The sequence below is a fragment of the Meles meles genome, chromosome 13 (genome assembly GCF_922984935.1).
Source record: "Meles meles chromosome 13, mMelMel3.1 paternal haplotype, whole genome shotgun sequence".
NCBI lineage: Eukaryota > Metazoa > Chordata > Mammalia > Carnivora > Mustelidae > Meles > Meles meles.
Genome location: NC_060078.1, coordinates 2,266,844 through 2,408,031, shown reverse-complemented (window position 1 = coordinate 2,408,031; position 141,188 = coordinate 2,266,844). Strand labels below are relative to the sequence as shown.

Genomic DNA, 141,188 nt, shown 5'->3' with positions numbered 1-141,188 from the left:
ATCGCCTCACTGGTTCTAGGTTCCAGCACGGATGCGGAGAACTCTAATGCCATTCCTACGTGCCTGACTCTTCAGAAGGAGGCCGCTTTTCCTCTGTGGAAGCTCGTGGAATCACTCTTTGTCCCTAGAGCCCTATGGTTAGTATAGAAGAACCAGTTCCACTTAAGAGATACAGTATCTGTGGGTCACCTGGGTGGCTCAGTGGGTTAAAGCCTCTGCTTTCGACTCAGGTCATGATCCCAGCGTCCTGGGATCGAGCCCTGCATCGGGTTCTCTGCTCGGCGGGGACCCTGCTTCCCTTCTTCTCTCTCTGTCTGCCTCTCTGTCTACTTGTGATCTCTCTCTGTCAAATAAATAAAATCTTAAAAAAAAAAAAAAAAGATACAGTATCTAACCTTGCTTTGCGTCCATTTTAATGTTTCTGTTTCACAGAGTTTTTGCTCACAGGTCTGGTCATTCTTGCTGGGTGTTCGTGTCTAAGGGGAGGTACTTGAGCTTCTGGTTTCCCAAGAAATATTGGCAGCCGCCTAAATCGGAATCTCTTTCATAGTCTTCCCGACACATACGGACAAGGAGAACCAAGCAGGTCACCCAGAGCGCATGCCTGCAGCACAACCGGGAGTGACACACAGAAGCTCAGCCTGCAGGAGAGCAGAGAGGTCTGCCTCCAAGGCCAGCGTCAGGCCCCACGTGAAGGCAGAGTCAGGTGGAAACTGTACGATGAAGGGACGAGGGCAGTAGGGGCCTAGAGGCGGCAGTACATAGCGGCCGACGGGGGAGAGGCAGGGGCCCCACCTCGAGTGATGCAAATACGGACAGTCCCCGACTGATGGTGGCTGACTCAAGGATTTTTCAGCTTTACAGTGGTGCGGAAGCAGCGGGCATCCAGTAGAAACTATACCTGGGGTTTTGAGTTCGGGTCTTTCCCCGGGCCGGCGGTTGGTGGTACACAGTCCCTCGCGATGCTGGGTGACAGCAGTGGCCTCCGACTCCGAGGCAGCCACACCATCACGAGGGTCAACAGCCCACACCCTTCCCGCCTCCTGGAGCCCTACGGCCATTCTGCTTGTCACTTGGGCGCAGTGTTCAGTCGCTTTCATTACTAAACAGGCCGTGCGGTGGGTGACTTTGCCCCGCTGTAGGCTGACCTCAGTGCTCTTAGCACGTTCGGAGTCGGCGGGGCTGAGCTGTAATGCCCGGTAGGTTAGTGTACTAAGTGCGTCTTCGGCTTACAACGGGTTCATTCCGTTGTAAGCGGAGGAAGATCTGCGTTGATAAATCTGACCCCTGCTCCCCAGAGCACTGGCCGCTGGGTCATCAAGAGGAAGATGTTTGGACAAGTACTGTTCCTGGGAGGAGGTGTCGCTGTCTCCTGGAGACTTGAAGGTCAAGTGCAAGAAGGAAGCAAGGGTCTCACAGTGGGGGGGGGAGGGGGTCCCTCACAGAATCAGAAGAGAACCACCCTTCCCAGCTCAAAAATACAAGTGCTCTCTCTGGGGAACACTGCACTTCCTGAGACAGCAGAGAGAGCGCTTGTGACTCAACCCGGTCGGCCACACAGACCCCTCCTCCCTGCCTGGGTAGAACCGGCCAGCTCTGCCAGTCAGGAAGAGAACGCCTTCCCAAACGAGCAGAACAACGAAGACGGCATCTCTCAACACTGCCGTTAGAAGAAAACAAAATGAGAGTCATTGACAGCTGATGAGAAAAGTCTCTCCTCAGCAAGAAGACGAGAAAACCGCAGGAAGAGCGACCCCGAATCAGACATCCTTAAGCTGGACTGTTCAGAAATTAAACTTAACACTGGAACTTAAAAATTCAAAATGTCAGGGGCGCCTGGGTGGCTCAGTCGGTTGAGTGTCTGCCTTCGGCTCACGTCATGATCCCAGGGTCCTGGGATCGAGCCCCCGTGTCGAAGCTCCCTGCTCTGCGGGGAGTCTCCTCCCTCTGCCGCTACCCCTCCCCCTGCTGCATGTGCACGCCCTCACGCTCTAATAAAATCTTTTAAAAAATTTTCAAAATGTCAGAACAAAAAACAAGAGAACCTGCAACAACCGATAAAAAATTGAAAAAGGCAAAATTATCTCAAGATTAAATTACAGGGTGGCCAAGAAGAATACATTTCAGCTGCAAATACAGTGACGGGCCCTGGAAAAAATTAGAAAAGCAGCCAAGAGTACCTAACAAAAGTTCCAAGAGAGTAGAGTGGGCGCACACGAGTGCGTGTGCAGTGAGGGCTGCCTGCAGCGACGTGCTCGACAGCCGCGAGCGGGGACAGTCGGCCACACACAGCACGGAGGGCTCCCGGACGTGCTAAGATCGCCTTGTGGAGCCTGTAGGTGCAGCTACTGACTATGTGGCGGTAAGAGTGGAACTGAGCAGGTGTGAGAGGGTCCCTCTTCATAAATGCGGTGCTGGGGCGCCTGGGTGGCTCAGTCGGTGAAGGTCTGCCTTGGGCTCAGGTCCTGGGATGGAGCCTTGTGCCAGGCTCCCTGCGCAGTGGGGGTCAGCTTCTCTCTCTTTCTCTCCCCCTCTGACCCTCCCCCTGACTCGTGGTCTCTCTCTAAGTAAAGTCTTTTAAGAGATAAAAATAAACGCATTGCTGGAAACCATTTTGTACCTGTATGTATGTGTAGGTACACACGTTCATCTATTGAACTGTTTTTTTTTTTTTAAGATCTTATTCTCATGTAAGGTCTCCAGCCAGCGTGAGGCTTGAACTCATAACCCTGAGATCGAGGGTCGCATGTTCTACTGACTCAGCCAGCTGGGTGCCCCTCTACTGAGCTACTTTAAATGTACACAAATAGGGGCGCCTGGGTGGCTCAGTGGGTTAAAGCCACTGCCTTCGGCTCAGGTCATGATCCCAGGGTCCTGGGATGGAGCCCCGCATCAGACTCTCTGCTCCGCAGGGAGCCTGCTTCCTCCTCTCTCACTGCCTGCTTCTCTGCCTACTTGTAATCTCCATCTCTCAAATAAATAAAATCTTTAAAAAAAATAAAAAATAAGTGCACACAAATACATGAAGGAATCATGTGAGGAATCTTCTGTGAAAACAAAAAACCAAATGCCTTCCCTGTTTCTTTCATACGGGCGCAGATTTTCCTATATTTAGTTTGCAAGGAACACTTATCCCCTGGAATGATCTGGGCCTTAAGAGTGTTGTAGCTGGCAATACACAGCCTTGGACTCTTCAGAGAGGTACGGAGAAGAGTCGGTGTTGATGGGAGTAACATCGAGAAAGCACACAGAAACGGAACTTGACAATGCCCAGCCGTTTCAGCCACTTCACCCCCAACAATCTGAGGCTCCTCTGTGTTCTGTTCAATTCTGCTGTCGGGGCAGAGGACAGTATTGGTGTCCTGGGAAGCCCTTAGACTGCTGCAGGCGACACGGAGGAAAGTGCTCTGTCTCAGAGTGTAATTTCAGAAATAGTAGGAAAGTATAGGTCTTGCCTTGTCTAGAAGGCTTCCTGTTAGGAACCGCCCTGTCCTGCCGTATGTGGGTGACTGCCTGCTTGCAGAGCGCGTCTAGTGACAGGTGGAATGAAAACAAGGCTAGGAGGTTAGGGTGCCCTGTACGTCGCTCCTTGTTTGTTTGAACAAGCACACATTCTTGGCCTGCCGTGTCTCTCCTCACAGGACGTAAGATCATAACCTATCCTTTCCCTGCTACGAATCAGAACTGGCAGTTATTGTTCCAGTTGTTGCTAAGTTTCTCGTCCATTTGGTTTGGCCTCGGCTTGGGGGTTTTTTTGAGAAATTGAACTTCCCAAGAGCGCCCCCTGGTGCTCAGTGAACAGGGGTAAATCTTTTGGCAGGTTTGGCTCCGGTCTGCGAGGCAGCCAACAGCGGCTTGTTTCTGGATTACAGCACACAACACTGTGAACTAATAATCATCTGGCTGCAGATTCTCCCAAGAAGAACGGTCTTGTCATTTCAAAAGACATATGATGATGAAGTATGTATCCTGTAACCTTCTGGTGGAATACTAGAAAAAAGCCAGCACTAACCTCCATGTGGCGTCCTTTTAACTCTCTAGGCAATTTCATCTGTAATAGTAGTTGTCGTGTTCGAGTTTCACTTCAGTGGTGGATCTGCTGCTAGTCAACAACTATAACAAACTGCTAAAAAAGCAAGACAACGGAGAACAAGAAGCCAGTGGCCCTCAGTGAGAACAAACAAACCATAAGGAGCTCCGCCTTGTTCCAAGCAGCCTGGGTCTCGAGAGGAGGCCGTGTGTGTGCCCGGGTGCGGGATCCCAGGGAGGCATCAAGTTTGCAGGAAGATACAGTCGCTGGTTCACCTTGACAGTGAAATTGACTTAAAAATCCTGTAAGCTTTGCGGGGTGCCTGGATGGTGTAGTCAGTTGAACCTCTGATTCTTTTCTTTTTTTAAAGATTTTATCTATTTGAGAGAGACACAGAGCACAAGCGGAAGAGAGGGTTAGTGGGAGAAGCAGGCTCCCTGCCGAGCAGGGAGCCCAATGTGGGACTTGAACCCAGGACCCTAGGATCATGACCTGAGCCGAAGGCAGATCCTTAACCAACTGAGCTACCCAGGCGCACTGAACCTCTTGATTCTTGGTTTCAGCTCAGCTCATAATCTCAGGGTCATGCTCTGTGTCGGACTCCGTGCTTAGCACAGTCAGCTTGAGAGTCTCTCTCCCTCTGCCCATGCCACTCATGCTCTCTCTCTCTCAAATCGATCAGTCTTAAAAAATATACATCCTGTAGCCCTGGGTTACACAACTAAAGCCCTGGGTAGTACACAACTAATGAATCATCGGACACTACATCAAAGACTAATGATGTTCTACATGTTAGCTAACTGAGCATAGTAAGTAATAAACAGAAATCCTGTAAGGGGCGCCTGGGGGGCTCAGTCATTAACCGTCTGTCTTTGGCTCGGGTCATGATCCTGGGGTCCTGGGATCGAGCCCTGTATCTGGCTCTCTGCTCAGCAGGGAGTCTGCTTCTCCCTCCCTCTGCCCCCCCCCCCCCCCCCCCGCCCCCGCTCTGCCTGCTTGTGCTCGCTCGCTCTCTGTCAAGTAAATACAATCGTTTTTTAAAAAATCCTGTAAGGGGCACCTGGGTGGCTCAGTTGTTAAACGTCTGCCTTCAGCTCAGGTCATGATCCCAGGGTCCTGGTCCTGGTCCTGGGATTGAGGCCCACATCAGGCTCCCTGCTCGGGGGGAAACTTGCTTCTCCCCCTGCCTGTGTTCCCTCTCTCTGTGTCTCTCTGTCAAATAAGTAAAATCTTAAAAAAAAAAACAAGATCCTGTAAACTTTGAAGAAAACAAGCTCAGCGCTTTAGGACAATGGGACAGTATGAGTTTTTTGTTGTACTTTCCACTTTAGATACACATTTATAATCTACAAAGCAAGACAGAGAACTTTCCAAATTTAAAATTAGGTAGATGGGGCACCTGGGTGGCCCAGTGGGTTAAAGCCTCTGCCTTCGGCTCAGGTCATGATCTCAGGGTCCTGGGATTGAGACCCGCATCAGGCTCTCTGCTCAGCGGGGAGCCTGCTTCCTCCTCTCTCTGCCTGCCTCTCTGCCTACTTGTGATCTCTGTCTCTCTAGTAAATAAATACAATCTTTAAAAAAATAAAATAAAATTAGGTAGATAATGGATAGCCCTGACGAGTTCTTACACAACTACCACCCTTCTCCCCAAGCCCATCTCTCCAGAATGCACGCTTGACAGCATTTGAAGGTCGACCCAGGATTACCAGCTGTTACTAGTGCAGGACGTGCACTTTAAAGGGTTAAAAAAACTAAACCAACAGAACACTATTTCTTTCACAATGATGACTCATGAGGTTAACAATTCTTTTGGTGCACGTTTTCTCAAAAGCTTTAACACAAATTGAAGTGAAGCCTATTTAATTCCAGATTTAAATTAACTGCCCTCCCCTGCCACCTAACATGTCGTCATCCCTTAGAACTGACCAAGTCGCGGGGCGCCTGGGTGGTTCAGCTGGTTAATCGACTGACTTGATTTCTGGCTCAAGTCATGATCCTGGGGTCCTGGGATCGAGCCCCGCATCGGGCTCTGCTCAGCGGGGAGCCTGCTTCTCCTTCTGCCTCTTCCTGCTTATGCTCTGTCAAATAAATAAAAATCTTAAAAAAAAAAAAAAGATTCTCCCCCTCTCCTTGCCCCTCCTCCCCCAAACACTGACCAACTCTTGATTTCACCACCTAGCTTTCTCCACCCATCCTCTCTCCGGCCCTGCCACTGCCCTTCTCCCTCCCATGTATGTTGCCCCCAGAGAATCCATAAAAACACTTTTCAAATGTTCCTGAACAGCTTACAAACCTTTCCAACCCCTCTCCCTGCCCCCCCTCCCCAAGCACTGCACCCACCGAATCAACAGGTGTGTGTTGTCAGGGACCACACAAACCAAACGAAGTGGACATGACCCCACCCTCTAAATTCCACCTGGCTGGATCTGTGTGCAGTCCTGCCGTCTTACCCTCACATCGTACTGTCTGTTCAGTTGGAGTGCCTGTTCCCCCAGCAGAACGTGCTGGTCTAGCTCTAATGCCTTTCTCGCACTCCTTCACTCTGCAAGGCCCCCTCCATCCTTCCTTACCAGGCTACCCTGACTCAGCCTAGAAGATCCAGCTCGGAAGCGGTCTCCTTCAGGAAGCGTCCCCTGACGACCCTGCAGTCCCCGCAGCTCCCAGCAGAAACCAGTCAAGAGCCCTTTCTGTGTTCACATTAATCTGCTCTCATCGCACTGCCCAACTAGGCTGTTGCAGAAAGCTTGAGGACATGGACTATCTTGTTTACTTCTTTGCCCCAGAACCTAATAGAGGCTCAAAAACTGTTTACCTGCAAGTAATTTCCTAAACTGAATTAAGAAAAAATGATCCTGGGGCGCCTGGGTGGCTCAGTGGATTAAGCCGCTGCCTTCGGCTCAGGTCATGATCTCAGGGTCCTGGGATCGAGCCCCGCATCGGGCTCTCTGCTCAGCAGGGAGCCTGCTTCCCCCTCTCTCTCTGCCTGCCTCTCTGCCTACTTGTGATCTCTCTCTCTGTCAAATAAATAAATAAAATCTTTAAAAGAAAAAGAAAAAATGATCCTTATGAAAGTACATAATTGTATATATCCAACATAATACACACTTTAAGTCATTTATCTATAAATATTTATTAAATACTATTTTTCAACTTCATACTTAAAAAATACCAAACTTGTAAACACTCAACTAGAGGAGCTAAAACAAAAAGGCCCGATGATAGTGTGAAGACCGCGGGACAGCCAGACAGCGGGAGAGCCAGACAGCGGGAGAGCCGGACAGCTGGACAGCCGGAGCGCTCCTGCATCGCCGGCAGTACTGACTCAAGCCAAACCCACGTCCACCCTGTGCCCCGGCTCGTCCAACCCTGGGTGTACACCCCGCAGACAGGACTAAGAATGTTCTTAGCAGCATTATGGATCGTAGGCAGCCCCAGACGGGGAGGAGTTCATAGAATGGTGGGATAAACGCCGGCATATTCCGACACTACAGAGCAATGAAACAGAAGAACTTCTGCACGTGGCAACGAGGGTGATGCTTCGTGAAGTTCAAACACAAGCGCCAGCACTGCGTGGTGACAGGAGCTGTAAACCGTGGTTCCGCCCGGAGGTTGTGGCTGGGAACCGGGAAGAGGCGCCCACGTGGCCGCCGTCTGCGGGAGCCGCAGTGTGCCCTCCCCGACCTGGGCAGCAGTCGCCCAGGAGAGCACGATGTCCAAGTTCACAGTTAGGAGCTGGCCCCTCAGGTATGTAAGGGTCAGGCTGCAGCAAAGGTCAGAAAAAAGAAAACCTGTGAACTAAACTCTTGGGAAAATGCCAACATGCCAGAGGCAAAGCCTCCAGAAAGAAAACTGATAAAAGCATCTCTGTCTCTTTGCTGCAAAACATGGAAAAGAATGTTTTTAAAAAGAACTATATACTTTTTAAAATGCACAAACGGTATTCCTTTTTATTTTAATGGTTACAACTTTGGTTTAAGGTTCATAATACTGTTTCCAGATAATGTTCCTCTGCTAACACCAAGGAGGCTACTCTGTGATGTTACTTATGCGGTTACTTAAGCCCCCGACCCACTCATCTGGCCACATTTTGAGAAAACCGCTCAACTCTGGCCTACAGGACTGCAGGAGTCATCGTCTAAAATTTTTATTTCACTATATTCCTTCTGTACTTTAACCTAAAACCTGCTGCCACCTTTTAGTGACGACAGGAATAAAATTCTTTAAAATACAGAAAATGTATTTCCTGCTAAGGTTAAAAAAAGAAACCAAAAACCCCCAAAACTCTTGAGTACCCTAAAAACAACGGATATACTTTGTCCTCTAGATTGTATTTTTGGTCAATGTGTCCCATGTTCTGAATATTAACTACAGTTCTTGGACTCAGTTTTAATATTAATAAAAAAATACTCAGTTTAACAGAATACCTGATAGGATTCTTCAGTGAGTATTTTGAGGAAGTATATAAATAAAAAGATTAACAGATCCAAATACCTTTAAGAGCAAGAAAGAACAAAAGTATCTAAAAAGTATGCATGTGTACGAGCAGAATAAACTGGCCACGGGATATGCGAGGCAGAGCACCTCCCAAGAGAGTATTTTCCACTACAGTAACGCACATGTGCACGTGAAACAGAGCTAGATCATGACCCACGGATCTCAGCGCTCCCCAGAGCTTCCTGAGCGGCGGACGCTATATTCGCAGGTAATGCAGGTGGGCGTGTGGCACCCGCCTGTTCTTCAAAGCTGTTTCAACTCTTGACTTTTGACGCTATCACCTTCAAGGCACCGGTCCAAGTGCTCGTTAATCTGAGACTCCAAAACTGCATTCTGACAAACGGGACAATCAACCATCCTGTGGCAACTGGCAGGGCTGCTGGGATCCGGAGTCGCAGCTGTAGGATGGGAACGCCACTCTGGTTCATTTCCACCGCTTTCTACTTGCTCTTTCTTGATAAAAAATTTGTCAAAAACAGTCTTGTCTTCTAGCCTGGGTCGTTTACTTGGGAATTTCTCTTCGGGAATTGCGTCCTGGGGTGCCGTCACAGATGTTGATTCCGGGGCTTTTAAAGAATTCCTCAGGGGTATCTTCGAAGAGGTGACCCTTCTCTGAGAACCAGAAGAGACTGAGATTTTAGGGATGTCCCCAACTGTCAAGCTTCTCGTGGGAGAGCTGCTCACACTTCGGAAGGCCTTCTGGCTGGCAACTGAGACTCTAGGAAAGTAGTTGCTTAAGACATTTTGGTGACTGGGAGTAAGAACAGGGCATACGAGGGGAGTTTTTTTACTTGAACCATTATGTTCAAATTTCACCTCAATTGTAGAGTTAGGTCTGAGGGTTTTTGCTGAATGGTCTTGACCTAAAAGATCTTGGGTTTTATTAATTGTATATGGAGTGACAAACTTCCCAGATGAAGGCGAGTTGCTTGTTTCTCCCAGAACATATCCTTTCCCACTGAAAGGGATTAACAGCTGGGTCTCACCTCTGCTGGGCTTATCTGCAAAAGAAGCAAAGGTTTTTCTTGACTTGAAATCAATCCGGTAACAAATGTTAAGCTAATGACCTATTAATGGAAGAAGGACGTTCTGCAGAGGTCAGGGAGCTTCTGGGATGGAGAGGACACAAAGGATAAAAAACATCTTCTCCTATTCAGATAAGAAATTCCAGCATCCAAACACTACCAGCAAAGGAACTTTTACCTTGAAAATCCCCTAGCATTCTGGAAGTTTAGTTCCAGAGGGAAAAGTACGCTCCCACGTTCTCGCCTTTCCTCCTTCTCCCACAGAATGAGGATATAGAATCTCTCCACGTAAATTCTTCTCTAGCTCCTCTCAACAGTTTGGATTCAGGAAGAGTAGTTTATTATGTTTCTGGATCCAACCAACAACTTCCCAAGGGAAGAAGCCTTAACTTTAGTGACCTGGTTCCTGTCAAAACGCCATTACTCTGAACTTCATAGGAAAGAGATCAATCTGGAAGATGAAGTACCGGCACATACATGTCATATCCTTTCCCCATTTTTCTCCCAATGAAAATACACACATCACTAGCAGAAGTCTTGCGGCTAGAGTCCAGCTGATAGGAAGGGGTGGAGTTAGGACTAATTCCGGGCATTGTTATTTGAATTGTTGTTTTTTATTTTGACAATCATTTTGCCTTCTGTTTCCCAATGACTCATCGAGTCAAGACAGGGAAAGGGACTTCACCCTCCAGTATTATCCGTGGAAACTATTTCTTTTTTTTTCTTTTTAAAGATTTTATTTATTTGACAGAGAGAGAGATCACAAGTAGGCAGAGAGGCAGGCAGAGAGAGAAGAGAGGAGGAAGCAGGGCTCGATCCCAGAACCCTGGGATCATGACCTGAGCTGAAGGCAGAGGCCTTAACCCACTGAGCCACCCAGGTGCCCCCGTGGCAACTATTTCTACTTTAACTCACATCTACAGAGAGCAAGGCACATTTTTCTACCGTCACTTCATAAACGGGAATTGTTTTTCCGAAGTCCACACTTAAAAATATCTACACGAGAAAGAATCCTTAAGCTCATCCTAACCCCCATCCTGCAGAGGCCACCACTGGCTTTACCCGGATAGCCGTGGTCCCAGCAAAGGGGGAAGACCGGACAGCAAGGTACCTTTATTTTCTGCGGGTGCTGGCAGCTTCCCTAGTTTTGTCTTTCCTTTGCCCTTCCTGGAGTAATTCTCTGGTTCCTTGATTTTGATGTAAGTGCCGCCGCACGTCTTCTGGTGCTCGGCCCACCAGTAGTCGTGAGCAGAGGGCGCCCGGTTGGTGGCACGTTTGACGTAGCCATAGTAGGGCTTCCTGTGCTGGCACGGGCCGTTGCAACGCCACCAGTGCCGCCGGTACTCGTCCACCTCGTCGTGGAAAGTATGGTACACCTGGGCGAGAGGGCGTGTTCGGTGTTAAGGAAACACATTCACAAGTTTAAGAAAATAGGTAAGCAGCCTTTATTGTCGAAACTTTCCAGTTTCTGTGAGCTTTCTGCAGTGACACTTTGGGGGAGACAGCGGCTACACTGAGCTTCTGCACAAAAGTTCATTTTAATGGACTAGCAGCAGCTAATACCCTCATGAACTGTCTAAAGACAGAAAAATCTGAGATTAGGAAAAAAATTGTTTTAACACACAAAAACCCCTATCAATGCTAAAAGCTTTAGAAACCAAGTTTCAAAATTATCAGAATTTAGAGTAAAGACAACTTTCTATAAGCCATAGCACATAAGAATTGTTCCTACTGCTGAACCGAATTTTCTCCTACAAGTCACACCACCCAAGGGTTCATTTATACGGACTATAAATGCTCCCCATACCTGTACAAGCACCTTGCTGGACGCGGCCTCCGCTACGCCCATGCCACATTCGCGCAGCTCTTTGCTCCTGTCTTTGCAATGAGCCCTTATGGTGCATCATTTTTATTTGCTTAAGGCAAAGAGCGCCCCAGATTTCAACTGGTTCATCTCTGTGTCCCTCGTGGCTAACACAGGGTCTGGCACAGTCAAGGGGCTCAGTCGCATCTGCTGCCTAAAGAAGCTTCACTACTGATCCAAAGAATATTCTCTGCGAACGTGCTTTTCAGTCTGCACAGAGGATCCTCGAGTTTCACCCTCTAGAAGGAACCTCACTTACGGGGAAAGTGGTCTGAAAGGAAAGTGAGCCCTTGGTGGCCCTGCGGACAGCAGGGCACCACTAAAAAACTGCTAATCCTAAATAACCCTAAATAAATCCTAAATAGCCATTACTACTGTACAGGATAAGCAGCATCCATGGATGAGGTTTTTTTAACCAAAGACATTGAACTTTCTCATGAATTCCCCGAGGGAAAGAACATGAAGCCTTCGCTCACTCTCCAGCGAGGTTTCATCCTGGCTCTCTGTCTTAAGCAAAACCCTTGCGTGACTTGGCAAGCACGCACAACGGTGTGTATTACTTCGGTGCACGAGACACCGGAGGGCGGGGGTTTGGGGACACAGATGTACGGAACACCTGCCTCCTTCCATTGAGAATTCTGCACTTAATTCACTGGCCAAACAGCCAGGGCACTGAATCCTGTCTTTTGCGTCCAAGTCTTGTAACTCCTATAGCCTAGGGATGTGACTTCTTTAACGATGTCGTCACTAAAATAAAATTGTGCAACTGGACGCCCTGTGGAGTTTGTTTTAACAGGATGTAACCTGTAAAGCAAGGGGTGTCCCCTCGATAAAACCGCTCCTCAATGAAAACACACAGACGCGCAAGATAAAAGAATGTATCCTCTTCCACTGAACAGCAGGAAGGACAACAGGACTTTGCTTACGGTGACAGCGCTGACAAGGAAACTAAACGCCTTTTGCACTGGCACCTCCACAATTCTCTTGCTAGTTGGGATGTTACGGGACTGTTTGTTAATGCACGCCACTTTCTGATGTTGAAGTAACTCTATCCGATAACTAAATGAGCTCTCTAGACTATTAAAGCCAACAGCTAGAAAAAATATATGCAGAAGGTGAGCACTTTCCATTTTCCACCACACTGGCCTTTATGCCTTTCAAAGGCAGGAAATCTCTGCAGGAATGAGCATCCTATTTGGTTCAACTCAATGCCGTACTCATTAGGCCCTCGTGGGGGCGCCACACCACACAGCTTCTGCGGAGCTGCACAAAGACCGGAAGAGCCGCTCGGTATTCAGAGGTCGGGCAGCAGAACAAAATACTGTAGAAGGCCCAGGAGCTGCTGAGGACACTCAGAGGACGGAGTGGTCTATGGAGCCGGCCTCGGAACCCCAGCCTCAGACTCCTGGGTTTTCTGACCCCAGGCTCTGCTTCCTACAGGGTCCCGCAGAAATACGAATCAAGACTTCAGTGATGGGAACAACACACGATACACGAGCGATCGAAGGACGCTGTCACATGGAAATGAAGCTGAGGGACAGTTGTGATGACCCAGAGGAAGGGCAGGCCTGCAGCCACTGTGTGTACAGTGTTGCCCTAGCCGTGCTCAGAGGCCTTGTGGGGGCTTACGGGGACACCCAGTCCGAGACGAGCCGGTCAGCTTCTCTTCGCTCGTCTTACCATTTACTGTGGAAATTCCTCAAAGATAGTATTTGTTCCGACCCAGGTGTCTATTTTTAGTTAAATCCCAAGAATTACTGAATAAATAACTATTAAAAATCACAAACATTACACTTATTCAATAAGCTGATTAAATTAATAAATGTTATATTTATTATTTAAATCATATACCGTTATATTGGCTCCTGTCATGCGATTGATGCGATGCATATGTTTACAAAACTCTGGCCCGTGCCCCTCCCGGTCTTTATCATTATTAGTGACGAACAAATAGGCGTGTATCATTTCATGCAAGAGGGTCTGAAACAGAAAACAAATTAATTTGTTAGGATGCTTTTGAAAATAAAAATGCATTTTCTTACTCTACGTGGGGTCTTAACTTTGCTTAGATCACAGGCTCCTTTCAAAAACTGGTAAAAGTCATAAACTGTCTTTCTAGAAAAATCACATACACATACATTCACAAAACTTTGCATATATTCTCCGAAGCTCTGCAGATCCCAGGTTAAGAACTCTGTGTTCCAAGAAAGGCTTTTTAACTCTTCATTAAAACCCAAAAGGAAAGATCAATGAACTTGACTACATAAAAACCTTAAAATTCTGTGTGGGGGAGAAAACACAGTGACTGAAAAGCCAAATTCACAACGATGTATGTGCAATGTATCTCTCGGGCTATTAATTCTGAAACTATAAAGAGGTATTAAAGTCAACAGAAAATGACCAATAACCCAATTTTTTTAAAAGATTTTATTTATTTACCTGACAGACAGAGATCACAAGTAGGCAGAGAGGCAGGCAGAGAGAGAGGAGGAAGCAGGCTCCCTGCTGAGCAGACAGCCTGATGCGGGGCTCCACCCTGGGATCATGACCTGAGCCGAGAGCAGAGGCTTTAACCCATTGAGCCACCCAGGCGCCCCCAATAACCCAATTTTTAAGTGGGCAAAGGTCATAGATGGGTTCTCAGAGAAAGAAATATAAAGCCTCTGTCAACGCTGAAAGTTTTAGAAACCAAATTTTAAAATGATCAAAAATTAGGATAAACCATAAACAGGAAAAAAAAATGGGCAACTTCATTTATAAAACAAATACAAACTAATGCTACACCAGTAGGTCATTTCTGCTTATCTAGATTAGTAGAACTCCTGGAGTTTGACACCATTAAGAAAGCTAAGGGGAAACAAACATTTCCGTCTATCTCCATGGAACAGCAAAATGAGCCAAAGCCCACAGAGGAGAATGTGGTAACATCTCACAAAACTACAAATGCACTTATCCTCTGACCCAGCAATCCTGAGACTAACAGGAAAGGTCCCGTGTACCAGGCATTTTCACTGTGGCATTGTTTATTATGTTAAGACCGGAAATAAGTGTTCAGCAACAGGGGCCCAACTGAAGGAACTACGGAAAATCCACAACATGGGATTCTATACAGACTTAAAAAAGAATGCAAAGATCTCTATGAGGTCATCTGGAGAAACCTACAGGATATGCTGTTTGAATGAAAAAGGCAAAGTACAAAGAAGAATGTACACAGTCTTTTGTATGAGAAGTATGTCAAGTGATCGGGACAGGGAGTAAGAATGGACTTAAGTATTTGCAAACAGTGGCACTGGTTAAGCGTCTGACCCCTGGTTTCAGCTCAGGTCACGATCTCAGGGTTGTGAGATCGAGCCCTGTATCCGGCTCCACACTCAGCACAGTCTGCCTGAGGTTGTCTCCCTCCTTTCCCCTCCCTCCCAAAGGCTCATGCTCACTCTCTCAAATAAATAAATCTTTAAAAAAAATTTGCAAAACAGAACAATGAAACAATAAAGAAACTAATAACAAGAGTATCTTATAGTAGTTGGGAGTTCAGCATAGAGAGGGAAGGGGTAGGACAACGTTTCTAGGTGTACAGCTTTCTATAGCTTTGGGACTTTGAATCATGTGAAAATTTCAGAACAAACAAACAATAAAATCTACTGCTCTAGTGAACAGCATCTGACGGAAAATCCTGTGATTGGCTCAAATTTCATGTGAATTTACATAAATCTTGTTTGAATTAAAACAACAGCCTACTGTTCATTTCCACACCAAGGATGCCAAAGTGTAGGTGCAAAATTCGGAGAAGTATTTAAGGCTGCCGTTGCATAATGTATCCTAAAGAAATATAAATACATTTTTTACAAAGTGAGAGTCAGTGGAGCACCTGGATGGCTCAGTTGGTTAATCGTCTGCCTTCGGCTCAGGTCATGATCTTGGGGTCCTGGGCTCAAGCCCTGCATCAGGGTCTCTGCTCAGCAGGGAGTTAGCTTCTCCCTCTCCCTCACCCTTTGTGCCCTCCTTCTCTCTCTCTCAAATAAATGAATAAAATCTTTAAAATATACATATGCTTTTTTAAAAAGTGAAAGTCATGAAGGTCTTCAAGAGCAAACCTTGTTCGTAATGTTTTTACAAAGAATTTCTATCAGAAAAACTAGATTTGCCCTTAATGAATTGTAGTTTATCAAATTCTGCTGAACAGAAAAATGGGTGAATCAAACATTTTAACTTGGTCACTATGAAAACATCCCTTTTAAAATTATCAACTCCATCTCTGAAAATGAACTTAATCTTTTTAAGCAAATGCCTCTCTTTTGGGACTCGAACTCAAAGAGCATTCTATATCTCAAATGTTTTCCTACATTCTAAAGTAATGATCAGTAACTATTCTTATAAAGGGAAAGAAACTTAGTTCCTAATTTGGGGTACAATTTAAATTCCTTGAAATTGGAATGGTGCATGGGACCATACTGAATCATTTCTATCTTTATCTATCCACCATTTTCCACATTTAGGCTAGATTCAAGGCTCTAATCAGCACGGTCCCAAAACACCTCTACTTCCCACCACTGTTCTCTATCTGGCCAAAACCAACTACTTCTGGTCCTCAATATGCCCTCATTTCAGGCCTCACTTTCAGTCACTGCATGCCCATTTCTTCTGCCAAGGGTAGTTTTCCTCCGCCATATCTGCTTGTCAGAATCCAGTCTGTCCTGTAAGGCTCACCTCCAAGTTCTATTAGCAGAAGTAACAATAATAATAATAAATAATAAAGTGGTAGTAATGAGGCCAGGTGGTACAGGGGATAGGACAAGAGCTCTGGAGTCAGGGACCTAAGCCAAGGATTTGTTACTTATCACGCTCAAGACCCTGGACCAGTTACAACGTGCTCCTCATGTCTAAAATGGGGATGTCCTGATCTTGGAGGGCCATACACACTAGACTAACTATTGTTATTAACTAGTGTTAATCTAGCCCAAAATCTGGCCACAGTATGTGCTCAGTAGGGAGTGGGAGGAGTAGTGATGTCAGTAGCACAAAATACACAGGCATGAAGCTTTTCTTCTTTGTCCTCGACCACACAAAATCTTTTCCTTTTCTGAACCCTTTTCATGATAATTTAGGTCATATTCTATGTCTAGACCAGAGTCACACGGTTTCTCCTTGGTCCTTCTTACCCCGATTTGATATTGTAACTTTCTGCCAACAGCAAATGCTGCCTTGATAGCATTACCACACATTTCCCATTCTCTTCTCGCCCATTACCTTTAAAAAAAAAATTGTGTGTTTAATCATTTACATAATAAATATTCACTAAGCAACTACTGTTCTAATTAGAGCTCCTCATAAGGTTGATTTGGTTAATCATGTTCAATTTTTTTTTTGCCTACTTTTTCTGCTTATTCACTGTGTTACCAAGAGAGTGGTGTTAACACACAACTATGATTGTGGATTATTTCTCTTTTTGCTTCTACTAATTTATGTTTCATGTAGCTTAAAGTTATATTATTACTTTAAGGATCAAATTATGTGTTTTTATTTAAATTATTTTATCATTCTACAATGTTAACCTCTTTTTCTAGTAAAACTTCTTCCCTTAAAATCTTTAGTCTGATACAACAGCTTTCTGTTATTGTTTGATGTACTTTTTTCCAACTTTCTACATGTAATGTATGTGTGTCTTTATCTTAAGCCTATCTCTTTTCATCTAGTATGTCATTCCAAGTCTTTAGTGCTTAGCCCATTTATGTGTAATATAATTACTGATATTGTCTTTATGCCTACCTCTTTTTTTTTTGCAGGACTTTATTCCTTTATCCCTCCTTCCTTTTTTTAATTATTTCTGTTGCACAATTCTATACTTAGTAGCCATTTACTTTTCTTTCTAATTGTGGTAAAAAGCACATAACATAAAATTCACCAGCTGAACTATTTTTAAGTGTACAGTCTGGAATGTGAAGTATATTCACATTGTTCTGAAACCCATCACCTTTTATTATCTTTCAAAACACCATCTTTTCTATTTCCGAGCATGTTTTAACATATTTCCCATCCAATCTCTACCACCATAACCTCTTCCATGCATAAGCTTCAAGTGACGTAACTGGGGCACGACCAGTAACGCGGGATGCATCTTAGGGAATTTCAGGCATGTTCTAGACTCAGCTAACCTTAATCTGGGAGCTTCTACTCTTCCATTTTGCTAGTGACTCGTGCTCATGCTGGCTGGTTATACCAGCTCAGCTAGATACTCTGGGAGGGCGGCACTATGGTGTCTGAACAGAGAATCAAAATCTGTGTGCCTCGGTAGGAAGATATGGGTCCTTTTTCTCTGCTGCTAAGTATGCAACTTAAACCAGTTATTTACCCTCTCTGAACTTTAACGTCCTCATTTACAAAAAAGAGGACAACACACATTGTACATAAACAGGGTTGTTGCAAAGATCAAAGCAGGTAATACACCTGAAAGTCTTTAGCTGTGAAAAACTATAAAAATATAAGGTAATCGTTACCATTTACCCCGCAGTTAAAGTCTGCAATGACAAAAAAGAGGTTCTGGTTTTGGTTTTACATTACAGGTTAAGTCACAGCAGTCTAAATCAGTAATAAGCATTTTTTAATTACTCAGCTAAGAATCAAGTTTATGGAAAGAATACCTCTACGAGATCCTTTCTTGGTCTCAACTTTAAAAGAGGCTCACTGAGACGGATAGAACACATGCCACCGCTCCCTTCATAGCTGCATATCCCAGCACACCTGGAAAACATTAACAAAAACATTAACAAAACAAAAACATTATTTACCTAATATACAACAAAAGAAATAGAGATGAAAGAGTAAATCCTTATACATTTTTGGGCAGGTGACACCATGTACCTTCTTCGTTAGGAGACACATGGATTTGGCCCCAGTGAGATGTGTCAACAACAGTAATGCGTCCCTTGCCCTCGCAGGGCTGCAGGAGCCCCAGAGAGGACAATGCGGTTCTGCGGCTCCCAGTCTCCTCCCTACAAACTGTAATCAGTTAACAACCAGACCTCCATCAGCACGTCTTGGAAACTGTAACAGAAGCCTCTGTGAAGGAGATTGGTTCTTTACACACAGTCTTATCTTAATCTGTCTTACTTTAGGCTGTTCTGTATCACTTGGAACACAAGCACGTGGTAAAAACCCTATCCTAAACTTGCTAACCCCCTTCAGGTGCAGGAACAGATTATTTCACATCGGGATTTCTCAACCTCAGTGTACATCGTTTTGGAGGCATCCCCAAAGATCCTCTGGGTGCAGAAATATGGAAACATCAAGCCCGTCCCCCTTCTAACATCGGAGGTCACTACTGAGTGGTGTTATCTCAAAGAGCATGGAACAGGAAAACACACGTCCTTGGGAGGCGTCCCCCCTCCTCGGCATTCTTTCTTAAGGACTGACTCTGGATGCTTCTGCCTCCTGGTCAGAAATGTGTTAATTTACTTTCAACCCGGGGGAGATCCAAAGACCCTTCCTTTTCCCTCACTGTGGCCTTTACACATCAAACTGTTACCGGGATGGGCCACACAGTTTCCGAAAGTTGCTGGAGCGGGAGAGAGACAGGGCAGGAAGAGAGATACCCCGAGAGCGGCTGCTGGTCCAAAACAAGGCCCCCGCGTTTCACGCTCCCCACCCGGGCCCATCGGGGCGGAGCGAGAAGGGGAGCCCGGGGCCGGGGGCTGCGGAGGGGCTGCCAGCCGTTCTCGCTCCCCAGCGGGGCTCGGGACTCACAGGGTCATTCGCATGCTCCACTTCACCTCGACGGCCTCCAGCTGGCCCCAGAAGAACCGATCGTTGAACTGCACGAACAGGGCCTGCAAATCCGGGGTGGGGTCCACCAACTCCCAGGACGCGTCCACCAGCGACAGGGGCGCCTGGGCCCGGTCGCGCTCCAACCCCTGCAGGTCCCACTCCTCCTGAAGCCGCAGGGCCAGCACAAGATCCTCATCCATCTCTGCCGGGAGCCCAGGCGGCGTGCGCCGGCGTTAGGCTGCCTCCGCGTCTCCGAAGCTCCGAGGGCCGCGCCGAGCTCCTAGGAGATACCGGCTCTCGGGCGGCTCTCGGGTCGGCCCGCCGGTCTCGCGAGAACTCAGGAATAACTGGCTCTAGAACGAGAACTGAGGTTGCCCCAAACCAAGATTCTGGGGCTTAAAAAAGAGAACCAGGCATGACGCCTGCTAGTGGGCTCAAAACATGGGTTTCCAGGGCTTGGACTCCAGGGGGTTCAGGAAACTGGTTACCACTTTTACTCTTCGCCGCTAACTTCAAACCTTTCGTCACGCTCAGCCCATGCGCAGTACTCACGTCCCTCTGCCTCGCCCTCCACTCTCTTCCGCAATAGCGCCTCCGGCGCATGAGCCGTAGGCGGCGGGCGACCCTGCGCAGGCGCACTCTCTGTGCCCGGCCCCTGCGCAGGCGCAGTGTCCTAAACTCAGACCCGGGCGCAGGCGTACTCGTCTCCCTTCCATCCTGCTTCCTCAGCCCTGGAGCTCGGCGGGGCTTGGGTGGGTCTCAACAGCGGCAGCACCGGCGGCGGCGATAGTGACAGTGACTGCGTGAGGCTCGGACGGAAATGGCGATGGCGATGTCGGACAGTGGGGCGACTCGCCTGCGGCGGCAGCTGGAGTCGGGGGGCTTCGAGGCGCGGCTGTACGTGAAGCAGCTCTCGCAGCAGTCGGACGGGGACCGGGACCTGCAGGAGCACCGGCAGCGCATCCAGGCGCTGGCGGAGGAGACGGCGCAGAACCTGAAGCGCAACGTCTACCAGAACTACCGGCAGTTCATCGAGACAGCCCGCGAAATCTCCTACCTGGAGAGCGAGATGTATCAGCTCAGCCATCTGCTGACCGAGCAGAAGAGCAGCCTGGAGAGCATCCCGCTCACCCTGTTGCCGGCGGCCGCCGCCGCTGGGGCTGCCGCGGCCTCCGGAGGGGAGGAAGGGGGAGGCGGCGCGGGGGGCCGAGACCACCTGCGGGGCCAGGCAGGCTTTTTCCCTACTCCCGGGGGCGCCTCCCGCGACAGTTCGGGTCCGGGCGAGGAAGGGAAGCAGCGCACTCTTACCACCCTGCTCGAGAAGGTGGAAGGCTGCAGGCACCTGCTGGAGACGCCGGGGCAGTACCTGGTGTACAACGGGGACCTGGTGGAATACGAGGCCGACCACATGGCCCAGCTGCAGCGGGTGCACGGCTTTCTCATGAACGACTGTTTGCTGGTGGCCACCTGGCTGCCCCAGCGGCGGGGGATGTATCGCTACAACGCCCTCTATCCCCTGGATGGTTTGGCCGTGGTCAACGTCAAGGACAACCCGCCCATGAAGGACATGTTCAAGCTGCTAATGTTTCCCGAGAGCCGTATTTTTCAGGCGGAAAATGCTAAAATCAAACGAGAGTGGCTGGAAGTGCTGGAGGAAACCAAGCGGGCCCTCAGTGAGAAAAGGCGAAGGGAGCAGGAGGAGGCAGCGGCCCCTCGAGCCCCACCCCAGGTGACTTCCAAGGCCAGTAACCCATTTGAAGATGAAGAAGAAGACGAACCAGCTGTTCCTGAGGTAGAAGAGGAGAAGGTGGACCTCTCAATGGAATGGATCCAGGAGTTGCCTGAAGACCTGGATGTCTGTATTGCCCAGAGGGACTTTGAAGGAGCCGTTGACCTGCTGGATAAATTAAACCATTACCTGGAAGATAAGCCCAGTCCACCTCCTGTTAAAGAGCTAAGCGCCAAGGTGGATGAGCGTGTCCGGCAGCTCACCGAAGTGCTGGTGTTCGAACTCTCCCCAGATCGTTCCCTGAGAGGTGGTCCCAAGGCTACACGTAGGGCAGTTTCTCAACTGATCCGGCTGGGCCAGTGCACAAAGGCCTGTGAGCTGTTTTTGAGAAACAGGGCAGCAGCTGTGCACACTGCCATCCGTCAGCTTCGCATCGAGGGTGCCACCTTACTCTACATTCATAAGCTGTGCCACGTCTTCTTTACCAGCCTTCTTGAAACCGCACGGGAATTTGAGACAGATTTTGCAGGCACAGACAGTGGCTGCTACTCTGCCTTTGTGGTTTGGGCCAGATCAGCCATGGGCATGTTTGTGGATGCTTTTAGCAAGCAGGTGTTTGATAGTAAGGAGAGCCTCTCTACCGCGGCCGAGTGTGTGAAAGTGGCAAAGGAGCACTGTCAGCAACTGGGGGACATCGGACTCGACCTTACCTTCATCGTCCATGCCCTTCTAGTGAAGGACATCCAAGGGGCCTTGCACAGTTACAAAGAAATCATCATCGAAGCCACTAAACATCGCAACTCTGAGGAGATGTGGAGGAGGATGAACTTGATGACCCCAGAGGCCCTGGGCAAGCTCAAAGAGGAGATGAAGAGTTGTGGGGTCCGAAACTTTGAGCAGTACACCGGGGATGACTGCTGGGTGAACCTGAGTTACACCGTGGTTGCCTTCACCAAACAGACCATGGGCTTCTTGGAAGAAGCGCTGAAGCTCTATTTCCCAGAGCTGCACATGGTACTTTTGGAGAGCCTGGTGGAAATTATTTTGGTGGCCGTGCAGCATGTGGATTACAGCCTTCGGTGCGAGCAGGATCCGGAGAAGAAGGCTTTTATCAGACAGAATGCATCCTTTCTCTATGAGACCGTCCTCCCCGTGGTGGAGAAAAGGTTTGAAGAAGGCGTGGGGAAACCGTCCAAGCAACTCCAGGACCTGAGGAATGCATCCAGACTTATTCGTGTGAACCCCGAAAGTACGACGTCAGTGGTCTGATGCCTGGGACTCTGTGTCTGTGTATGCCTATATATTGCTTATACATTATTTATATTTATATTAAGTTGCATTAGCATATTCTTTGTAGTCTTAAACACAGATCAAAAATAAAAGACGCCCTCTCAAATAGAAATGCAGAATCAGAAGGAAAAAGAAAAAAAAGTTAAAATTAAGCAAAAATAACAAAACATTGGAATTATTAAAATATACGCTTTCCTTTTAAATTACGCTAACTCTCTAATGGATATGTTGTCACACTACAGCATTTCAGTGTATCCTTTTGGGTCAAAACACACTTCCTTCCAGTCTATATTATGCAGCTCAGAGAAATCGTATCTATAAATACATAGAGTTTAAATATGTTGTGAGGTTTCCCAGTTCACTAAAATGTTAGGTCTCTTAAAAGAGTACAGTGCCATACAAACACCCTGCTTCACACACTTCCCGCCTTAAAATGTGACTGAACAATTTTGGGGGAAAAAAGGAGTTGAGAGTATTGGTTTTAGCATAAATTTTGGTCAAAAAAATTCCTTCTTGAAAGTGGCCAGTTTGTGGACTCAAAATACTTGGATAGCTTTCGTAAGCTTTCATAAAACAGCTCAGCAAACATTTTGCCAGTGTGATTTGAGTGACTAATTATTTTCACCTACTAATTAGCAGCTTTCTAATACTTGATTCGGGAGCATTTACTTGAATCTTAAGGACTATGGTAACTTTTCTTTCAACATATTCCTGAACTGTGTGAATTTCCAGCCACAGCTTTTGTCCCTATCATACTAAAAAAAATTAAAAGGATTAAAAGAAAACCACGCAAGCAGGACAGACCTGGTAACCACCAGTGATTTTTAGCTGCCTTCCCCCACTTTCCCTGTAACATATATAATGACTCAGACTACATGGGAACGGGAGGAAAGTTTTCAGTGAAATATTTATTTAGATTTCAGGACCTGGGTGGATGGGAAATTAGAAAAAAAGCATATGCAAACCCTACAGTGTTCTCAAGTATGACTGTTTTGAGCAGAGATTTGGTTTTTGATTTTTTGTAGCAAAGTAGAGAACAAAAAGGTGAGACAATGTGCCCAAAGCCAAGGGAAGCAAAGGACTTTTGGTGACTCCTACTAGAATGCTACATACTGCCTTTCTCTTGTTTTGTGTTTTCCTTTGTTATGAAAAGTAAATATAATGCTTACTTCAGGTTGTTCCGTAAGACAAAAATAGCTAAAGAAATTGGAGCTTCCCAGGATTTCTGAACTATTGCTCCCGCTGTGCGTTGATTATATAAGACTCCCCACACGTGGAGAGAAATTGTGCTAAGATCCACCATTTTTTCCTCTTTCCAGTTGTGATTCTTGTCCCAAAGTGCCATTTCTGATGCCGAGGACTTCGGAAGGTCATGTCTTTTATCTGAATTAAAATAGTGGTATTAAGACTGGAAATTATGTAAAACCTAAAATAGCTTCCAAGAGTGACTTAGGGTTTGTGAAGCTCCTTGACTCAGTTACTTGATGTCAGAGGAGCCCTTTTATTTATTTCTAGCTATGCATTTTAAAGGTTGAAAATTATCAAAGTTACAGATTTTCTTTAATTTTTTCACATAAATTTAGAATTTTCTAGACAATAACCATAACTGGATATCTCAGCTGAGCAAAAAGTTATAATTTGCCTTTTTTAAGATCACTGGAAACTTGAATTTGATAACCATGTTATTATTTTGTGCAACTTACAGTTTCTAAAATCTAAAATATATTGTATAAAACGTCTGTAAATATCTGATGCCGGGTCCATGAAACAGTACTTCTGAAATCAACACTTAAGGCATGAAGTTGTAAAAACGTAAATGTGTATACTCAGATATTTAAATGGTTGCTTCTCCATAGAACTGTCTGCTTTTTAAAACTGGAAGTACAGAATTTTCTTTGGGTAAACTTTGTGTGTTCCTTCATCAGAGTTGAAGCTGAAGGCAGTCGGCCGGTGGTGATTCAGTTAGTGTGGGAAGTGGATGGGAGACCATCAGTGTCGTAATGTATCTGTGCCAAGACAGAGCCATGGTGTACCATTCCTCAGAGTGGAGTCAGAGCTCTTCCCTCTCGTTCTTGTTTCATTAGACTCCAAAACGAGTCCCAAAAATGAATGCTGTTAGAGATTGTCCAGAAACACAGCACATACTGTAATACACCACTGTAGACTTGATCGCCTCTTCTTGTCTGCTTCCCACATCACACTGTCACTCGAGCTTGGAATCACAGACTTGATCGAATTGATTACTGTTGAAAAAAGACACCCTGTGGAATTAAGTCTCTTTTTGATTAAAGCCTCATTTCACTGAAAGTGCTGAACACTTACTTTTGTTTAAAAAACTACCTGTCGTTAAATTACCGGCACTTATATTTTGCAACTCGCTTACCTAGGATTGGGAATTTGGGACTTGACATAGGTGTAAAATCAGTATACGTACATTTTGCTTATTGATATCCTGTGATATGAGGGACTCTGAAATGTTTATCAAAATAAAGCTTAAAATTTTTCTTACACTGGATAAAATTGGCATCACAATGTTGCATCTCCTTTAATTAGGATTCAGTATTCTTATGTTCTTGTTACAGAAGTACCGGGCTTTTTAAAGATTTTATTTATTTATTTGACAGAGAGCACAAGCAGGGGGAGTGGCTGGCAGAGGGAGAGGGAGAAGCAGGCTCCCCACTGAGAGCCCGTTGTGGAACTCGTGACCTGAGCTGAAGGCAGTCGCTTCATCACCTGAGTGCCCCGAAATACTGTTTGTTTGTTTAAAGATTTTGACACAGAGAGAGAGAGAGAGATCACAAGTAGGCAGAGAAGCAGGCAGAGAGAGAGGGGGAAGCAGGCTCCCCGCCCAGCAGGAAGCCCAATTCGGCGCTTGATCCCAGGACCCCAGGATCATGACCCAAGCCGAAGGCAGAGGCTTTAACCCACTGGGCCACCCAGGTGCCCCTGAAATAACTGTTTTAAGAGCCGAGGTGGTTTTTGTTTTGCTTTGTCTTTGTCTAGGGGGATGACAGGTAGGAAACTGTTAGCTAATTTAAATATATGTTCTGCTTACTGTCAGAATTGTGATTAAATCAGATCTCAGTTTGTTTGTTTTTTTAAGGACTCCTTTGGGAAATTTCAGATACATAAAATGAATTTGCTCTAAAAAGTGGATTTTATGCCATCTGCACATCCCTAAATGAAGAAGATATAATGGAGGCCATATGACCTAAGAACTAGGAGCATCAATGACAAGGATCTGTTTTTTAATACATATAGACCCTGAGGGAACTTTTACATATAATTGATTTAAAGCTATTTATCAAAAAAATAAAAATATTCAGTGCTATGCCCTACATTGACTATAATGTGGGGCGGGGAAGACAAAATAAATTTGAGTGTGCTTACTCTGAAATTCTTCAGAATTGGAAAAAAATTGGAGAATAAAAAATTGGAAAAACTGGGTTAGGGAGTCAATTAAATATACAATAGTGTGTTGCAAATTACATTAAATAATCGAATGCAGACAGCACGTTGCCAAAAAAACAACAACCCTGTGTGTTGTTATGAGAAGCAATGTGGGAACCTTCCTTTAGGGAATCATTTACCAATGATTACTGTGTTCCAAGCTGTGATAAGCACCTTTATCGGGTTATTTTATCTAATCTTCACATTAGTCTATGAAGGAGTTGAGGTTTTGTGAAGTAATTTGCAGGTAATTCAACTGACAAAGAGTTCCCTAAGTGGCCCAGATGGGATTTGAACTCAGACTTTGGGGGGGCTTCTGGGTCATTGAGCTATATTATTGGATTGTGTCTGCCGGCTGACATCTCACTAGTGCAGGTGCTCTTTATTTCAAAGACTTACCCATTCACAAGAGTATTCTGTTAAAATTAAAGGTGTTATGTCACAAGATATATATATATATATAAATATATATATTTATATATAAAAATATTGCTTCTCATAACAACACACAGGGTTGTTGTTATTTATTATATATATTTATATATATTTTATATATATTTATATATATTAAATATATATATTTATTATTATATATATATAAATATATATATATTTTTTAAGGTTTTATTTTATTTTATTTATTTGAGAGAGAAAGAGGTTTTATTTTATTTTATTTATTTGAGAGAGAAAGAGCACAAGCAGGGGGAGAGGCGGACGGAGAGGGAGAAGCAGGCTCCCTGCCGAGCAGAGAGCCTGACATGCAGCTGGATTCCAGCACCCTAAGATCATGACCTGAGGCGTAGGTAGACACCTAACCAACTGAGCCACTGAGGCACCCCAGGATATTTTTTTAAATATTTTTCATTCATTTGAGAGAGAGAGCATGTGAACAGGGGGAAGGAAGAGAGGGAGAGGGAGACGACAAGCAGGGAGCCTGAGCGGGGAGCCTGACGTGGGGTTCAATTCCAGAACCCCAAGATCATAACCTAAGAGGAAGGCAGATGCTTAACCAAGTGAGCCACCCAGGTGCCCTGTCACAGGATATTATTATTTATAACTGCCTTAAAAAAATAAAGTAACAGACTTGAGGTAATGAGATCGTTAAAACCAGATTGTTTCCATTGACACCAATTTGGTTTTGTTTAAAACATTTCATTGAGGGGCAGGTGTCCGGCTGGCTCAGTCAGTAGAGCATGCAATTATTGGTCTCAGGGTTGTGAGTTCGAACCCCACATTAGGTGTAGAGGTTACTTAAAAATAAAATCTTGAGGGGTGCCTGGGTGGCTCAGTTGGTTAAGCCATTGCCTTCGGCTCAGGTCATGATCTCAGGGTCCTGGGATTAAGCCCCGAATCGGGCTCTCTGCTCAGCGGGGAGCCTGCTTCCCCCTCTCTCTCTGCCTGCCTCTCTGCCTACTTATGCTCTCTCCCTCTCTGTCAAATAAATAAATAAATAATAAAAATAAATTAAAAAAATAAAATCTTGAAAAAATTTTTAAAAATTTAAATAAAACATTTTCTTTCTTAAGTAATCTCTATGCCCAACATGGGTCTCGAACTCATGACCCCAAGTTTGAGTCACATGCTCTGCGGACTGAGCCAGTCATCTGCCCCATTATCATCAATTTGTACATTATTGAATTCTTTGTAATTGGTAAAATTAAGTAGCCTTGAACTTGAATAAATTTCTTTGGGCATTAAGATACATGCAACTTAGGGGTACCTGGGTGGCTCAGTGGGTTAAAGCTTCTGGCTTCGGCTCAGGTCATGGTCTCGGGGTCCTGGGATCGAGCCCCACATCAGGCTCTCTGCTCAGCAGGGAGTCTGCTTCCCCCTTTCTCTCTGCCTGCCTCTCTGCCTAATTGTGATTTCTGTCTGTCAAATAAATAAATAATTTAAAAAATAAAAAATAAAAAGTATATTAAAAAAAAGATACATATAACTTAGATTAAGGGTCTCTGTCTCTGGTTTCATCTTCTTTCATTTTTCCCTCCCTTCCCCTATGATTCTCTGTCTTGTTTTGTTAGGAAACAAACTGAGGGATGCTGGAGGGGGAAGCGGTGGGAGGGATAGGGTGGTTGGGTTATGGACATTGGGGAGGGTATGTGCTATGGTGAGTGCTGTGAAGTGTGTAAGACTGATGAATCAGACCTGTACCCCGAAGCAAATAATACATTATATGTTAATTTTTTAAAAAAAAATCACTGAAAGTGCTCTATAAAAATGCAGATTCCTGGGTCCCCTTAATCAGAGTTTTTGAGGACCAAACCCACACAGCTGAGTATATAACAAGCTCTATAGGTAATTCTTTCTTACGCAAAGTTCTGACACAGATGTTCATGGCACAGATGTTCTGGCACAGATGTTCATAATTGGGACACGTAGAGAAACGAAGCAACGGGAATTGCCTGCCCTAACCTCTGCACTGGCCATTTTGCCTTGGGAGATATGGAAAGGGTCCCGAAGAGCCTTCCCTTGCTTTCTCAAGGGATTTTGGTAAAGTAGTCTCAGTTGAACATAATTACACTGACCTTCGATAGATGAAAAAGTTCTCAGGGCAAATAAGTTTAAGAAATGCTCAACCCTATTTTCTCTTTGATTATCATGACACACATTACCAGCATGGGACACATTCTGGGGAAACCTGCTTCCATAAAATTCTTAAATTTTGATGGGGGAAAAAAAGGTACATGAAACTTAGCTCCTGTGATAAGCAGCCAAGCTTGGGAACAGCTGGGTGTGTGTCTCTGATAGAGGACAGTTGCCGGACAAGGGCTTGTTTTTTTAAATGTCACGCTTGATTAGTTTCACCTAATATGCTGACTTTCTCTCAGATTTACACCTCTCACTAAACACATTAAACAAAGTTACGTAAGCCAAGCCAGTGTTGACGAATCTCTAAAATATTTGTGTGTGTCGTCTTAGACATCACTGGTGGGAATTACTGTAAACTGGGCACTGGCAATTTGGCAAGCCTTAAAACCACAGAATTATACAAACCCTTTGACCCCACAACCCACTTCTGGAGATTTATTCTACAAAAAAAAAAAAAAAAAAAAAAAAAGCATGCTTCCCAAATTAAATTTACCCATTAAACTCATGTGATTTATGAGTAAGTTTTGAAGAACACTTCTAGCTTCCGCTTTTGCATGTAAGCTCAGGAGAGGCACTCGGTCCTGACAAGGAGAAAGCTGAACAGAGCTTAAAAATCAACAAGTCTTCTTGGATCCAAAAGAGCAAGGCGGGATAGAAGGCAAACCACCAGCCGAAGACTGGAGAGCCCAGGGGGCAGATGCAGGAAGTCCTATCCTAGGGGAGCAGGGGCTGGGGAGGAAACCACTGTGGAACCCAGTACGGGGGTGGGGGAGCCGTACAGAAACCTCAGTCGTGGCGACAAAAGCTGGAGACTCTGTGCCCACAGCTCAGAGTTAAAAACTCCAGGGGGATCCAGTCCTGAAGGGAAACCCCACAATATTGTGAACTAATAACCCTTTCCAGGTTCGCACAGTGAAGTTTCAGAGAGAAACCCCTCAGGCTTCCAGCAGGGGGCGGGACAGGGCCCCTTCTGGAACGGACTCAGACAGAGCACTGCTTTTCGGAACCAGACCCGCCCTTAGGAGAGACTAGTTAAACTGAGCCTAACCTACTGGGGAGTACCAGAGCCTGGCTGACCAGCGGAGGGGAACTAGCCCACCCCCAGCCCACTCTAGCCATCCTGTCCCCCCGAAGGGGGAGAAAACAGCTGCGAAACTCTCGTGAAATTCAGACAGACCTAATCACTAGGTGATAGAACTCTGCTCCCCAACACTCACGGGCGCCTCACGAAAGGCCTATCTACAGCAGTCCCTTTTCCGGGTAACTCCACGCCCAGCTACCGAGAAAAATTGCAGGGCACACCGAAAGGCAAAAACACAATTTGAAGAGACAGAGCAAGCATCAGAGCCAGACAGGGCAGGGGTAGTGGAATTACCAGACTGGGAATTGGAAAACAACCACGATTCATATCCCTGGGGCTCTGACGGGTCAAATAGACAGGCTGCAAGAACAAATGGGCAATATTAGCAGAGAGATGGAAATCTGAAGAAAGCACTAAGAAGAAAGGCTAGCCCGGGGCCCGGGTGGCTCGGCTCAGGTCATGATCCCAGGATCCTGGGACAAGCCCCGCATCAGGCTCCCTGCGCTTCGGGAAGCCTGCTTCTCCCTCTCCTCTGACTCTCCCTGCTGCCCGTGTGCGCGCTCTCTCTCTCTCTCTCTCTCTTAAATAAATAAATAAAATCTTTACAGAAAAAAAAAAAGAAATGCTAGAGATAAAACAAAACAACAATAAAGACGCACTCTGTAATAGAAATGAAGAGCGCCTTCGATGAGCTGCCTAGTAGACTGGACCACGCTAAGGAAAGAATCTGAGCTGGAGGATGTGTCAGTAGAATCCTTGAAAACTGGGGCGCCTGGGTGGCTCAGTGGGTTAAGCCTCTGCCTTCGGCTCAGGTCATGATCTCGGGGTCCTGGGATCGAGTCCTGCATTGGGCTCCCTGCTCGGGGAGCCTGCTTTCCCCTCCCCCTCTGCCTGCCTCTCTGCCCACTTATGATCGCTCTCTCTGTGTCAAATAAATCTTAAAAAAAAAAAGAAAGAATCCTTGAAAACTGCAAAGCGAAGAGAACAAAGACAAAACAAAACAGAACAAAAACAAACAAACCCCCAGAATATCCAAAGACCGAGGAACATCAGTAAGAAGTGTGACACGGCGGGGGTGCCGGGGTGGCTCTGTCAGTTGAGCAACTGACCTGGGATTTCGGTTCAGGCCACCATCTCAGGGCTGTGAGATGAGCCCCATACCGGCTCCACGCTCTGAGGGAGTCTGCTTGAGATTCTCTCTCTCTCCTTCTCTCTGCCCTTCCCCCTTCCACTCCCCCTGCTCTCTCTCTCAAAAAAAAAAAAAAAAAAAGAGGGGTGCCTGGGTGGCTCAGTGGGTTAAGCCTCTGCCTTCGGCTCAGGTCATGATCTCAGGGTCCTGGGATCGAGCCCCGCATCGGGCTCTCTGCTCAGTGGGGAGCCTGCTTCTCCCTCTCTCTCTTCCTGCCTCTCTGCCTACTTGTGACCTCTCTCTCTGTCAAATGAATGAATAAAATATAAAAAAAAAAAAATAGTGTCACACACTATAATGAGAACACCAGAAGGAGAAGAAAGAGAAGGGAACAAAAATATTGGAACAGGTCTTACTAAACAGGTTACAGATTTTGTAACAGCACGAGAGGAGACCGCCCAGAGGCGTACGGAACTTCAGGGTGCGCATACAATGTAATACCGCGCAGCTTAACAGTGACAGCCTGGTGGAAAGATGTCCAACACAGGTTGCCAACAGGTGCCTGGTTCTCTCAGTGGGCAGAGCACGTGACTGCTGATCTCAGGGTTGTGAGTTCAACAGTCAGATGCTTAACTGACTGAGCCACCCAGGGGCTCCTAAGGATACTTATTTTTAAAGTCTTTCATTTTGAATTTTTTCAATGTATAGAGAGTAACAGAGCACATAAAGAATAAAGAATCCCGGGGTGCCTGGGTGGCTCAGTGGATTAAGCCTCTGCCTTCGGCTCAGGTCATGATCCCAGGGTTCTGGGATCGAGCCCCACATCGGGCTCTCTGCTCAGCAGGGAGCCTGCTTCCTCCTCTCTCTCTGCCTGCCTCTCTGCCTACTTGTGATCTCTGTCAAATAAATAAATAAAATCTTAAAAAAAAAAAGAATAAAGAATCCCGTGTCCTCATTACCCAGCTTCAACAACTGTCAACATTCTGTCACTATTTCAACTATACCCAACAATGGTCCGTGCCCTCCACACCCTGCCCAACCCCACTGGGTTGTTGTTGATTATTATTACTACTTAGAGTTTTGCTAGAGATACACTTGTTACACACATCGTGATGTATGAATCTTAGCTCTAAAATTTTGGAAAGTGGATCTACTTATGTAACAACTCCCCAGTGAAGATGCCCACCGTTGCCATTTTTCCATGTGATGAGGATGTCTCCTCTCTTCTGTGTAGCCCTTCTTCGTATTCTTTCCTGTACCTTAGGTTCTTTTTCCGGGAAAAAAAATCATGTTTTCCTACATAATTGAGAGTTGTAACTCTTAGACCGTGTTGCCTGGAGGTTAAAGGTCTTGGTGAGTTATTTTGAGCGAGCCTTATCGACGGAGATATGAGGCACATTCCCATAGCCCTAGACTTGCAACCCTTGCTATGCTGGGAGGCTGGGAAGGATGCGAGGGGAATGTGGGGCGGGTGGTTCTTGTCTTTCTCTGAGAGATGAAACATCCAGTCTAAGGTCAGACTGTCCGCTATGTAGTCCCTTTGCCACATGTGGCTGTTCAAATACAAATGAACTAATAATAATCATAATAAAACTCAGTTCCTCGGATATCCTAGCCCCATTACAAGGGCTAAATAGCCACAGGTGGTCAGTGGGTATCCCATTGGACTATGCAGATAGACAGCATCTCCATCATTACAGAATATTCTACTGGACAGTGCTCATCCAGGAGGCGGAAAGGGGGTGTGAGACACCAAAGAATTGCAAAGTGAAGTTTGCAAAATGCAGAACTAAAAACAAATGCTGCAAGTTTTATCTTTGCCCCAAATGTGCCCTTCTACCATCAGTTCCTCCTTGTAAACGATCATTCCTGTCTTTGTGTTTCATTTCTTACCTGCATTCTGGGTGCCCCTGCCCCATTTGACTTGTTGCTGTGAAAGGGTCCCCAGTCCCCCACCACCTGCCCCTTCCTGGGTCTCCAGGGCAACACAGGCATCTGGCTGACAGGCAGGCTTCCCAGACAAAATACCAGGTACAGCTCAATTTGAATCTCAGATAAACAACTTTCAGCATAAGTATGTCTCAAATATTGCCATACTTGGGACAAATACGAGCATCCCAAATATACTTAGGCTAAAAAAATAAAGAAGAACCCCATTCCAGGCTAGCTGCCGGCAGGATGGGGGGGCTTGGCTGAGCCCCTGCTGACCGGCTAGGATTTGGGATGAGGGGAAGAGAAACAAACCAGCTTCTGCCTACGCATGGCCTGGAACCCAGTTTTATCAGGAATAAAACGATTTGGCTCTCCATCCGCCTGACACTCGGGTCTCTTTCTCAAGGAGCTCCAGACCTAAGGAAGGAGCAGCGCCTGGTTCAGTATCATCGTAAACTCTAACCTTAAACCTCTTGGTTAAGCAGCTGTTAGGGCTGCTGTCCCCAGGACACCCGGCACAGTGCTTTGTGTGGCAAGGTCACCGGTCCCAGGTCCCGAGGGTTACTGCAGGGTGTCCCCCTGCCGCCCCTCCCAGGGGCTCCTTCAGAGGCTGCTGCAGCCCCGTGAGCACCTGGGGGACCCTTTCCTGGGAGATGGCTCCTCTCCAGCGTCCTGCTGTGTTCTGATGTGGCCTGGGAGACAGTTGGCCCGAAGGCAGCCACCCACCAGCCCCGAGGAGCTGCTTTGCTTCCTTGGCGGGGTGTGGAGGTCAGCGGGGGCGGCGTCTCTCCCTGGGCGCTCTGTTCAAGGCTCTTCGCTTCTTCATGCAAATTTCATTTCCTGCCTTGGATTTAAATCACGGGAGCAAAAGTGCTGGCGACTTGCCGCGCCCCCCTCAGCTGCTAACTTCCCTCAAGACAAGGGAAACGAAGTCTAACTGTGTGCTCCGACGGTGAACGAGAAAGGAAAAATATAAGGAGAAAAAACCGAGAAATCAAGAAATATTATTCATCCACATATGTGATAGGTATATACACCAGTTCTCACCAGGATGAGGGGTTTAAGTACAGAGAGAGTAGGGGGGAGAGAGGATGGGGGTAAGAAAGAGAGGGACCCAAGCCCCCCTCCCCCCACCAACTACTGGCCCCCAAATAAAGTGCTTCAGGCCTGCGACTGTTGCCCAAAGTAGTGCACTGGGCTAAAGCTGCAGGATTTTTTTGTTTGTTTGTTTTAAGATTTTATTTATTTATTTGACAGACAGAGATCACAAGTAGGCAGAGAGGCAGGCAGAGAGAGAGGAGGAAGCAGACTTCCTGCTGAGCAGAGAGATGCGATGATGCGGGGCTCGATCCCAGGACCCTGGGATCATGACCTGAGCTGAAGGCAGAGGCTTTAACCCACTGAGCCATTCAGGAGCCCCAAGCTGCCGGTGTTTGAGCCTAACGTGACCCTCCAGTTTAATCAAGCCCGCAGCGGGGGCTTCACATGCGTGGGTTGCTGTGATGGCTGTTGTTCTCTGAGCGCCAGAGCGCCCACGACACCCCCTCCCGAGGCTCAGAGGAGCCCGGGCATGGCTTGGCCCCATGTCCTGTCCCCACAAAGTAGGCAGAGAGAGCAAAGCGGCTGCTGGCGAGCGCGGAGCAGTGTTGTTTCCTATGAACACTGGTGCGGTGCGCCGAGAACCCGCAGCTGGAAAATAGGTACGTTGGCACTTCCAACACGAAAGGGGACTGAGATTTCCTAATTTTAAACCTTTTAAGGCACTTTTATTTTTTTTAATTTTAAAAAAGATTTTATTTATTAATTTGAGGGAGCGAGCGAGCATAAGCTGGGGAGGGGCAGAGGAGAAGGGGGAAGCAGGCTCGCCAGCGAGCGGGGAGCCCAGCGTGGGAGGCGATGCCAGGATTCTGGGATCGTGACCTGAGCCGAAGGCAGAGGCTTTAGGGACTGAGCCACCCAGGCGCCCCTTTAATGCATTCTGAAGTCTAGTCTCCATCCCCAAAAGAAACATAGGAGGAAAAATCAGATCAGAATTTTTTTTTTTTAAACCACGCCTTTGAGAACATGTAGCTATTGATTCTGCTTTGGCAGGTGAACCAACAAGTGTCCTGCTCGGGCTCCAGATATCCTGTTTATTAGCCGCAAATGCACCTGCGAGGCTGCCACTGAGCGCATGCGCGCAGGGGCGCCACGTCCCTCCATCGGCCTCCCTGGCCCCCGCCCCGGGTCTCAGATTCCACCCCTCCTTGCGCGTGGATGCGGTGCTCAGCGCACGGCCAGACCCTTTGGTCTGGCTCCCCTCTCCTCGCTCCCACGCATGTCCCTGGGATGGAGACGGATGCCCCCGAGAGCCGTCAGACTGGGGCGCCAAACCTACACCCCAACCTCCCCCGCCGCCTGCGGGGGGCCAGCGGGCCGTGTGCGCTCGTGGATGGGACCCCCAGCTCTCCGGGCGCGCCGCCTGCGCACTAGCAAGAGCGTGAAACGCGGCGACTCACAACCAAGTCTACAGACGTGGTCTGTATGCGAGGTCCGTGGGGATATGCTCCCCAAGCCCGGCTTAAGGAACTGATGAGGGGCGTGATGAGCCCCGGGTGTTACAGCGACGGATAAATTACTGAACACTACACCGGAGAGGATGATGTACTGTAGGATGGCTAGTTGAATTTAAATTAAAAAAAAAAAAAAAAGAAAAAGAGGGGTGCCTGGGTGGCTCAGTGGGTTAAAGCCTCTGCCTTCAGCTCAGGTCATGATCCCAGCGTCCTGGGATCGAGCCCCGCATCCGGCTTTCTGCTTGGCCGGGAGCCTGCTTCCTCCTCTCTGTCTGCCTGACTCTCTGCCTACTTGTGATCTCTCTCTCTCTCTCTCTCTCTGTCAAAAGAATAAATAAAATCTTAAAAAATAAAACAAAACTGTTTAAAAAAAAAAAGAAAAAGAAAAAAAGAAACTGAGGAGTCATTCTACCTCTGGGACCAAAAAGCTGGACAAATCACTTTGCCTCTTTGTCAAACGGAAACAGAAAACTCATTTTTTGTTCCCAGCTCACACAGCAGAGGCAGGCTCAGACTCTCTAAGAAATTTCATTTTCATGTGTTAGCGATTTGTGGGGTTTTCTTTTCTGTTCTTCATATTCCATGGCCCAGTTTCCAAAGAAAGCGTGTTTCAGACACGGAAGCAGCACTTTACGGACCCCACAATCCGTTTTCCCCCGTGAGTGGATTGTGACCCTTCCTCTCCGCTTCCTCTCATTTCATGGTCAATAACTTCTAACAGGTTTCTCATTTTCTGGCTCCCGGGGACTGTTCTCCATCTGGTTTTGTTCCAGATGAGGCAGAAGATGCTAATTCAAGCCTCCGGAACCGACCTGCCAAGTAAGCACAGTTCGGCCTCAGAGATGTGCACGTTCAACAGCTGTTTGCAGATCAGTATAAGCTGGGCCTTGGGGGCCCCCAGTGGCCTTCTAGACTGTTGCAACCATGCTGGTGCAGACTCCGATAGTACATTCAGCCAAAACCTTTCCCTTCACGGGCAAACTGGTTTTACAGGCGGTCAGCTATTAGAAGTCACAGTAAGAGTGAAAAAAAAAAAAGTTCAGAAGGGCCATTCTTTCACAAGGAGATAACATGCCTGCTCTCAATGACCAAGCCTTTGCTTTCTCCACGTAGGTGATGGAGAGAGGTCTGGCAGAAGGCAGGCAGGCTGGACCCTTGCGAGCTGAAAGGCAACAAATGAGCGGTTGGCTTCACTGACTTAGGAGATCCCAGCCTTAACCTGCCGGAGACGAAGCCGACCGCCATGGGCCAGAGGACCCGAGCAGGGCTCAGGTACTGGGCGTGCGGGAGAGGCAGGGCCATGAGGAGGTCTGCTCTGGGGAGTCTGCGAGAGAAGCAGTTGGCGCCCCAAAGAGCCTGCCCACCTCGCCCCTTCGGGAAGGGGTTCCTCTGCCTCTAGATGAGAGACGTTTTTTCTATAGAGGTTGAACTAAAGTGACAGTGGTCTTAGAGTCACTGAGCGCACCTGGGTCTAGGTGTTGTGAAAGCGTATTTGCTGGATGAGACCCTCAGCACGCCCACTCCCCACCTGCCTCCCCCAGTGCAGGCAGCGACTTGCAGGAGACGGAGTGATTTCTCTCTGGGGAAACTGACTGGCCAAACAGAAAAAGGCCACAATCTACCGAAGTTCTGGATCTCTCAACAAAACTGCCAGGCTTCTGTCCTAGGCCCTCCCTGGGCATCCCACTCTGGGGAGTCTGGCCCCGCGGAGAGAGCTGCTGACGGCTCCGTGGTGTCTCAGGGCTGAGTGTGAATGGTTAGGCAGAGGCCACCGGATCATCTGGGGGATCTCAAACTGGAAACGGAAAGACATAGCGAAACCTGGCGGAGATGCGACTCAAGAGACAAAGTAAACATCCACAAACCATCAGTGTAATCAGCGAGATGAAGAAGATAGCCTGTCCAGGGGACGAAGACAGGGGGTTAGAAAGTTAGAAGCCAGGAGGCCCTAAAATAAAATAATACAAATTTTAGCAATAAAGAGGCGAGAAAACAGAAGGGAGCCGATTATAAAGGAAGTCACACAAGAACATTCTTGAAGAACTGAAGAACACGCATCTGCTAAGAATCCGCTGAAGGCCCAGAATAAAGGATTTAAAGATGTTATTTATTTATTAGAGAGAGAGAGAGGAAGCAGGGGGAGGGACAGAGGGAGAGGGAGTGAGTATCTCAAGCAGACTCCTCACTGGGCACAGAGCCCCATGTGGGGCTCGATCTCATAGCTCCGAGATCATGATCTGAGCCAAAATCAAGAGTCAGATGCTGAACTCACGGAGCCATCCAGATGCCCCCAGAATAAAGGATTTAAAAACACAGACAACAAACCAACAGAATGAAAAGGCAACCTATTGACTAGGAGAGAATGCTTGCAGATCACGTATCTGATAAAAGGGTTACTACCCAAAATACACGAAGAACTCCCACAATTCAATAGCAAAAAAAAAAAAAAAAATCCAATTAAAAAATTGAGCAGACATGTTCAGACACCTGAACAGACGTTTTTTCCAAAAAGGCCAACCAGGGCATGAAAAGAGGCTCAATGTCACTCATCATCAGGGAAATGCAAGTTAAAACCACAGGGACAGACCCCTCACATCTAGTAGAATGGCCGCCCTCGAAATCCGAGAAAGAACAAGTGCTAGTGGAGATGTGGAGAGAAGGGGCCCTTGTGCGCTGCCGGTGGGAGTGTCACTGGTGCGGCCGCCGTGGGAAACCGTGTGGAGCTTCCTCAAAATATTAAAAAGAAAACTACCCTATCACCCAATAATTCCACGTATGGGGATTTATCTGAAGGAAATGGACACAGTAGCCTGACAAGACGTCTGCAGCTCCATGTTCACCGCAACGTGATTTAAAACGGCCCCGACATGGAAGCACCCTAGATGTCCACGCAGGAATGGATAAAAATGTTCTGACACACAATACATTATTCAGCCGTTAAAAAGAAGGAAACCTTGCCATTTGCAACCATATGGCTAGAACTTGAGGGTGTTATGCTAAGTGAAATCAGGCAGAGAGAAAAAGATAAATTCTCCATGATTTCACTAACAGGTGGAATAGAAGGAAACAACCCCCCCCACCCCAAAGAAAACCAACAAAAAACCAAGTTCATGGACCTAGAGGAGAGATTGGGGGTTGCCTGAAGAGGACTTGGCAATGGGCAAAATGGTTGAAAGCATTAAAAGGTATTCATTTCCAGTTACAAAATGAATGAAGTCATGGAGGGGTAATGCACAGCACGGTAACTATATTTACTACTGCATCACGTATTTTAAAGTAGACAAGTTATGGGGTTGCCTGGGTGGCTCTGGGGGTTAAGCCTCTGCCTTCGGCTCAGGTCATGATCTCAGGGTCCTGGAATCGAGCCCCGCATTGGGCTCTCTGCTCAGCGGGGAGCCTGCTTTCCCTCACTCTCTGTGCCTGCCTCTCTGCCTACTTGTGATCTCTGTGTGTGTGTGTCAAATAAATAAATAAAATCTTTAAAAAAAATTAAAAAATTTTTTTAAAAAGTAGACAACTTATATCTTGAAAGTTCTCATCACAAGAAAAACAATTTTTGTACCTGTATGGTGACAGATTACTGGATTATTGTGCCCATTCTGCAATATATACAGATATCAAATCATTACGTTGTACACCTGAAACTAAAAAATGTATCGGTTATATCTCACTTAAAAAAAAAAAAAAAGTGGGAGAGGAAGACGGAGGAGAAAACCAGGAAGATCCAGAATGAGGACTCCACCCTTGTTGCTGCATTTGAAGGAGCGGGGAGCCAAGGAGGGCGGTGTCGAGTTACTGGGAAAGGCAAGGAAAGATTCTCCCACAGGAGCCTCCTGGTCAAGCTGACACCTTGATTTTAGCCCAGGGAAATTCCTTTCAGACTTTGAGCCCCTCAACGGTAAGATCATCAATTTATTGACGCCACAGAAAACAAAACCTGCAACACCGACAACAAACATGTCGTCCGAAATTCCAGAAAGCATAGAAAAGAGATCCTAAGGACTTTTTGAAAAGGAAAAAATAGTTTATGTTCAGGAATCAGAATGCTCTTTGGACTTGAGAAGAATAACTTTAGAAACTAGAAGACAATGGAGAAAGGATTTTCAAAATTCTCAGGGAAAATGACCTAGAATTCACCCAGCTGAGTTGTCAGACAACTATGAGAGTAGGAAAAAGACATGTTTAAACAGGTGAGGTCTAAGACATGAATCCCTCATACAGCTGAAAGACAGGACTCCACTAGAATTGATAAACAATCAAAAAGGAAGAAGTAGGACCCAAAAGAGGGGAATCCAACACAGAAAGGTGAAGGGACTTGCCAAGAGGGCAGTGATGGGAAACCCCAGGTTGAGAGCTGTGCAGCAGGCCCAGAGTGGGTTCTAGAAAAAAACGACATTGGAATCTTTCGACGGGAGATTTGTACTTCTTTCAGAGTTGGTTATTTTAATTGAGGAAAAAAAAAAAAGAAATGAACAAAGTCAAACAAGGCATCAAAATCTATTTTCTACCCCAAGGTGAACGCTTCCATTCTGTTAGTGGAAGTTGAGATGTTGGGGAACTATGTGATTTCTATCATGGCTCCGCTGAACCTGGGGTGTGGCAGTGTCTGCGTGAGGTACAGAGCTATGCACGGAGCATAACGCTGTTGGGCTGAGCAGCTGGGCTGAGGCAGGCCCTCAAGGTCAGGGACGCGAGCACCTCCAGCCAGAGCATCCACTGGACAGCACCCGATCTCGTCAGAGAAGCCAGCAAGGGTCCCCGTCAGTCATAGCAGTAACAGATGACACTTACTGCCAAAGACGGTTTCAAATATTTGACCGACATTCCTCTTTCCTTTTTTCTTTTCTACATAAGCTTTTTGCCCAACATGGGGCTTGAACTCGGGACCCGGAGATCAAGAGTCGCCGGCACCACGGACTGAGCCAGCCACCGGCCCCTTCCCATTCCCATTTCTCACAGCCCAAGAGGGATTAGCATCATCCTCAGCTTATGGGTGAGGAGCCTGAGGCGTTGAGTATGAGCACATCACACAAGAACACAGGACTAGCGCATGGCAGAGTTGGATCTCAGCCCCAGCTGGGCTCCGGACCTTGCATTTTCAGCTGCTACATTATATTGTGTTTGGACAGACTTTCTTGGAAAGCCACATGCTATGGGTCTTTTTTTTTTTTTTTTAAAGATTTTATTTATTTGACAGACAGAGATCACAAGTAGGCAGAGAGGCAGGCAGAGAGAGAGAGAGAGAGGAGGAAGCAGGCTCCCCGCTGAGCAGAGAGCCCGACACGGGACTCGATCCCAGGACCCTGAGATCATGACCTGAGCCGAAGGCAGCGGCTTTAACCCACTGAGCCACCCAGGCGCCCCGCTATGGGTCTTTTTATTTCCTTCAAAGCAGTGGCAGCTTCACAATCTGTAGACCGGCGGGAGCAGAAGGGCTGAGGGACAGCATGTGGCTTAGAGCTATGGCTGGGTGCGGGAGCGTGTGTGGGGTAGGGCCCGGGGTATGTGCTTTGAAAGTATGTTAGCGTGGGAAGCATGCTAGCCTCTAAGATGTTCAGTTTCCTTGAGTTGCTTGAGAGGGTCGGAAGAGACAGAGCTCCGTCCCTCACAGCAGCCAAGGCCTCCTTCGGTTTTGGCCGCACCCCGTCTTCCTGCCCCTCCACTACCTGCTTACCTGCTGGCTCTGCCGTCGGAGCTGGCCAGGGGCGAACTGATGGGGGCAGGCTCCCAGAGCTCCAGGATTCGGCCCCTGGACCTGAAATGTGTTCAGTATAAACAAGTCATCTCACCCCGCCTTCAGCCCTTAGATGCACAGTATGCCTGTCTCAGAGAAAACAAAATGAGCAGAGCTGGGTGAATGGGGATTCGGTCTAAGGCGCTCCTGGTCAGCAACGACCGGCCCGGCTCCCAGGCTCTCAGCTGTCTGGACTCACACTCTCTTCCTGGGCGGCAGCACTGGGTGCCCCGCCCGTCCCGCCGGCGTGCGGTGAGTGCCATGAAATGCTTTGCCAGGGAACATTTTTTAATTGCCTCCTCCTTAGTATCAACGCACGTCAATCTCCGGCTTCCCAAACAAGCAGAGCCACACAGAGGACGTCCCTGCTGCTGGTGCACAGACTGGCCCCGAGGCTTTCCGCAGTCTGTGTGGGCAGCAGAGACAGCCTGGCCTGTGCAAAACCAGTGCACATTCCAGGGCTCTGGACACTGCCAGCCCCGGCGCCACACGCCGAAACTCTGCAACGTTTCCCGAAGCACTTATATTCCCGTTCCAGTGTTTTACGAGTCCCTAAGTCCTCATCTGTGTTGACCCTGTTGCTACGGACTGACGTGGCCCCCCAAATTCTGATCTTGGAGCCCTAACCACCCCGCCCCCATGTCACTGTGGAGATGGAGCCTCCGGGGAGTAACTGGGACTGCGCGGAGACCGTCGGCGCCGTGGGAGCGCGAGCAAGACGGGGCCTCCAGTGAGCCCAGAGAGAGGCCTGAGAAGGAACCCCACCTTGCTGGCACCTTGATCTGGGGACTTGTAGCCTCAGGAACTGGGAGGAAAAGAAACTTCTGCTGTGTAAGCCGCCCCCCTCCCATCTGGTAGCTCATCATGGTAGCCCAAGCCGACCGCCACCCCCGCCTTTCCCGTGTCGGCCACGCTGGTCTTTCAGGTGCTCCAGGAGCAGCCCTGGGCCGCTCTGATCTCTCTTCTCTCTGCACACCCCGCTCCCGGACCCCTGCTCCCACACTTCGAGGGCTGGCACCAGCTCATCTTAGTGCTCGACTTCAATGTCACTCCCAGAGGTGGCTGTCCGTCACAGTGTTTGGTATTCACCCATCTTATTTCAAACTTTTCTGAATTGTTTTTAGAGTTTACTTTTTATTTCCATTTTTTAAAAGATTATTTGAGAGAGCAAGCGAGCGAGCACAAGCGGGGGAAGGGCAGAGGAGAAGGGCAAGCAGACTCCCTGCTGAGCAGACAGCCCAATGTGGGGCTCGATCCCAGGACCCTGGGATCATGACTGAACCAGAGGCAGATGCTTAATGACTGAGCCACCCAGGCGCCTGACAGTTTAAGTAATCTCTGCACCCAACATGGGGCTTGACTTCACGACAGCAAGATCAAGAGTCACACACTCTACTGAGCCAGCCAGATGCCCCCTCTTCTCCCAAATTCTTAGGCCCATTTTTCCCCCTTAAGCCCATTCCTGCTACATCGTTAACTTCTCTTTGCACGTACTTCCTCTAAAGCACTTTTAGTGATGAGGCCCTTGGGTGGTAAACTTTTACAGAAGCAAGCGAAGTGATTACACAGCTCTGCCCAACCTGGACTGAGGCCACTGCATGGAAGGGCAGCCACGAGAAAGGGAGCTGTGCCCTTCCCGGTGGTTTGCTCCTGACAGCCGCGCTGGCAGTCTCCGTGTCATGCTGTAATTCCCACGTCGGCATAACAAGCTTAATACATGTGACGGTAAGATAAAAAGTGTTAGTGAAATAGGACTGGGATTTGTTTTTCCAAACATGTTTCCAAAGGCTATTTTATTTTAAAACACACACAGCGTTGGACACGAAAGCCTTTTGAAGTGTCGTGGAGAGGATTACACGGACTGCTCTAGCGGTCAGCTCATCCTCTCCGCTGAGCCCGCGGCTGTCCTAAGAAGCTCGAGCAGATGGCTCTCTTCCTTCATGTCCCTGCTTGCTGGAGTGAGTCCTTGGGTGACAGCAATTATGTGACCAAATTTCCCGTAACTGTTTGGCAATATTAAAGTTTTGCAGTCACTGGCTTTCCTACTGGTGTCTTACAACCTAAGGAGAAAAAAAAAAAGCCCATGAAATGACCTTGAGTTTGCCCTTCTTCTTCAAACTGTTTAAGCCTCACGTGGTTTCAGAGGCTGACAGAGCACGGATGGAGAACACCTGCCCCTCTGCGGGGGAAGCAGCAGCGGCCCCCACCCACGGCCCTACAGCCAGGGGCAGAGCCAGAATCAGACCACAGTTGGCTTTCGGGACTTTCGTTCTAGTATGTTCTAGCACATTCATACCCAGGTCATATCTGCCGCCTGTGATTAAGAAATCAACTCCATCATCCCCACAGAATGAGGGTTTTGGAGGTTGTTTCAAAGCTAGATGCTCCTCTTACCAAACGCAAAATCGAGTTTCAAGGGTACATATTCTCAGATTTCAGACATAATATAAACAGAAGACAGATTTCAACCTTCATATTTTCTTCAACAAGAAACTAGTACTTCCATCTTCCCTACTGATGTCAACCATTCTTTTGCCTTCTACCCTTTTTCTTCAGCCATTCTGCTTTACCACACGTTTTCCCCTCATCCCAGCGGACGTCGACCTGAAGCCCTCCCACGCAGGCTGGACAAACGTACTGGATTAGCATTAGGTACAAGAACACTACCTACAAGAATATCCATTCAACAATGTCGTGCTTTTTCAATACAATCTGCAGATAGTGTTTTTTTTTTTCCAAATACGGACACCCTCCCCTTCCAAAACTACCCCATCATTCCTAAGAGAAATGTTTGCTACTTCCTCTGACCTCTTCGATCTCTTTCCTTACATCCACACTCTCGACTCTCTCTTCGTACCGCAAACAAATGACCCTGCCTTTCTGGGCTGAGCTACCTACTGAGAAGCTGACGGCGTCTGGGGCAGAGGAAGAGTCGGATTATTCTCTTAAGGACACGCTGTCAGCTCTGGTTCTGAGTTCAGGAAGTCTATGTGCTGTGAACACTGATCCCAACCCTTTGCCGGGGGAGAAGGGATCCAAGAGTCGAGAGGAGGAGAATAAATCCAAGGACTCAGACAAGAGCTATTTTCTCCGTGTCCACCGAGACGGGATGTGAGGGGTCCAGATCTCAGACCCTCACTAGTTACGGTCGACGCTGACAGTTATGTTGCAGAAGATCGACCACGTCCTGCCTGCTGTGTTTCCTCTGCACTTTCTCCTTACTTCCCTTGAGAAAAACCTAGATGACACAAATAATTCTGGTGTATTAAAACTCTGTTGTTCACTTTGAAAAGCACCCGGTGCCACAGTCTACTTCCTCGTCTTACTGGACGGTGATAAATACAACGCGAAAACCCATCACGGGTCCCTGGACTGTACTTACCGAGCATTTCTTCGAATTTTGTCATGGCAGGTTCGTTCACATTAAATACAGTGTCACTATTTCTGGGGAAAAAAGCAAAAAGCTCTTAATACATAAACTTGGGTGCAGGAAGTCGACGTTCATTATTATCTTATATAGTAAGACTTCTTTTCTTTTTAAGATTTTATTTATTTGACAGAGACACAGAGAGAGAAGACAAACGGGGAGCGACAGGCAGAAGGAGAAGCAGGCTGCCTGCTGAGCAAGAGGCCCGACGCGGGGCTCGATCCCAGGACTTGGGATCATGACCCGAGCTGAAGGCAGATGCTTAACCGACTGACCCACCCAGGCATACCAAGACTACTTTTCAAGTTTATTATTTTTATTTTTTTTTTTTGACATCTCTACACCCCACGTGGGGGTCTAACTCATGACTCCAAGATCAAGAATCATAGGTTCTACCAACTGAGCCAGCCAGGTGCTCCAAGACTACTTCTCGAAGGCCAAGTCTCTCAGTAGCCGACAATCTTGTCGCTCCTGCCCTACTTACTGGCTTCACGCTTCATCCCCCTGATGAAAGGAGAGATATACCACGAGACTCTCCCCATGAAGCTGGGTCACTCTTCAATTCCTTCACTCAGAGAGGAAACAGCGAACTATCTGCACACACAGGTGTGTCTTTACGTACTATACATGCATGTTTGTGTGTGTGTGTGTATAAGTGCTCGCATATGCACACACACACAAACACACACTCTCTCTCTACTATACTCCCCCAAGATCTCTCTTATAATTCATCTATACTTTCATTATTAGGTCAAGGCCAAAACGCTGGCCTAGAAGACTTTCTTTCTTTGCTTCAATACCGTCTTCATTCATAACCACGTAAAACTTGCACAGTAACTCATACTGACATAACTCATCGGGAGGCAGGGGAGGGAAGCAGGATATCCTGTTTCGAGGACTTGCTCTGCATTCCGTGCAGCGGCCGTTAGCGGCCACTGTTCCCCCGGCCCCGTGTGCGGTACTTACACTTTCTTCTTCTCCACCACACCTAGCCTCACAAAAGCTGCTAAGGCATTTTTCTGCACGTCGCAGGACAAGACATCGTAACACTGAGAGGCACCTGCGACACAGGGAGAAAGAGTCAGTGCACCCTTTCGATCTCAACCGCTCCAAGTCACCACGCGCGGCGGTGTGACTGACCTTGATCCAGAAGCTGACCCGTGAACTTTCGAACTCCAGCCAGGTACTGTTTCTCAGTGAAGTAGTCTTCTTCTTCATTCAGGAGGTATTTGCAAATTATCTGATTTGAACAGAAAGGGTGAGGGGAAGCGAGAGAAAAAGGCCGCCAAACACCCTGCACTGGCGACGGCCGTGCCATGGCCTCCGTGAGCGAAAGCTACGTCGTGTCAGAGCAGAATAAAGACTTTCTCAGCCTGGAGCACAGAGAAGCTACAGAAATCTTAGGAGGTCGCTCTGGAGCTGGTATCACTGCTTATAGTTGGAAAACAAGAGTGTGAACTAGTACTGACATTGTTTAACATACACTTCCTCACTTTGACGGTTGCGGGTTGAGTGAATTACCGTCAGGGGAACAGGTCTTATGCTGCTTAGGAAGAAAGCGGCCAGATTCTGTGTAACGGCTTTTTCCCTAAAAACACCTACGAGTCTGTCAGGCCCCCAGATGCTGAATGACTTATACTGCAAAAAGGTGCTTACGGGCAGAAGGAGCATTTCTCAGCTGCCCGCTCAGTGTGGGACTTGGCGCAGGGGCTCGCTGTCATGGGTCAGAGCAGCTCCCTGCCAGGATGTCGGTCCCGGGGGCCACTGACCAGGGCTGAGTGCTCAGAGCTCAAAGCCAGGGTCTGCTTCTGGTGAATACGTACGGCCCCTGTGAGGGGCTCTGCCGCAAAATCCCCTTGCCCTTGGAATCCTGGCCCCATTCCTGCCGGGCATCTCTACCATCCCCCCTCTGTTTAACCACCCCTTAGAGCTCTGACAAACTCTCCTGGATACTTGCACTTGAACCTTTACTTCCCCTTCCATTAGCCTTAAGTGATACAATCACTGACATATGACGTATCATTCCAGTCTTGCGTTGACTGAATGCGTGCAGTGTAGCAAACACCGGGCTATGAGAAAAGCCTCGAAGGTACAGTATGATGGCACTCGGGTCTAGGTGTGGTTCTGGGCATCCTGAAGCCGTTTCCCTCTGGGGTCTGAGAGGTGACTCTTCCAACGTCTTCCAACTAGAGCAATCTCTAGTTCCACCATTCACCGGGGGAAGGCACTTGCCCTCCAGACCAGAAGGAAGCAAGCACAGGGTGGGAGGGTCTTAGTTATACTGGATATGGGGAATGAAGGAGAACTTGCAAAAGAGATACATACCTGATAACATTCCACAAAAGGTTTAAAGAGACCTATTAAAAATTCTAACACGGTATTTCCTTTCTCTGTAACTAGGATGTCTCTTGTCGTCACTTGTATCGTCTCGTTTTTACAGAGGAGGTAAGAGCCTTCTTCAAAGTCCTGGGAAGGGAGGGAAGAAGACAGGGAGCATTCACTAATTTAGGTTAACAGGAACTCTGCCGGCCTCAGTAAACACAGCCATGGGTCCTCAGAACTAGAGAACACCAGCTCATTCCACAACCCGTCCAAAAGGTTCCGCTTGTTAGAGAGCAGCCAGAGAAGCATGTGTTCGAACACTCAAAATGCTGAACCCCAAACACAGCAAACACACAAGAGATTCAGGAGCCTTAAAAACCATGACCTGGGTGATGGCTTTTTCTCACTTTGCACAGCCACATTCCTTAAATTTAAATAGAGCATATAGCAGGTCCTAAAGATACGTGGAATTATGCTTATGCCCAAAAAACTGCTGACCTTGTTCTCAACGGAGTAAAACCTGGGCTCCTCGGCACAGTGTACAGAAACCTGATCACCTTCTGTCTATCCTGGTGTATCCCCTGCCCCAGCACACCTGAGGTCCAGCTCTGAGGGTTCGATCCCTCATGAGCTGTCTATGCCGTCAGGCAAGCCCACTGCTCTCTAATCTCAAAGCAAAGGGCCCATACATTGCAACAAGTTGTTAACAGGAAAATGTGTACCGGCTGATAAATTTTTTAACACAACAGTGTTGACTTACTTACAGTGGCTGCACTCAAGGTTTAAGGTTTAAGACTTTCTTTTCACCAAATAATCCCTATGTTACTGATTAACCTTGACCAAGAATCAAAACAGAACTCATCGAAATGTGAGTGTCCCAGAGTTTTGTTATTTCTGCTGCGTACAGCCTTGGGGAAAGGGAAGTCACAAGCGTGAATCCAAGCCTACCACTTCCAGAACTCACACGGTGAACACACTCGTGCTCTTTGGCTGTAAAGATTTACCTTCAGTGCATTTCCTGGAAGGAAGATGAACTCATCTGAAAAAACACTGAGCAGGAAGCAAAAGCAACTGTAGACATCCTCTGGAAATAAATAAATCACATCCAATTACAATGCTGGTTTTAAACTTTCAGGAAGTACCAAGAAGTCTACAATTCTCCAAAATGCACCACTCCAAAGGCATATTATTCAATGCCAAGGACAAGAACGCAGGCCCCCAAAGGAAGTTGTACGGCCAATCCAAATTTGACCTACAGAGTGCACTACAGTGTACAGTGCTAAGAGCTGGGCCCGAGTCACAGCCAGGCCTCCACCCAGCCAGTGCGCTGATGTGCAAGAGGTTACATTTCTTAGAAGCTAGGGTGCTTCACGTTCTCCTGCACACGACTCCCGAGAAGGAAAGGAATGAACTACTTTGATCTTTTCTCTAGTCCTATTTCCTGTTGTCTTTCCCGTATCTTTAGCACTAGAATACACCAGCACACAACAGAAAATACTGTCTCATTCTCCAGACACATAGGTCTCCCCCGCCCATTAGTTAATGAAGAACAGAGGTTTCTTCGTCTTTCTGACACATGCTCCAAACGTTCTCGTTAGAAGAATATGTAGACATGTGGACACGAAGTGCCATCTCCAAGTCCAGGGTGGTTCCAACACTCTAGAAGACCACGCAGGTACCATCCCCGTAGCTGTGAATGAACTCCGATGTAAGAAACCTCAGAACAGGGTTCTCAGTGTGGGTGGCTCAGTGGGTTAAAGCCTTTGCCTTTGGCTCAGGTCATGATCTCAGGGTCCTGGGATCGAGCCCCACATCGGGCTCTCTGCTCAGCGGGGAGCCTGCTTCCTCCTCTCTCTCTGCCTGCCTCTCTGACTACTTATGATCTCTCTCTCTCTCTCTGTCAAATAAATAAATAAAATATTAAAAAAAATCCTTAAAAAAAAAAAAAAGAAACCTCAGAACTAAGACCAAGATTTAAGTTTTCTGTGTCTTGAACTAAGCTGACTTCTCTGCCCATTTCCTCATTCACAAATGAGGGCATGGACACAGGACCTGAGGCTCCTTCCAAGGCTAAAGGTCAAAGTCTGACTGTTCCTTAGAATGATCTATAGAGCGTTGAAAAACAAAAATGAGAACATCAGCATCTGACCCAAACTCTGCACCAATCGAAAGGTGGGGCTCACCCTCCAGGAACTGCAGGGGAGCCTGGGTAGAACACCCTGGACCTTGACGACAGGTTCCTGGGAACAAAAGGGTATTATTCCTGGTCCAGCTCCTCAGTGCCACTAGAACACCACCACGTATCCGGAGGGCACTCCTGCACTGCTGAACTGTTTACTGACTCCCCCGCCCCCCACCTCCCATCAGATAAGGGAGAAAGGGCTTCAGGCCGGGAGAGGGAGAGCTGTGCTCTAATCTCACACCCATGCTCAGGGAATTACGCAACTTGCTAGGCCTCACTTTCCGTATTCATAAAACGAGCAGTCTAGGTTAATTTCTCAGGTCCCTTTCCATTCTCAAATTTGAAGCAGAGGGCCATGTATCGGGGGCACAAACCTAACTGCTTCTGAGTGTACAGGCCCCACTTTTGCCGCTGTCTAGGGTGCACACACGTGGGGCTGAGCACTGTAAGGCTTCAAATGGTGCTCCCTATGTGGAACTGGATGGCCGGGTCTCTTCCAAAGTTCAAGACCACATTCCCCCCAGTTACCTTTCCGGAGCCCGGGGGTCATCTGCAGTGCCAGAGCCACTAAGGAAGGGCGGACAAAAACGTTGAGCAACTGGTTCCTGTAGGCCGAGCACATGAGGAGGGTGATATGCTGGAAAATAAGTCCATCGACCACTTCGGAGTCTCCAGAGTCCATGTTCAGAACCACCTGGTCTTTGACGAGGCTAGCGATGTTGGAGTGCAGCAGAATGTTGGACTGGATAACTTCCTCAGCAGGCTCGTTATCTACACACAGAGACAAGTCACTCAGGCGGGCGGTGGAGACCGCACGGGTCTCTGCTGGGTGTCCAGCAATGTGAGCGGCCTGGCACATTCACTTTCAAGTGCCAGGTTCGAGCTCTGAGCTCTACCAGTCGAACTAATGAGACCCTATGGGAAAGACACTTTTTTTTTCCTGTTTTTTTATTTTTTTTTTTAAGTAATCTCCGTGCCCAATGTGGGGCTCAAGCTGATGACCCTGAGATCAAGAGTCACATGTTCTTCCAATGGAGCCAGCTGGGCGCCCTGTGAAAGAGACTATGAAAGTACCATAACTCTCTCTCTAATGACATTTAACATGCTTTCTTATCTACCCCCAATCTGTTAGCCCTTCTGAAATACATATCGATCCCCACTCTGAAAAGCCAACACTTCCTCAGGAACCAAGTGTATCCCGAGGACTGTAATAGCAAGTTACAGGACAAGAAAATCACATACCAGAAGGTTCGCGATTAGAACACACTTCATTCGCTCACACACACATTCCTTGCTTAGACCAATTAACTCCAAGACCGCAAGAATATTGCTTTGCAACTTTGCTGGTGAAGCACAGGGCAACCCAAGAGGCGCTCCCCTAGCACCAGGCATCCCTGAGCATGAGGGATGCTGAGGAGATCTGGTTTTCCCACATCCGAGAAAACGAAATGACGGGGCCCATTTCAGATTCTGGTAACTCACTCCACTGACACTTCACTAGCCTGGAGATAGCCAAGGAGTTAGAACTACTGAAGCACATTGGGGACATGGTGACAGTCAGCCTTCTTGGCAAGGGAGATCATTTTCCTGCTACCCTGGGCCATAGAGCAGGCTGCCGGGCTACGTGACCATAGGGACACTGCTCCAGGTGGCAACGAGGTCGACCGAGGGGTGTGGTTTTCCTTCTGGGCTCCACCACACCGTTCTGGGCTCATAGGCCTTAGGCCAGCTTGCTCGAGGTAACGATACAACCTATGATACTGTTGTACACATCACAGAGCATGGAACGGTTCGCCAGGACAACAGGTACGGTAAAGAGCTCCAGCCATGAGAACGCAGGCGAGGTGAGTGCAGTAAGAAGAAAGGAACTGGATTAGGAAATGTGCCGAATCACTCTCCATGACTGCTACTTAATACCCACATGGTAGCTGAGTTATTTTAGCTGCTCAACAGAGACAGGCAGCCGCGGACTGGCCGCGCATCGACCCCACCTTGCAAGAGCAAAGCGCTTGTTAGGAGGCGCTCGTGTTCTCACAGGCTCCCGGGCTGGCAGGAGGTAGCACTTGACCTGTTCTTTTCCGGGATCTCCCACCAGAATCACACTCCCAGGAGACCCTGAAAATACTGGGACACGTGTCTGATTCATCTTCGTTTCCCCATTGGTGACCGCCGTCCCGTTTGATGTCCTTTCTGTGAGCAGTTCTGCCTACACATGTCATAGCTCGTCCCGGCTGGGGCAGGCTCCTGTGAGCAGTTCTGCCTACACATGTCATAGCTCGTCCCGGCTGGGGCAGGCTCCTGCCCTTCTCACCAGGGCGGAGCAGCCTCCCGTCCCCGCCCCCAACACCATGGCCCACCTCTAAAGCCCACAAGGGCTGTTCGCTATAGCTGTTTTCAGTCATGCTTCCCTGCTTAAAATCTGCTCCTGTCTGAGTAATCCCTCACCTCATCTTCCTGAACGGCTCCTACTTTTCCATCAAGATGAAACCTGACATCAAAAGTCACTTCTATGAAACCTTCCCAGAGCTGGGACCCTTCCCTACACAATATTCTCAGCAACCCTCTGTGGTTTGTCCGCAGCTTTTTTTTTTTTTTTTTTTTTTAATATTTTCTTATTTATTTGAGAGAGAGAGGGAGAGAGAGGGTGCACATGAGTAGGGGAGCAGCAGAGGGAGAGGGACAAGACTTCTTGATGAGCAGGGAGCCTCGATCCCAGGTCTCTGAGATCACGACCTGAGCCAAAGGCAGACGCTTAACTGATGGAGCCGCCGAGGCGCCCCCATCCATAGCTCTCTCTGTTTACTTCACTGGACCTCGTCTCTAGATCTTCCTGACTTCCACAAGCCAGGAGAACCTCACAGAGGCTACAGCTTGTCCCCTTTGTATCCCTGGCCGTTCCCAGCACCGACCAGACTCAAGAGGTTTAATGAGGGAACAGCAGGGAGCTGCACAGAAATGGATCCCACTTCCGACGGCGCTCTCTGCAATTTTAACCCAGAGAGATTGAAAATGGAACTAAAGCTAACGCTTGTCATATAATATCCCAGACTCCCAGCACAGCATTTGTAACTCTAATGAGGCTTTTACAAAGCTGTTGTTTTCAGAGAATCGTATAAAGTTCTACATGACTGGCCCTTTAGTCCTTAGGATGCTGTGAGGCAAACGGGTTGCGAATATAAGAAGGCTTAAAAGGAGGGCGTACCACCCTGGTCGCGGCGAGCACGAGTCATGCTCAGAACGGTCACACCAGCGCTGCACACCAGAAACAAGCAGGACATGCTCTGCCAACGGTGTCGGTAACAAATAACAAAAATTTAGAAAAAAAGGAAAGAAAGAGGTGGCGTGGAGGGAGGAATGCGTGGAGGACGAGAAGATCCACTTACTCTCGGGGCCACTGGGTGCCGAGGAGATGGTGTTCTCGCTCTCCAGGTACTGCGTCTCCAGGAGGACACGGCGTGTGGACCACTATTCGTTCTCGAGGGATCACTGTGCTGCACAATGTCCCAGAGTGATACAAACAAGTAAAGTTTTCTTTCTCTCGGAGCAAAGCTTTGCTCCATGTCCTGTATAGATGTTTTCATGCTTAGGCTAGGATTCTCCCAGAGTAAGAAAGAAAAGGCGAGCACTCTCAGGACATGCATCCCACATACGTACCGGGCCAAGTGAGAAAGCCGCCGAAGGCCTGGGTTAAGCCTTTGAGCCATAAAGTCTTCTCCACCAGGGCGTCGAAGTCCATGGCTGGCCGGTTCTGGAGCAGAACAGTGGCCGTTAGGGCCCAGGGGCTCAGGACCAGGTTCTGGATCTGCAGCAGCTGCATCCTATAGGCCACTTCCGTGACGAAGGCGTGCACGTCCTCCGGCTGCTTCTGAGGAATATACCTACAAGAACAGCGAAGACCGAGTCACCACTCTGCAGCCTGCGCTGATGGGAGTGGCGGTGGGAGCAGAGACAGACCCTTGGGAGGCTTCTCCGACTTTCTGCCAACCGAATTCTCTCAGGTCACAATGCGAGACTACACCCTGACTTCACTACAGTGTAGCCTGCCCAAGGGGACAGAGTCCTGTTCTTTCAGGTTCCAGGCAAAAACAAAAAAACAAAAACAGAACCAAAAAAAACCCAAAAAACCAGAACTGCTGGTGCTTTATAAACGGATCCATCAATTCTCCTGTGAGAATGGAGGCCTCCGCCGGTAGACCAAACGACAGGGTCCTTCTGGAATCCTCTGTGCTCTGAACACCTGTCTCAGAACACGCATGCCAGGGAACACGGTGACCACTCATGTCTGCGCTGCACAGGCCATCCAATTTGCCTGGCGGCCACACTGCCCTTCTAAGAAGCCCAAGGTCGCCTGCCACGTGCTGCCACGATCCTCGCCGGACAGATTCTTCAGGTGCGTGTCAGCAACCTTGGAATCAGATGCTCTCCAGAGCCTGGACGGCGCAGGATGAAGCAGGGACAGGCGCAGGACCTAGAGCAGGACCACAGCAAGGTGGCTTCGCGTGAAAGCTAGGGCCAATGAGGGCGCCGGGTCCCAGAGAACACCTGGCCGAGCCAATCTGAGAGCTAGAGAGGGAAAGCTAAGCTGACATCCGCTTCAGCGCTGAGGAAGCTGCTAGTGACACATGCCGGCGGCGCCCTGGCATGACAGATAAATGACGAGTGATAGTGTAGTCTCGGGCAGCCTGGCTGAGCAGATGGGTTTTGTGTCCCTTCCTTCCCCAGTGTGCTTCTCCGGATTAAGAAAACCCAGGTATGTATCTGTACCTGCATGCTGAAAGACCCTAAGGCATTCCTGTGCCCATGAACCTGCAACCTTCTGGGGGCACCTGGGTGGCCTAGTCGTTTAAGCATCTGACTCCTGGTTTCAGCTCAGGTCACGAGCCCATGTCGGGCTCTGTGCTCACAGCAGAGTCTGCTTATCCCTCTCCCTTTGCTCTCCTCCCCCATCTTCCCACTGTCTCTCTCTCTCTCTCCCAAATAAATAAATAAATAAAATCTTAAAAAACAAAACTGTAACCTTGAGGGTGGGGAGTCACTCCCATTCATTATCATGTAATCCCTTCTAGGATCAAAAATAACACTTACCATATACTTTGGCGGACCCACCAGTAGTGCTCAGCCACTGTCCCGCCCACAGAATGGGCAGGGGACTAAGTGGCGGAGTGTAGTATAGGCAGGAGGGTACTGGTTCTCCTGAGAAGAACGAGCAGCACCGTCTGACTTTGTGTATTCAATATACATACCCTGCAGCTGTATAATTGGCAAATATAATTCTTTTCTTTAAAAATTTTTTTTACCTTTTATGTAATTCTCCATACCCAGTGTGGGGCTCAGACTCACAACCCCAAGATCAAGAGTCGCAGGCTCCACCCACCGAGTGGCCAGGCGCCCCGCAAACATAGTTCTTTAACTGGAGCTTTCTGCTTCCCTGCTATGTGGTCTCGGATAACCAAGGTTCAGTCCTAGAAGGGGTCAACTCAAGAAGCCCAACCCCACTTCCAGATGCTCATCCTTATTTCTACATCAGTTATGAAAACACAGGTCTTGCACCTTGGAACCAAATTATATGGGCTCCGACTCATCCTCCCAGCTGCCAGCGATCGAAGTGATACCGGGTCGCCAAAATACACGTGGATATTTCCAAACTTTTCAGAGAGGATCTTCCTGGCTTTCAATAATCCCTAATAGTATCAAAACAGAGGGAATGGAACAAAGAAGAGTACGTTCAGAAAGGAGCTAGTGTACAAACCAGCATTTTCTCTAAATTCAAGGAAAATCAAGTTTGGTTATCCTTTACGTACAGTTGTAGATTCTTTTGGCTTTGGAACCCCTAGAAGCTCGTACACGTAAAGCGTTTCTTCCAATACTTTATCATAACTGATGCTGACTGGAACAAGGTAGGTATCAAAAACTTCTCTTTTAAAAAATGGTTCCATCACAATATTCAGAAGACCTGTCAACAGGGAGAAATGGTTTTCTGTATGTAGTGAAGTGTGGAGTGAATGAGGGTCCTTAAACAGGAAGATACTGAAGTATACATTATATCCGCAGCCCATACATAGAAACAGTTACAACTTAAAGAAACAGTTACACTTATGAAGAAAAAAATGAGCTTGCCAAAAAAAAAAAAAGTGTCAAGCTGTAATTAGCAACTATGATGACCCCACACCTGGGAGTGTATTCTTTCGATCTCTAAAGGACCTACCAAATTTCGGAGTCAATGTCTTGGCAGAGCGACTTCTTGTCCCTTCGAGGAAAAATTCAACAGGAGCATAACCATTCTTTAAAGAGAAAACACAAACAAACAGAACAAAACACAAAACCCATTGCCTACTCTGAAAGTGAGAAAAGGTTATTTCAATTCCTTTCCCCAAGCTGTCCCCCACCCCCAGCCTGAAACAGACCGTCGGGGACAAGTAGCCAAGTGGGCCACTCGGGAGTGAAGAATTTAAGTAAGATCCTACAGCAAGCTCAAGCCTGGGCGAAAAGGAAATGCAGCTTGAAGGTACCGGGAAATTATCTGCCTTTACCCGCAACATGGTTTTCACATATTCAGAGAACACCGCCCAGTAGAGTTTATTGCCACCAAAGGTGCGGCGCATGAAGAAGGCGCCCGACATCCGCAGCAGCTCCCCGACCATCTTCATTCCCAGGAAGTCTAAACAAAACACAGAGAAGGGGTTCATCGGTATTTGCAGATCCTGAAACTTTCTATAAATATCTAAACCCACATTCTGTAAAGAAACAGCAGAAGACACCACGATGATATCACTGCTCATACTTCCCGAGCTGAAGATCTGTCCGAAGAAGTATCTAATAGAATCATGGGAGAGAAGGGACAGTGGGGGCAGGCCCACTGGGAGGCTACCTTGTGCGCCCCCACGCACCTCCGTGTTTACAACCCGACGGACCTGAGACGGGGGCCATGGCAGGCAATGAGACAAGCTCGGTAACGTCACCATAATCGAGTTCTTTAGCTACTGCTTCTGCTTGATGACAGACCAGCCTGTGTCTTCCTTGCTTGACAGCTAGACAGATCAGCTCCCACCTTTTTTTTTTTTTTTTTTTTTTTTTTTTTTACCCAGGAGGTAAAAATATCAGCCTTCTTTTGGTGGCACAGATTAAATAAAGCAACTCTGGGATGCTTTATTCTACCATCAGTTTTAAAACCCTCCTTTTTTCCATTTTCCCTAACTTTCAAAGAACTTCCTCACATGTCTGTACAGATGAAAATGCTTTGAAAGTACTTAAGTCCCTGGTAATTTTTATCTTACCATTGACTGCATTTATTAACCAAAGTGTATGCCTGAATCCCAACTTTCCTGGCTCCCTCCAAAGGGAGAAGATAAATAATGGTTTGCATGAGTGATCCTGCTTTTCGGAATCAGCCCTCCAGAAATAAAAGCACTGATATGAGAATATACTGTAAAACTGCAACCACAGAACTATCCAACCATGATAGACCTAGCCTGCTGAATGTTATAACGTTAGACATGAAGTCAGGCCTTGATCTTACACTGTATATAAAATTAACTCGAAATGGATCAAAGGCCTAAATGTAAGACCTAAAAGCATAAAATGCTTAGAAGAAAACACAGAGAGAAAACTTCATGATGTTAAATGTGGCAATGATTTCTTGGACAGGACCCCGAAAGCACAGAGGACAAAAGACACTAACAAAGAAACTGGGCTACATCACCATGAAAAGCTTCTGTGCATCAAAGGATCCACTGATAGATTGCAGAGTCAACTTTGGGAGAGATTCGACGGGAGGAGGGAAAAAATGTCTGCAGATCATGTATCCAATAAGGGATTATTCTCCAGAATACATAAAGAACTCCTACAACTCAAGACCAACAATAACAAAAACAACCCAATTCAAAAATGGGCAAAGGACTTGAATGGATACTGTTCCAAAAAAGATACAGAAATGGCCAACAAGTACATGAAAAGATGATCAACACTGCTCATCATCAGGGAAATGTAAATCAAAATTACACTGAGTACCATGTCCTACCCATTAGGATGACTATGATGAAAACAAAACAAAACAAGAAACAGGGATGCCCGGATGGCTCAGTCGGTTCGGTGTCTACCTTTGGTTCAGGTCACGATCCCAGGGTCCTGGGATCGAGTCCTGCAGAGCAGGGAGCCTGCTTCTCCTTCTCTGCCTGCCGCTCCCCCTACTTGTGTTCTTTCTTTCCCTCTCTCTGACAAATAAATAAATAAAATCTTAAAAAAAAAACAAAACAAAACACAAAAACCACAAGGAAATAAGTGTTGGATGCAGACAAACTGGACCCTCGGGCACTGCATTGGTGGGATGTGAAATGGTACAGTCACCATGGAAGACAGTACAAGTGTTCCTCAAGAAAACCAAAAATAAAACCAGCACGTAAGCTAGCAACTCTACTTCATGGTGCAACATGAGTAGACCCTGAGCACATGACGCTGAGTGAGAGAAACCATCCACGAAAGGACAAATCCTGTAGGTTCCACTCGTATGTGGTATCTAGAGGAGCCAAATTCCTAGGGACAGAAAGTAGAATGGTGGTGGCCAGCGGCCGGCGGGGAGAGCAGAAGGAGTCAGTGCTGACTGGGGACAGAATTTCAGGTCTGCAAGATGAAAAGTAGGTGAAGATTTGTGTGTGGATTCACGTGTGAATGTACTTAATACCACCGAACTATGTGCTTCAAGATGGTTACGGTAGCAAACATAACATTTGTATATTTTGCCATAATTAAAAATACATAAAAGAAAAAAGTTAGATTTCCTGACCTTAGAGATAACCACGTATAAATGATCAAATAAAAAAAGCAAAGGCAGATCGTACATACAAGTGGTACCTCGTTTACAGATTTAAACCAAAACCCGTGTGCGTCGTCCTTGTTTCCGTCTGTAGTGAAGCACAGCACAGAGAGACCTAATCCTGACATCTGGGGTTATATTTATAATATATCTATTATATTATCTATTATAATATTTATAATTATATTTACAATATATTCATTACATTTGTGACATGGTCACTGGGGTTGGACGGCAGAAGGGAGAGGGGATCTGTATCCTCGTTCTCAGTCACCAGTAAAATCATTTCAGCAACTATTTTCATTTTAATAATGAAAGCAGAAGAGGAGAAAAACAATACGCACCCATTCCCGCGGCTATGACGGGTACCGGTAAATCATAGTTGTATAAAAGAAAAGACAACATCAGAAAGTCAATGTAACTTCGATGACTGGGCAGCAGGACGACTGGGTGCTCCTGGATGGCTCGTTGTAGCTTTAAAAGAAAGGTTACAGTTTGAATATTCTCAGTTTTCCTATTATTAAAATCACATGTCACATCAGCAAACGGAAGAACGGGTATACATGGACAGAGGGAATACTACGGATGCCTCCCTAATCCATACAGAACACTTATGTCAGAGTTCTAGTTAAATTACCTCACATAATGCAAGAACATTAAAAATGTACATTTTATAGATCATAATAGAGATGATCACTAACATATTACTTGGGCACCATATTAAGCATTTTATTTTATTTTATTTATTTATTTTTTTTATATTAAGCATTTTACATGCACTGTTTAATATCACATATTTGTAAATAAGGCCTAAGTATTAAGTTCCCCATTTGTGACATGGTCACGCATCTCATCAATGGCCAAGCTGCGAGTGGAACTGAAGTGAGCCTGAATTAAAAAGTCAGCTGTTCGGGCGCCACCTGGGTGGCTCAGTGGGTTAAGCCTCTACCTTTGGCTCAGGTCATGATCTCAGGGTCCTGGGATCGAGCCCCACTCCTTGCCGAGCAGAGAGCCCATTCCCCCCACCGCCCCACCTGCCTCTCTGCCTACTTGTGATCTCTCTCTCTGTCAAGTAAATAAATAAAATCTTAAAAAAAAAAAAGTCAGCTGTTACACAATGTGCTAGACCGGTTGAGTGCAGGAAGAGAGAACAAAATGTCTCTCAGGTAGATTAATAAAAACAAATCTGCATTGGTAGGACAAATGAGCAGTATGGTATTTCTCTATTTATATACTGGACTTTCCACCAGGAAGAATGGGTGCCCTTAGTTAGAAGGAATTTGAGCTTCCAGATATATTCGATAGGCTCTGAGCCTCAAAAATTTTCACTGGGATTAGTGTGTTATCTGTTTTTTAAAAATCTAAATAAAACTCACCAAGCCAAGGTCATGTGTGATCAGTTAAGAAGATGTGGCCAGTCAACATTCTCTGGATGGCTGTATCAAACGCTTTTTTTAAAAAAAAGATTTCTTTCTTTGAGAGAGTGAGAGGGTGCATGAGCACGTGCGGTGGGGCGCAGAGGGGGAAAATCTCAGGCAGACTCCCTGCCGAGCACAGAGACGCAGGGCTCGGTCTCATGATCCATGAGGTCATGACCCCAGTCGAAACCAAGAGTTGGATGCTCAACCGACTGAGCCAGCCAGGCGCTCCCCAAACATTCTTTGAGAGAGAGCCAGAGAGTAACTCAGCAAACTACAGAATAGTCATTAGAGGGGAAAACAAGAAATACATGAAAGTAAATGACTGAATAAAACATTAAAAGACATATGGAAGAATGGAGGTAAGAGCTTCTTAATAAGAGGCAAAACAACATTAAAAATCATAAATGAATAAAAACAGGAAAAGCTCTTTCCAGAAGAAAAAAGACTACACCATGCCTGTTAAATCACTTCTGAGTGATGGAATTAGAAAAATCGCCATTTGCAATCATTAGAGTAATAACTGGTTCAGGAAAAATCATCAGTGTGAAACCTGTGGAGGAGACTCTGCTGGAAACCAGGACCCCTCACCGTCCTCAGAGTCTCTCTTCACATGATTCTTATTCAGTGCCAAGGGAAACAGGGTAACTTCACAGCGGAGAAACCCGGCTGATACCAGATGACGAAAGTGAACACTACCAGTAAGGGGACAGACAGCCACCGCACTCCTTAATCTGTTGCACTGAGAAGGAAACAACGTTGTCTCCTCCCCAAGCCCTACAGAGTGAGTCTAATCCTGAGAAAACATCACTCAAATCCAAATCAAGACATGCTACAAAATAACTCGTCTGTTTTTTTTCCTAAACTAATACGAAACACAAAGACTAAGGAATTATTCTACATTAAAAGAGTCAAAAGAGGTACATAAGCTGAATGTTAATCCCATGTAGGATTTCTTTTGCTATACGAGATATAACTGGTGATCCATGAGATACGAGTGCGGTCTGTACTGTTGTGTATTACTGTTGTATCAGTGCTGTATAATACGGTGCGTTAGTGTTGTATCAATGTCAGTTTGCTTATTTTGATAACTGCACCATAAGGGAACGTCCTTGTTTATGGGAAAAACACAGCAGAGTAGAGGAGAGCATAAAGGAAATGCTGTAAGGGGACCCAGGTGGGTCACACACAGAAATTCTAGGTATTCTAGGTAGGTCAGACACCTGACATGAGGTCAGTGTGGAAGTGTCACTGGACCAAGTGAGTTGGGCTGAAGTCTGTAGGTCTGAAAGTGAACAAGTACCACCCTCCAGAGAAGCAAAGCCTCCTCCACCCAGCCTGGAAGCCTGCTGGTGAGGGCCTGCTCCTTTCGTGCAATGTGAGAGGTCTTGAAGTTGACTAAATCATGAGGGGGAAGAGGTTTCTTTTTAAATAAGCAATACTCACTTTCTGAATACCTTCTTCATTTACACACACTTTTGAGAAAATTTGTTTAAATATTTTGCTCAGGGCAAAGGCAAAAAACCGGATGGCTCCCAGACGCAGTTTGTGGCTCATTTCATCCAAAATCTCACAGGCTTCCTCTCGGAGGACATCGATGGATTGAAGGGATTCCTTGGAAAGCTAGAAAGGGAAAGCAGGGATGTGTCTTTCAAGAAAAGCCAGAACTTGTGTTCACTCAAACCGCTACGACTAGTTCCAAATGGACCCTTATTACATAGCTCCAAAATACTACATCTGCTTTCGTTTTAACCGACATAATTTACTTTCCAACATAACTCAAGTAGATAAATGATCCTATTTAGACAGCTTCAAAGATGGTAATTCAAAGAGAACAGGCCCTCAAGGATAGCGTCTCACCTTTCCATCTGATTTGTTAATAAGCTGACAGCCAAATTCTCTGAAGTAAGCTGTTGCCCACGAACCGGTGTGCTTTTAGCGGATTGCTGCCGCTCATCGACCTGCTCCTTGCTACCACAAGGTAACATACAAAGTAATACACAAAGTAAAATAGAAGATCAGGTTGAAGTAACCATTCAGACTATATCAGATATACAGGTCCCTGGGACAAAGCTTTCCAAAGTATCCACGTAACTAGTGAAGCCAATGCCCTCACACTGGAACTCTCTTTACTCCGAAGGGTACCACATCTTTTTCTAAAGAGAACAACATGTTGGCTGTGTGCTAGGCCTGGGGACAGGGGTAAGGCAGCTTCTGTCCTCAGGGAACTCCAGTATGACCCCTTAAGCGAGCACGTTGAAAAAGAACAGCGTCTATGTGATAAACAGTATTTATCCTTCGCAGAGGAGAATGTTCTAGGATGTGGTCCAGAAGATGAGAGGGTAGGATGCTGGAGTCCCAGTTACCTAAACTATATGCGGTGGAGAAATATCTTCTTTTTTTAAAAATAATTGAGGTGAAATTAACATACATAAAATTAGCCATTTCAAATTAAATTCTGTGGCACTTGTTACCTTCACAAATGGATAATCAACCTCTCCCTAGCTTCATATTTTATCTTTTTCAGGGAAAAAGAGGAATCAATGGATTGGTGGTAAGGATGGATTTCAGGAAACAAGCCTAGGAAAAGGGAGTACAGTTGGAAAACCATCAAGATAGTTCAGGCAGGAGACAGAGAAGGCCCCCAAAAGGCAATAATAGGTGCTGAAGGGTAGAGGAAGGGGAGTGAGGTGCTCGGTTGTTTCAGGCAACGGAATGGATGGTGGGGCCGTCCTGAAATTGGGGATAGAGAGCAGGTGTAGAAGACAGTGTGGTGCAGGGGTTAAGAAGGTGGCTATACTGATTTTGACATGTTTGGAGACGTATAAAGTAGGTGACCTGCAGGGGGGAGGACGGTGGGAGATAAGAGTCTGAACCCTGATTATCTAGCCAAGGCTAGAGGTCCCGTTTGGGAATCACCAGACTACAGATGAAAATGGAAATGACAGGAGTGGATAAAATGGACCAGGGAGGCTGCAGGGATGAAGATAAGAACCTTGAGAAACACTTAGCCATCAGATAGAAGAACTTGTAAAGAGACTAACAAGGAAAATGGTAAGAGAACTGTACTGTGTGATGCCATAATGTGAAGGTAAGAGAGGTCCTGCAGGAGACAGTGTCCAACAAAACTGGACACAGTAGAAACACAGTGCAGACTAAAAGGACCCCTTTGTCTGGGTCACTTGGAGATGCACAGCAACCTTTACGGGAATCAAGGGCAGCAACCTGCTGAACCTGGGAGGTGCACGGGAAAGGACACACTACACCTTTGAGGAATTAGGATGAGAAGGGAAAGAGAAATGGAGCATTAAAAAACAAAACAAAACAAAACATGGCTGAAAGGGTTCCTGCCAACCCCACCCCCCCAATCCAGGAAGTGCCGAGGCCAGCTGGGCCCATGCAGAAGCCTGAAGAGGAGGACAGACAAGTTCTCAGAGGATCTGAAGGAAATGGACAGAAGGGAGAACACAGGTGAGCAGGTTGGTCAGTTCAGAAGGAATGGCCTTCTCCAGGACTGGAGGAAAGCACGGAAGCAGAGAATGACCTATTTTCTTATTTTGTGCAATCGGGCTTCTTATCTGCCCAACAAATATGTCTCCCCTACTAGATCCTTAAAAGATGAGCATTAGCTCTATAACCCCGCCCAGTATTGTCCCTTCACAGTCTGTTCTCCACATCACAAAGCAGAGTGGTTTCTTTTTTTGTTTCTAAGATTTTTATTTATTTGAGAGAGAGAGAGCATGAGCAGGAACAGAGGCAGGCAGAGAGAGAGGGAGAAGAAGACTCCCCTGCTGAGCAGGGAGCCCGACATGGGGCTCCATCCCAGGACCCCAGGGTTATGACCTCAGCTGAAGGCAGATGCTCAGCCGACTGAGCCAGCCATTTGCCCCTGAGCGGTATCTTAAATGCAGAAGTAATCTCATCTTTCCTGGGCTAAAAGCCCTTCAACAGCTGCATAGCATTCTGTGAGACAAAGGCAGCCTGAGTCCGCAGCAGAGATGGAAGAAAATAGACAAGAGCTATTGAGAAGAGCAAACTGGCAGCAGCTCTTAGTACCCCACAGCACAGGAAGGGAAAAGCGAGAAGCCGAAGATGGCGTTGAGATTTTTGGTAGGAGCAGCAGGTATAAGGAGGGGCCGTTCTTGGAGATATGCAGAACTGGGTGTAGGGGATGTACATGGTACCGCGGTGGGGGTGGGAGGGTCAAAGACTTTGATTCAGATATCCCAAATGGGAGATGCTTTTGGGATTTTCCAAGTAGGGATTCCAGTAGACATAAAAGTACATGTATGAAACGCAAAAGAGATCTGGGCTGAAGCAAGAGATACCAGTTATTATTTACTACATATTGTTGCTTATTTATAATAATACATTATTATAACAATATAATAGGGAGACATCAGCATAAGGAATTACAATTCTGGTAATACATAAAACAGCCCAGTAAGTAGGCAGAATAAGAAGGGATTAGCACAAAACCTCGAGGAGCAGCAGCATTTCAAGAGACAGGCAGAGGAAAAGAAGCCCACAAAGACAACTGAGGAATGATAAAAAAAGATTTGGTGTGGGGGGGGGGCCACCTGGCTGGTTCCGTTGAAGCCTGTGCCTCTTGATCCCAGGATCGTGGGTTCAAGCCCCCCAGTGGGTGTAAAAATTACTTAAAAATAAAATCTTAAAAAAATTTTTGGTGGGTAAGGGGGAGAATATGGTATCACAGAAAGAAAGGAGGGAGAGTGTGCCAAGGGCTACAAAGGGTGTCAACAAGGTTGATTTTAGCCATCAGGAAGGAATCATTCTCAGTCTTGGAAAGAGCAATTACAGTGGGTTAGAAACCGGATCCCAGGGAGCTGCGTGTACACGGAGGGTGAGAAAGTAGAGCCCCGAGTATGGCAAACATGGCTGACTTCTTCCCGGAGTAGAGAAGTGGGAAAGGAAGAGCCGAGTCACAAGGAGAGAAGGAATCTGCCAGAAAAAGGCTGATCCCAGCGGGAAGAGGACTTCGCGAGTTCAGGGTAAAGAGCCAATGAAGAGGAAGAAGTTGAAGACATTTGAGGGGAGAGACCATAAGCAAAGTCCCCGAGGAGGACGGAGCCAGTCAAGTTCAGAGCGCAGGAGTAGGGGAGGGGTTGGCCTCCAACAGGAGAGCTTCCTGTCTCGTTTTCACTGGAGGAAAGAAGAGAATGAGGGTATCAGATGCAGGTGAATTAGTAGCTTGATCACAGAAAGCAGAGAGTGGTCAAAACGGTATACGTTTTCTTTGGGAAGTAGGAAGAAATGTCACCTGTTGAGGCTAAGGGGCGGAGGCTGGAGGTTCGGAAAGTCCTCGGTTAGAGGACGGACACTGACACTCCCAGTTGGGAGAACAGGAGAAAGTTCCCTGGGTAAACAAGGACTCCTGGGTAACACAGAAGGCCCAGCTGTGCTGCATGATCCTGAATTTATAACAATTCCAATCTACCTACACTGAGTGATTTTTTTTTTTTTTCTCAGTAGAATAGGCAAGTTTGAGAAACACTGGCTTATATCAGTCATGCTTAACTGGCTGCGTGTGAGAATTACTTGGAGAGCTTTTAAAAAAGAAAAAGAAGAAAGAGATACCTGGGTCCTATTCCAGACCAATTATATCAGAATCGCTGTGGACAGGACAAAAGCATTTTTTTTTTCACTCATTCATTCAAGAAATATTTATTGAAAATGTACTATGTGCTAGGCACTAGCAATACAGCAAAAAGAGAGAGAGAGAGAGAGAGATAAAAATATTGAATACAGAAAAAAAAGAGAGTCATAAGGGAGATAAAAATTTTTGCCTTCATGGAGTTTATGTACTAGTAGAAAATAATAGTTATCCTTCTATGAAAGTTCTCCAGGTAATTCTTTTTTTTTTTTTTTCTTCCAGGTAATTCTAACAAAGAGCCAGTATTGAGAACCACTATCTTTAGGTTCTAACTGATGAGGAAACTTTACTTCACTTATGAAACAGGCTGAGTCAGATATGACTAATAGTTTCCCCCAAGACAAATCACAACAGACAGATTAAACCAAAAGGATTAGGAGCGCAGGTCATACGTTCAAATCATAAGAGAGCAGAGAGAGGCCCTTGGGTGGCTCGGTTGGCGAAGTGTGTGCCCTCAGCTCAGGTCATGATCCTGAAGACCTGGGCTTGAGCCCCAGGTCAGGCTCCCTGCTTCTCTCTCTGCTCTTCATCCCACTGGTACTCTCTCTCACTCTCTCTCTCTCTCTCAAATAAATAAAATCTTAAAAAAAAAAAGTTTTTAAAAAGAAGAAAACAGACAGCAGAGATAAAGAATTTCTCTGAGGTTATAGGCCTAAATTCCACTTAAAAATCAATAGAGGGGGTGCCTGGGTGGCTCAATGGGTTAAGCCTCTGCCTTCAGCTCAGATCATGATCTCAGGGTCCTGGGATTGAGCCCCACATCAGGCTCTCTGCACAGCAGGGAGCCTGCCTCCCCCCCACCGCCTGCCTCTCTCTACTTGTGATCTCTCTCTGTTGAATAAATTAAAAAAAAATCTTAAAAAAAAAAATAAATGGAGGGGTGCCTGGGTGGCTCAGGTTAAGCATCTGCCCTCAGCTTAGATCATGATCTAGGGGTCCTGGGATCGAGCTCCACATCAGGGTCCCTGCTCAGCAGGGGAGTCTGCTTCTCCTCCTCCCTCTGCCCCTGTACTCTCTCTATCTCAAATAAATAAATCTTAAAAAAAAAAAAAAGAAAAGTCAATGGAGCACAGTCTCTACAGGTAAACTTCAAAGCCTGGGAGCAGCTGAACAATGTGACAGGGAGGGCTGGCCATGAGGAAGCTGTAATCGCGCCCCCCGAATACCTCTATCTGATGTCTTCAAATGACATGCCCAAAACAGACCTAGCTTTTCTCCCAAGCCCAATCCCTCTCCTAAATTCCCTATCTCAGTGAATGCTTCTGTCATCCTGTCTCTCTTTTCCTTCCCATCATTCATCCAGTTGATCATAAATAAGGTCTATTCCACCTCTGAAATTTTTCTTTCTTCTTTTTTAAGAGACGGAGCGAGAGAGGAGGAGGAAGGGGCAGAGGGAGAATCTTAAGCAGGCTGGATGCTCAGCACAGAGCCTGACACAGGGCTCTAGCTCATCATGACCCTGAGATCATGACCTGAGCCAAAATCCAGACTCGGACGCTTAACCGACTGCACCACCCAGGCAACCCTACCTCTTAAATTTCTTAAATCTGTCCATCTCTGTTTCTACAACCGCAGTCTATGCAACTGTGATCCCACAAAGGGATTACTGGAAGAGCATCATAAGCAGACTTCCTGTCTCCATTTGTTGGTGTTTCTAAAACATTAACTGTTCAGGCCACACTCCAGCCTGAAACCTTTCAATGGCTTTGCACTGTATGTAGATTAAATCTAACTCTTCTGGATGGTTTATAAGATTAATTTATTATTTATTTTTAGAGAGAGAGAGAAAGAGAGAGAGAGTGCACAAGTAGGGGGGAGGGCAGAGGGAGAGACAGTGAAGAAGAGAGAATTTCCAGCAGACTCTTCACTGAGCAGGGAGCAGAACGTGGGGCTTGATCTCAAGACCCTGAGATCCTGACCCAAGCTGAAGTCAGACACTTAACTGACTGAGACACCCAGGTGCCCCGTCTAGATAGTTTATAAAACCCTCTGTGACGTGGCCCCCGTTTGGTTCTCTACATTCTTTCCATTGTATCCTGTCTTTGCTCTCTTCGGTCTGGTCATACCAAACTGCTTCTAGTACTGTGCGTATGCATGTTCTCTAGTTGCTAAAATATGCTGGTGCTTCCTGAACTCTGCTATACTTTGGAACCAACAGGGCTTCTTCTTCTTTTTTTTTTTTTGAGAGAGAGAGGGAGAAACAGAGAATCTTAAGCAAGTGCCACGACCAGCATGACGCCCAACAAGGGGCTCCATCTCACGACCCTGAGATCCTTACCAGAGCTGAAACCAAGAGCAGACACTTAACCCAGGTACCCCTGGACTGGGCTTCTTTAAACACCACTACTAGGATGTCTGGCTCCTTCCCCAACATTCTGATTTAATTCATATGGGGATGAGATCTATGCACAGGGATTCTCGACACTTTTACCAGCAATTTTAATGTGCAGTGAGATTTAACCATGGGGAAAAAAGTTACTTGCTCTGCTAGGAATACTTCTTCACCCACTTCACCTGGAAAACCACTAACCATCTGTTAGGCATCATTTAAAAAAAAAAAAAATCATTTTTCTAATTCCTTACACAAAATCATTTGCCCTATAATTACTGGCCCTGTACACTGGGTTCCCACTAGCGTGTCTTGTATCGTATTTCCTTGTAATTGTACAACTGGTGTCATTCCCTGTCAGACTACAGTTGACCCCTGAAGAATATGGGGGCTGGGTGACGACCCCCCATGTGGGTTGAAAATCCATGTGTAACTTTCGACTCCCCCAAAACTTGACTAATTGCCTACTCTTGACTGACAGCCTTACTGGTAACATCAACAGTTGATTTACACATATTTTTTATGTTACATGCATTATAGACTGTTTTTAAAGAAAAGTGTTTTTAAGAAAACTGTAAGGAAAACACATTTACAGTACTGTACTGTATTAAAAAAAATCTAAAAAAAACAAAAAAAAACAAAAACCAAACAAACTATGTGTAAGTGGACCTGTGCAGTTCAAACCTGTGTCATTCCTTGTTGATAATGAACAAGTCTGGCTGTGGTTGAAGACGGAATCACTTACCTGTTTAATGACATAATGAACCTCTTCGGAACTGAGAACACTAGATTTAATATCACTTGGCTTGCAAGGAGTAATTCCCTTATAGACAAGAGGTGTGTAACACTTCATCGCAAATTTCAAGTCACTGACATGCCTCCTCTCCTCTAAAATGTCTTCAAATTCGTCCCATTTTTTGAGTTCCTTCTGTGGTAAGGCAAATGAGAGAAAGTAATGCATACAATGTAAAGTAAATCAGGACAGATTAGAGACTACATTGGTAAGGTTTCATCTTTGCCCACATTCTTATGCTATGACATATGAATACACTGATAACAGGTCTTTCTATACTAAGGAAAGGAAATGTAGGGGCGCCTAGTGGCTCAGTCGTTAAACGTCTGCCTTTGGCTCAGGTCATGATCCCAGCATCCAGGGATCAAGCCCTGCATCACATCAGGCTCCCTGCTTGGCAGGAGGCCTGCTTCTCCCTCTCCCACTTCCACTCCCCTTGCTTGTGTTCCCTCTCTCACTGTGTCTCTCTGTGTCAAATAAATAAATAAAATCTTAAAAAAAAAAAAAAAAGAAAAAAGAAAAGGAAATGTAATGATAGTTGGGGTCACAAAATGGATATTGAGTATTATTGCTGCTTGCTGTCTTTGTATATCCAGGATCCCTCCAGGAAAGTTAAGAAAGAGAGCAAAGACTGAGACTTTAAGCTCGAGAATAATCTGATTAACTTTACAATCGATTTTATTTGATCAATTTTATCAAACACATTGACGAATTTGTTTTGTCTGTCTCTTCTACTTAGCTTTAAAATTAAATAAGAGCATATAACAGAAATTCAAAATTATGTTAAACCAAATAAAAATATAAGGGAGCAAATAAAAGGAAAATTCACTTAAGAAAAAAGTGCTCTCAACTATCATATGATCTCCCTGATATGAAGAAGTTGAGAGGCAACATGGGGGGTTTGGGGGTAGGAAAAGAATAAACGAAACAAGATGGGATCGGGAGGGAGACAAACCGTAAGAGACTCTTAATCTCACAAAACACACTTGTGGAGGGTAGGGAGACGGTGGTGGGGTTATGGACATTGGGGAGGGTATGTGCTATGCTGAGTGCTGTGAAGTGGGTAAACCTGGCGATTCACAGACCTGCTAATAGACCTAGGGCTAATAATACATTATATATTTATTAAAAAATAAAAAAAATATAAGAAAAGAAAAGAAAAAGTGCTCCTATAGGAGCTACTGGCGAGCAGTCGGTACTTGCTAGGACTACTTTCTTATCCCCTTTGACTCCAGACAGTTTAGCTTCCATCCAACCAACCCCTGAAACCGCTATTTATCAGGTTACCTATGACTTCTGAATTGTTAATTCTTAAAATTCCGTTTTTCTGATTATAAAAGTAATAATAGTAATAATGATAATTTTAGCTAACATGTACAGTTGTTTCCTAAATGTCACGCCCTATTCCAAGGCATTATTCCTAAATACAGGAATGATCCTCACAAAAATGGGAAAACCAAGGCACAAAGAACCAAAATAACTTACTCGGTTCTACAGCTCTCAAAGGGCAGAGACATGATTCAAACTCAAGCCTTATGGCTTCACAGACCTTGCTCCTAACCTCTATTCCACACTATTCACCATATTAACTACGGAAAGTTTGGAAACATGGAAACATATAAGTAAAAATAAACTGCCCACAGTTTTATACCCCAGGAATAACAACTCTTTACCGCTTCCTACTTTTCCTTTTTTTTTCCCATTCACAGCTACACAAATACAGTTTTTATTCAACATGTGGACCATACCAAATATAGTTTATCTTGCCTTTTCAAATATAGTATGAGCATTTTCCTGTATTAAATATTGTTTAAAAGCATTTTAGTGGAGGCAACTTCTTCAGATACTTTTTTCCCTGGTGATGGAAGGGCTGGGGTTTGGCCTTTACCCTCTTGCAGAAGTGCTATTGAGATGGTGCGGACGCCTGGTCATGCATGGCTCCCGCCACTTCCATCTATGGGGCTTTGATGAGAAGCCAAGAGCCATATCCCTTGTCCCTGGCTACTGTGGGTTTTGCTGACACATGGCTGTCTTCCACCTGGGGTTGGGCAGACCCTAGGAACTTAACATCTTTCCTGCATTAACCTATGTGGCAGCTGTCAACTTACTGGGGAAAAATGCTTAGCGATCAGGTCACTTTTACTTCTTTATCTTAAACAGGTACAGGGTTTCATAAAAAAAAAATTTCTCCTAATTACCAAAGTGCTATGTATTCATTATAAAAATCTGGAAGATACAGTAAAGCACACAGAAGAAAATTAAAATCACCTGTTGTCCAATGACCCAGGGTCCATTTTAGTGAATGCTTTTTTTTCTGGACATGTAGACACACTCCCTCCCCTGACACACATACATTTTGATTTGCCCACGTAATTTTTCCACCTTATGTTATAAATGCTTCCCTTTCATTTACATTCCTTCCACCGCATTATTTTTAATAATGGACATGTGAATTATTTTTCATGCGTTGCTATTAGAAGAAATTGCAACACACATTATTGCTTCTTCCAAATTTAATCATTAAACCCTGGTCTTTTTCTAGTCTTCAACTTCCTAGATCTCCCTCCAGCCTGACACCATTCTCAAGGGCTCCTTCCTTTCCCCATCTCCAACCATCCTGAAATTTTCCTATTTTGGTTTTTAATTCATGACTCTTGTCACAGCAGAAGATCTACCTCATTGCCCTAAACCAGTGATTCTCAACCTGAAGGGAAAACTGCCCCCCCCCACCCCAAAACTAAAATATGTCTTCTTTCCTCCCACTTCCCTTAATGGTAACATCCCCAACCCTCCTATCTTCATACACTGCGCTGAGTCCTCACACCTACTCAGCTGGCTTTAGATACTAATTATACACGCTGTTGAATTTCCTGCTCTGTTCTCTTCACCCATGTGAGCTCCTGATAGACACATTGAGTTGAAACGCTTCACCTTTGCCCTTTCCCAAACTGAACTCACTTCTCTTCTGCACGATCCTACATGATTATTTCCCAGAAATCTCAGCAACCGCCATGCCACATACATCCCTTTGCCTTATCCTAGACCCCTCCTCCCTCATCCTTACACATGATCCATCTAATCCTGTCCAGGTGGCCTTTCAGGATGTGGCAGGACTACTCCTTGGTCTCAGGTCTCGCCTGTGCACTTTATCACTCTAACCCCCTCACTCCTTGCCCCTTTGAATCAACCCTCCATGCTGCCATGTTTTCTTTTCAAAACACAATTCTGACCAATTGTTCCCTGGTTAAAATACTTCAATGACTCCCCACCTCCTTCAGAATTAAGCCTCAAGCCACTTCTGGTATCACACAAGAAACTCTATGACCTTGTCCTTGTCCTTCCCTCTCTAGCCTCACTGCCCACCATGCTCAAGGTCTACTCGATAGCAAGTGATTCACCTTTCCCTAATACAATCCACTGTGGACATGCTTCTGGGCCTTGGTCCCTGCTCATCTCTGGGCCCTGAGGGCCTTTTTGTTTCTCTGTCATCCTTGCTCAGGCCTCCCTACTGTGAAAACCCTCCTTGAGCTGCCCACAAGGATGCACACTGCCTTTCTCATTAGAATGTCTTTGCCTACTACCTACATATTTTAGGGTATGTAGTCATGACCCTGCAATTATTTGCATGTCTGTCTCCCTAAGATGCAATTATCTTGAAGGTGGGAAACATGTGATCTCTCTGTATTTCCCAACACCAAGCTGCATTTGGAATATAGCATAATCCAACGACTACATGTTGAAGTAATGGAAAAAGATACAGAATGTTAAACTGAGAACATGACCAGGTTAATAAGAATATAAACAGAAGACCATTTGTGAGTTTCAACATAAAAAGGGTAGCATGTAAGACATGTGAATATGCAAACACCAACACATATACAGAGAATATATGTGGGAAAAATCTAACTGCTAGAATTCTGGTGGAAAACAGCAAGTCCTTGTAACATACTATGCTCTTGATTCTAAGTTTCAAGAACCTTCTCAAACTTCACACTTCTCATTAGTAAAACAAAAGGCAGTTTATATATAGACTCAGACTTGGTACAATGCAACAAACTATCATAAATTATATAATTTTAGGGATAAAAGGGGACTCAGAGACTTTCCACTTAGTGGTCCTGGGGGTGGAAAGAGAAAAGGATCAGAATCAGCTGGGGAGACAAATATATACTATATATATTAACATACAGGCACTTATAAACAGGTTACATGTTTATGAATATATAAAATACTTACAAATAAGTATATGTGTGTGTATATATGTATATACACGAGGCGAGGAGGGGGTAGGTAGAGAGAGGAGAGAGGTGGAGAAACAGGAAGAGACCCTTTCTGCACTGATCACCTGGAAATACTGTGTACCATTTCCCGACTCCTCCCTCAACAGAGACTGAACTGATCATCTCCTTTGAGTCCTGACTGAGCCTTTCACAACAGCATCTAAAATACTTCATTAACCTGGATTGGTATCTCCCCTACATGCCTATAAACTTCTTGTCTGTGTAGGTAATGTGTCTTATGTGCTTCGTCTTCTCAGTTCCTAGTAAGCACTCAATCACTGTAGAATGAAAAAATAAAATACTGAATGAAGCCACCCCCTGAACCCTGCAGAGGAGGGCTCCCTAGTACTCCCAGGCTAATGCTCACACTGCTCCCACTCGGGTCCCAGCTGGTGTCTAATCCAGCAGTTTCTAGCCCAGGCTGCACATGAGAATAACCTGGGCACTTTAAAAATATACTGATGCCCAGGCCCCCCCCTGAGATATTATTTTTATTTTTTTAAAGATTTTATTTATGTACTTGACAGAGATAAACAGCGAGGGAGGGAACACAAGCAGGGGGAGTGGGAGAGGGGGAAGCAGGCTCCCGGTCGAGCTGGGAGCCCGATGTGGGCTCCATCCCAGGATCCTGGGATCATGATCTGAGCTGAAGGTGGATGCTTAATGACTGAGCCACCCAGGCGCCTCGAGAATTTTTTTTTTTTTTTTTTTTTTAAGAAGGCTCCACGCCCTGAGACCAACACCTGAGATAAAGAGTCAGACGCTGAAATGATTGAGCCATCCAGGTGCCCCTAGAGATTCTTGATTCATTTGGTCTGTAGATGGCACCTGGGCATCAGAATGATTTTTAAAAGCACTCCCAGTGACTCCTACATGCAGCTAGGGTTGAGTGTTAACTACTCATTTGTTGGCCTTCCCGAAACCATAATGGAGAAGTATTTACCAGCATAAGATAAATATATTTACAAGGCTACTTATCTAGGAGCACAATACAAAGAGGAGCCCAAAAAAGAAGGTTTAGGCTATTGCCCCCCCTTTGTTTCTCTCTCTTACTTTTTACAGCAGCCCCCTTCTTACTTGCCAGTAAACAGGCTTCTCCTTGTACCTCTCTTTTGAAGCCCTGGGGGCTCCATTCATTCAACAGAGTTACGGAGAGCCCACAATGTTCATAAAGCATGAACAAAGCAGACAAAGAATGTCAAAAAAAGGGGCGCCTGGCTGGCTCAGTGGGTTAAGTCTCTGCCTTTGGGGGCGCCTGGGTGGCTCAGTGGGTTAAAGTCTCTGCCTTTGGCTCAGGTCATGATCCCAGGATCCTGGGATCGATCCCCGCATCGGGCTTTGCTCAGCGGGGAGCCTGCTTCCTCCTCTCTCTCTCTCTGCCTGCCTCTCTTCCTACTTGTGATCTGTCTGTCAAATAAATAAATAACATCTTTAAAAAAAAAAACTTAAAGAAAAAATAAAGAATGTGTACTGAAGGAGCCTACACTCCCTTAAGGAAAGAACAGACAACAAATAAACAAGTTTACTGAGTGTTTAACTATGTGAGAGCCCTGATTTATAGCACTCGCCAATTTTGGCGGCATTTACACTCCCATCATGGCAGATTTTAAGCTACCAACATGACCTCACTGAACAAGGAGCTGGGGAGAGCTGTGTAGTAGCCATGATCACATAGGATTTCCATCTCCGAGCATGGCGGACATAAATAACATCAAAAGCAGAGATAATAGTAAAATCTAGTAAAAAATTAGGAAGGCTCACAAACGTCATGGAAAATTAACAATGAGCTTTGAGAGCAGCACAACCCTGGAAAAGGAATATAAAGAAAATAGAGTAACGTGAAGGAGTGACTGGAGAGCTACTTTAGATCAAACGATTGGGTAAGGCCTCTTCGAGAGGTGATATTTGAGCTGCGACCTCAAAAAAAAAGGGGGGGGGCAAGTTGGGAGAGGCTGGGTGGCCTCAGGTGTCCTCCGGAATGGCTTTTGCGAAAAGTACGGATGGAAGACAAAAACACAGTAAAAATTTCCAGAAGTTCCCAATCTTCCTAGATTAAAAACTTCACGTCTTACAAACTCTATGCCCACATACCAGCCAGAGACTCTTCTCCCAGGAACCTAACAGCAGCAACAAAAGGGCGGGGCGGGGAGCCACGGGCTGAAGCAGCTCAGGCCAGGTCAGACCCGCAGGTTTCTCAGGTTTAACCCAAAGGCAGCCCACGCTGGAGACGGAGATCCAGTTCGCACGCCTCATTCCCGTACCACAGGCTTTCCGAAGGCCCCGTGCGTGGTAGAGGGAACGAGACGGAACGGGTGGAAAGGACCCGGAGGAACCATCACCCATAGAAACTTCTAAAAGCACACACGCATTTACACACGCGGCGAGACACCGTTGCCTTGGAAACCAAGTCAACCAGCTAACCCCTCTTCGGAGGCCCCGGGACCCACTCTTTCGGGCCATGGTGGTCCATGGGAGGCCGGGACCGAGCGGGGTTGGGGGTGGGGGTGTCCTCTCTCGCGGCCCCGCCCGGGCCTCGTTCCCCTGGGCGCCTACCGAGTAGAGGAGCACGACAGCGCCGGGACTGGCGGAGCCGACGGAGAAACAAGAGTTGGATGAACTGGAAGAATCCATGGTGCGGCTGCCGTCCCGGGTGGGGCCTGAAATTCTTTGCTAAGCGGTGGTGGTGCTGCTGCTGGGGGCGGTTCTTCCGCGCTGGGCGGCCCGACCTCGCCTAGGGCGGCGGCACCCTCTGCGGCCGCTCCACAGGACCCCGGGCGCCGCCATCTTAACCAGGACGGAAGCCGCGCCGGGACCTGCGACGCGCGCACGCAGCGCGTCGGAACTCGGAAGTGTGGGTGCCCCGCGGGCTGTGGGCCGCACCGCGGCGGCGCCCCCCACCCCCCACCCCCGATGGCTCAGGAGCAGGGGCTGGGGGCCCGCGCGCTTCCCGGCTCGCAAACACTGCTGGACGCCCTGCTCCGGAACCTCTACGATTTGGGTGAGTGCGGGGCCCCGGAGCCCACGTGGGAAACGGACTGGCCGCGGAGGGTCTGCTGTACCTTCGAGACTGGGCCGTCCTCGGCCCTTGCGCGCGGAGCATCCGTCAGCTTTGCGACCTGGTTCCCGGGATGGGTGCAGCACGCGCCTCCGACAGAGGTCCCCTTTCCCGCGCCCCACGACTGGGCTCTGTCGGGGCTCTCCTTGGATCGAGCCTCCCGAGCCGTCCCCGAGTGTGGGCGCCGGCGTGGCTGCTCGTCGGAAGCGCCGAGGCTTTCAGGCTTGCAGCGTGTGATGCACGCAGGACCCTGGGCTCCCGAGCACAGCCCGCCCGTGGACATTTCCCGGCCGTCTGGGAAGCCCGCTTGCCCCACACCGCCCTCCCAGCCCCGCGTGACCCTGGTGCCGCGGTGCCACCTTGTCACCGTAGACCCCCAACCTTCAGTGCGTCCCTCCCCCGCGGACTTCAGAGAGCGTGTCCACGGGAAGCTTTTCACGGCCTTCCCTTCCACTAAGTTGGCCGTCCTCTCTTTTTGTTTGGGGAGAAGGAAATAAAAACGGTTGTTTGAGATTGGCCACCGCCTGGCACGTTAGTAGGAAAGGACAGTTCCACACACTCTGAAGAATTTGGTCCAGGTTAGGTGACAGCCCTTGCTCAGGCAAGAGATAGCCTGGGCATTGCTGTCTTTAAGGAGCAAACGTTTCTTAGATTTGTAAGGTGCTGTTGCGAAAGCTATTGTAGTTGGGAGCCATTGCTCAAGTTTCTAACCTCGGGGCGCCTGGGTGGCTCTGGGGTTAAAGCCTCTGCCTTCGGCTCAGGTCATGATCTCAGGGTCCTGGGATCGAGTCCCACATCCGGCTCTCTGCTCAGCGGGGAATCTGCTTCCTCCTCTCTCTCTCTCTGCCTGCCTCTGTGCCTACTTGTGATCTCTGTCAGTCAAATAAATAAAAAAAATCTTTAAAAATAAAAGATTCTAAGCTCACTTACATGATAAAAATAATAGCTAGGAAGTATGGAGAATTTGCCATATAGTCTCCGTCTTTCGTGTATTTACTCATTTAATCTTCACTTCTGGTGAAATACATAGTCATTAATCCCATTTACTACAAATGTAGAAACAAGCCTTACAGGTTAAAACACTTACGGAAATTCACCTGTTAATTTGCAGAGTGTGGGTTCCAGTCTCCAGACTGTCCAGCCCCTGCCCCCCCCCCCTTGTATTGACTTGTCCTGTGGACACAACATTTCTGTGCCCTTGGGAATATCAGAGGACAGAGAAAACTTAGTCTCTGGCCTTGAGAAGTTTAAAAACTAGAGGAAAAGACAATTCTGCCAAATTCTAAATATAGTTTATGTTAGCACAGGCTTGAAATTATTCAAGGAGCTCTGAAGGCTTGGGCTGTAACTATCCATTTTTAGGTGCCCAATGCTGAAGTTTAGGTACATTTTATATAATAAACAGAAATGATCGGTGGGTATTTAGAAAGCGCAGTGATACTTGCGGTGCCGGTGAGCACTTGAAGTCAGAGCCTTCAGGTGGCTGGTCAGAATGGGACAAGTGAAACATAGAGGCGATACAGGTATTTCATAGAAAATAAATGTGTTCACATTGAATCCCTTGTCGTAGGTTCATTCTAATTCATAACTGAAAAAAACAGGGAAGACTGTAATACCCACCTGCAGCCCTAGAGAGTATTAAAAAAATCAAACATCAGCTGTAGCGGCAGACATTTTTCGCACAAAGCGTGAGCCAATGGGGATTGCCAGTTCCCTGAGGCTGTTGCCTTGAGGTTGCTGTTAGTATGGACTGAGGTTAGGGCTGAAGTAATTGTGCCGTGGGTCAGAGACACGACTATAGTTAGTTAGCTAGCAAAAGATGTTGTGTCTTGGGTTCTACATATTGTGCAAATACAACAAACCATAAGAGAATCATAGAAAACAAACAGGGTTACTGGAGGGGGCGTTGGGGGAACAGGGTAAGTGGGTGGTGGGTATTAGGGAGGTCATGTGATATAATAAGCACTGGGTGTTATATGAGACTGATGAACACAGACCTGTACTTCTGAAACTAATAATACATTACATGTTAATTAATAGAATTAAAATTTAAAAAAGAAAATAAAAATACGCCAGCCTCAGAATTGTGCAAATATCACCCCATTTGAAGAAAAAGAAATCTTCTGTTTCTTTGTATTTCTGGGTGTTGATAGCCGTGGCGTACATACAAACACATTCACGTGCTTTGACAATTTCATAAAACCAAAGCTATTTATTTTCCTGCTCTGTGTTTGAAGAAACAGAGGAGACAGAAGATGAAGCAGAACAGAAAAGGATCAGGAAGAGAGGAGAAAACAAGAAAAGAGGTGCCGAGATGCCGGTGGTCGCGGCGGCAGAGCCAGCTCCCCTCCCTGGTTCCCTTGGAAGAGGTCAAAGGAAGAGCGCCTCCAGCTTCTTCAAGGACCTCCAAGAAGAGCTCCGGTGTGCTCCTGCTGTGACCCCCACTGGTTCCCCTTCAGGACCGGAAGCCCCTAGTGCTGCGGTATCTCCCCCAACCCTGAAGAACCCCAGAGAGCCAGTAGAAGTGATAGAATTTCACAGCAGAAATAAGAAAAGAAAAGAGAAGCTGGATCGAGATGAAAACACACAGGTAATGAGTTGGTTAGTTTCTATGAATCTGGTGAAAACCTTGATATTGCAGTTTTTGAGAAGTATCTTTCCTTTTTTCTTTCTTTTTCCTTTTTTTTTTTTTTTTAAAAAAAAGAGTTTGGGTGCTTGGGTGATTCCGTTTGCTAAGCAGCTGCCTTCAGCTCAGGTCATGACCTCAGGGTGCTGGGAGCTAGGCTTTCTGCTCAGCGGAGAGTCTCCTTCTCCCTCTGCTCTTACCCCTGCTTGTGCTTTCTCTCTCTCTCTCTCTTTCGCTCTCAAATAAATAAATAGTTTTTTAAAAAGTGTTTTTTTTTTAATCAAAAAACATATAAAAGGTTTTATTCATTTAAGCACTCTTACCTGACACGGGGCTTGAACTCATGACCCCAAGATCAAGAGTTGCAGGCTGTACCGACTGAGCCAGCCAGGCTCCTAGATGACTATCTTTTTAGACTGTCAGGGGTCCCCAAGACCACCCTCTGGCTTGAGGGTTTGTGAAAAGCACTCACAGGCCTCAACACTCAGCATGAAGTCACCATCACGGTTACAAATTACCACAGCAAAAGGATACAGAGTAAAAGCAGTGGAGGGAAAAGGTGCAGGGAGGGAGGCCTGGAGGAAACCAGGTGTCAGTGTCTAGGTGTCCCCTCCCAGTGGAATTGCATGGGATGCATTTCATTTCCCCAGCGGCGACGTGTGACAGCATGTAGGGTGCTGGCCACCATGGAGTGTCACCCCAGCCTGGGCGTCCACGGTTTTCACTGGAGAAATGCGTTATGTAGACATGCAGACTGACTGTAGGTATTGAAGCTCTAGGCACCGAGGAAAAAAGTAGGTATTAACCATCAATCACATTGTTGCTATAAATAATCTAGGCAAACTTAGTACGGCTTGGCTCAAGGCCTTCGGGATGCAAAAACGCTCTTATCAGACAATCGGTCAGCTCCCAGGAGCCAGCCAAAGGCCAGTTCTGAAGACAAGACTTCCTTAGGCATGTGCAGAGTTTGAGAAACATAAGCCTGTTGAGTGCACCCTTCCATGCTGATAAGCCTTCTGCTTGATGGTGCTCAGAAAAGTCAGTCAGTCAACAACTATTTCTGGCTGCAAGGCATGGGGATACAGCATTGAACAAAAGAGACAAAACTGCTTTTTCTCAAGGAACTTGCATTCTGGTGGAAAGCAGCTGGATTTCACTGAGCAGTAATCTCCCCCAGACTGAATGTTAAGTCTCACGTAAAATTCAGTCCAGGAGAGAGGTGTAGTTGCTTATCCAACTTTCCCCACAAGGGTATTAAGGATCCTTGCAAAAATCCAGGCATTCTATTTCTGTTGCATTCCTTCATGTCCTATCAACTTTTGTCTATCATCAAAGGGAAAGGGCACCGTGTTGGTTTCCTAGGGCTGCTGGGCAGATGTTTGTTCTCTTACAGTTCTGCAGGCCAGAAAGGCCAACATCAAGGTGTTGGTTGGGCACACTTGCCTCAGAAAGGGAATCCCTCCTTCTTCCACCTTCTGTGGCTCTAGGCTTGGCTCATGGCTGCATCACCCTCAACTCCTCCTACACCTGCACGCGCCCTGTGTCCGTCCGAGTCTCAAATCTCCCTCTGCCTTTCGCCTAGAGGAATAGCTGGCATTGGGATTAGAGCCCACCCGAAATTTAGGACAGGTCTCGTCATGAGATCCTTAATTATACTGCGAAGACCCTTTTAAAAATAAGATCCATTCGCTGATCCTGGGGATTAGAACATGGTCACGTCTTATTTTGGAGACCACAATTCAACCCGCTGCCAAGACAGTCGGGCTTGTATCGTTCTTGGTGAACGTGTGTGAGCACGTGCTAGCATCCAGTGCTTACCACATCTTGTTTGTGGTTTAAAAACCCAGTGTGGCATCTTTCCTAGCATTCAGGTAGCTCTTCGTGTCATGCTCACCAACTTGTCTTCTTCAAAGACTAAGAGCGCTATTTGTAATCATCTACCTTTATTTTAGAATTCTAGGTCAGTTTCCAACTCCAAATACTGGGACACTAGGAGCTGTCACAGGTAGGCCAGGAAGTGGATTTCCTTGGCCATTCAGCTGGCCAGAGTCACCACATTGGCCAGCCGGGGAAACTTACAGTGATCAGTATTATGACAGCAAACCCTTGTGCACCATAGTATTTTCCGTGTGTGCCATGCAATGAAAAAGGTTGAACACTGCATTATATATATTTCTGGTTTGGGGAATTTAAATAACTAACAAACATCTGGGTACCTCCCTCATTTCTTCAGGTGTCTCGGTCTTCTCTTTCCTCTTACACTCATTGGGTTCTTTCTAGAATGGAAAGTTTTCTAATAGGACAAAAACGTTGGCATTGAATGAGTGCATTTCTCTGTCTCTTACTAACAGAACATCTGCTTCCAGCTGTTAGATCCTTTTTCTTCCCCTTCTGATTGACCCCTTTTTCATTGTAGTTGGCTTTTTTGGGAACCTCAGCTTATCCAACATTTTGGATTTTCTGACCTTAATGAAATTTTTCAGTTGCTCTTGGTGTTCTGCCGTTTCTTTCTTTCTTTCTTTCTTTCTCTTTTTTTAAGGTTTTATATGTTTATTTGACAGAGATCACAAGTAGGCAGAGAGGCAGTGCGGGGGAGGGGGGGAGGCGGGGAAGCAGGCTCCCCACTGAGCAGAGAGCCCGAGGTGGGACTCGATCCCAGGACCCTGGGATCACGACCTGAGCCGAAGGCAGAGGCTTTAATCCACTGAGCCACCCAGGTGTCCCTGCCCTTTCCTTCTTTTTAAAATGTATCTTTTGAACACATGAATGTGTCTGGATAAGGAGACCGAAAACGAACACTATAAAAACACATACGCCTGTAAAAGACTCGATGTCATATTGCGACTTGAAAACAAATACAAACGAAGAGAACGCTGGGGATTAATGGCATATCCTGGTAAAGGGGATGTCAGCTAAGGATGTCCCAGCTGACATCCTTAGTTAGGAGAAGTGATGCTATGCCAAGGGTTTGTATAACGTGGTAAATGATAGTTGTGGTCCCTATTCTCTGAAAGCTTCGGGTCATTGTAGGACAGTTCAGACAGACATGGAATCAGCCCAAATAGCTAGTAAGATAATAACAGCCTGCGTGGAGTCTGCTGGTTGTCTTTGGAGAATACTTGAGAGATACAAGTTGGACAGCCCAGCTGGCCCTGCCTGAACCCCGGAAGTGACCTTCTTTCCCTAGAACTTGGATGTATGACCTATATACTGTGATTAAACAGCATTGTGGATTAAAACAGGGTCCATGGTGTACTATGGAGATTTATAATAAGAAATATATTTATATTTGGTTTTTGTGCCTCATTTCTGGCACAGAACTCCTGTAATCCCTGTAATTCCCTAGGGGATGTAAGGGTGTCTTTTGTTAGTGAGTGATGTGGAAATGCTTAAAAGGTGGGAGCAGGTTGCCAGGAGAATCAGCTGCACGATTAGAGGTTTAGAAATTTTCAGTCCCATCTCCCTGACCTCTGGGGAGAAGTAATGGGCTGGAGGTTGAATTGACTGCCTGTGGCCAGTGATTTAATCTGGCATAGTTAAGTAATGAAGCCTCCGTAGAAACCCAAAGGGTTGGGAGAGCTGGGTTGGTGACCGTGTAGAGATGCTTGGAGAGTGACACGTTCAGAGAGGACATGGAAGTGCCTCGTTTTGTCCCACATACCTTGCCCTGTGCGTCCCCTCATCTGTCTGTTCCTGAGTTACATCCTTTTACAGTCAGCCAGTGCGCTGTAAGGTGGATGGCTTTCCTGAGTTCTGCGAGCCACTCTAGCAAACTAATCGAACCCAAAGAGGGGGTTTGTGGGAGCTGCCAATCCGTAGGCGGTTGGTCCGAAGCACAGATGGCTGGCAGCACAGGCTCGCAGCTGCTGAGTGACGTGGGCGGCAGTCTTGTAGGACTGAGCCCGTAACCTATGCAATCTGATGCCATTTCCAGGTAGAGAGTGTCACAGTTGAGATGAATTGCAGCTGGTGTGGGAGCATTTGCTTGTTGGCTCTGTGGGGAAATCCTTCCCCGACATCACCCCATTTCATGGATTAATCGGGGAACTTGGCCACCATTTATAGAACATTTTACCCATTCCAACTGTCTAACCTACCAATGGACTTCCTGATCCTGTCCCTTTTATAAAGCAGTGACTGTAGAAGTAGTGTGGTAGGGAAGAGTAGGTAACAGATCGTTTATGCACGAAATCATTTATTCCACAAATAATTGGGTGCCCAGTACTTGCCAGACAGTGAACGAGATACAGTCCTCTGCCCTCGTGGAGTATACAGTCTACTGCTAGAGTCAGATCCCAAGTCAATTACTAATTAAAAAGAGTTTTAAAGGGCGCCTGGATGGCTCAGTCGATTAAGTGTCTGCTTTTGGCTCAGGTCATGATCCCAGGGTCCTGGGATTGAGTCCCGCATTCAGACTCCCTGCTCAGCCGGGAGTCTCGCTCTCTCCCTCTCCCTCCGCCCCTCATGCTGGCTCGCTCGCTCTCCCTCCCTCCCTCCCTCTCTCTCTCAAATTAATAAACTCTTTTAAAAAAAGTTTTGAACCCTCTGAGGGAAAGAAGTAGGGTCTTGAGAGTAAGAGACAGGGCGTCCTTTCGGTGGAGTGGGCAGGCAGTCTCAGGACGCGGTGACACGCTGCTAAGGCCCATGAGAGGAGCCGGACGAGCCAACACCAGCGCCTGGGCTGTGAGAAGGCCTGAGGGGGTCTGGGAGCTGGAAGCCGAGCAGAGTAGGACAGAGGGGAGAGATGAGCTGTGGTGCAGGGCCAGGCCGGGACCGACCTGCACTTGGGATTTGAGGACTGAGTGCGAGGCTGCCTGTTAGGGGGAGTGAAAGCCCCAGGTTGGCGGCTGGAAACGAGCTGAGAGTTGCTTGGCTAGTGTGTCTTCTCGGTGTTTTCTCCGCCCTTAGCATCATCTGTGTCCTGAACCTTAGCCTCCTTTGTGGCCTCCATAGAAAGATAAGAAAGACATCCTAGGGGCGCCTGGGTGGCTCAGTGGGTTAAAGCCTCTGCCTTCGGGTGGGGTCGTGATCTCGGGGTCCTGGGATTGAGCCCCGCATCGGGCTCTCTGCTCAGCGGGGAGCCTGCTTCCTCCTCTCTCTCTGTCTGCCTCTCTGTCTACTTGTGATCTCTCTCCTGTCTCTCAAATAAATTAATAAAATCTTTAAAAAAAAAAAAAGAAAGAAAGACATCCTAGAAATCTGAGAAGAGTGGACTCTAGATCCGAAGGGGCTCTTGGCTCCTGTGGCCCGCACACAGGTGCGTGCAGACCGCTCGCAAGCACGTAGCAGATCTCTGTAACACCTGACATTTATGGGGGCTTGTGCGCCCCTCGAGCGATTACTTAGTCTGGTCGCTAATTCCTTATCTCCCCGATTCCTGATAAGTCATGTGCTGCGTCTTCATCACTGCCGCAGAGAGGCTAAGATACTTGCCTGCATTTCAACAGTCAGCCGCCCCCTCTCTGCAGTTCCAGAAGCCCGGAGCTTCGGAAGGCACAGCTTTGGTTTGGTTTTCTTTTGACGCTGGGTACAGGTTTATTTGGCAGCAAAACCTGACCTGAACTCATACGAGGCTTAGGCATTATTTTTGTCTGTTCCATTTGGCTTGAATATCCACAGGTCGTGCGGGAGAGATAGGAATGTCCTTAATGATGGGCTTCTGCCGCGGCCCCCCCGCTGCAAGTGGTATTTTGTTTTCAGTGTATTGGCAATGTGACCTTCCTAAAATGTGAAAGCCTCTGAATTTTCTAAGGATTCCACGGAAGGGACTGTGGATGTGAAGTAAGAACCAGAGCTCAGGTTCAGACCCTAGGCTTTCTGGCTTGAAAGCTGCTCCACTAGAGAGAGAGAGAGAGAGAGCCTGCACGCGTGTGAGTGAGCAGGTTAGGTTAGGCTCCTTGTCCTTTGAGTAACACAAGCGCGTGGACTGGGAATATTCACCAGGTAGGAAGACCTGTCCTGTGTTACCACCGCAGTGCTTTCTGCTCTCATGACCTCTGCAATATCTAGATCCCTCCCTACGGCTCAACCCTGAAATCCTCTACCCTCCAGGGCACCCTGTAACTTTGTTCCACATCCCTGTTCTTTAGCAAATCCAGGGCTGGTTAAAAAGAGAGTGTTTACTTACCCAGCTGCTCTCTCTCTGGACAAAGGTTGGGCAGTAACTAGTAGAAGAAACGAATCTTACCAGTGCAGCCGAAAATAGCCCTGGTCAGCCAGTCGGCCCATGGACGCGTTCCCCGAGCCCCGGGCGCCTGCCGGCCTTCATCTCGCGCCCCCAAACTCTTCCTTCGTTTTATAGCTTGCTTCTGTCTTTGGAGCCTGACATGCAAGGTCTCAAAATCTGCAAATCTTTCTCTTTCCTGTGTGTGGGACCCTAAAGCTCTAGTGGTCAGGAGAGATAAGGCTGTGGATCGGTAGTGTAGTCCCTGCATCTTAGTGGTGTGATGGCAAAAGTGAATTATTTTTACACGTCCATCAGGGCTGGCAGGGGTAGAGTGTGCTGTCACACCTGTCCTCGTCTAGGGGCCCAGGATAATCGGAGCTCCACCGTCTGGAAGGCTCTCAGTTGCTCTGGCGGAGAAGGGGAGTCGTTGGGTGGCTCTCAGAGGCTCCTTATGGAAGGGGCAGACTTCCCCTCTGCTCACATGTCTTTGGCCAAAGAAACTCGTGCAGCCCTACCTAAGCTCAGGTAGGCAGGGGAGCCTAGAAGCAGGGGAGCACCCAGTGTTTCCTGCTGCACCAAGTGCCAGGGAGAAGCACGGATGGTTTCTAAATCAGGCAATATATGCTAAGTAATGGAGTGAAAGTTCTTTAAAACTGTGAGTAAGTTAGACATTGGCAGGGTCATGCCTGTGAACTGAGCCTCACAAAATAGTGAGCTAAGAATGTGTGCTTTTATGATAAGGATTTAGAATCTAGACCTTTTCTCAGACAAATCGAGAGCTGCAAAGCAGAGATACTTCTGGCAAAATGTTAACAGAGGGCTTGGGAATGGCAAGGTATCTATGTCCCGCCAGACCTGCCACCCAGGCCTGCACAGGCCCTCGGGCCAGGTGTCCCCACGGCCAGGATGAACTGAGGCCTGTGTGCAGGGACGGGTATTCTGTGGGGTTGGTGTTGGGGAAAGCAGGGACATGGGAAGCCGTGCCCCTCTCCTTTGTGGGCCACTCTCGTCCCCAGACCCAAGGCTTTCAGCCCATGGTGACAGTCATGCAGGTGGCCAAGAATTTTTTTACAGCGCTTAGGTCCTCTTAGATGGTCCCTTCCACGCCGATGTTCTGGAAATGGGGCTGCCGAGGGAAACTGTGCCATCTTCACTAGCGCCGGGAATCTCATGCTCCTGAACCAAATTTTCAACTCAGAAAACTGCTTAGCCGGCGCCTCGTTGGACGGATGGGAGGGAAGAATAGAGAGAACTACTTAAATTCTTAGAAAAGGAGGTAATGTTTCGTGGGATTTTGGAGGCCTGTGAACCTTCTCTTCTTTAACATACAATTTGTGTTTGAGGATCTGGGTGATCCTGAAGTCATTAGGACTTAAGCGAGAAGTAGTACTGTTTATCACAGTAAATAGATTGGGCATGCATTCCTGCAGAAAAGGTTTTTTAAGTTCAGGGTAAAGACAATTTTTTTCCAGCCACGGAACAGGAAATAAGACTTTCTGGGATAGAGGAACAGAAGCGCCTGGCGTCCTTCATGTGCCCGTGGTCTTAATTAAGGCATCTGATTCTGTGAAATACAGGAGTGAGGAAAATCGTAAGCATCGTCGAAGTTGGGAATCTTGGTAAAGTAACGTGGAAGACGCATTTACTGTGACTGTAAGCACAGAAGGGGGCCACACGCTTGGAGCGTGGCAGACCTCCTCGTGGTGCCGTGTTCTGTCTGTCCTGCCAAGAGTCATTGTGCAACGTGCCAGTGGGTGAGCAGCACTGTGGTGACCGCCCCAGGGGGTGGGGGGTGTTGTTCGTAATGGATCAGTCGGTGCTGAGAGCACAGGCCACGTCTTCCCATTTCCCAGACCCTGATCACGTTTAGCAGTGAGTGCTGTATCCACTTCGTAAGAACCCCTCTGGGAGGTCAGGACACGGCCTCATGGAGAGAGCCTGTCACCTGGGGAAGCGTTCAGTGAGCGACCCACACACCCACAGTACAACCAGGATCAGCTTCCATTGGGAGGAGAGACGGGGAGACCTACAGACGGCTGTGATCACGGCCCCTGTCTCAGCACGGTGTGGTGCAGGGCACCGCTGCGTCCCTCCACAGCTTTCAGACCCTGCTTTCTGTTGGCCCAGACTCAGTGGCTGGGGTTGCGTGGTGACCGCTGCTATTAGCCAGATGTGACAATACATTTCCTTCAGATCTCAAGCTTCTGGTCAGTTCTGTGGGCTGGTAATCATAGCTAGTGGCCGTGTCGGTGTAAAGAGTCACATGCTTTGAAGGCATTTGCAGCACCTTTATTTTGTATTGAGAATTATAAACCAAATCTCCATTTCTAGAAACGTGATGTTCCTGTAAAAATATTTAGTTAAGAGAGTTTTGTTAGCCATTACTTTCATGGCTGGATGGGAAGAAAGAGGGAAAGAGTTATTTAAATACAGTGTTCAAGGGGTGCCTGAGCGGTGCAATCAGTTAACGATATCGGCTCAGGTCATGATCTCGGTCATGACATTGAGCCCCACGGTGGGCTCCGCGCTGGGCGTGGAGACTGCCTAAGACTCTCTCCTCTGCCTTCTGCCCCACTCCCCTGCTCATGCACACAAACTCTGTCCTCTAAAAAAAAAATAAATAATAAAAAGATATATAGTGTTTATCTTCCAAAATCCCTGCTCACTAACCCTCTTCTAAACCCCCACTGAACAGAATCTTCTGCATGTGGTTTATGAGAGACATTGGTCTCTCATCATCTTTTATTTTTGTATTTTAAAAAAATTCTCTTCCTTTCTTAAGCTTTGATACCTTAACATTTTTTTTTCTCCGTTTTTCTTTGATGAAGACGTTCATGCAACATGCTTGTGTTGTCATTTGGTATTTAGGCATCTGGGCCAGTTTCAAGGCTTTCTAAAACATGACTGCTCTGTTGGTGACGAATACTCCAGTGATACAGTCACAGCAGATCTTAATAAGAATTTTTTTTCTTTGCAGACCAAAACTAGTATCCCTGAGAAAGGTGTGGGTAGACAAGAATTTAACTTGGAGAAGGTATGTGTTTTGAAACTGTTCATTATTTTTCAGTTTTAGAGTACCCCCCCAAAATATATGTTTATATATACATACATACATATATATGTATATATATGTATACACACACATATATATATATATTTCCATGTCCAGTGGTTGAACTAATGGTTAAGCAAATCCCCCTGCCTTCAGGTGATGAATATTAGGCTGTCACTTAAAACACACTGGCTGGTGGCCGCCGTGCCCATGATGCAGAGGCAAGTAAAACCGGGAGGGATGTGTATATTCTGCGGTTGTAACTAGGTTTGTAAAATGCATGAGAAGAAAGACAGGAGAAGGTAATTCAACGGCTAAGAAGGGGCATTTCTCTTCCTCTGCAGCATCTTTAAACAAACAAACACGGATCTGTGTTTGAAGCACCTATGAGAAGTGTTTTCTCAGAGTGAGTGAGAGTGTTCAGAGAGGGACTTTTAAGTGGAAATTCTTGTCTGGAAGGGCAGTAGCTTGTTTCAGAGAGAGTCCTAGTATGCAGAATTCTGCATTTAATCCTAAGTCCGTTGCTTCACCTGCCCAAAATTCAGCACGGCAGAACGAGTGTTGGGAGGTTATGGTAAGAAATGATGTAAGACCGCCACAGAGCTCTGTAAACCACAGCACGACAGAGTTCCCGTTCCAGCACATCGTGTCTGATGTGGGCTACCCCCCGGGTAGATCTCTTCCCTGGGGTCTCTGGAGTGCACTTGGGGTTCATTCCGCTCTGCGTCCACAGGCCCGCTTGGAAGTGCACCGGTTCGGGATCACGGGTTACGGTAAAGGGAAGGAACGACTCCTGGAGCGGGAACGCGCCATCATGCTGGGTGCTAAGGTGATGGGCTGCTTCTGTCTTTCATCAGCAGACGGGATACCTACAGGAAAGGGGAGAACCCAGGGCAAAGCAGGGGAGGGGTCACTGGGAGATCCTTGCAAAATAAAAAAATGGTATCTCTTGGTTTTATTTTTCCTGTTGCATTTCAGCCTCCCAAAAACAGTTACGTGAATTATAAGGTGTTGCAGGAGCAAATTAAAGAAAAGAAGGCAGCCAAGGAAGAAGAAAAGAAAATGGTACGAATAAAAGCCATTTTGTTACCAAGCTAGAACCAGGAAGTGGCCACAGTTGGCTGCAGTGGGGTCGGGAGGCAGTGGCCACAGTAAGGTAGAGAGTGACATGATCATTCTCTCCCCTGTTCAAGTCAGCTTCATTCTCTAACGCTAGCCAGGGAAGCCGGCACACTCACCTGAAGGGTTTGCTCTGAAATAGCAAGTTCCTGCTCAGATCCCATCAGCTATTGTGGTCTTTCTCCTGTGTTGCGTTTTACATTGTACAGAACACAAGGGCTTATGACAGACCACAGAGCGGTAGATGCTGTGCTCCCTCCCTTTCCCCTAGAGTGAAAGACGGAATGTTTCTCCTGTCAGTTTTTTCTGGAATGACCTTTGACACTCTTGAAAGAGCTTTAGGATGAAACCGAGTGTATGTTTAATATGCCTGCTTGAGAAAAAGATGAAAAGTGAATGGTGCCTCACTGCCTTTTTTTTTTTTAAAGATTTTAAAAACTTATTTGACAGAGATCACAAATAGGCAGAGAGAGAGAGAGAGAGAAAGAGAGAGAGAAGCAGGCCCCCTGCTGAGCAGGGAGCCCGATGTGGGACTCGATCCCTGGACCCTGAGATCACGACCTGAACCGAAGGCAGAGGCCTAATCCACTGAGCCCCCCAGGCGCCCGCCTCACTGGCTTTTGATCACACACCTCTTGTCTGTTTTTGAATCTCTGTTATCCATTATTGACACATATATTATCCTAAATTCTGAAATCAGGCCCAGGACACAGATATTTTTAAGAAAAGGAAGAGGAGAGGTCAGGAAGACAGGTGAGTGACATCCTCAGGTACTGGGGTGGAATGGTCTGGGTAAACCTACTGATTAGTTCTGAAACTAACGCCTGGAGTTCGCCTGGTGTTTCTGGCCTGTTAGAGTGCTTCGTTGCTCCTCATGCGTTCCGAGCAAGTCCTGGGTTGGGGGAAGACAGTGTCCCAGATTGAACAGCTGCCTTAGAACTAAATCAGGAATCTCCTCCAGGCTCCCATTTGCAAAGATCAGACAGCTCAGGTGACTCGTGGACAAACTGAGGTTGGCATTCCCAGCCCGCGCTAAGAGCCTGCCCGCATCGCAGCAGGGCCCAGGGCGGTGTCCTGTTCTCTGCCGTACCGCAGGAGGCAGAGCGCCGTGACCTGAGGAACAGAGCTTCGAGTCTCTTGCTTCATGCTGGTTTCTTAGCTTTGGTCCAAACATGCCTTTTCGCTCTCCCTGAATTATTGTTTCAAAATTGACTTCTTTTGTCTTAACCCTTTTCTTGGACTCCTTAGTGAGCTTGTGCACGGGTGGTCATTTGTCCTGGCCACATGTGTCTGTCTGTTGAGGGTCCGCTGCGTGCCAGGCACATAGGTGTCTTAGGTGTCGGGTGTCGGGAATTCAGCCATGATCGCCGGGGGCGGGGGGGTACTATACCTGCCTTTGGGGAGCTTACACTGTAGTGAGGGAAACACCTCGAAACCTACAAACAGGTAAGCAAGGGAATGTCAGGTTCTGTGAGGAGGTTGCAGTAAAGCATTATAAAAGAATATCACTGGGGGCGGGAAGGCCGGGATGTCATTCGGCAAGGGGGTGACCTCTGAGTTGAGAACTGAGTGAAGAGGAGAGGACAGCCTAGAAAGATCAGACAGAACATTCTGCATAGAAGAAGCCAGTGCAAAGGCCCTGAGACAGGAAGGTGGCTGGCATGTTTCAGGGACCACAGGAAGGTGGGTGGTTGTTGCAGTAGGGCAGTGGAGGGTGGTGTGCGCGGGATGACCACAAGAGTTTGCAGGAGCGGACCGTGGTCGCCTGGTTGCTGGTGTGCCATCTTCTCGTCCTTCTTCATAAGCTTAACTCCGGTACTTTTCTCTCCCTTTAACTGCAGGAAATCCAAAAAAAAGAAATCAGCTCCCAGTATTTTGTCCAGCGGACGGATTGGGCAGATTGGAAAATTCAAAAATGGGACGCTGATTCTGAGTCAGGTTGACATCAAGAAAATAAATTCCTCCCGAGTGGCTAAGTGAAGTCCTTTATAAAATAAAGAGAGGAACGGGAAAGTGCTGCTGCACTGAAACGGGACCCCTATGAGACTTCCAGATTCTTCTTATTTATTTTATATTTCATAGGCTGCTTTTCTATTTTTAGGGAAAAAATTTCAGGAATAATAAAATGTGTAGTTCCTAAAGTGTCTGTTTCATGGCGATGAGTGTGTGGTGGGAAGGGCCAGCTGCACTGGGCGTAGAAAGCGAACCTATTGAAAAGGATGTTAATCCTGTCCGGTGAGATTTACACTAGATTTGCTTTCCCTGGTGTTTCGGGCATTTGCTTCTAATGTGATTTTTCATAAACTTAATAATTTATTGATTTGTAAATGCTAATAGCTTTAAATTGCCTATTTTTTTTTAAAGACTTATTTATTTTAGAGAGACAGTGAGCACATGAGCAGGGAGAGGGGCAGGCAAAGGGGGCGAGTGAGTCCCAAGCAGACTCCCCACTGAGCACAAAGCCTAATGCAGGGCTCCGTCTCACAACCCCGAGATCGTGACCTGAGCCAAAATCAAGAGTCAGACGCTTCACCAACTGAGCCACTCAGGTGCCCCCAAATTGCCTTTTATTTTCTAAAAGTGGTTTAATAGCAAAGGAAACAGTCAACAAAACAAAGAGGCAACGCACACTACAGACAAAGGGCTGATATCCAGGATCTATAAAGAACTCCTCAAGCTCAACACCCAGAAAACAAATAACCAAGTCAAAAAATGGGCAGAAGGTGTGAACAGACACTTCTGCTAAGAAGACACACAAATGGCTATCAGACACATGAAAAAATGCTCATCATCAGGGAAATACAAATCAAAACCCCATGGAGATACCACCTACACCAGTTAGAATGGCAAAAATTAACATGACAGGAAACAACAAATGTTGGAGAGGATGTGGAGGGGGGGAAGCCTCTTACAGTGTTGGTGGGAGTGCAAGTTGGTGTGGCCAGTTTGGAAGACAGTGTGGAGATTCCTCAAAAAGTTAAAAATAGAGCTTCCCTATGACCCTGGAATTGCACTGCTGGGCATTTACCCCGAAGATACAGATGGGAAAAGAAGGGCCACGTGCACCTCAATGTTCATAGCAGCCATGGCCACAACAGGCAAACTGGAAAGAGCTGAGCTGCCCTTCAACAGACGAACGGGTAAAGACGGGGTCCTTACGCACAATGGAATACTACTCAGCCATTAGGACGAACACCCAACCTTTGCATCAGCATGGATGGAACCGGAGGAGATGTGCTGAGTGAGATAAGTCAGAGAAAGTCCGTTATCATATGGTTTCACTTATTTGTGGAACACAAGGAATAGCATAGAGGACATTAGGAGAAGGAAGGGAAAAGTGAAGGCGGGGAATCAGAGGAGGAGATGAACCATGAGAGACTATGAACTCCAGGAGACAAACAGGGTTTTAGAGGGGAGGGGGCGGAGGGATGGGTGAGCCCCATGATGGTATTAAAGGCACGGATTGCATGGAGCACTGGGTGTTCCACGCAAACAATGAATCATGGAACACTGTATCAAAAACTAATGATGTACTGTATGGGGACTAACAATGACAAAAGTGGTGTAATGTTACTATATGATGAAAAAACCAACAGTGGGCAAATTTGGCAGCTGTCTTGTGGGAAAAGCAGTCGTAATTTTTACTCTCCTAAGTATACAAATGTCCTTCGTTAGAAGTTATGTAAATAGGAGCCCCTGGGCAGCGCAGTGGGTTAAGCCTCTGCCTTCGGCTCAGGTCATGATCTCAGGGTCCTGGGACCGAGCCCCGCATCGGGCTCCCTGCTCAATGGGGAACCGGCTTCTCCCTGCCTCTCTGCCTACTTGTGATTTCTCTCTCTGTCGAATAAATGAATAAAATCTTTAAAAGAAAAAGAAGTTATGTAAATAAAACACAATTTTGTGGTATATGTAGCTGTGATTTTTAACACAGCAGAGGATTTTAATTTATGTCGGAGTGACCTGTCAGTTCTTCCCTTCTCTACAGAGAGCCGGGGCTCCGAGGCAGCCCTGCTCACCCCCACCCCCAGGAACGGCGTGGCTCAGACAGCTGAGCCCTTAGCCAAGACTCCGGACCAACAGGCTGGTTAATTCTGGAAAAGTTCCGTGTATAAACTCACCTCGTTTGGGTTTCACTTTGTAATTTACTGAATTAATACTTAAAGAGTAGCGTTGTTACCACTGGGAGCTCTAAAATGTTTAGAGGCTAAAAGAAACCTGTGTTTTAAGGGTTGGAGATCAGGCTTAAGATCATGCTTTTTATTTTCCTGTTGAGAAAGTTTCTTCCAGCGAGATGAGCAGCAGAGAGAAGCCCCCAGGAAAAGCAGTCATCCAGGGGTGCCTGGGTGGCTCAGTGGTTGAGTGTCTGCCTTTGGCTTAGGTCATGATCCCAGGGACCTGGGATCAAGTCCGGGGTTATCAGGCTCCCAGCCTGCTTCTCCCTCTGCCCCTTCCCCTGCTCGTGCAAGCTCTCTCTCTCAGATAAAGAAATAAAATCTTAAAAAAAAAAAAAAAGAAAAAGGAAGAAAGAAAAATAGCCATCTGAAGGAAGAGGAAGGTTCTAACTAGAAGCCACAAAGGGAACGGACCAGTTCAGACCAGTTCAGAACGGAACAGACCAGTGACGGGATCCGTGCTCCCTTACAGCCTGCACACTGCTGTTTCCCCTCCGCGGGGGTTTCTTCCCGTCCTGGACACCATCCGGTGGGTCAGTGTCGCTCCACACGACACCCCGCCTACCGCTACCGTTGTTCCCAGTGACCTGCTTAAGGACCCTGAGATTCCTGTCCCACAGCTTGGCCCCATGGACCTGGAGCCCATGCTTCCCAGAAGAAACGGCCCAACACATGTCCCATTGAACCAAGGTGGTTTCCCTGTAAGAATAGTCCCACCGGCAGGGGTGGCCCTGACTGTGAAGAGGCGTAGGGCTGCTGTCAGCGGGGCGGGGAGGAAGCTGCACCTGGGTGGCCCCTCAGGCATCTCTTCGTACTCTTTCTGCCTGACTTTGATGGCAAATAGACAAACGCAGCAACCCTGGGGGAGAAGGGCCTGGTGACCTGAGGCTTGGACCCCCGGGGTGAGGGTCTGGATCACAAATAAGACAGGGTGACTAGGTGAGGGCGAGTGGAGTGGGGACTGACAGGCCTGGAGCATCCCGTGCAGCTCCAGGGCCAGCTGCAGTCAGGGGGAATGCAGTTTGGGTCCCTGGCCTTCCCTGAGCCTCCCTCACTGGCATTCTGGAAGAGCTTCTCCCCAGACTGAGTGGAGGGGATGGTGGTGGTGGGCGCTGTGATGCCTCACTCAGATCCCCTTTTAGGAAAGAGTACTTGTCACTTCATTGTTCTGAGCGGGGATGGCGTCACCTCCCTCCGGGGATGGTGGGCGCACAGTCTGTGCTGGACTGACGGACTGGATTGATGCACAGTCCGTGCTGGATTGACACGAGGCCATCAAAGCCCCGTTCTCCCCTCCCAGCCCAGCCCAGCTAAGCCCTTCGCTGGGTCTGTGTCACAGCTCGACCTCCCCGTGGCCAGTCCTGCTTCCATTGCTTCAGAGGGTCGCGCCCCGCAGGACCCTTGCGAGTGAATGTGCTGCCCTGTCTCAGTCTGCATCGGCCCCTGAGCAGGTCAGCGGTCCGGATCCCGCAGGTGACTGAGCTCTGAGGCCGGGCGAAAGGGGCTGGCAGGAGGCATGGGGGCGGGTGTTCCTGGGGATCACAGTTTGAGGCAGGCCGCAGAGACGGAGCTTTTAGGTCGGACCCCCGCCCGCCCCCCCGCCCCCCCCGCCCCCCCCGCCCCCCCTGCCGGGCTCAGTCTGTGTGGTTGAAGGAGCTGGTCAGTCTCCTAGGAGCTCAGAGATTAGGATGTCTTCCCCAACTCCCAGTGTCCTGTAAGCCCTGATGAGTGTTTTATTCCGATGGCCATATCTCACCGTGATGTTCCCCGTTACCAATGCCAGCCCTGCCACCTCTCGCAGGAATGGACTCGTGAGCGCCCCGTGCTTTGAGATGGGCCCTATCATCTGTGCCATGAACCGCCCCAACGCCTGGTCCGTGCGCGGTGCGGCCCGATTGATTCTGTCGCCACGGAAGGCCCGGGGCCCCTGGGTGAGAGGTGGCCTCCCCTCCCACCGCCTCCACCCTGCATGCAGGGCCTGGGGCAGGCAGACACGCACCTGGGGGCTGAGCACTGGTTACAGACTGTGCCTCATCTTTCAGGTGTTGGCAGTGTCAAAAGAATTTATTTCAAATCTGCGTAAGACTGTGATAAAACTCAGGTTTTCCAAAAGGCAATACACAAAGTTCAACCGAGCCCCAAAGACCAGAAAACACAGTGTTTGCAATTCAAAAAATACAAACGCTTGTGGGTACCAATACAAAAATTAGAAAAAAGTTGCTTTCCTCCCCACCCCCTTCCCCCGCCTCCTCCCCTAACCTCCTCCCCCAACCGCCCCCCCCCCGCCGCTCCCCATGTTTCCAGTGGGACATGAACACAAACGGGACCAAGAGCTGCCCCCAGATGCCAATCACTCTCACGGGAAGTGGATGCGAGGGCAGGGAGGAGGGAGAAAACGGGTAAAGAAAGGCAGGGACGGGGACGTTCTCTGGGCAGTCAAAACAAGGACACAAAGCTTGTTACTTTTTAAAATTCCTTTGCCAACGTTAAACAAATCTCTCATGCTTAATACACAGTTCAGTGGGAAAGCAGCAATGCTACCTCATGCATTTAACATCTTCTGCTTTGCTCCCTCTGTGCGTCCTCTAGGTACCGAGGAAGCTGGGGGCATGGGACGCCCAGTCACCAGGTGTGGGAGGAGCTGGAAAGGTCCAGCTTGGCTCCAAGCTGGGCTCTGACCCAGCAGATGCCAGTCGTGGTCCGGCTCCCACAGCCGCGGCAGTCACGTTTCAAACCCGAAGTCTGTTTCTGGGCTCTCCTCGGAGCCTGCCTGAGGGCCTGGCCGGATGGGCGGTGCCCACCTTGCCCGGGTCTTCCCCAGGACAGGGGTGGGCAGCCTGTTCCCTCCAGGAGCAGCACTCTTTGAGAGAATAGTGACGCCTCCAGACGAGACTCCCCTGTAAGGTCTCGACTCCCAAAGCCTGGCTGAAGTCAGCCTCGTTCACTGACTGGCAAAGCCTGGAGCCCCCCCCACCAAGACCCCCCTTAGCAGGTGGTACAAGCAGAGTCCCGGGCTACGACGACCGCCCAGTAGGGGCCTCCCGCCTTACTCTTACACATTGGTTCTCAGAGCTGCTCTCCTGCCTGACATCTTGGGAGACAATGGAGTTACACTATGGGTGGGGGACACCTTAGATACTAGAACTGAAGGTGACCAAGGTGGCGGAAAGGCAGGTTAACCTCTTTCCAGGTCTTATGGGGGCTTCCACACTCGGACGCCTTTGGGACTAACAATGAGATGCTGATACGTAGCCTGTTTACAGCACTTTGTACAAAAAGTACCATTAAAACAGGCCTCACTGGCAATGGGAACGTTTGGGGTGTTTTGTTGCTTTGTATGGCCATGTGAAGCCTATTTTACACGTCGAAATTTCCCCTCCTCAAGGCCAGGCAACAGTGTAATGAACGCATGCTCCTGGTCCTAGGAGGCTGGGATGGAAGACACTGTCTGTGGTCAGAGAACGTTCTGAAAAGTCACCACCCAGGCTCGATTCATTGAATGGGAACCATTAGCCTAGACTCAATAGATGAAAGACTATTATTTTTTTCCCTTTAGAAAGTGTTCTTCTATAATCCTCACAATACATCAGAGGAGGTAGGTTAGTATGACTCGTTCCATTTTCGGGTGGGGATACAGAGGCACAGAAAGATTTAAGACGTTTGCCCACACCCATGCCACGATTTTCCAGTCCATTCAAAGTGAAAGCCACCAGGATCCTGTTCTCTCCAGGGAGGACTGCCAAGGAATGCGATCCCTTGAACACAGCTACTAGCTTACTTGAGAAACAGAAGTGGAGATTTCCTGGAATCCGCGCAGACCTTAAATACCTTTTAAGGAGATCAGATTCGATTTTTAAAACCAGAGAAAGGCCACAAATCCTTTAAGAATTTCCTGTTGCTCCCGGTCAAACATGGCCAAGGAAAAAGAAGGTAACAGGTGTTTACCTTCTAGGAGTGGGGCCGTGGAGCGGGGCATCCGCAGGGAGTATGAAGTGAGACCTGACCGCTTGGCTTCTTTTTGCGGCTCACCCCATCTTCCCCTGCCTTCCCCCGCCGGCAGAATGCTGCAGCCCTCTGGCGCAGCCTGGGCTTGGGGGTTAGGAGGAAGGCCCACAGCCCGGGGGTTCTGTCTAACACGAGGGTGGAAGCCCCACTCGTCACTCTACATGTGGACACACCACATGTAGGTGTTTGTTTGTCCTGTGTCATGTTTGACACAGGACAAACCAGTGGCTCTCGGCCCAGGATGTCCCGCAGGGGACAGCTGGCAATGTTGGGAGACGCGTGGTCATCGCAGCGAACTCCGGGGGTGCTGCTGGCCTCTTGCGGGTGGAGGCCAAGGATGCAGTTAACCATCCAACAGCGCACAGGACGGCCCACAGTAAGAGTTACCCACCCCAAAATGTCAATGGTGCTGACATGGAGGAACCCGGCATCCTCCACGGGCCTTGGACAGTGTTTTCCAGCATTGCCAGGCCGAATCCCGCCGCTCAGGGGCTTCCCTACCCTCACTCTCTCACCAGGGGCAGGTGACCACGGGGTCCAACCGAACAGCTCTGTGTGAGAGCTGCCCACCCCTCTGCGGAAATATGCCTTCAAGGGGTGGGGGGCGAGCCTTTCACGTGCAGTCAGAATTAAGGCTAAAATGCAAATATCCCCGGAAGGACGACACACAGAACCTGCGTCCTCATCCTTTCCCGGGAGTGCTCTGGTGGGCAGAGAAAGATGGGGCGTTCCTGGGCACCAAGAGCGAGGAGGAGGGGCCTGTTCCCATCCCCAGGCTCACAGCTAGCAGCTGTGTTCAAGGGATCGCATTCCCGAGCCTCCTCCCTCTCCGCGGGCCACGGGGCGCTTGAGAGTGTCACAACCACGGAATTCATATACGGCTGAGGATTCAGCCTAGAACTATACACAGTTTTATAGCTTTTAGGTCATTCACTTTGTGGGTCAGGATTACTGATGTCCACTTTAATTAGAATCATTATTTCCCCAACAGGACAGAGGGGGTAGGCAGGCCTGCGTGTGCTCCTACCTTGCTTTGAATTGGGAGCTGGGATGCTACGCAGTGAGTTGCTGTCAGGACACTTTTAAAGGTTAGTTCTAGAAGGAAAGGCGTACACTTGGACCAAACTTGCTCACCAGCAAAGAACAAACCGCAGAACTATGTTAGCCATTATTTACAATGCAATGGAACTTGACATTTTAAGTTACTTTGAACTCCTTTCTCACCGAAACTGCTCAACAGACACACACCAAGTTATCCCTTGGCCAGCCAACAAACAAGCATCGTCTTGATATAATTTTATGTACAAAAATGCCACCACGTTCGTTGTAAAGGGACAGGGAATTCGATGGCAGATAAGAAACCCATGACTGGTCATCTCGACTCCACATCCCAGGGGCTTCCTGGGAGGGTGACGTAAAGCCCCGAGCTGTTGATGATTCCTTCTTCATTTTGCTGATCGCTCAAAAAACACGGGTGTGTGGCATGGACCTGCCTTCTCTCTTCAGTCCGTTCTTGTCCCTGAAAGGTGTATTGTGCTGAGGACAGGACAGCCTGACAGGTGGCCTGGCATCGACCGTATTGCTGCTGGGCTCCTGGAGGAGTTGGCAAAGGTAGCAAGGTGCCTGCTCTGGGCCCTCACAGGAGTGAGGGGTTCTGGAAGCTTCCCTATGGAAAATTACCTTTTATTTCCCAAAGAGACCCCCTGCCATTGTGGGACCTTCCCTTCTCTTTGTTCCTATCTCCCTCTGACCGAGGCGCTGGCCGTCCTGAGCGTGGTACCGAGTCCAGCTGACTGACCTGGAGCAGCTCCTCTCCAATGAGGCAGAGCCGGGGCCAGCTTCGGGCACCTGGATGTTCCCCAGCCTCGCACCGGGACCCTGCGACAGACAGCCACCTCCGCCTTCCCAGCCACACTCACTCCTGCTGTCACTCCCAGGGCACTGGCGGTTCTTCTCCCACAGCTGATACGTCTGGACCCATCAGCCAGGCTTCATCAGCCCCAGGAAGGCCATGGCTCCTCTGTGTCCTCCAAGCTCTAGGAATCCTCTCCGCCTTCCAAGCTGAGTCCACCCGGAGCTTATGGCTAAGGAGCAAACCAAAGGCAAGTGGAAGCAAAGAGGAGAGAGGCAGTTGCTGGGGGGACAGGCGGTAGCCTGGGGTCCTGGAGGGACATCCCCAGCGGGGGATCTGGTGGAGCTCCGGGACAGGACAAGGAGTGCCTCCGTGCACCCAAGGAACCACACAGCAGGTGGAGAATGAAGAGGCAGGACCTCAGCATCCCTAGCAGGTGGCTGCCAGGACCAGGCACGGAGGCTTAGACAGCACCAGGCAGCTCCTGAAGACGCCGGTGGCTGGCCTAGCCGGCCACACCTGCCCGCAAGGCGGGGACAAGGCAGCCTTGCGGTCCAAGGGCGCGGGCTCTGAGGTAGGATTGTCGGATCTGCTGCTAGGGGCAGGGTCTACACAGCATCGGCCGGGGCGACTCAGAAAGCAAGGGCAGCGTCTCAACACGCAGGTAGAACTGAGTTAACACAGTTGCTGCCGGTTTATGGACTGAGTTTTATAAAAATCCGATCCATCAAGTGGACAAAATACAATGCTTGATAAAATAGATTCTTTTAAAAAGGAGACAGAAGGTTCACTACCAGATGGGACGTGGAGGTGGCAGGTGACACGGAGGAAAAGAAGAGGACAGGCAGGTGCTCTGGGGACGGCAGCAAGGCAGGCTCCAGGCTCAGAGCCCCGAAAGCGAGCTCCCTTTCCGAGAGACGCAAATCATCCTGGCATGTCTCCTGGGAGAAGGTCTGTGTTCCCAGCAAGGAGCCCCACCTGGGCCTCTAGAGCTCCGGACACTCAAGCTCCTGGGAGACTGAAGGGCAAGGAACTTGCTGATATTGCTGTTTCCTGCCTTCTTCGGAGGACCTGCCCCCCTCCCCCGCCAGAGCAGAACCACGCCTGCCTCTGGGGCCCCATCCCGCTTTCAGGATGACAGTAGGGCGGGTCTCCAAGCAAGGGGAGGCGGCTCTAAGCGGCTTCCCCAGGGCCTCCCACCTTTCCGGCTCTGAGTCGGGGAGGAGGGGCCCGGCCTGGAAGAGAGCAACTCAGAGAGGCTTGTAGTTCCAGAAAGAGCCACCAGGTGACGGCTCTCACACTATCATTCCGATGTCTGTGTTTTCCTTTGTGTTTAAGAATGAAGAACTGAGTGAATGAGTTTTAGCAAACTACGCGCCTGTGTGGTGTGTGTGTGTGTGCGCATGCGTGCAAGAGAAAGAGAGAAAGACACATAGACAGAGAGAGAGAGAGAGAGACAGACAGACAGACACAGAGACTGGTTGATTAACGAAGGACCCAAGAAAACCATTTAAAAAGGTTCTCAACCGTTTGGTTGGAGTGGTGAAGGTCCAAATCAGTGCCCCTTTCTATCGACCTTGGATGAGGTTTGCAAGGGCATAACCGAGTGGAACCTCCTGGACCTAGAAGCAAAAGGATCACATTTCCTGGCGAAGATGAGAACCTGCAGCCTTGGGACTGAGTGGTGTCCCGGCAAAGGGTCAACGCTTGGGGCATGGGATTCCAAATTGTCTTCCTGCCTCCTGCTCTTAGGGTGCCAGTCTGCCCTCCTGGTGCCTCCCTCCCCCAAAAGACAAGCTTTGAAAACAAATGGCAGGAAACATGAGAAAGGTCCTTCTTTGGGAGTATTTGCAAAGTCCAGGAGGAATGAAAGGGACACACACACCCACGTTCACCACCAACCAGTGGTCACTTTCGCAAGTGGCCAGTTTAACCAGTTGCCCCAACAAGCATGGCTCGCAGACCTCTTCTGCATCTCCCAAAGAAAACTTTTCTCTAAGATACTCAGTGGCTGCTGGGGCTGCACCTGTGACATGATTCATCCTACCCTTGTGGGTTCTTTGAACGTAGTGAGGGGCGGGGGGGGGGGGGCTCTTCCCAGATGCCGGTGAGCAGTTGGAGCTGGGAGGCTAGTTGCCGGACAGCTTGGGCCGCCCCAGGTTTGTTGGCACTTCCAGTCCCGTGTGCAGAGTGACCTGGAAAAGAAGGCGGGCTGAGTGAGGGTGAGGGAGGCCACCATGAGAACCCCGAGTGCTCACGGAGCACGGTGAGTGGCCACAGGCAGCATCACGAGGACTTCTCTCTCTCGTGGGCTACGCTGTTTGCTGTGTGGCTTGATTTCACTCACGCAGTATCCACGAGTTTGCCCCGAGGAGCTGGTCTGTGCCCGGATGGCCCACTCTATCCTGGCAGCCAGGAGCCCAGACAAGGCTGAGGCTCTGTTGCGCGTACGGCCCTCGCGGTTATGTATTTGTTTCTGCTTTCTTTCCGTGGCCCCCGTGCATTTCCGGCACCTGTTCTATTAACCAGGTGGGAGGACAGCCCACGTTTCAGGCTGCCTCAAAGCCCTCCTGTGAACGAGCGGAGGTACGAATCAATCCATCAGTGATGGACACAGCCCTGTCAATACTCAGAGCCAGTGGGCACCACAAAGCAGGACGCCCAGAGGGAGGAGGACCCTGCCAGAGGCCAAGGGTGGGCCTCCACATGACTCTCCCCCCGACACACGCCCACGTGGGCTCCCATTTTGTCTCTATCCTTTTGGGGCCTCCTGAGCCCTCCCCAGGGATGGCCCAGCCCTGAGATCTAAAAGGACATCTTTCTTGCCTGCTTCATATGGGAGCCAGAGGGAGCAGAGAAGGGTGAGAGGGAGCAGAAGGAAACTCACAGCCCATAGGACGGGTCTCTTCCAGCCCACTTGTGTGTTTTTCCTCTCAGGGGAGAGCCTCGCCCCGAAGGCCCAGCACACACCTGGCCACCGGCTTAGAGCCTCTGCTAATTTCAGGTGTATAAGTGAGACTTGATCATGCCGGAGACACCGTCTCCAGGGAAGGTGGGCTGAGGGGAGGTGGCTCTCTGCCTGGGCACACAATAGTCAGCTGCCTTACAGCCCACATTGTCCAAGTGCCCTCTGGAAGCTCCGAGCTCGAGGGGAGCCGCCAGGTGGGCTCCTGCCTGGAGGGGATGCCGTACCTGCACGTTGCGGTTGAGGCTGAGGGCCGGCATGAAGACTCCCTCCATGTGGCTGAAGGCGGTGGGGCCCTGCTGCTGCCCGTTGATGAAGAAGGTCAGAGTGTGCTTATTCAGGTCCAGGAGCACGCCGACAGTTGCCCCCTTGCACACGCCACCTTCCGTCCTGGGAAGACAAGCCCCAGGAAGCCCCATCACCAACCACACCCAGCTTGGGATGGAGGAGATGGCTCCGAGTCACTTAAAGGATGCTGGGAATATCCTCCCTGACTCAGCCCCCCTGGCCATGCAGGGAGCTCTTCCTCCGGGCTATGAGACTTTTCCTGAAGCGCACTCACCAGTGGAGGGCCACACAGGAAGGCCTTACCCCTCCTTACCCTGGGGGAACCAGCTTATTCTGTCCCATTTATCCTCACAGTCCCTGAGACCTGGACCCCCAGGGAGTTTTCGCGTTTTGATGAGCAGATCCCACTTGAAAACCTGGAGTGGGGAGCGTGGGCAGGGAAGCTCCTTATCTGCCAAGGAAAGGAATGAACTCAGTGCCCTGGACAGCTTTAACCTGTGAGCGGTTGAGAGCCACAAAGAGACAGACAGCCAGGCCTCCAGGAGATTTCAGAAGGTCCGCGGAGCTTCAGCCCATCTCACAAACAGCCCAGGGACTCGTGACCAAGTTCCCTGTCAGAGTCGCCATCCTGTGGGTGCCAGCGGTGGAGCCCGAGGCGAAGTCTGTGACGCTCCCGATAAGCATCCCTGATCCCACATTTGGCCCGCGGTGGGAGTTCACGTCCCTGAGACGCATCGGTGAGCTGTACTATGCTGCGGGGCCCCTGGCCGACCTGCCTCCTCTCTGTGTTAGACCCTCTCTGGGTCCACCAGACTCCCTTCCCTCCCCTGAGGGCAGAGTCTCTACCCCTAGTCCGGCAGCTCCACGCGGACAAAAAACCCATTTTTACCCTCTTCCTGATGGGGCATGAGCTCACCAGCTGCAGGCTGATAGCAGGGCAGAGAGCAAGGTCATGAGAAAGGTCGTGGGAAAAACTTAGGGCGCTGACCATAAAAGCACTTCCCAAGAGGGCAGGTTTCCCCCAGGATGTGCTGAGCCCAGGGTGGAGAAAAGGAACTGGAGCCGGCCCCTGCTGCTATTCAGACACTGACCACTGGGTGGCGGTAGAGACCGGTCCGAGGCGCACACACCGGCTTCCCACCCAAGTAGGGTCTGCGCCTTGGGTCCGTGCAGGGCTCCCCTACCGCAGCCCCCTACCCAGGGTCCCACCTGCTCCCCAACCCCGCACAGAAGCAGAGGCAGGACTCTGAGCTAAGTCCTGACAGCGCCGTGAGTAGTGCTGTGACTTGGGACACTTGTTTAACCCAAGCCCTTCCTAGAATCTGTAAAAGGACTTTTGTACACTGGTGAGAACTGAATGAGATACTGTAAGCCTCAGGTGCCATGTATACAAATGGCTATCAGACTCATGAAAAAATGTTCATCATCACTAGCCATCAGGGAGATTCAAATCAAAACCACATTGAGATACCACTTTACACCAGTTAGAATGGCCAAAATTAGCAAGACAGGAAACAACGTGTGTTGGAGAGGATGTGGAGAAAGGGGAACCCTCTCACACTGTTGGTGGGAATGCAAGATGGTGCAGCCACTTTGGAGAACAGTGTGGAGATTCCTCAAGAAATTAAAAATAGAGCTTCCCTATGACCCTGCAATTGCACTGCTGGGTATTTACCCCAAAGATACAGATGTAGTGAAAAGAAGGACCGTCTGTACCCCAATGTTCATAGCAGCAATGGCTACGGTCGCCAAACTGTGGAAAGAACCAAGATGCCCTTCAACAGATGAATGGAGAAGGAAGATATGGTGTATATATACAGCGGAGTATTATACGTCCATCAGGAAGGATGAATACCCAACTTTTGTATCAACATGAACGGGACTGGAGGAGATTATGCTGAGTGAAATAAGTCAAGCAGAGAGAGTCAATTATCATATGGTTTCACTTATTTGTGGAGCATAAGGAATAACACGGAGGACATGGGGAGATGGAGAGAAGGGAGTTGGGGGAAATTGGAAGAGGAGATGAACCATGAGAGACTGTGGACTCTGAGAGACAAACTGAGGGTTTTGGACGGGAGGGGGTGGGGGGTTGGGTGAGCCTGGTGGTGGGTATTATGGAGGGCACGGATTGCATGGAGCACTGGGTGTGGTGCATAAACAATGAATCTTAGAACACTGAAAAAGTAAAATAAAAAATGCTTCCTGTTATTCCTCCCATGGGCAGTGCATCTGGGCCCTGTTTGGTTTAAGCAGGTAGAAACAGAGCTGGGGGATCTGGACCGGGCCCCTCTGTCGTTTGTGAATAGGCAACTGGCCAATGGCACCTGCTCCCGTTGCAGAGACCTGGTCACAGCCGCAAGGGCACTGGCAGTGCGGGGACTCGGGCCCCAGCTAACAGTGCATAAAGGAAAGGGGAGCAGAACTGGGAAGGGAAGGACAGCAGAGGGGCCTGGCAAAACCTGGTCGTGGGGTTTGCTGAGTGTCCCATAAAGCCACGTGCCCTGGGGCTGCTCTAGTCTCTGTGGCGGGCTCTGCAGGCAAACACTCACTTCCACAGGGACACTGGACACCCAAGTAGCTACAACACCTCTCCCCCCAACCTCCCGCTGATGCCTGACCTTGGGGACGGCTGCAGGGACTGCCAGCAGGGCCCTCGCCCCTGCATGCCCCACCACGGCGCACCTGTTGGTGTGGGAGTTGCAGTGCATGAACCAGCTGCGGTTGTTGTCCACGTACATGGCCCAGGCCTTGTCGTCCTTGCCCAGCATCATGTCCTTGACCACACTGGCCCGGGCCACCCCGAACGCGGGGTCCGGGTGGTTGTCATACCGGTCCACGTGCAGCTCCCAATAGTGCACACCCTTGGAGAATGCCGCCGTGCCCAGCACCACCCGATCGTCGTAGCTGCTACACGTGGCCGTCTGGTTGTCATTGGATAAAATGATGTCCCGGTGCCCAGAGTTGGGGTCAAAGGTGAACCAGGCCACTGGAAAGGACGGAAGCAGAGTCAGGGATGGAAATCTCTAGTGGTCTGTACCCTGGGCTCGGAGAAAGCCTCATTTGCATCTCTCAGAAAGCTGGTATTCCGTGTCGAATGTTCTTCCCTATAGGAGTAACACCCGGGCACACGTGTTCCCATGCCCATGCGTGCATGGGCACGCACACACACACTCTCTCTCTCTAGGATCTGTGTTCATCCAGCGTCTCAATCCCATGAGCCCAACCTTGCCAAGGAACTCAGACATTCGGGCGTCAGAGCCCAGATCTAAATGCATCCTGTGCAGTCCGGGTCTTGGACACCCTTCCCTTATGCTCCACACACGGTTGTGAGTTAAAGACGTGGGTGTGCGGTGTGACACCCAGAGAGGTGAAGTGCTGTAACCAAAGTCACCAAGCTCCATCCTCCTGTTCCACAGCCCATCGAGCGGCCTCCTCTGCTCTCCGATCCCTCGAACTGGGGGAAGTGAGGCACTTGCTCTGAGACTATGACCACAGTGCGTGAGGCAAGAACCGCTGCTCTCCAGGCTAGGGGCCCCCGAGGGCAGAGAGCTGGTGTCCTCTTCATGATTTCTAAAATGAGTCTGCGGGTTGCACCATTTCCAGAAAAGCATCTCCCGTTGTGCCCTTGACAAGAGCATCTGCCACTGCCCTCTCTCCCCTTCGTCCTTGGGAGACTAACTAGGCGAGTCACATTTCCCTCAGGCACCCAGGGGACATGCTGGGATACACGATGACAATAAACAGGACTGGCACCATGCCAGGACGCTGCAGCCGAGGCTGGGGCATGTCTGGGTGGGCGGGGACGTTGCTTTCTGGAACAGGTTCTTTATATAAGTCATCACTCCCTGCTAAGGACTCAGATGACCAAAATCCCATGAATGCCCATGTGCTCTCGTGGCCAGAGACCTGAAAGGTTGCGGCGAGGTGTGTAAACCCTCAGATCTGGGCTCTCGCACTAGGTATTCAAGGGATCATCATGCCCAGGGACCAATGGACTTTCCTCCAGGACCGCTTACCCATTCTCAGCCCCTAGGTCATGCTGAGCCTCTCAGTTGCTGGTTCCCCTTCCCAGTCCAGCAAGTGGGGTGAAGAACTGGCTCCTTTTTGGCGGCTTGTGGGGGGGCGTGCAGGCAAGGGCCACAGTGAGCAGGGCAGGGATGGAGCCGGAGGAGACATACACACTTCTGCTGCCACATCCCCTCCATCCCTCCTCCCCTCTGTCCTACGCAGCGGAGTGTTCCCACCTCTCCTCCTTCTGAAGCTTGTCCCCAGTGCCTGAATCTTGTCTTCCCCCCGGCCCTGAGTGCTTACCATCAGATGTCTGCAGGACGACAGTTTTACTGTAAGGCCCGACGCCAGAGGAGTTGAATGCCTTGACCCTGGCATTGTAGGTGCTGTTGAAATGCAGACCGTCAATGGTGCACAGGGTCTCTTTGCCGACATACACTTCCTAAAAGACAACCAAGAGTACTCAGGAGATGCCTCGGTTAGTTGGAAAATTTCTCTTAGTGACATGTTGACGTTCAAAGAGCTAGTGCCCCAACAGAGCTCTTGAATCAGAGGAATTCGGATGAGTGGCCGCAGGGTCGCAGACCGTGTCCAAGTCGGGCACAGAGTCCAACCCCTGGCTGGCCAGCCGCTCTGCCTGTGTGGAGGGGAGGCGTGAGGGGGTCCTAGGGAAGCAGGGAGGGACAGCGGGTCTGCAGCCAGCCAGCATGCCGCCTGAGAATGTCCTGGCTCTGTTGAGGCTAGCCAGTCAGGCAGGTCTTCCCAAGGGGGTGGAGGTACAGAAACCCCACTTCCTTCTTGGTTGGAGCAAGAGAAGATTGTTGGGTTTTGCTGGGAACTTAAGCTAGGAAACACGCGCTAGGCATCTAACAACATTTTTAGAAGAAGGGTCAGTACATTCGATGGGAAGAAGCGGACAGCAGACGCGTGTGACCAAGCACAGGTGGGTTCAAGTTGATTTGGACTGAAAGGGGCATTCCACGCCCCCTCCCCCTCTTCTGCCGCCTGGCCCCCCAGAACTGCATTGCTCACAGCCTCCTGAGAGGGTGACACATTTCTGAATGGGACCCCAAAGATCCTTTAGTAGGGCCTTACTTTGCTCCCCATTCACTTCAAACTCACCTTTGTCCACTTAACTTCCCCAAATGCAGAGCCTGGCCCTCCTCCTGCACCACTGTTTCTACTTTGTCTGAACACGCTTCCTATCTGGTTGTTTAGGGGGTGGGCTCTCCATTTCTTATTCCAAGTTATTAATAATAATCGCTGTGTGCGAGGCTTTGTATCAGGCATTTTAATCCTCACACAATCCTTGAAAGGTGTTATTGGTTTTTTTTGTATCTTATATATGAGGAGACACAGAGAACGTAGGAAACCTGCCCAGGAGCAGAGTGAACCACTGCGGAAGCCAGGGTTCAAGTCCAGGCCTGTCTGCATTCAAAGCCAACACTCTTCCCCCATAGCGTGTGACTCCTCATCAATTCTAGCCCCATATCTAGCTTTCGTTAGTGGTCATGTCTCACAGTGGAGAGGCCATCTGTATTTGTGGCTGCTTCTTTGCGCATCCTGAAACAGTCTTCTCTTCCCATTTCAGCAACAGGGGCTCTTTTCCCTGTTTCCGGTCCAGGAGCTCTTTCCGGTCTTTGCTCCTTTGCACAGCCAGACCTCTGAGGCTCTGAGCCCAGTGAGTGCCCTGCTGCCATTCCTTGCTGACCCGACCTCAGCTCCTCCCTTCCCAAATGCCCATAGCCACAGGGGACCCAACAATTCCCAAGGGAATGCAGTAGTTCTCTCCTCAAGTCTTATGTTCTTGTAGGCTACCTTTCAAACAAACAAACAAACAAACACACACACACAAGATGAAACAACAAACGCATAATTCCTTTGAGAGAAACAAAAGGAGTACTGGTCTTCGGCAAGACTTGTTAGACAGCACAGCTCCCCAGGACAGTACAACTGTTCATTCTAGTGCGTCTTAGTGTCCTCGGGAAGGGAAGGAGGGACTCTCAGAAGACCCAGAGTGTGTGTTCCCTGGTCTTCTGCCCACAGAGCAACTTGGCAGTGACCTGAGCTTCGCCGTGTGAAATCTCAAGGTAGAGTTCTATTAGGGGGTCTGGGCTGGGCTCTCTACCAGATGGGGGAGTAGAAGGCCATCTCTGGCTCACGAAGAGCCTTTATTAACCCCATATTTCATCACTGGGAACATAAGCGTAGAAGGTCTCCCAACCCAACCACCATTTACCAAGTGTCTGCACACGCAGAGCACTTTGCCGGTAGAACAATCCACAAGGCAGACAGGGCAGGGAGCGACAGGGCACTGAGGGACCGGGACCTGCGTAAATGGGGTATCTGGGAGGGTGTGGAAGAACAGCTAGGACTACGCTGGTGGGGTGAACTGGGAAGTTGACCCGCACAGGTGACAGCTTCTCTGAGCTCCTCCTTGGCCTCAGACCTGTGTCAGTCTTCACAGGAAAGCTGTCTAAATTTTGTGTGGCGGCCACCTCTGCCTGCGGGGGCTGACCAGACCTAGCCCTTGTTGGAATGGCCCCAGCTCCCAAGGGTCCAGACCCTCCAGGCCTCTGCTTTGGGGCCAGTGCCCTCTGGGGGCAGCACTGGAGCTGAGGGCAGCCCCACGGGCTGGTCCAGAGGCCTTGGAGTTAGGAACCCTCCAAACAAGCAGCAGCGCCTCACCCGGAACTGGCCCCCGTCGCCGTCGTCCAGCTCCAGGATGTAGCCGTCCACGGGGCTGTGGGTGAAGGGCGGCATCCTCCAGGCCAGCGTGACGCTGTTGTTGTGGGTGCAGCACTTCTCCAGCTGCAGCAGGGGGCCAGGCGGCACTGTGACAGGAACCGCTGGTTCAGTGCCCAGATCCCTCACAGGGCACTAGACGCCTGTGGCGACTCTCCTCCCCTAAGCCAGCAGCCCCCAGGCCTCGGAAGGAGTGGTGGCCACCCTGTGCTCCCTCCCAACCTCTCGCAGGCACACCTCAACCCCGGGAGTCTCTGTCTCAAGGCGGGTGGGGGTGAGGGCGAGCACAGGTGACTGGTGACCATGCACTCCCAGCGTGTCCTGGAGTCTGGGGTTGGGGGATGGGAAAGGCATGGAGCGCCTCTGTGTCTGGAGCCCTAAGGAAGGGCTGACCTCCTCCCCACATGCCCGCTGAGAAGCCCGGGTTTTGATTCTCAGACTCATGAGGGACCCATGAGGGATTCCCACAGAGCCGGGTTCCACATGTCCCCGCGTGCCTCCTGGCCACGCGAAGGCCTGTGTGGACCCTCTCTCTGTGGGGCCAACGGGCGGCTTATACTGTAGCTTGGGGAGGGGCCGTTGGGGTGGGGGGCGTGCAGAATTCGAAGACACATTTAAACTTAAAGGCCCAGGGAACCAGATCGGGAGGGAGAGGCAATCCTGGAGTAGCCGACAGCCAACCCTTGCAATCAGGGATGTGAATCAAATGTATCCGAAGTTGTATTGTGGTAAGATCGGAGAAAGTGTTTATATTCTCGCTTTGTTCAGGCTCAAGAGATTTTAGAGATCAATCCAGTCCACACGGACAGCTGCCACAGGGAAAATCACAGCACTGGACTTCTAAACACCAGAGATTTCGGTCTGGCTCCCATGATTCGGGCCGTCTTCCAAGTGACACTGGTAATTTAGCTGGGCGCAGCCCCGTCTTGTTTACAGACTTGGTCTCAGGGCTGGCAGAGCGCAGCCGACTCCCCGGGCCTCGGTTTACAAGCATGTAGGAGTCCCCTCTCCGTCCTAGGCTCTGCTGTTGCCTCTCCCACTTCCTCTGTGAACCCACCACCCAACCCCAGAGCAGCATCCGAGCCTTGGGAGCGGCTCCAAGCCTCCTCCTTTCACACCCCCCTTTCCAGGGCCACCCCTTCTTCTGCCGCACCTCCCTACGCTCTGCCAGGCTCCCCCTGTTCCTCCGTACCACGTCTCATTCGCAGGCGGCATTTCCAAACCTCGCCTGAGGGGCAAACCGAGTGTGGGAGTGGGCACGCAGATGTGCACGACACTTGTATTGTCCTTAGTGTAAAAATGGCCACATATTTTGCAGGTAAGGATTTCCTGCCCTCAGAGATCCTGTGGGTGCGGCACCCCGTCCTTTGATATTTTGGTGTTAAAAAACCAAACAGCTTTATCGCCTCTCCGGAATGTACCTTTATTGTCCCTGGAGAGGGAGCCTTTTGAGTAGGACTCGGCTTTGCTCTGGCCATAACTTGCTAATCTTGCGACGTGGTGCAAGTCACGCAATATTTGAACCGTAGCCTGTGTCCCCCATGGCTCTCCCCCACCTCCTAGCACCCTCCATCTTACTCATTCTGCTCTCTCCTCTGACCTTCTTGCTCTTCTTGGAACCCAGAAAATGGATTCCTGCCTCAGGACCTTTGCATTTGCCATCCATCTGCCACCTGGAATATTCTTCTCCTGTTCTGCGTCTTTCTCCATTGGCCATTACATGATAGATTTGTGTACTGTCTATTTCCTTTTCTAGAATATCAGCTCAATCTTATGAGGGAGTTTGCTGACTTGTTCAAAGCTGTGTCCTGCACCTAGAATAGTGCCTAACATATGGCACACTCACTAAGTGTCTGAATAAATAACGAATCCTCTCTTACAAATGGGAAAACTAAGGCTCAGACTGGGCTGCTACCCACCCTAGGCCACCCAGCTAGTGGATGGCTGAGCTGGGACTTGAACCTGGGTCTGTGACTTTGGCATCCCCCCTCCCCCACCACTCCCTCTGCCTGTCACATCGTCCAGTGACACTGAACTGCCCCCCCAGAGTGGATGCCTCTTCTGAAAGAAGCACGGCCTGAACTGGGCCAACCACGGCTCACCCCTACATTTCATCTGGATGAAGTCCAGCTGGTGGATGGCCTGCAGCAGCGGCTCGCTGTCCAAGGTCAAGTCAAACTCCGCAGACACTTTGGGCTCCAGGGCGCCTTTGACCCACTGCTCCTGAGACACCTGGACACGCTTGATCAGAGCATCTGAGATCTTAAAGGGGAGCACAGAGTTTAGGGTTTTGATTTGCAAAGGAAAAATCATGCAGTAAGTGGTGGGAAAGGAGGAGGGGCTTGGTGTCTGCGGCTTGGGGACGGGGAAGGGGCTGTGCTGGCCATGGGCTCTCAGGCCACGGTGGAGAAGATGGGATCCCTGCCAGCATGACACTGGGCAAATAAAAATGCAGTTACCATCTGAACCGTATGTTGAAAAAGTGGTCAACTGCATATGAAGAAGACCTTGGTGTTGAAAGATATCAGGCCAGACCATTTCGTGAAGCCAATGATACTTTTTTAAACAGCCAAAAGCCTTCTTCATTGTACTGCTTTTGTTAGATCTAGCACTTTGCAAAGTGAAACATACAAGTGGTTTGTTCAGGGTCTGAAGGAAGTGCTTCCTACAGCCCCAGAATTTCGAAGCTCGTTCTCCACAGAATGTTCTCTCCAAGCTGCTCTGTTCCAAACTCCCCATCAAGCCCCCAGCTCTGCTCTCCTCTGCTGGAAAGTCCTGCTCATTCTGACACTTGCACGTGTCCCTGAGGAGCCACGATCCCGTGTGCCTTCTTGGGGACTAGTCAAGGGGAGTCATCATTTTCCCCGCAGACAGAGGACTGAGCCACCATCTGAATCACTGTCATGTTCTTGAGAGATGCTCGTGGCCCTGAGTCAGCCTGGCTATTGGGGGGATGCCCCAGCAAGGCTGCATGGGCTCTGTGGGCAGTGGCCATCCGTCTACACCTGCAGGACTCTGCCCATTGAAATAATGGGCCATGCGGATTCTGCTAACTCACTTCCTCCATTACAGTCTTTCCAGCTTGTCTGCAAAGACTGTCCTCTCCCATTTGTGGGGAAAATGTTGAGTTGGGGGTCTCTGGAAGCCAAAGCATAAGCTCATGACATTCTGGTCCTAGAAATGATGACATGTGATTCCCTCTTTTAACAAGGACCCAGAACTAGGGTCATGGCTAGTGAGAGTCAGAGCCAAGCTGAGAACCTGGGTCTTCTGGAATCTCTGAGCAAAGGAGTATCTGCTCAATTCACTGGAAGGGATGGTCCCCAAACTTTGGCTAGTTTGGGGAGTGGTGGTGGACTTGGAGGTGGGAAGCCAAGCCTGTCTCTGTTCTGTGAGCTCAGCCTCACCTGCAGGAAGCCGGAGGGGTCGTTCTCCTTGATCACCTCCAGGCAGTACTCCATCAGCCCTGTTGACTGGCGCAGTTTCAATGTGCAGTGATTGATCTGGTCCCAAACCATCTGTGATGAAGAGAACCCCCAGTAGTCATTTCTTCAGAGGAGGAACAGCCAGGCTGTAGTGGGGGCTGGAGAATTCGCATGGAGAAAGCCCTGGGAGAGGTGATCACCTTGCACCTCTCCTCCGGGTGCTTGCTCCTGAGCTCCATGGGCCCTCTCTCCTGGGGGATAAATGGACTCACTTCCCAACAAGCGGACCCAATGCTCAACAGAACAAACTGCTCCTGAGCTCTGGATAGCCGAGAAAGTACACAGTCTGAAACTGCCCTTGGGACCAGTGACCAACTTCCTGTCTTACTTCTCTCCTGTTAGTGGTCATGGATAATTCGATCGGTTCAGCTGCTTCACTTGAAAACACGGACCATCCCCAACACTCCTTCCTTCTTTCCTTGAAAGTATTATTTACTAATTCATTTGGGAAATATCTATGAAATAGGTTGAACCCCCTCCAAGACAATGAAGCAGTCCTCCATCAATGCAGAGTGTTCATGGACCTGCTCACACCAGGAGCCCAGTGTCCAGTGAGGGGAAACCCTCCCCTTCCTACAGTGGACACTGGTCAGATTATTACTGCTCGTTACTGAGGGCCGGAGATATTAGAGAGGGCCCGAAGAAGGTGGAAGAGCTGATGACCTGAGCAGAGCATGGCCTCGCCACCATCACTGGTCCCTTCTGCTCTACAAGGCGAGAAGCAGAGTCCCTTAGACAAACAACAGGACCTCAGAGAATATGGGAAAGGGTTCTTCTGACCTGAGCAGGAGTCAGGGCACCTGAATGCAGCTTTGCAGGGAGAGCATGGCTTTGGGGAAAGTCACATGAGTGTGAGCAGGTGTGGGGTCAGCTTGCTCATCCCTTCTTCACCTCGTTCATTCATTCATTCATTCATTCATCCATTCTTTCACTCACCTGATACTGACCCAGTGCCTACTATGTGCATCCACACATGTGGTGCAGATGCTGTGAGGAGGGCCAGGTTGTCATCACCCAGGTACCTACCTTCAGCTTGTGCTCCCTCTCTTTGGTGACCTTGGTGAGCAGCTTGGCTTTCTGCCGAGTTAAAGCGTCGACCAGAGCATCACACTGAGCAACCAGGCAGGCTTCGTAGTCCAGTCCATTTTCCTGGGGGAGGCAGAGAGCTTTAGGGAGAAGACATGCCCAATTGCGGCCAGAGCAAGACACAAAGAAGTATTTCAGAGAAGTTCTTGGCAGAGACATCTGTAACATTATTACGCTGGAAACAATGTTAATGTGAGTCAGGGCAGGGGTACCATGAATCTTGGCACATCCTTCAAACCTTGTTCATTGGGAGCTGTGCAAAATGCTCATGAAAGAGTGGAAAGGGAAAAAGGGAGGCTGTAAGTGAAGTACAGCACAATTCCACACCGTGAGCACGCACACGTACAGCACAATTCCACACCGCGTGCACGCACACGTTCAGCACAATTCCACACTAATTGCACACACAAGTGTGTCAGTCACGAGGAACCTATCAAAAGCGTGAAGCAATCACCTACCGTGAGGAGCTCACGGTGAACTACTTCTTAGTCCTGTCTATTGTTCTCTACGTTCCAAAATTTCTACAATATATACTTTTGCTTTTTGTAATTGGAAGACGGGAAAACAACCCCAAATACAGTGCTCCGGCTGCAGGATCTGTCTCCATCTTAGGATCCTTCGGGGTCTCAGAGATTCCGACCTCGCGCGGTGGATTCCGACCTCGCGCGGTGACCTGCGCTGAGGCTCTCACCCCCCCGCACCCCAGAACGTGGCTGTGTTTGCACATACGGCCTTTAGAGAGCTGCTTAAACTAAAGGGCAGTCGCGAGTGTGGACCTAACCCAAGATTAAGAACGCAGCGCCCTGGCTCACCCCTCTCCGCGCAAACAGCTGAATACCTTCCGAGTTCCTCATGGTTGTGAGCGGGCCCTCCACGCATGCGCACTCACGTACCGCAGACGCCTGCACATCACGTATGCGCGCGCATGCGCACTCTTGCCCACGGGCCGCTGAAGCCGGGGACGGTGCTTGCGTGACCTGTGCTCGGCTCCGTGTGTGACACGGCGTGGGTGCGCACACGCACGGATTTCGTAAGTGACACAGCGATATTTTGAGGCTACGCAGTAGGAAAATTAAACTCTCTATGTTCCTCACCGACCACATGCTCGCCGCAGGGACCGTCCCTTCCCCCTTGCCACTTGCCACCTGCGTCCTGCCCTGACCTCCCGGCCCGGGCTGGGCTCGGCTCACCTGGATCTGCTGCAGGATGTTCTTCAGCTGGACCAGAAACTCCTTTGCTTCCTTCGCCTTGTCCGAAACCCCGTTTAAGGCCTGGGACAGTTGGGCCTGAAAAGATACCACATGGTGAAAAGGAGAGTGAGGGGTGAAGCCAAGGCCTGCGCGCGGGCGAGGGGCCGGGGCCACCCGCGAGCCCGCGTTCCTGGTGCAGGCGGAGAGGCTGCTGACTCGTGGCCCTAAACACTGCTTATTGCTCCGGCAACGGTGGACAGATGTCGACTGACCTACACTCTCCTGTCTGGACCCCAGAGCTGGAGAGAGGTACGGAGCGCTCAGCTCGTCCATTGAGGCTGGCTGGTCTGCGGATGTTCGCGGAACCCGGACAAGGCACACCCAGCCTGTCCTCCCGTGGCAGTTCTGTGTCTCATGGGTCGGAGCGGTTGTATATGGACATCCCAGGTTCCAGGCTACCCCGCCCCTATTCAGTCCCCTTTTTGCCTGGGGTGGGGGTGGGCAGGGAAGAAGCCTGAAGGCCCTAGAAATGGGCTGGAGCCATCTGCCCTGGGAACCCTAAGGCATCGTCTAGAAGTGGGAAACCGGCTCTGAGGCAGTCCCCTTATCACCTTTGGGACCCCTCACCTCGCAGAGAGGGGTGTGGACAGATGGGGCCCAGAGGTGGAACTGCCAGCCTGGATGCAATCTTTTTTTTTTTTTTTTTTAGATTATTTATTTATTTGAGAGAGAGAGAGAGAGACAGTGAGAGAGAACACAAACCTGGGGAGGGGGAGTGAAAGGGGGAGAAGCAGCCTTCCCTCGGAGCGGGGAGCCTGAAGCGGGGCTCATCCCAGGCCGCTGGGATCATGACCTGAGCCAAAGGCGGAGGCTTAATGACTGAGCCACCCAGGTGCCCCGTCCAGGTGGAATCTAAGGCCTTTAGCATCAGGCTTCTTTTTAACAAAATGCACAACCATACGCCATCGAATTTGCCTTCAAACCTAGCTGTCACAGAGACTGATGACCTTGATTGTTAAGTATGTTAATCACGAGTCACATTGTTCTAATTAAAAAGCTGAAGATGGGGCAGAAAGGCCAGGGTCATATCTTCGCACCTCCCTTGCTTTCTTGAGGTCTTTGCTCAAATGTCACCTGATCAGTGAGGCCTTTCCTGATGACCCCATAAAATAGCTCTCTTCCCTCGCTGTGGTTTGTTCTTCATAATGTTCATCACCCCTCCACACAGCTTTGTTGACTGGCTGTCTCCTCTCGCTCGAATGTAAGCCCCCTAGCACAGGGAACTTGCCTGGTTTGCTCACATCTAGAAGGAGCTGTTGACACATGGTAGCATTGCGTGGATACTTGTGGAATGAATGAATCAGTGAACAGGATCTTTAGACCAGACCAAGATCCTCCAAGTGTTGTTTCTGGACCAGTAGCCTCAGGGGCACCTGTCACCTGGGGTTTGTTTGAAATGCAGCTTCTCTGTCCGCATCCCCCTGCTTGCTGATCAGAAACTGGAAGGGAAGGGCCAGGAGCCTGTCTTTTTTTTTTTTGTCTTTTATGAAACCCTCAAAGGGGATCTAATGTACTTTGAGGTTCACTGAACTGTACAGACACAGCCTGCCTGAGCATCTCTGAGGACTGGGGTCAATGAGGCCTTGGAATGGAGGAGATGATTTGGGAGACATGCAGAGAGAGAAGCAGGGGGCCTCAGATGTAGGGAGCACCAACACTCAAGGTGAGATCAAGGTGAGATTTAGACTCAGTCCTGCTCAGAGAAGCTTCTCCATTCTCCATTGCCTTCCCCATCCCTACCCCTGCCCCAAGAGGTTTAGGCTCCTCCCCGACAGCTCACCCAGGGTATGCCCTTTTCTTTGCTTTTTTTTTAATTTAAATTTTAGCTAGTGAACAGAGAGTACAATATTGTTTTTTGGAGTAAAATTCAGTGATTCCTCACTTACATACAACACCCAGTGCTCACCACAACACACGCCCTTCTTAATCCCATCCCCAGTGTGTGCCATTCTCTGCTGCAAGGATTGAGAAAAGCAGAGTGATGGCCTGATGGGAGGTATATGCTAACATAGGACAGACCCTGCTAGCTCCGTCATTACTGCTCTCATCCTTCGCCAGCGAGAAGCCCTGAGAGGCCGCCTCTGAGGGCTGTCCACCGTCCAGCCGGTCCTTGGCACCAGCTTGGCTCTGTCCCTGCTCCGGCCAGCCAGTGCCAGCCTCCCAGCAGCCTAACCCACTGCAGGGCCCGTCCACCTGCTTCCTCCTTGGCAAGTACACCAAGGAGTCTGGCAGGAAGCCCAAGAACAGAGTGGTTTTGAAGGACACCAGTGACCTCAGGCCAATATCCAGCTCAAAAGGAAATAATCTTACAGCCCAGTAGACACCGCTGCCAGGCCCACCAGCCTTGCTGTCTTATCTTTCCTGCCTCTTTTTCTCATGTCCCTTGGAGGGGCTACCTGAGCGCAAACTGGCCCAGGGCCCAGCAGCGTGGAGAACCTCTGATGACAATGTGAGTGCCAGGGTGGGGGGTGGGCATTGGGGAGGCCCTGTAAGCACACACTTGTACTTGTCTTGACCCTGATTGTTCCATGTGTGAAATAGGCACAAGTCACCTCTACCTCGGCAGGGGACAGCGTTATGGAAGCTGAACCTGGGTGTTCTAGTGGAAAAAGAGCAACGGTTTTTGGGGTGAATGTGGAAGTCATTTCTTAAGAGGCAAGTGGTTTATTTGTTGGCTGTGTATTAAGGATTTACAGCATATTGTCTTTTGTTTCCTTTTTTTTTTTTTTTTTTTTAAGACATGTGCTTCTCCTTTTCCACGGGGACTGTTGGGAGTACTAGAGGTGGACACTGAAAATTGTCCCTTTCTGGTCTGAGAGAAGAGCCTGTGGTCTGAGAAATGAGAATGGGTTGTGTTGTCTCTTCAGATGGTGACTATACCAAACTTTGAAAAGAGAGGAAATATCCAGGCAGAAGATGAATTTTTTTTTTTTAATGACTGAATGGATTTGAAAGTATTTTAATTCCAGGATGGTTAACAGCCAATGTTCTATTAGTTTCAGGTGTACAATAAGTGATTCATGACTGAATGGGTTTTCTTTCTTTTTTTTTTTTAAAGTAAGCTCCATGCCCAGTGTGGAGTCCAATGTGGGGCTCAAACTCACAACCCTGAGACCAACACTTGAGCTGAAATCAAGAGTCGGATGCCCAACTGACAGAGCCACCCATGTACCCCATGACTGAATGGTTTCAATCTGAATTGAAAAGTTGCATTTTATCCTATTCTGTTAAGGTTAGTATTAAGTTCCTGTAAAGCCTGTGCACACAGATAGCTTAATATAGGCATTTGCTAGCTGGGTCAGAGCAATAGCCTGTCTGGTCCAGCATCACATCTTCAGCAGCAGCTCCAAGGAGCAGCTTCTGGGAACACCGCGTCTTCCATTCTGGATGGTGGCACAGGGCATTATAACACACAAGGCACGAGGACTCTGGGATAGTATGGTTCAAATCCTGGCTCTGTCACTGGGTAACTGGGTTATCTTCGTCTCTTTGTTCTACAGTGTTCTCCCCTATAAGATAGGAAGGATGGTCATAACCCCTCCCTTCAAAGATGTCTCACGATTACGCTTCGTAATGTAATCCAAGCATTTCCGAAATCCTCTTTAATTGTTCAGCCTGGGCCTGTCATACATGAATTGTTGCTGACTGAATGTTTGTGTTCCCCGCAAATCCATATGTTGAGGCCCAAGCCCCCAGTGTGACAATATCTGGACATGGGCCTTTGGGAAGTAATAGGTCATGAGGGTGGAACTCCCATGATGGCATTCGTGTCCTCAGAGGGAGAGACAGGAGAACTCTTACTCCCTCTCTCTTCTTGCACACAGACCAAGGAAAGGCCATGTGTGGACACAGTCGGGGGGTGGCAGGCCATCCATCGGTAAGGCGGGAGGAGAGGTGTCCGTGGGAACTGACTCAGCCAGCACCTGGATCTTGGACTCACAGCCTCCAGAACAGGAAGAGATGAATCTGTTGTTGAAGCTTTTTGTTCAGCAGCCTGAACAGCCGAAGGCATGCATTTATCTAAATCACGTATTTAAATAACGTAACTGCAGATGCCTGGGTGGCTCAGTCGGTTAGGTGTCCGACTCTTGATTTCAGCTTGGGTCTTGGTCTCAGGGTCCTGGGATGGAGCCCCACGTCAGTCTCCTTGCTCGGGGCAGGGGGGAGTCTGCTTCTCCCTCTCTATTTGCCCCTCCCCCCTGCTTGTTTTCTCTCTCTCTCTCTCAGATAAATACATAGCATCTTTAACTGGAATCTATTATAGTTTGGGTTCAAATGGCCTCAGAGATAGTTCTCCTATGTTTGTTATGGTCTCTGTGCACAGGCTCCTAAACTGCTTCCTTTCCAACCTGGTCTTTGTTGTCTCATATCCAGTTACCTGGCAGGAGGGCAGGAGGTTAGAACCAAGGATCTAGACATAGCTCATTCCAGCCTCTCATTTCACACAGGGAGAAGCTGAGTTTCCAGTAAAAGGCAACTGTAAAGGAGTGCACACGTGAATTAGTGCGTACCTGTAGATGGTAGGAAGTAGGATGCCTTACACACAGTGGACGCTCATTGAATGTTTCCCTTGTGAAGTTGCCCGAGGTCATACCAATTACTAGAAGCCATTCTTGTTTGAATGTAAAAGCTCTAGAAACTCGATGCCCCTCTCAAGGAAGCTATCGTCCAAGGGCTTGAAGAGGTTGGAGGAATAAGACCCATGTTATTATTTTTTAAAAATATTTATCTATTACTTATTTATTCATTTAGTTATTTATTTATGTAGAGAGCACAAGCAGGGGAAGGGGCAGAGGCGGAGGGAAAGAGACAATTTCAAGCAGACTCCTCACTGAGCACTGAGCCCAACACGGGGTTAGATCCCATGACTCTGAGATCATGACCTGAGCAGAAATCAAGAGTCAGACGCTTAACTAAGCCACCCAGGTGCCCCCAGACCCGTCTTATTATGACGTCTAGTTGTGTGCATGTAACATCATCACTGAAATTTGAAGAACATTTTTCCCATGAGCTAGGGGATCCTTCCTTTTAGGACTGGAGACCCCACTGCTAAATGAGAAAAGTTAAGGCCCCCAGCAGAATTATTAGTGCCCACCTACTGGGGTGTAAGGTGGGGCTTTGAGTTCAGTGCTGCCCACATGCAACGATGGGGGCAATGTCTGATTACGTGCTGAAGATCACCACTTAAAGGTCATGCCAGAAAATTGAATCCCGCATATCCAAGTAACCTCCTGACCATTGTCTCTCAAATGCACCTCTGACCGTGACATTTCCCTTCCCACCAACATTCTCTACCCCACCCCACCCCCACTGAATCAAGGTCCAGCCCTTTGCTCAATATCCAAGGCTCTGGACGTTGTTGCCCTGTAGCATCACTTCCCAGGGCTGCCCACGTGGTTCCCCACCTTCGGTCAAACTGAGCTCTGCCACCCCTGAGCCTCTGTCCTCCCCACCTAGGCTCCTGCTGTGCCCTCTGCCTCCTAAGCTCTCTCGCTCACATTTTGCTTGCTGTTGCCTGCTAATATCCCATCCATCTGTAAAGACCCTTTCCAGACGCCACCTCCCTCTGAAGATTTTGCTGCCCTCCCCAAATGAAGTATGCCCTTTGATCTCAAACAGGGCCGGCTTCCAGGACATAGCTCACTGCCTTTGAGACACATGGCCCAGAAGTGCCTTAGCTTTCCTGTTCTGTTGGCTGATGCCAGGCTCCTAATGCCAGAAAATCTTGTTCTGTGCCTGTTGTGTGGGCAGTACCGTCTCTTATACCTAGAATGTGCTGCATGAATATCTGTGTCAGCGAGTTGATTTTGTTCTAGATTTTGTCTGACTAGCTCCCTTGAGCGATGCAAGATTCAATTCTCCCACATGCTGGGCATAATTAAAATGGCCATGTGGCCACTCTGAACCCACCGTTTGGTTTCTAGGGCACAGAGCCCCATGTGGTACTGGGCACTGGCGGTCTGATCCTACCCTGCTGATTGAGATGGTTTTCATGACTTCTGGGTATTAACTCTTCCACTACTGACCACCCCAATGTCATCATACTATGTGAGACATACTGATGCCCTTCTATGCCTGGCTTCTGCTCGAAGATGAAGCATTCTTCCACCTTATCTTGCTCACTCCCTTTTCAGAGTGACCTGTCAACAGCTGGAGAAGCCCTGTCCCATAGCAGCATACCCTCTCCAGCTGTCAGAGAGCAGCTCTGTTTCCCAGTCTCCCCCAAAACTAGCCACAGGCTTTAAGAGCTCAGTAGCCAAATAAACAAAATTGTCCTAGTGGTCAGCCTGAATTGAGGCTTAGAAACCCAGTGGTGGGCCTTAACTATTAAAATAGATGTAGGGACAGAGCCACCAGAGATTGGAAAACCTAGCATTCCTCTCCCAGGGCACAACTCATAGGGACAGGAAAGGGTATGGAGGTCCTGGGAGACAGGAGGGTTTGACCCACACAGGGTGCTAAGATGGGAATGGGAACACCCCTTCTCCCTAATGAGGTAGTGGCAGCCAGACCTCCCAGATTCCTTAACCCCGTAAGATCCATCCTTCCCAGTTGGCTCCTAGGACCCAGTGCCCACTCCCAAGGGGCCAGGTCATAGAGACTTTGTTCTACAGGGTGTGAAGGATTGATGCCAAGGAGACAGGACCCTTAGCTAGAAGTCTGCTTAGGGAAAGATTAGACCAGTATTTTCTGTGAGGGGAGGAAGGCTGGGTGGCAGGCCTCTTCTGTGTCTACTGTGGGTGGCAGGACCCCTGCGACGCCCCCCCCCCCCACACCCAGTAGCAGAAAATATCTTTGGTGGAAGAACTAAGCAACCAGGGGTTATTTTACTAGGCAGCTTCTTTCCAGAGGATGTGGCCCAGATTTGGAGGGGGGTCCCCTGAGCAAAGACAGCATAGAGGATCAGCTCTGTCCCCACTGACTGAATCCCGTGTTTCTGGCCACTGGGCCAATAAGGAGGAGGACATGGTATTTGAATGGGGCTCTAGATACTGATCCAGTGCTCTGTTCTGTGATCCTCCAAACCTGAAACCTCTAGATGAAGGCTGCTGCCATGACCATGTCCACAATGAAGAACTGTATCTGTGAAGACTCCACTCCCCCTTACTGCCTCCATCCAGGGCTAATGCAAAATAGGAGAATCCTCTGAGGGGATCTGCCTTTCCCTGACTTCTCAGACTTATTCAGTTGCCCGGGTTGTGAGTTCTTAGGGTGTATTAGTTTCTTGTTGCTGCTATGACAAATTACCACAAACTTAGTGGCTTGGATCAGTACTGGGTTTATTCTCTTACAGTTCTGGAGTCTTACAGGGCTAAAATCAAGGTGTCAGCAGGGCTGGTAAACTGTGGCTGTTTTAGGCCACCCATTTGTGACCATTTGTTTCAGCAACCCTAGCAAGCACATATATTCTGTATACTCTCTTATCCAGCCACATACTCTTTCATAGGTCTTCATGACATGGAATCATTTCACACACAGTCTGTCTCACATCATAAATATGGGTGATGGGTTAAAGGGAAGCAGGTCAAGTTCCTGGTACCTTCATGAAAGGAGTTGGGGACTGTAACGAAGGAGTGTCTCGAAGGTACAGTATACACCTTTACTTACTTCATCTCATTTCGTCCCACATCAGCCTTCCCAGTATGGGGAAACTGAGGCACAGAGGCATCAGAAACTGACCCAAAGACAGAGCTCCAAGCCCATCCTAGACATTTTGATTTCAATTCCTGTTCTCCCCATTACCTCAGCCAGTGAGGAACTGGACGGCTGGTGCCAGGCATCCTGGGATGGCTCTCTCTAGGCACCTATTTAATGTGATGGTGTGACATGGTCCCAACCAAGGATGCTGCTGCCTGTCAGCCCCACCACAGGAGGACTCCTGAGCATGGCCTCTGCCCTGGTGCCCTGCCACACCACACTTGGCCTTGACCCTCACACTGATAATCATGACAATGACGGCAAGGGTGGCTTTCCGCCATTGAACACCTACTACAGGTGTGCACTGCCTTAAGTTCTTCAAGTGCATTATCGCATTTAGTACAAGGTCATTCCATGGCAAGAGGTAGAGTTTTAGGACTGTTGTCTCTAAAATGAATGTTCTTATTCCCTGCATTCACATTCCACAGCACTAAAAATTTCAGTACTATCACTTTAGGCAACTTTTGCCCAATCTAGTCTCGGGATGAGACATAGCAGTGCGAAAGTGATGTGTAGAATGACATCTAGAATGTTCAATCACTAGACTATACACCTGAAACTAATACAGCACTGTATGCCAGCTATACTGGAATTACAATTTAAAAACTCAGTGGGGAAAAAAAAGACAAAGCAATGCTAACATCTTGGAAAATTCACACCAACATTTCCAGCTAGCTTTTGTTGTGCTATGAGATCAGCTCCCTCTTCTGACACCACTTGCACATATAAGGAAGGGAGGGGGGCTGCTGTGCTAATGAGCGTGGATGGCTCCTTTCCATCAGGGGCCCAGAAAAATGCAAAATCCCTCCTCCCCTCATTTTCCATGCCATTGGCTGGAGTGCTCCCCCCTTCATGAATCACTCTATTCCATGATTCACCGTGAGTTAATAGGGACTGCACCAGAATAGTCATTTATGGCATTGCTATTAGAATACATTTTGGTGTTATCACTATTCCTTTATGAAATAAATGTTTCTCATGGCCTGTTGGGTGCCAGCTGCTCTGCTGGGTACTGTGAATACAAAGATAAATAAGACACAGTTCTTGCCGTCAAGACGTTCAGTGTAGTGCTATTTATGCGTGTGATGTATAAAGTTGGTTAAATAAAGAAAGACACCTGGTAGGTCTGTTAGCTGCAAGACACCACTGAAAGGTATAAATAAGAAAAAATCTCATCGAGATGGGATTTTAGTTTTAAAGCCGTCTGTAGTATTAGAATGAGTGGCTGTAAAGACTGGGAAGACTCGGTTGGTAGAAAAGTAAAATTAGGCACAGCCAAGACCATGCTTGCATGAAGACAGCCCAGAGACCAGACAGTAATGCTGATCATGCGTGGATGGTACCTCACAAGGCTGAGGTAGGATGTCCGGTCACAAAGCCCTGGGACCAGAGCCCTGACTTTGCCAATGAACAACAACATTCGCTGAGCAAAGGCCGGGGACTGTCCCTTTACTGTCACCCAGGAACCCAGACGGTTTTGTTAGGGTCAGGCCAACGGCAGTCACCGGTCACCATAATAGAATTGTCTTTGTGAAAATCACATCTGACAAGAATTGACCGGCCTTAGAGTTTCCTTACCATGGTCACAGTACAGAAAAGTACATTTGCCTTTGTGGTGGGACACCTCCTTCCTCTTCACCTCTCCAAATTCTTCCTGTTGTCTGAAACCCGCCTCAACTCCCCTCTTTTCTCGCAGTCCTCCCTCATGTTGGTATGACTCCCTACTCTGTGCTCCTTCATACTTGGGGTTGGTTCCATACGCTTTCAGCACCAGTAACTTGTGCTGTGACGTTGTTCTTTATTTCTTATGCATCAGTGGAGACATGAATGCTCCATCTAATGAGTGGAGCTAAGGACCAACCCCAGATCATCCTCTTCATCAGCCTTTTGGTCGGTTCCTTTTCATGGCCTCCTTCTTCCTGTGAATCTCTTTTCTCATCTAGCTTTCTCACTTCTTTTTTTTCTGGTCTCCTCTCTTGCCACCCTTATCACTGAGCAAAACAAGCTGAAATGGTCAGAGGTTTTTGCTACCAGGTTTTACTGGCAAACAGGGTAAATATAACAACCTGGAAAAATGATAAAAATTTACTAGGATCTGCCAAAGGAATATAGCCAGGCTATTCCTGCTCTCTATTGAAACTGAAATAAAGCTAACATTCAGTCTTTCTTAGCCTTTCAGGCTAGATGTCCCCTTTAGTGTGGCTTCTGGAATCCATTAATCACTCCATTTTTTTACCACTCCGTATCTACGATGTTTTCATTAAGTCTTGGCTGCTAAAAAAATGGGTAATCGAAGATCCCTTTAAAAAAAAACAAAAATCAGACATGACATCATATTTCTCAATGTCCCTCTGCCTCAAGTGAATATATGTTAATCCCTGGCACTCACCCAGCAGATAATGAGCTGCTCGAAAGTAGGAACTAGATCTTAAGCATCTTAACACCTCACACATCGCTGGACATTTAGGTTCCTTCTTTCTTTCTTGAGTACTACAACTCATCATCATTCAGGACACCAGCTCAAGCATCATCTTCTCTTCAATCTCCTCTCACTACTCTTTTCCTCTTCCCCTTCTGAAACTCTAGGCAGCATTAACTGCCTTCTCCTCTCTGTTCCCTCCCTGGTTCATTCACGTTTCAAATATGGCACTCATTCCACTTTTAATGTTAGTTTAATGTACACTGGGTGGGTTATAAAATGATCCTCCTCCTCCAGTTGGCTGTGAGCTGTCCTGTGGCCCATTTTATATGTGTCCACAGCCCGCATCACAGCCTGTGAGTTGTAAAGGTGCCCAAGAAACACTTTTCCAGTGGAATGTTTTGATTGGATAGTACAGAGCCATGAGAAGACGTTTGTCCTGCGTGTGCTAGAGAAAACATAAATAGACTCAGGAATGAAGGTACCTTAACAGCACAGCTTTAACTCACACATTTTGGGGATCCAACACAGAGATTGCATCATTATTACCATCGCCACCACCACCGCCATCCTCATCATGACTGACACCCAGCAAACCCCAAACGTGGCAGATGATAGCATGAGTCCTGCCTATTTTGCCCAGGCAAAATCTGAAGCCTGTGTCCCCCAACGGAAAGAAGCAGCTTTGGGAGGCAGAGGGCCTGTGTAACCCAGGATGTACATGAAACAGAAGTCATTCAAGGAAAATTTCAATTTTGATTTAATACTATTGGAAGATCCTTCTCCATGGGTCTCTCATTTCTGTAAGTCTGACCGATGAGGCACAGCTTACCCTTTTTTCTGGAAAGTCTTTCCAAGAATGTTTGTATAGACAGCCCTCTTGGAAGCTAGAGATGCTGTCCCTCTCTGGAGCAAGGTGCCCCACACTGGCCACCCTTTATAAAGGATTCGGGCTCCACAGGTTCAGGGTTCCTCTCCTGTGCTACAACCTACTATGTGTGCAGGTGGCATCTGGCCCTTTCATACGACCCCAGTGTCAGCGGGAGCTCAGAGTAAACATGCTGATTCTCTTGACTGCTGCTATTGCTATGACTGACAAATTGTTCATGTCGGACCTGGGAGTCTCATGTCTTCTGCGCGCATCCATGAACTCGTGGCAAGTGAATTCGATAGTTGTACATAGGCGAAAATTTCACGCCTCTCACAGTTCCCGACACCGTCATCCCCAACAGGATTTTCTTGCCTTTAATGTGTCCTGACTTGCCCCTCTGTGAGGAAGACAAACATTCATCAGTGATAAGCTGCAAATACTTGTAAAGGAAACCGATTTGGGGGTAATAATCACACCCTCCAACAAGCTAATGGTATGCAGTGATGTTCCCATGGAAGATGTGAAACAGAGTGAATGATCCTATTGTCCAGAGCAGGTACAGTCATTTGGGATCTATTCTATGGGACTGAAAGGGAACAGTCACATGTCCCAATGACTGGCAAGGTCCCTGTTCCTTGATGTGAATGTTTTCAAGCAGCATTTCTTGAGCAGTGACTGTGTACTGCTCAGAAGTAGGGTACTGTCTTAATGAGATTTTCCAGAGGTTTCTTGTTCTCTTTCATTTATTCAAGCAGGCCACTGTTTGCTTCTTTATGAGTCTGTTTCAAAAGGGTATTTAAGGCAGTTTGCAAGGGTCTATAGAATTCAATAGTTCCTACCTAGAAGACAGAAAGAGAAGGGTGGGGACCTAAAATGAAGCCAGAAACAAGTCTTGGAATCTGTAACACAATTAAAGCTATTATGTATGCACCAAATATTTGGCTCTAAGCGTTTTAGCAGCTGAAGAGAAAAGTGAAGCCTGATTAGTTACACAATCTAAAGAGACTGTTAGATTAAAAAAGGGAAACATTTGCACCCCAGAAGTTGACTTGCAAGAGGAATGTGACAGTCACTGCAAGGAAGTACAAAGCCCCATGAGGACCCTTTTCCCTTCCATGAAAAAATCCTAAGCCACTAGGGACAAGCAGCAACTCCTATCCATCTACCCCATTACTCTGAGCAAGGTGAAGACACCATGTGGCTGGAGAAAGGGAAAAGAGAAAATACCTATCTTTCTGGGGGAGATGGAGAAAACAGTCATAGATCCAAACTGTTTGAAGCTCTCTACTGCTGGAGAAGGAGAGGACAACTGGAAAATACCCAGGAAATCTGGAAAGGGGCTAATCAGTTGACGTGACACAGCCTAGGAAAGAATCAGTGAGCTCTAAGAGTGGTCCATAGAAATTATTGAAAATGTAACACAGAGAAGAGGAATGATTAAGGAAAAAAGAACAGAGGATCTAAGATCTGTAGGACAATATCAGTGTAACATAAATGTACTTGGAATTCCAGAAGGACAAGGAAGAGAGAGAGAGAGAGAGAACAGAGCAAAGGAATTACCTAGAGATTTAATATAAGAGAATTTTCCAAAAATAATAAAAGATACCCACCCACAAATTTAAGTAGCTCAGAGAATCCCATGCAGGATATGAACATGTAAATTTTTTCCATTACTGCTGTCTCTCTCCTAATTCAAGTCCGCATCTTTATAGCCCAAGCCTCCGGTTGGCCTTCCTGCCTCCACTCTTGTCCCCCTACTATGCAGTTTGTAAACAACAATTAGAATGATTTAAAAAAATAAATAAACATCACTCCCCAGCTTAAAGACCTCCAGCTGTCTAGCTGCATTTACCATAAAATCCAGCCTGTTCCCAGTGTCCTGCCAGGACCTGAGTCCTCTTCCCCCAGCCTGTCTCTCTGTTCCTGCTACTTACTCATCTTTTTAAAAAATTACACTACAACATGGGCCCATTTCTGTCCTATCAACACATCAGGCATCTTCCAGCTCTGGTTCTTGGTTTTTGTTTCCCTTGTGACACATGCAGCCTTTAGCACGGGGCAGGGCTGGCCTCCGCTCATCTAGTTTTCAAGTCTTGCTTTTTCAACCTTTCCCCCAAAAGAAGTCCTTCGAGTCACATTATTTTACTTCCATCTTAATGGATATCAGAAATTACCCAATAACCACGAAGAAATCATGCAATATAAAAAATTGCCCAATTTATTTATTTGTGCATTTGTTGATCTTCTTTCTCTTGGGACTATGTTTATGCTCTTTGTGGGAAAAGAACACATCCTTCTGTGGCCTCAGTGTTTAGAATGGTACCTGGTATGGTAAGAACTTCAAGATTTACGTGTTGATTGAATAAGTAATTAGTTGAATTGAAGAATAAATGCTCATTAGAAGCATAAGTTCAGAAAAAGGACTTAAAGATCAAAAGGTACCATCAGCTTTTTCGTTACCCATAGTTAAGTACTAGAAATTACATTTAGTTATGTGGGTATACCACTCAGCTAATGGGTAAAGCCAGCCATATGGCAACACATAATTTATTGAGTGATGATAAGCCACAGTTTTCATTTTAAGAGGTCTCTCATTTCTGATTATTTCTGTTTTATTGGATTCCCTGTTTTACTACCGCCACCCAGAGTCAAATTATTAACAAGGATTGAGAGTTTGGACAATATTTGTACAAATATTTGCCTACTTTCCTAACACAACCTTGACCTCATTTTTAAAAGCTATGTACCGTCTGAACAGATTTTCCAAATACATGTAACCAAGGCCCCTACTGGCAGGTGCCAGGGTTCCTGTCTGCGATGTCTGTCATTTAGACCTCTTCCACACTCTCGAGCTCACCAACCCCACCTCACCTGTCTTTGTCCCTTCTGGACCATTCCCTACTTTCACCTCCAAACCACGTAACCCCTCTAGAGTCACCTGGAGAATGAAGAAGGGGATGCTACGTGATCTGTTCTGTTCCCTCCAGCCCCCAAACTCTCTCTCTTTGTCTCTCTCTCTCTCTCTCTTTTTTTAAAGGATTTTGTTTATTTATTTGTCAGAGAGACACATCGAGAGAGGGAACACAAGCAGGGGGAGTGAGAGAGGGAGAAGCAGGCTTCCCGCTGAGCATGGAGCCCTGACGGACGTGGGGCTCGATCCCAGGACCCTGGGATCATGACCTGAGCTGAAGGCAGACGCTCAACAACTGAGCCACCCAGGCACTCCTTGAACTCTTTTATGCTTTTTATTCTAAACAGGATGTTTGTCTCTTCCTCACCCATTAGTTTCCATTTTCTGCTGCTCCATTACAGTTGAATGAAAGAGGGGTTGTGCCCTACTCTCTGTCTGTACCTTCTAAAATATTTCATTCATAATTACTCTTTGGATGATGCTGTACACATGTGCCTTTGTTCAGATATGTACACAGCATTCTATTACATTTTTATAGTTAATCAAAATGTACAGTGAAGAAATTTAAAGGATCATCTTTTTTCCAGGATCATTTCACAACTTGCGGTGCAACTTTAGCAAGCCCATGTGCCTGGATTTCCTCATCTGCACAATGAGGAGGCTGGAATTTATGATGTCTGCCGGAAAACGGCCTATTCCAGGAATTAAAAATTGTAAACCCTGCACAGTTTTTGCTTTGTAAGAGGAAGTTCCAAGCGGGGAGGGGCAAATTCACACCCTCCCCCCCCCCACTTCCTCTCAAGTGTCACCTGGATTCTCCCTTGCCCCTTGAGGTTCCATGGTTTTGATACTTCCAACCTCCATCACTCCCTAGGCAGGCCCTTCAAAACTGGCTCGAGAGTGGATAAAGCACTCTCTTTGCTTCTTTATAGAACAACTAATTAACAAACTAAAAGGAAATGCAGAGATACCAACAGTCAGTGGGTTTTTCTTCAATCCAGGAAAGCAGCAAAGATCAGTTGTCCAGCGTTTCCTTCTCCCAAGACACCCACGCTGGAGCCCAGGAGGGCCCAGATGGCTCTGCACACACCTCCACTCTTCAGAGATTCCTGCTCCTCTGGGCCCTATGGTCCTTGAACACTGCCTTGTCTCCCAGCATGCAGAATTTGCTGAACCAAAGATTCTGTTTAGTGCCAGAGTAATTAAGTAAGACTCTCTGGTTCAGTCTGCTCAGACTCCCTAGGGTCCATGTGTCAAGTATCTTCAAGCTTGAGGGGGCACCCCGTCTCTCAGATGACTTGCACAGTTAGAATGGTGGGCCCAGTGCCCTGGGCCCCAGAAAGAATCCCCATCAGGGTTTCTCAAATACTGAAGTACATATGAGTCAACACGGGATCTTGCTAACATGCAAATCCTGAGTCCGTGATTATGACTGCAGCAGGTCTCATGAGTCTACATTTCCAGCAAGCACCTGGGCACTGCTGCTCAGTGGACCACACTGTGGTCACAGGTCCTAGTCTAGAGGTCAAGAACACTGTTTCCCTACAGAGGACCAGAGGGTAAATATTCTCGGCTCTGCAGTCCACGGAGCCCTGTTGAAGCTACTCCCCTCTTCCAACTCCCACTGCAGCCAAAGGCAGCCCTCGGCAATACATAAACAAATGAGCGTGGTTCTGTGCCAGCAGAACTTTATTTACAAAAGCAGATGGTGGGCGATAGTTTGTCAGCCCTTTCCCTGATTTGTCTCAGAGAGGAAGAGAAAGCTCCCCTCTAGAGCACTCCACATGGTTAACATCCACAGCTAAAGTCTCATCACCATGAATATATCCACACAAAGGGCTAAAATCCCAAACCTCAACCATGGAATGACACCACAGTATGACAGTAGGAAGTCGATCTACCACTAGTAACGTCCTTTCGCAGTCCTCAAGGTTTTCCTAAATTCTAAACCCTTCTATGTCTACAAACAGTCTTCAAAAGAAGGTAAAAGCAGTTCGGGTTTATGGGTTTTTGCCTTCTTCTCTGAAACCCACTGTTTTCCAAATGTGTGGAATGCTGAGGAAGGCATACCTTCCAAAGGCTGTTAACATAAGGGTTCTTTTTAATAATTCTTCCGGAATTCCCACCCTGCTTGGAATTAAATCCAAGCGTGGGGCTGGGCTGTAGCCCAGGTGGCTTTGAAAATGTGGTGATGTTAACATAGAGGGTGGTTTGAGAGGATGTGGTAGACTTTAGTTATAAGAGTAAGCTCATGTTTCCAGAAGTCAGCGCAGATTACCCACTGGTTCTTACAACCTGGGGCAGATGGAATGGAAGCCAGCCTACTACTTCATTTCTGAGAACTTCGGAGGTGGTCAAAGATTCAGCCTCTCAAAAATCTAGGCTTCCACTCAGATTGTGCATATTTCCATGCCGCGTGCTTTGAGGACCCTGATGCATTGCCATTCCATAGCACTGGTCTTAGAATACAGCAATCAGCCATAGAGTGGTAGGACTCAGACCTCCCCAAAGAGTTTTACCAAGTACTTCTCTCTATGGAACTCTCTATCCCCCATCCAGCCCCACCCTAAAATGCCCTCAGGTCAGCCCTGAAGGCTTAGTCTTTTCACAGGCCTTCAAATCAAGAGGGGTACTTGGGCAATAGCTGCTCAGATCAAACCAATTTTTGAGAGAAGGCAGATCGCCAACTAGTAGTTAAAAATATAAAAATCTAGATCTAGATTTAAATATAAAAATCTAGATCTAGGGGGCGCCTGGATGGCTCAGTGGGTTAAGGCCTTTGCCTTCGGCTCAGGTCATGATCTCAGGGTCCCGGGATCGAGCCCCGCGTTGGGCTCTCTGCTCAGCAGGGAGTCTGCTTCCCCCTCTCTCTCTGCCTGCCTCTCTGCCTACTTGTGATCTCTGTCTGTCAAATAAATAAATAAAATCTTTAAAAAAATCTAGATCTAGATTTAAAAATCGATCTAACAATGTGATGAAAATAGGAAACAGTAATTACGAGAAACAAGACAATCCACCTTATTTTCACTCCTTATGGTCCCTGTCTACATGGATTTTTTATTACTTACATAGTTTTTCTATTGGGAGAAAATAGGTATAAACTTTATGGAAGGCAATTTGGCAACATTAAACAAATATCTTAAGGCCAGATATCTTTTCACATAACATCTCCATATTTAGAAATTTAACCTGAGGAAATAATTAAGAGCATAGGTATAGATTTAATTAGAAAGATGTTTATAGCCGCAAAAGACTGAAAACAACCTAAAGTCCAGCACTGACCCTTTGATCAAATAAAATATTAAATCCTTATGAAGGAATGGCATGCAGTCGTCAGAAATGATGTAAGTTAACTGACAGAAAATATATTTATATCGTATTATTAAAGAAAAAAGACACAATTTTTGATAGAATTCTACAAGAAAAACCTAAAGCAGAAATTTTTTTCATCTCCAAATTAGAATTTGGAGATATTTAATTTTTACATTTCTACATTTGTAATTCTAATTCTTAACAAGTATTTATTACTTGAGCTATGATGTACTACCAGTCTTCAAGTAAGTGTACTTCTGATCATAGTTCAGCCATGACTACATGTTCTGCCTTTCTTATTTTTGTGTTTTTTCTTTTAATGGAGGAATCTTTCCTCTAAGGCTCTAAAGGGGAAACACCTTTCCTTATCCCTTTTATAAAACAAGGTAGGAACACAGTGCTGAGAAGCCACGTGCCCTTTGGCAGAACCTCAGGACATGAGAGGAGCCTGACATCTTGTTTTCCCTGAGATTTCCAGGCCTCATCACCTCCTTTGCTCTTGTGAAGTGATGACTCATTAGGAACGGTAATCCTAGGGTATCAACGGGATTTCGTTTATTTTTTTTTTAAGTTTTTTTTTTAATGTACTGAATTTTATTCAGGGTTTTTTTTTAAAAGATTTTATTTATTTATTTGACAGAGATCCCAAGTAGGCAGAGAGAGAGGAGGAAGCAGGCCCCCCACTGAGCAGAGAGCCCGATGTGGGGCTCGATCCCAGGACCCTGGAATCATGACCTGAGCCAAAGGCAGAGGCGTTAACCCACTGAGCCACCCACCCCACAAGATTTCGTTTTAATACTCTCTTATTTTCCAGGGTTCTCCAAAGATTTCTAAAGAAGGATTTATCCTGCATTTTATACCTCAGTTCAGGAATCAATTTCTACCCATTTTACATTTCAAATTTTAATTTTTTTTAAGATTTTATTTATTTGACAGAGAGAGACAGCGAGAGAGGGAACACAAACAGGGGAAGTGGGAGAGGGAGAAGCAGGCTTCCCGCTGAGCAGGGAGCCTGATGCAGGGCTCGATCCCAGGACCCTGAGATCATGACCTGAGCTGAAGGCAGATCCTTGACCTGAGCCAAAGGCAAACGCTTAAGGACTGAGCCACCCAGGTGCCCCAGTTTCTACTCATTTTAATTTCAGGGTTAACCATTTGCACCCAGCAGATGTTACGGAAGACCTGGTTGACGTTCTGTGACATGTCACTCTATGGGAGAGATACAGCTCGCAATGATCCTTTCCCCCTGCTTCAGGACAATTAGAGTTCCATGATGAATAGGCAAAAAGACAGAAGCTCTCCTGAAAGCTTCCCCTCTGTGTCCTATCTTTCACAACATGTTTCTTCACATCAGAGGTTCTTTGAAATGATTAATTCTTTTCCAGAAGAATCATCTAAAAATGTGTTACAATAACCAACATATTGGAAGCAACCCAAGGGTCCATCGATAGATGAATGGATGAAGAAGATATGGTACACACACACACACACACACACGTGCGAATATTACTCAGCCATAAAAAGAATGAGACTTTGCCACTTTTGCCAACATGGATGGACCTTGAGGGTATTATGCTAAGTGAAACAAGTCAGAGAGAGGTTTCTGGGTGGCTCAGTGGGATAAGCCTCTGCCTTCGGCTCAGGTTATGATCCCAGGGTTCTGGGATAGAGCCCCGCATCGGGCTCTCTGCTCAACAGGGAACCTACATTCCTCCTCCCTCTCTGCCTGTCTCTCTGCCTGCTTGTGATCTCTGTCTGTCAAATAAATAAATAAAATCTTCCAAAAAAAAAAAAAAAAGAAAAGTCAGAGAAAGACTAATACCACATGATGTCATTATAAGTGGATTCTAAAAAACAAAACAAACAAATAAAAGAAAACCCAGACTTATAGATGCAGAGAACAGAGGGGTGGTTGCCAGAGAGGAAGGGGTTTGGGGGGTGTGTGAAATGAGTGAAGGGAATCAAGAGATACAAACTTTCAGTTATAAAATAACTAAGTCATGAGGATATAATATACATGCCGGGGCAATACAGTCAATAGTATTGTATTATGGGGACAGATGGTAATTTAGATGTATTGTGGTGGTCATTTCACAATGTATATAAATGTCAAATCATGTGAAGCTAATAGAATATTGTATGCCAATTATACTTCAATAAGAAATTAAATTCATAAAAATGTGTTTAGCCGAAACCTAAAGTTTAACCCACTGAGCCACCCAGGCGCCCCTAGACCTAAAGTTTTTACACTGTTTTCAAAAGGTGATAATCAACCTTGTTTTAAAATAGATTTCAGTGTCACTTAGATGTCTCGTTGCTAAAATATCACTAATTAGATGACAAACTCCGGTCACGCGCTTGGGAGGAATTAGAGCAGGGCCTTAATGAAGGCTCCTGCAGTCACAGGCATGTTAGGGAAGTATTTCTGTCCCAAATCTAGTTCTGGTAGTACCACAAGGCTTTGTCATGGCTGCTGGGATTTTTGGATGATAACAACAACAGAGGCTTTAAGTTTCACTGAACTTAAACTGTCCCAGTGGGCATGTGAAATCGAGTGTTCCAGTTTCTCTTTCAAAAGTAGCTGCCCTCACAGTGGAGGTCTAGAAGCCTGTCCACAAAACCAGACCAAACACTCCACTTGTGCTCCCCAGCCCCTCGTCCAGCTTCTCATAGTAAGAATTCAACAACTGTCCTTTCTGTAGAAGAATAGCACCTGCTAAAAGATAACAGGAGAACTTCTATTCATTCTTGAAAAGTATCTCACATCATTCCTTCTGGATTTGGGAGGATGTCTTAGTTCCTCGAAGCTGTGGCATTGCATATAAAATCGAGACAGCAGACTATGCGTGGTCCTGTTTCCCACAGATAACTTTCCCACTCTGCTGAGCAAATATCACCCGTGCTTAAGATACTTCCTCATAACATTCATTGTTGGTTGAGGGTAGAAATGTTCTAAAAGTGCTATGGATACCAAGGGAGGGATGACCAATGTTGTTTTTTTCCTGCATAATCTTGGTTCTTGAAACCATAGATCATTATCCAACTTACTTTTCCTGGCAAGAGTCTTAGTCTCTTTTAAGATTGCACGATCATCTCAATTCATGTTGGTTTCCACTCTCCACTAAGTGTAAAGATTTAGATGGCGACACCTAGAATTAATTCTGGCCTCTAGGCTGTGAAAATGTAAGAGCTCGTGAAATCTGAATGTGAACCTACACCTCTTGTCTTGATAACTGATCACAGCCTTTTTGCAAAAGATTTTATTTGTGAAATATGTCTCTTCTGCAAATCTCCTACTCCAAGGTAGATGTCTGACGTTTCCCCCATTTCTTTTCTGATTTTTTATTTGAAAATGTTAAATTATAATAATAGCACACACATTGTAGCAGATGAAATGATATAGTAAATAAATATAGCAAATCTATAAGAGGAATGGTTAGTTCCTTCTCTTCTCATCTATGCTACCTTTTTTGTCCATTTCCAGTTGGACGATGCAAGGTAAGCACGGCAAATTGCTTATTTTCCCATGTCTTTCCTCCTCAAGCAGAATACATAGTTCCTGATGGGCCATTCAGAGGCCTCTGTCTCTTTGTGGGGTGAGAGTTTACAGGAAAGAGGGTATTGAATGATAAGTGTACAAATTTGCAGTGTACAAATTTGTACTTATATTCATCAGACAAGGGATTCTAACTCTGTTAAGCCAGAATCATTGACCTTGGGTACCCGTGAGTCCAGTTGTATGGCTTGGCCTTTGGATAGAAAATTAAGGTGAATATTCATTAGAAGAAGTGACCCCACTCTTGCCTGGAGACCTGAACAAGGATGTGACCTGATTTTGAGGATTCTCCCTCCCAGGGACAGGTACCGAGGACACGTTGACAGGCAAGAGTTGGCACTTAGAGTCTGTTCCATTTTTACTGGGGAGGTGGCAGTCCCAAGCAAGTCACTGGGGAAGAAGGCTTGCAGCAGCCTGCAGAGGAAAGTATGGCTTGCTCTGCAGGACCCCCATACTTCTGCTGCCATTAGGGGCAGAGTCCCAGCAAGGCAAAATCTCTGGGGGGAAATGATGCTCCCTTCTTAAAAGGGCACACACCCAAATTCTCAAATAAGGCCCACGAGGAACTATGTCTTCCCCAAAGGCATTCTGGGGCTGGAAAGAGCTGGAGACTTCTTGAGAAAGTAGGCAAGTTTCTGCTCTGGAAGCTGAGGGGAATTCTGCTCTGTAGGAATTAGTGTGTCCTCTCACTGAGGGCTAGGATAGAATCCTTGCTGCCTTCATGGAAGATGAACCAAGAGTGGGGAAACATCAGACATTTTCCTGCAAGTGGGTGGGAACACTTGCACTTAAAAAATCTTTTTCCACTGAGGAAGGGGCCCTGAATGTTATAATTCTGGAAGGGCTGTCAGGGTAATTCATAAGTCAACTCTGGGAGTGAAAAAGCTCTGCTTCTGCGTTCTGGGTGCCCTCTGTGCCGAATCATCCACTGTCAGGGGAAGGGGATCACTTAAGTCATCTTTCCAGCTCTTCTCCTTCCCGACACCTGGTTCAGAGTATCTGGATTCATTTCAGCGTTTGTCAAGTGAGTGATGAGGGAATGAATGAATGAAGTAAATCCTGCCTTCTGCCAACTTTCCAGGAAAGATGCCAGGCACCCTTCTCGCACCTTCTTCTTTGCACCTGTGCACCCCCGCCCCGCCCCGCCCCCGCCCCGCCCAGCCTGCGCTCACCTTGTGCTGTTTCCACATGGCTCCCAGCGGCTTCACCTCGTGCTTGCTGTGACGGCCCTCCTCCAGGCACAGATAGCACACCGGGGTTCGGCAGCTCACGCAGTACATGCTGTAGTTCTCCATTTCGTGTTCGGGGCACGTAGGGAACTTGCGGGCCGCGCTGCCCCCCGCCGCCCCGGCGCCCCCCGGGCTCTTGCAGCCGCCGCCTCCGCTGGGGGCGCCCTGGGCCGCACCCGGGGATGTTGAGGCGGCCTCGGCAGGCGCGGGCGGCGGCGGCGGCTGCACCAGGCGGTGCTTAGCGAAGGGTCCGCGGGATGGATGGCATTTGAGCTGGCAGGCAGCGCAGTAGAGCACGTCGCACTGCTCGCATAGCGTGGCGGCCGGTTCCGGCGGGGTGCGGTCGCACAACTGGCAGATGGCCACTGCAGCGGCTGCGGATGCCCCATGCACCGCCCCGCGGCCCTGCTGGTACCGTTGCACGATGGCCTCGAGCAGCCGATTGCGCTGGAAGCCGCGCAGGCCTCGGTGGTCCAGGGACGCGCTGCGGTGGCACTGCGGACACGTGATGGAGCTTGAGGAGGACGAAGACAGCGAAGAGCAGGCGGCACCCCGGGCCGCGGCGGCCGAGGAGCCAGGCGGCGCAGGCACCATGGGCAGCACGCGAACCCCGTTGGGGGACTTGAGGCTCGGGGTGTAGGAACCATAACCGCTGTCTGTCTCACTGTACAAGCTCAGCTTGTCCGCGTGGTCCCCGCCACCTCCCGCACCGCCGCCCAGGCCGCCAGCTGCGCTCCCGCTAGCGCCGCCGCAGGCTGGGCCGGCCGCAGCGTCGTGGTCCAGAGGGGGCGCCGCGGCGGCGCCGGTCGGTAGCCCCGAGCCCCGGGAGTGCAGGAGTGGCTGGGGCAGGTGCTGCTCACCGTCCGGTGTCTGCACAGCGATGGTACGAGCGCAAGGAAGGCAGACGTTGTGGGAACAGGGCAAGATGATGGGCTCGCGAAACAGGGAGCCGCACACGGGGCACTTCAGCTCCTCCTCCATCGCGGCGCGGGCAGACCGAGCTGCTCAGGGTGGGGTGTGGAACGACCAAGCTCCAGAGACAGGCGGAGGGGACCAAGCGTGGTTAGCACCGGAGAGACTGCAAGCGAGGGCATTACACAGGCATGACCACTTCACAGCCCGGGGCACGCCCCTCTCTCTGTCCTGGGGCCACCGCCCTAGGACCACTGGGGGCAAGAGAAGGGAGGGGGTCCTCACCTCCTGCCTGCGAGGCTCCTGCGCCAGCGGCTTCAACCTGCGGCCAGAGTCCAGAGCCAGTCGGCTGCCCTCGCGATGGCCTGTGAGGCGCTCTAGGTGATGAATCAGCACTAGCGCCGCCGCCGGCTGCAGCGCGTGTCTCCTCTGCACATCAGGACCAGCGGCCGGGCTGCCGTTTCTAGCTGTTCTGTTTCAGCCCCTCGTCTCCAGTGGGCAGCTGCTCAAGGGCTCCCTTTTGCCCCTGCCCCGCCCCAATCAGAGCGATCCGTAGGCGAGAAGGCGGGTGAGCAGGCCGCTGGGCCGTGGGGCTGGGTTCAGCACCACGAGGCGACGGACAGCGCCCAGAGCGGGCGGTGGAGCCCCGGTTCCCGGCGCGCGGACCGAGGGGCCGCCACCTGGCGTGCGGGGTCGCCGCTCCAGCGACTGTCTCGGTGGAGCCCGGTCGGCTCGGGGACCTTCCCTCGCCGCCCTCTCCGGAGGCTGCTAGTGCGGAGCAAATGCGCCCTGGGGCTTTTTCCCCTCGACAGGGATTGACCCGCTTCCTTGGTTCGCTGCTGCCGCTCCTGCGGCGCCTCTGACCTTGGCCGCGCGACGCTGCAGCCGGCGGGCGGAGGGCGAGTGCCCAGCTGGCTCGGGAATCCCCTCCCCGCCTCCCTCCCGCCGCCGCCGCCGCCTCCCTGCGCGGCGTGCTAAGGAGTTGTAATTTCCAGAGCAGCGAGTAGTGGGGGGCGGGGGCAGCCGAGAAGGCGTCAGTTCAGCGAATAAGGGCTCGCCTTTTGCTGCGACGGGAGTCAAGGGCCAATTTTAAGGGTTTCGTGGAGAGGATCATTGTTAATACTTATGTATTATTTGGATGGAGATTTCATCTTGAATTAGTGCAACGCCCTGCCCCGCCCGCCCCTGCCGTCCTCTCCTGTGCCTGCTCCCGCGCTCCCACCCATCGCCATAAAAGGGTAGAAGGGGACCTCAAAAGCCAGTTGTTTACAAATGGATAGGTGGCATGGTTTGACAGTCGCTTCCTGAATCTACGATAGAGCAAAAACTGCAAGTCACAAAATGTCGGACAGCCTGAAGTCAAAGGGTGAGGTTTTATTTACGGATGGAACCACAAGCCATTTTCTGTCTTGGTTTCAACCCAGAGTTCTCATCCGCGGTCGATTCCAGTCGTCCATACAGACTGAGGACACAAGATAGGATTTCTAAAACGGGGCTCCCTGGAGAAACGCGAAAACGCGCCGGTTCAGGCCCCTTGGCCCTTGGAACAGAGCACCCGGGACCCAGTCCTAGCCCGCGGCAGAGGGGGCTGTTTGGGGCCGGCGGGAAGTCAGCGAGCAGAGGTGTTACTTTTATGAATGGGGAAATCTCCATGCCAGTCGCGAGCTCCGGGAACAGCCTCCCACCCGCGGCCCTAGCTGTTTCGTCTGCTCTCCGCTGCTCTCTCTCAGCTGCCGAGGGAAGGATGGTGGGGGGAGGCCGCGGGCTCGGTGGGTGGGGATAGGCAGAAGGAAGGGCTCACCGCGCGGCAGGCTCTGCCTACGGAAGAGTCACCAGGGATGAAACACAAATTAGGAAATCGTTTGTTTAAAAATGATATGAATATTGAAGTCACGCCTCCCGCGTTCTCAGATTTTCCATTACTCCAAACAAAGACAAGATAGGCGCCACCGAGCAAGGCGCGGAGACTCGGCATCTGCTAGTTACCCGGTGAGGGGGCTGCTCTGGCTGGCGGGGTAGAGCGGGAAAAGGCTGCAGCAGGGATCGCTCGCAGGTAGACCACTGGGGGAGAGGGGTGGCCCCCACCTTTGGGATTGCTAGGTCCTTTACTGAGCTGTCGCTGCACACTGAGCAACTTGCTTACGCTTTCCTAGTCTCTGATCTTGCATCTGTTAAACAAGTCAAATTATGTATGTGAACTAAATGAAGTAATCCTGAATGCAAATTGTATCACCTACTTCCGGCTTTAACATCCTGCGACTCTAACGTGTGGTTTTTGCACGGAGCCGCCTGGCCCCAGGTTGTCTTAAGGTTGAAGCTCAGGCAGGTCAGCCTCCTGCCAGATAGAGCCCCACGGAGGATAAGAGACCTGACTTGACTTCCCTTCAGCTACAGAGAGCTCAGAATAATTATTTAACCAGGTATCAAGTCCCAAGGTGGGAGATGGTGACAAGCCTGTCCTAATCCACCCTCCATAGATAAAGCCATAATGAGCTGGATCCTGCCTGCAACGCTTTGATAAGCCTTCAGGAAAGTGGCTACAGTATCAGGTTGTGGATGCCTGGCATGAGTATAGGTGGGTCTATGATTGAATGCACTTGAAGATGCATTTCTTGTGATTTCCACATTGTGATTGCTCCGTGCAGCCCAGCCCAGCCTCCTGGTGACCACAAAGAAAGTAATAACCTCTTACAATTCCAATGTAAACAGCCCCCTCCCCCAAGCAGTCATAAACCTGAGGCCCACTCTTTGTCATTTTCAGACCAAGGTAAACTGCTTAGGGACGTTAGGAGGGCTGCTGGAGGGATATGTAAATCTCTCCCTCTACAGAGGACCTACAATTCCAATAACCCTGTCACTCAGGCTGAGCATGATTTTGTTTCCCTTGGGGAGGAAGCTCATCTAATAGTCCAGAGTTGAACACCTCAGCATTTCTCACACGCCCTCCATCCCCACCACCTCAGTTCCACAACCTATCAGCTTAGCCTCATGCTGCACTGTTGCTAAGGCATTGCTCGTTTGGGGGATTGGTGTTCTACAGCTGCTTTATATGAGCTGAGGTTACCCAGCCAGATCCAGCATTTCACTGTATAGAACCATAATTACTAACAATTGTCAACATTGCCTATGAAAAGCCCTCTTTCCGGGGCATCTGGGTGGCTCAGTGGGTTAAGCCTCTGCCTTCAGCTCAGGTCATGATCCAGGGTCCTGGGGTCGAGCCCCACATCGGGCTCTCTGCCCGGTGGGGAGCCTGCTTCCCCCTCTCTCTCTGCCTGCCTCTCTGCCTACTTGTGATCTCTTTCTCTGTGTTAAATAAATAAATAAAATTAAAAAAAATAAAAGCTCTCTTTCCATCCCAACTTTGCCATATGCCATAGGGGTAGAAAAGCCTTGTTTCTCAGTTGTTTCGTGTGATAAAATTTAAGGATAGAACTCATTGAACTTTAATTTCCTTTTGGTTCTAAAAAACTCTGTATATTAGTTTTTAATAACAATGTATCATCCTTAATAAAAGTGACTCATGAATAAATTTGATCCCAGGATTGAATGCCGAAACCATTTTTTTCAAGCCACTTGTATATTATTGAAGGTGGGGCCAGGCGGGGGAGGGGGGCAAGTAAGGCTGGCAGGTCTAAGATCAAGGCACTGGCAGACCTGGTGTCTGCTGACTCCATTTACTCATTTGCAGCCTTCTCATCTTGTATCCTTACATGGATGGGAAAGGGGGGTGAGGAGAGCAAGCGATCATGTCTTTTCTTATAAGCATACTGATCCCACTCAGGAGGGTTCCACCCTCATGACCAAATTACCTCCTGAAGTTCCTGCCTCCTAACACCACCACATTGTCGCGGCCGGTGATAACACAACCAGGGTCGAGAGGGTAAGAGGATGGTGAAAAGAAGTTTTACAAAGAGATGGAAGCAGGAGGGACAAAGTGGATGATGTCCGAACAATGCCGAGTTTATTTGAGGTTGTAAAGCCATTATATAGTATACAGAAACAATTACAAGGAAGTTTCTTACTTGACTGATTGTAAAGGAAATTACTACACGTACATGCTAGCCCTCCAGGCCTCCCCTTGTCCTATTTCCCATGCCCTACCAACAGACCCTCTAAGGCCCGTGATCTTTGTTTTTAAGTAATTTATTAACCAGGTACACCATCTTCCAAGTAACTCATGATCTTACAATGGTATGATTTATGGTCTGTGCAAGAACAGTACAAACCCACAATAGCTTAGTAGCCTAGCTAAAGACATGCAGGCAGCCAGGTCGGCAAGTCTTGGAATCCATAGCTCAGGCCCCTTCTCAAGCGTACTCTACTTTTACACCCACAAGGTTATTAAACCCTTGAGCTTCAAGGAGGTGCGAGTTAGGGCCTGGTTTGGTCTCCTGACTCCAGCTCGGTCCATGGCCACCTACACCACATTGAGAAGTAGGATTTGAATATATGAATTGTGGTGGAGGGGCACAGATGCTCAGTTCATAGCACAGTGTGGAAGTACAG

At 48.3% G+C, this 141,188-nt stretch overlaps 5 protein-coding genes across 8 annotated transcripts; 2 read left to right on the top strand and 3 right to left on the bottom strand.

The window, feature by feature from the left end:
- Positions 1-7,187: 7,187 nt before the first annotated feature.
- On the bottom strand, positions 7,188-19,692 carry SPRTN (SprT-like N-terminal domain). 2 transcript variants are annotated; one of them, XM_046027923.1, is made up of 5 exons: positions 19,154-19,692; positions 18,052-18,151; positions 13,265-13,393; positions 10,661-10,925; positions 7,188-9,525 (listed from the first exon to the last, which is right to left on the bottom strand). In XM_046027923.1, the coding sequence occupies exons 1-5, from the start codon at positions 19,372-19,374 to the stop codon at positions 8,768-8,770; spliced, it is 1,473 nt and encodes a 490-aa protein (XP_045883879.1). In that variant the 5' UTR covers positions 19,375-19,692; the 3' UTR covers positions 7,188-8,767. The 2 variants fall into 2 exon arrangements, with proteins under 2 accessions (XP_045883879.1, XP_045883880.1); XM_046027924.1 differs by having other exon boundaries at positions 19,180-19,300.
- A 193-nt stretch (positions 19,693-19,885) lies between these two features.
- On the top strand, positions 19,886-24,701 carry EXOC8 (exocyst complex component 8). The gene has a single exon (XM_046027869.1). The coding sequence runs from the start codon at positions 19,995-19,997 to the stop codon at positions 22,170-22,172; it is 2,178 nt and encodes a 725-aa protein (XP_045883825.1). The 5' UTR covers positions 19,886-19,994; the 3' UTR covers positions 22,173-24,701.
- Positions 24,702-42,423: 17,722 nt separating this feature from the next.
- On the bottom strand, positions 42,424-74,589 carry GNPAT (glyceronephosphate O-acyltransferase). Its single transcript, XM_046026554.1, has 16 exons — positions 74,451-74,589; positions 67,570-67,752; positions 60,268-60,444; positions 57,748-57,877; positions 55,125-55,252; positions 54,800-54,875; positions 54,396-54,547; positions 54,145-54,275; positions 52,249-52,472; positions 49,123-49,365; positions 47,417-47,496; positions 46,416-46,556; positions 45,231-45,330; positions 45,057-45,150; positions 44,046-44,107; positions 42,424-42,723 (listed from the first exon to the last, which is right to left on the bottom strand). Exons 1-16 carry the CDS (start codon positions 74,526-74,528, stop codon positions 42,680-42,682), a joined length of 2,043 nt encoding a protein of 680 aa, XP_045882510.1. The 5' UTR covers positions 74,529-74,589; the 3' UTR covers positions 42,424-42,679.
- Positions 74,590-74,762: 173 nt separating this feature from the next.
- Positions 74,763-90,056, top strand: C13H1orf131 (chromosome 13 C1orf131 homolog). Of its 2 annotated transcripts, none has more exons than XM_046026556.1 (7): positions 74,763-74,895; positions 77,196-77,542; positions 86,722-86,778; positions 87,530-87,625; positions 87,775-87,861; positions 88,616-88,668; positions 89,757-90,056. In XM_046026556.1, the coding sequence occupies exons 1-7, from the start codon at positions 74,808-74,810 to the stop codon at positions 89,893-89,895; spliced, it is 867 nt and encodes a 288-aa protein (XP_045882512.1). In that variant the 5' UTR covers positions 74,763-74,807; the 3' UTR covers positions 89,896-90,056. The 2 variants fall into 2 exon arrangements, with proteins under 2 accessions (XP_045882512.1, XP_045882511.1); XM_046026555.1 differs by having other exon boundaries at positions 74,764-74,895; positions 77,190-77,542.
- A 4,330-nt stretch (positions 90,057-94,386) lies between these two features.
- TRIM67 (tripartite motif containing 67) lies at positions 94,387-137,307 on the bottom strand. 2 transcript variants are annotated; one of them, XM_046028012.1, is made up of 10 exons: positions 135,714-137,307; positions 113,715-113,810; positions 112,465-112,587; positions 111,361-111,471; positions 110,056-110,215; positions 107,897-108,042; positions 105,512-105,650; positions 103,883-104,186; positions 101,137-101,299; positions 94,387-100,139 (listed from the first exon to the last, which is right to left on the bottom strand). In XM_046028012.1, exons 1-10 carry the CDS (start codon positions 136,749-136,751, stop codon positions 100,074-100,076), a joined length of 2,346 nt encoding a protein of 781 aa, XP_045883968.1. In that variant the 5' UTR covers positions 136,752-137,307; the 3' UTR covers positions 94,387-100,073. The 2 variants fall into 2 exon arrangements, with proteins under 2 accessions (XP_045883968.1, XP_045883969.1); XM_046028013.1 differs by having other exon boundaries at positions 110,062-110,215.
- Positions 137,308-141,188: the final 3,881 nt, after the last annotated feature.

Coding starts and splice junctions, on each gene's coding strand:
- SPRTN (XM_046027923.1), bottom strand. CDS start 19,374: ATGGATGAGGATCTTGTGCTGGCCCTGCGGCTTCAGGAGGAGTGGGAC. Junction 13,394..18,051: donor CAAGAAAGGATCTCGTAGAG/GTATTCTTTCCA, acceptor TTTCTGTTTCAG/ACCCTCTTGCATGAAATGAT. Junction 10,926..13,264: donor TGACAGGAGCCAATATAACG/GTATATGATTTA, acceptor CCTCTCGCCCAG/GTGTACCATACTTTCCACGA.
- EXOC8 (XM_046027869.1), top strand. CDS start 19,995: ATGGCGATGGCGATGTCGGACAGTGGGGCGACTCGCCTGCGGCGGCAG.
- GNPAT (XM_046026554.1), bottom strand. CDS start 74,528: ATGGATTCTTCCAGTTCATCCAACTCTTGTTTCTCCGTCGGCTCCGCC. Junction 60,445..67,569: donor TTCATTATGTCATTAAACAG/GTAAGTGATTCC, acceptor TTCCCTTTCTAG/CTTTCCAAGGAATCCCTTCA. Junction 45,151..45,230: donor GGGTCAGCTTCTGGATCAAG/GTCAGTCACACC, acceptor CCTGTGTCGCAG/GTGCCTCTCAGTGTTACGAT.
- C13H1orf131 (XM_046026555.1), top strand. CDS start 74,808: ATGGCTCAGGAGCAGGGGCTGGGGGCCCGCGCGCTTCCCGGCTCGCAA. Junction 77,543..86,721: donor ATCGAGATGAAAACACACAG/GTAATGAGTTGG, acceptor TTTTCTTTGCAG/ACCAAAACTAGTATCCCTGA. Junction 88,669..89,756: donor AGGAGAGGTCAGGAAGACAG/GTGAGTGACATC, acceptor CTTTAACTGCAG/GAAATCCAAAAAAAAGAAAT.
- TRIM67 (XM_046028012.1), bottom strand. CDS start 136,751: ATGGAGGAGGAGCTGAAGTGCCCCGTGTGCGGCTCCCTGTTTCGCGAG. Junction 112,588..113,714: donor ACATCCTGCAGCAGATCCAG/GTGAGCCGAGCC, acceptor TGCCTCCCCCAG/GAAAATGGACTGGACTACGA. Junction 108,043..110,055: donor CATCCAGATGAAATGTAGGG/GTGAGCCGTGGT, acceptor TTCCTGTCACAG/TGCCGCCTGGCCCCCTGCTG.